General features: G+C 42.0%; 2 protein-coding genes across 7 annotated transcripts in view; one reads left to right on the top strand and one right to left on the bottom strand.

Annotated features, from left to right (window-relative positions):
• myb (v-myb avian myeloblastosis viral oncogene homolog) overlaps positions 1-25482 on the bottom strand; it is a 75428-nt gene extending 49946 nt beyond the window's left edge. For all 4 annotated transcript variants that reach the window (XM_042321332.1, XM_042321331.1, XM_042321330.1 and 1 more), the window contains exon 1: positions 25328-25482. In XM_042321332.1, the coding sequence (XP_042177266.1) occupies positions 25328-25467 (140 nt within the window). In that variant the 5' untranslated portion in view covers positions 25468-25482. The remainder of the gene's footprint in view (positions 1-25327) is intronic.
• An 8067-nt stretch (positions 25483-33549) lies between these two features.
• On the top strand, positions 33550-109066 carry LOC112253220 (HBS1-like protein). Of its 3 annotated transcripts, XM_042321335.1 has the most exons (18): positions 33550-33708; positions 37141-37206; positions 40678-40812; positions 42880-43143; positions 68870-68978; positions 77331-77587; positions 80139-80304; positions 80551-80668; positions 83434-83580; positions 83722-83796; positions 89241-89358; positions 90260-90328; positions 100428-100532; positions 101096-101186; positions 104320-104428; positions 104569-104669; positions 108216-108360; positions 108821-109066. In XM_042321335.1, exons 1-18 carry the CDS (start codon positions 33666-33668, stop codon positions 108830-108832), a joined length of 2130 nt encoding a protein of 709 aa, XP_042177269.1. In that variant the 5' UTR covers positions 33550-33665; the 3' UTR covers positions 108833-109066. The 3 variants fall into 3 exon arrangements, with proteins under 3 accessions (XP_042177269.1, XP_042177271.1, XP_042177270.1); XM_042321337.1 differs by lacking the exons at positions 33550-33708; positions 37141-37206; positions 40678-40812 and adding an exon at positions 42030-42060; XM_042321336.1 differs by lacking the exons at positions 33550-33708; positions 37141-37206; positions 40678-40812 and adding an exon at positions 42489-42497.
• The last annotated feature ends 35113 nt before the right edge of the window (positions 109067-144179 follow it).

Consider the following 144179-nt stretch of genomic DNA (forward strand, 5'->3'; position numbering starts at 1 on the left):
TTATGCTTATTTATTTTATCTTGTGTCCTTTAGCATTTGTACATTTGTTCACTTTATATATTACCTACCTCACTTGCTTTGGCAATGTTAACACATGTTTCCCATGCCAATAAAGCCCTTGAATTGAATTGAATTGAATTGAGAGAGAGAGAGAGAGAGAGAGAGAGAGAGAGAGAGATTAGAGGAACAATATAATTGTTTCAGGACAAAACACACATCACTACATTTATTTGATTTGATTTATTTCACCTTTATTTAACCAGGTAGGCTAGTTGAGAACAAGTTCTTATTTCAAACTGCGACCTGGCCAAGATAAAGCAAAGCAGTTCGACACAGAGTTACACATGGAGTAAACAAACATACAATCAATAATACAGTAGAAAAATCTATAAACAGCGTGTGCAAATGAGGTAAGGGAGGTAGGGTAGCGGCAGGGTAGCGGGAGGGTAGCCTAGTGGTTAGAGCGTTGGACTAGTAACCGTAAGGTTGCAAGTTCAAATCCCCGAGCTGACAAGGTCGTTCTGCCCCTGAACAGGCAGTTAACCCACTGTTCCTAGGCCGTCATTGAAAACAAGAATTTGTTCTTAACTGACTTGCCTGGTTAAGTAAAGGTAAAAAGTAAGGCAATAAATAGGCCATGGTGGAGAAGTAATTACAATATAGCAATTAAACACTGGAATGGTTGGGTATGCAGAAGATGAATGTGCAAGTAGATGTGCAAAGGAGCAAGATAAATAAATACAGTATGAGGTAGTTGGATGGGCTATTTACAGATGCATGTACAGGTACAGTGATCTGTGAGCTACTCTGACAGCTGGTGCTTAAAGTTAGTGAGGGAGATGAATCTCCAGCTTCAGTGATTTTTGCAGTTCGTTCCAGTCCATTGGCAGCAGAGAACTGGAAGGAAAGGCAGCCAAAGGAGGATTTGACTTTGGGGGTGACCAGTGAGATATACCTACTGGAGCGCGTGTGGGTGGGTGCTACGGGTGGGTGCTGCTATGATGACCAGTGAGCTGAGATAAGGCGGGGCTTTACCTAGCAGAGACTTGTAGATGACCTGGAGCCAGTGGGTTTGGCGACAAGTATGAAGCGAGGGCCAGCCGACGAGAGCGTACAGGTCGCAGTGGTGGGTAGTATATGGGGATTTGGTGACAAAACGGATGGCACTGTGATAGACTGCATCCAGTTTGCTGAGTAGGGTATTGGCAGCATGAGTGAAGGATACTTTGTTGCGAAATAGGAAGCCGATTCTAGATTTCATTTTGGATTAGAGATGCTAAATGTGAGTCTGGAAGGAGAGTTTACAGTCTAACCAGACACCTAGGTATTTGTAGTTGTCCACATACTCTAAGTCAGAGCCGTCCAGAGTAGTGATGCTGGACGGGCGGGCAGGTGAGGGCTGCGATCGGTTGAAGAGCATGCATTTAGTTTTACTTGTATTTAAGGCATTGAAGGCATTGAAGCTCATCTGGAGGTTAGTTAACACAGTGTCCAATGAAGGGCCAGAGGTATACAGAATGGTGTCGTCTGCGTAGAGGTGGATCAAAGAATCACCAGCGGTTTCCACCGAAGGTGGCTCCTCTTCCTGTTCGGGCGACGCTCGGCGGGTGTCGTCACCGGTCTACTAGCTGCCACCGATTCCCTTTTCATTTTCTGTTGGTTATGTCTGTATTGGTTTCACCTGTTTCTTGTTTGGGGTTTGTTTCAGGGATATTTAAGCCTTCTATGCCCACCTGCTTTTGTGCGGGCTTGTTCTCTGTTCTGTTTGTGGATGGTTGTGTTTTGTTATTTTTCGGACTGTTTGGTGTCCTGTTTGGGTCGGTCATTATTTCGCCTGTTGTTTTTGGCGTGACCTTACTTACCGGGAAATAAATATGGTTTTCCCTAAACCTCTGCTCTCTGCGCCTGACTCTGCACCCACCACTCCTAGCTACGTGACAGAGAGCGACATCATTGATGTTTACAGAGAAGAGAGTCGGCCCAAGAATTGAACCCTGTGGCACCCCCATAGAGACTGCCAGAGGTCCGGACAACAGGCCCTCCGATTTGACACACTGAACTCTGTCTGAGAAGTAGTTGGTGAACCAAGCGAGGAAATCATTTGAGAAACCAAGGCTGTTGAGTCTGCCAATAAGAATGTTGTGATTGACAGAGTCGAAAGCCTTGGCCAGGTTGATGAATACGGCTGCACAGTACTGTCTCTTATCGATGGCGGTTATGATATTTTTTAGGACCTTGAGCGAGGCTGAGGTGCACCCATGACCAGCTCGGAGACCAGATTGCATAGTGGAGAAGGTACGGTGGGATTCAAAATGGTCGGTAATCTGTTTGTTAACTTGGCTTTCAAAGACCTTAGAAAGGCAGGGTAGAATAGATATAGGTCTGTAGCAGTTTAGGTCTAGAGTGCCCCCCCTTTGACGAGGGGGATGACCGTGGCAGCTTTCCAATCTTTGGGGATCTCAGACGATACAAAAGAGAGGTTGAACAGGCTAGTAATAGGGGTTGCAACAATTTCGGCAGATAATTTTAGAAAGAAAGGGTCCAGATTGTCTAGCTCGTCAGATTTGTAGGGGTCCAGATTTTGCAGCTCTTTCAGAACATTACGGAAGCAGGCAATGAGGCAGTGATCGCTGAGATCTTGATTGAAAACAGTAGAGGTTTATTTGGAGGACAAGTTAGTTAGGATGACATCTATGAGGGTGCCCGTGTTTACGGATTTGGGGTTGTACCTGGTAGGTTCATTGATAATTTGTGTGAGATTGAGGGCATCAAACTTAGATTGTAGGATGGCCGGGGTGTTAAGCATGTCCCAGTTTAGGTCACCTAGCAGCACGAGCTCAGAAAATAGATTGGGGGCAATCAATTCACATATTGTGTCCAGGGCACAGCTGGGGGCAGAGGGTGGTCTATAGCAAGGGGAATTTTTAGAAGTAGAAGCTCGAATTGTTTTGGTACAGACCTGGATAGTAAAACAGAACTCTGCAGGCCGCCCACTTTGGCAGTTCTATCTTGGCGGAAAATATTATAGTTAGGGATGGAAATTTCAGGGTTTTTGGTGGTTTTCCTGAGCCAGGATTCAAAAACGGCTAAGACATCCGGGTTGGCAGAATGTGCTAAAGTGACTGAATTAACCCTAACCTGGGTGACTGAACTAACCCTAACCTGGGTGACTGAATTAACCCTAACCTGAGTGACTGAACTAACCCTAACCTGAGTGACTGAACTAACCCTAACCTGAGTGACTGAACTAACCCTAACCTGAGTGACTGAACTAACCCTAACCTGGGTGACTGTACTAACCCTAACCTGAGTGACTGAACTAACCCTAATCCTAACCTGGGTGACTGAACTAACCCTAACCTGGGTGACTGAACTAACCCTAACCTGGGTGACTGAACTAACCCTAACCTGGGTGACTGAACTAACCCTAACCTGGGTGACTAACCCTAACCTGAGTGACTGAACTAACCCTAACCTGGGTGACTGAACTAACCCTAACCCTAACCTGGGTGACTGAACTAACCCTAACCTGAGTGACTGAACTAACCCTAACCTGGGTGACTGAACTAACCCTAACCTGGGTGACTGAACTAACCCTAACATGAGTGACTGAACTAACCCTAACCTGAGTGACTGAACTAACCCTAACTTGAGTGACTGAACTAACCCTAACCTGGGTGACTGTACTAACCCTAACCTGAGTGACTGAACTAACCCTAATCCTAACCTGGGTGACTGAACTAACCCTAACCTGGGTGACTGAACTAACCCTAACCTGGGTGACTGTACTAACCCTAACCTGAGTGACTGAACTAACCCTAATCCTAACCTGGGTGACTGAACTAACCCTAACCTGGGTGACTGAACTAACCCTAACCGGGTGACTGAACTAACCCTAACCCTAACCTGGGTGACTGAACTAACCCTAACCTGGGTGACTGAACTAACCCTAACCTGAGTGACTGAACTAACCCTAACCTGGGTGACTGAACTAACCTAACCTGGGTGACTGAACTAACCCTAACCTGGGTGACTGAACTAAACCTAACCCTAACATGGGTGACTGAATGAACCCTAACCCTAACCTGGGTGACTGAATTAACCCTAACCTGGGTGACTGAATTAACCCTAACCAGGGTGACTGAATTAACCCTAACCTGAGTGACTGAACTAATCCTAACCTGGGTGACTGAATTAACCCTAACCTGAGTGACTGAACTAACCCTAACCTGGGTGACTGAACTAACCCTAACCTGAGTGACTGAAACAACCATAACCTGAGTAACTGAACTAACCCTAACCCTAACCTGAGTGACTGAATTAACCCTAACCTGGGTGACTGAACTAACCCTAACCTGGGTGACTGAACTAACCCTAACCTGGGTGACTGAACTAACCCTAACCCCAACCTGGGTGACTGAATTAACCCTAACCTGGGTGACTGAACTAACCCTAACTCTAACCTGGGTGACTGAACTAACCCTAACCCTAACCTGAGTGACTGAATTAACCCTAACCTGGGTGACTGAACTAACCCTAACCTGGGTGACTGAATTAACCCTAACCTGGGTGACTGAATTAACCCTAACCTGAGTGACTGAACTAACCCTAACCTGAGTGACTGAACTAACCCTAACCTGGGTGACTGAATTAACCCTAACCTGGGTGACTGAACTAACCCTAACCTGGGTGACTGAACTAACCCTAACCTGGGTGACTGAACTAACCCTAACCTGAGTGACTGAACTAACCCTAACCTGGGTGACTGAACTAACCCTAACCTGAGTGACTGAACTAACCCTAACCTGGGTGACTGAACTAACCCTAACCTGGGTGACTGAACTAACCCTAACCTGAGTGACTGAACTAACCCTAACTTGAGTGACTGAACTAACCCTAACCTGGGTGACTGAACTAACCCTAACCTGGGTGACTGAACTAACCGTAACCTGGGTGACTGAACTAACCCTAACCTGAGTGACTGAACTAACCCTAACTTGAGTGACTGAACTAACCCTAACCTGGGTGACTGTACTAACCCTAACCTGAGTGACTGAACTAACCCTAATCCTAACCTGGGTGACTCAACTAACCCTAACCTGGGTAACTGAACTAACCCTAACCCGGGTGACTGCACTAACCCTAACCTGGGTGACTGAACTAACCCTAACCCTAACCTGGGTGACTGAACTAACCCTAACCTGGGTGACTGAACTAACCCTAACCTGAGTGACTGAACTAACCCTAACCTGGGTGACTGAACTAACCTAACCTGGGTGACTGAACTAACCCTAACCTGGGTGACTGAACTAAACCTAACCTTAACCTGGGTGACTGAATTAACCCTAACCCTAACCTGGGTGACTGAATTAACCCTAACCTGGGTGACTGAATTAACCCTAACCAGGGTGACTGAATTAACCCTAACCTGGGTGACTGAACTAACCCTAACCTAACCTGGGTGACTGAACTAACCCTAACCTGGGTGACTGAACTAACCCTAACCTGAGTGACTGAACTAACCCTAACCTGGGTGACTGAACTAACACTAACCTGGGTGACTGAACTAACCCTAACCTGAGTGACTGAACTAACCCTAACTTGAGTGACTGAACTAACCCTAACCTGGGTGACTGTACTAACCCTAACTTGAGTGACTGAACTAACCCTAATCCTAACCTGGGTGACTGAACTAACCCTAACCTGGGTGACTGAACTAACCCTAACCTGGGTGACTGAACTAACCCTAACTCTAACCTGGGTGACTGAACTAACCCTAACCTGAGTGACTGAATTAACCCTAACCTGGGTGACTGAACTAGCCCTAACCTGGGTGACTGAACTAACCCTAACCTGAGTGACTGAACTAACCCTAACCTGAGTGACTGAACTAACCCTAACCTGGGTGACTGAACTAACCCTAACCTGGGTGACTGAACTAACCCTAACCCTAACCTGGATGACTGAACTAACCCTAACCTGGGTGACTGAACTAACCCTAAACCTAACCTGGGTGACTGAACTAACCCTAACCTGGGTGAGTCATTATAGCAGGGTAGGGTGGTAACAGGGTAACAGAACCAGTCATTATAGCAGGGTAACAGAACCAGTCATTATAGCAGGGTAGGGTGGTAACAAGGTAACAGAACCAGTCATTATAGCAGGGTAGGGTGGTAACAGGGTAACAGAACCAGTCATTATAGCAGTGTAGGGTGGTAACAGGGTAACAGAACCAGTCATTATAGCAGGTAGGGTGGTAACAGGGTAACAGAACCAGTCATTATAGCAGTGTAGGGTGGTAACAGGGTAACAGAACCAGTCATTATAGCAGGTAGGGTGGTAACAGGGTAACAGAACCAGTCATTATAGCAGGGTAACAGAACCAGTCATTATAGCAGGGTAGAGTGGTAACAGGGTAACAGAACCAGTCATTATAGCAGGGTAGATTGGTAACAGGGTAACAGAACCAGTCATTATAGCAGGGTAACAGACCCAGTCATTACAGCAGGGTAGGGTGGTAACAGGTAACAGAACCAGTCATTATAGCAGGGTAGGGTGGTAACAGGGTAACAGAACCAGTCATTATAGCAGGGTAGGGTGGTAACAGGGTAACAGAACCAGTCATTATAGCAGGGTAGGGTGGTAACAGGGTAACAGAACCAGTCAATATAGCAGGGTAGGGTGGTAACAGGGTAACCAAACCAGTCATTGTAGCAGGGTAGGTTGGTAACAAGGTAACAGAACCAGTCATTATAGCAGGGTAGGGTGGTAACAGGGTAACAGAACCAGTCATTATAGCAGGGTAACAGAACCAGTCATTATAGCAGGGTAGGGTGTAACAGGGTAACAGAACCAGTCATTATAGCAGGGTAACAGAACCAGTCATTATAGCAGGGTAGGGGGGTAACAGGGTAACAGAACCAGTCATTATAGCAGGGTAGGGTGGTAACAGGGTAACAGAACCAGTCATTATAGCAGGGTAGAGTGGTAACAGGGTAACAGAACCAGTCATTATAGCAGGGTAGGGTGGTAACAGGGTAACAGAACCAGTCATTATAGCAGGGTAACAGAACCAGTCATTATAGCAGGGTAGGGTGGTAACAGAGTAACAGAACCAGTCATTATAGCAGGGTAGGGTGGTAACAGGGTAACAGAACCAGTCATTATAGCAGGGTAGGGTGGTAACAGCATAACAGAACCAGTCAATATAGCAGGGTAGGGTGGTAACAGGGTAACAGAACCAGTCATTATAACAGGGTAGGGTGGTAACAGGGTAACAGAACCAGTCAATATAGCAGGGTAGGGTGGTAACAGGGTAACAGAACCAGTCATTATAGCAGGGTAGGGGGTAACAGGTAACAGAACCAGTCATTATAGCAGGGTAGGGTGGTAACAGGGTAACAGAACCAGTCATTATAGCAGGGTAGGGTGGTAACAGGGTAGCAGAACCAGTCATTATAGCAGGGTAGGGTGGTAACAGGGTAACAGAACCAGTCATTATAGCAGGGTAACAGGACCAGTCATTATAGCAGGGTAGGGTGGTAACAAGGTAACAGAACCAGTCATTATAGCAGGGTAGGGTATTAACAGGGTAACAGAACCAGTCATTATAGCAGGGTAGAGTGGTAACAGGGTAACAGAACCAGTCATTATAGCAGGGTAGGGTGGTAACAGGGTAACATAACCAGTCATTATAGCAGGGTAACAGAACCAGTCATTATAGCAGGGTAGGGTGGTAACAGGGTAACAGAACCAGTCAATATAGCAGGGTAGGGTGGTAACAGGGTAACAGAACCAGTCATTATAGCAGTGTAGGGTGGTAACAGGGTAACAGAACCAGTCATTATAGCAGGTAGGGTGGTAACAGGGTAACAGAACCAGTCATTATAGCAGGGTAGGGTGGTAACAGGGTAACAGAACCAGTCATTATAGCAGGATAGGGTGGTAACAGGGTAACATAACCAGTCATTACAGTAACAGGGTAACAGAACCAGTCATTATAGCAGGGTAGAGTGGTAACAGGGTAACAGAACCAGTCATTATAGCAGGGAAGGGTGGTAACAGGGTAACAGAACCAGTCATTATAGCAGGGTAACAGAACCAGTCATTATAGCAGGGTAGGGTGGTAACAGGGTAACAGAACCAGTCAATATAGCAGGGTAGGGTGGTAACAGGGTAACAGAACCAGTCATTATAGCAGTGTAGGGTGGTGGTAACAGGGTAACATAACCAGTCATTATAGCAGGTAGGGTGGTAACAGGGTAACAGAACCAGTCATTATAGCAGGGTAGGGTGGTAACAGGGTAACAGAACCAGTCATTATAGCAGGGTAGGGTGGTAACAGGGTAACATAACCAGTCATTATAGCAGGGTAACAGAACCAGTCATTATAGCAGGGTAGGGTGGTAACAGGGTAACAGAACCAGTCAATATAGCAGGGTAGGGTGGTAACAGGGTAACAGAACCAGTCATTATAGCAGGGTAGGGGGTAACAAGGTAACAGAACCAGTCATTATAGCAGGGTAGGGTGGTAACAGGGTCACAGAACCAGTCATTATAGCAGGGTAGGGTGGTAACAGGGTAACAGAACCAGTCATTATAGCAGGGTAGGGTGGTAACAGGGTAACAGAACCAGTCATTATAGCAGTGTAGGGTGGTAACAGGGTAACAGAACCAGTCATTATAGCAGGTAGGGTGGTAACAGGGTAACAGAACCAGTCATTATAGCAGTGTAGGGTGGTAACAGGGTAACAGAACCAGTCATTATAGCAGGTAGGGTGGTAACAGGGTAACAGAACCAGTCATTATAGCAGGGTAACAGAACCAGTCATTATAGCAGGGTAGAGTGGTAACAGGGTAACAGAACCAGTCATTATAGCAGGGTAGGGTGTTAACAGGGTAACAGAACCAGTCATTATAGCAGGGTAGAGTGGTAACAGGGTAACAGAACCAGTCATTATAGCAGGGTAGATTGGTAACAGGGTAACAGAACCAGTCATTATAGCAGGGTAACAGACCCAGTCATTACAGCAGGGTAGGGTGGTAACAGAGTAACAGAACCAGTCATTATAGCAGGGTAGGGTGGTAACAGGGTAACAGAACCAGTCATTATAGCAGGGTAGGGTGGTAACAGGGTAACAGAACCAGTCATTATAGCAGGGTAGGGTGGTAACAGGGTAACAGAACCAGTCAATATAGCAGGGTAGGGTGGTAACAGGGTAACCAAACCAGTCATTGTAGCAGGGTAGGTTGGTAACAAGGTAACAGAACCAGTCATTATAGCAGGGTAGGGTGGTAACAGGGTAACAGAACCAGTCATTATAGCAGGGTAACAGAACCAGTCATTATAGCAGGGTAGGGTGTAACAGGGTAACAGAACCAGTCATTATAGCAGGGTAACAGAACCAGTCATTATAGCAGGGTAGGGTGGTAACAGGGTAACAGAACCAGTCATTATAGCAGGGTAGGGTGGTAACAGGGTAACAGAACCAGTCATTATAGCAGGGTAGAGTGGTAACAGGGTAACAGAACCAGTCATTATAGCAGGGTAGGGTGGTAACACGGTAACATAACCAGTCATTATAGCAGGGTAACAGAACCAGTCATTATAGCAGGGTAGGGTGGTAACAGAGTAACAGAACCAGTCATTATAGCAGGGTAGGGTGGTAACAGGGTAACAGAACCAGTCATTATAGCAGGGTAGGGTGGTAACAGCATAACAGAACCAGTCAATATAGCAGGGTAGGGTGGTAACAGGGTAACAGAACCAGTCATTATAACAGGGTAGGGTGGTAACAGGGTAACAGAACCAGTCATTATAGCAGTGTAGGGTGGTAACAGGGTAACAGAACCAGTCATTATAGCAGGTAGGGTGGTAACAGGGTAACAGAACCAGTCATTATAGCAGGGTAACAGAACCAGTCATTATAGCAGGGTAGAGTGGTAACAGGGTAACAGAACCAGTCATTATAGCAGGGTAGATTGGTAACAGGGTAACAGAACCAGTCATTATAGCAGGGTAACAGACCCAGTCATTACAGCAGGGTAGGGTGGTAACAGAGTAACAGAACCAGTCATTATAGCAGGGTAGGGTGGTAACAGGGTAACAGAACCAGTCATTATAGCAGGGTAGCAGGGGGTGGTAACAGGGTAACAGAACCAGTCATTATAGCAGGGTAGGGTGGTAACAGGGTAACAGAACCAGTCAATATAGCAGGGTAGGGTGGTAACAGGGTAACCAAACCAGTCATTATAGCAGGGTAGGTTGGTAACAAGGTAACAGAACCAGTCATTATAGCAGGGTAGGGTGGTAACAGGGTAACAGAACCAGTCATTATAGCAGGGTAACAGAACCAGTCATTATAGCAGGGTAGGGTGTAACAGGGTAACAGAACCAGTCATTATAGCAGGGTAACAGAACCAGTCATTATAGCAGGGTAGGGTGGTAACAGGGTAACAGAACCAGTCATTATAGCAGGGTAGGGTGGTAACAGGGTAACAGAACCACTCATTATAGCAGGGTAGAGTGGTAACAGGGTAACAGAACCAGTCATTATAGCAGGGTAGGGTGGTAACACGGTAACAGAACCAGTCATTATAGCAGGGTAACAGAACCAGTCATTATAGCAGGGTAGGGTGGTAACAGAGTAACAGAACCAGTCATTATAGCAGGGTAGGGTGGTAACAGGGTAACAGAACCAGTCATTATAGCAGGGTAGGGTGGTAACAGCATAACAGAACCAGTCAATATAGCAGGGTAGGGTGGTAACAGGGTAACAGAACCAGTCATTATAACAGGGTAGGGTGGTAACAGGGTAACAGAACCAGTCAATATAGCAGGGTAGGGTGGCAACAGGGTAACAGAACCAGTCATTATAGCAGGGTAGGGGGGTAACAAGGTAACAGAACCAGTCATTATAGCAGGGTAGGGTGGTAACAGGGTAACAGAACCAGTCATTATAGCAGGGTAGGGTGGTAACAGGGTACAGAACCAGTCATTATAGCAGGGTAGGGTGGTAACAGGGTAACAGAACCAGTCATTATAGCAGGGTAACAGAACCAGTCATTATAGCAGGGTAGGGTGGTAACAAGGTAACAGAACCAGTCATTATAGCAGGGTAGGTATGGTAACAGGGTAACAGAACCAGTCATTATAGCAGGGTAGAGTGGTAACAGGGTAACAGAACCAGTCATTATAGCAGGGTAGGGTGGTAACAGGGTAACAGAACCAGTCATTATAGCAGGGTAGGGGGGTAACAAGGTAACAGAACCAGTCATTATAGCAGGGTAGGGTGGTAACAGGGTCACAGAACCAGTCATTATAGCAGGGTAGGGTGGTAACAGGGTAACAGAACCAGTCATTATAGCAGGGTAGGGTGGTAACAGGGTAACAGAACCAGTCATTATAGCAGTGTAGGGTGGTAACAGGGTAACAGAACCAGTCATTATAGCAGGTAGGGTGGTAACAGGGTAACAGAACCAGTCATTATAGCAGTGTAGGGTGGTAACAGGGTAACAGAACCAGTCATTATAGCAGGTAGGGTGGTAACAGGGTAACAGAACCAGTCATTATAGCAGGGTAACAGAACCAGTCATTATAGCAGGGTAGAGTGGTAACAGGGTAACAGAACCAGTCATTATAGCAGGGTAGGATGTTAACAGGGTAACAGAACCAGTCATTATAGCAGGGTAGAGTGGTAACAGGGTAACAGAACCAGTCATTATAGCAGGGTAGATTGGTAACAGGGTAACAGAACCAGTCATTATAGCAGGGTAACAGACCCAGTCATTACAGCAGGGTAGGGTGGTAACAGAGTAACAGAACCAGTCATTATAGCAGGGTAGGGTGGTAACAGGGTAACAGAACCAGTCATTATAGCAGGGTAGGGTGGTAACAGGGTAACAGAACCAGTCATTATAGCAGGGTAGGGTGGTAACAGGGTAACAGAACCAGTCAATATAGCAGGGTAGGGTGGTAACAGGGTAACCAAACCAGTCATTGTAGCAGGGTAGGTTGGTAACAAGGTAACAGAACCAGTCATTATAGCAGGGTAGGGTGGTAACAGGGTAACAGAACCAGTCATTATAGCAGGGTAACAGAACCAGTCATTATAGCAGGGTAGGGTGTAACAGGGTAACAGAACCAGTCATTATAGCAGGGTAACAGAACCAGTCATTATAGCAGGGTAGGGTGGTAACAGGGTAACAGAACCAGTCATTATAGCAGGGTAGGGTGGTAACAGGGTAACAGAACCACTCATTATAGCAGGGTAGAGTGGTAACAGGGTAACAGAACCAGTCATTATAGCAGGGTAGGGTGGTAACACGGTAACATAACCAGTCATTATAGCAGGGTAACAGAACCAGTCATTATAGCAGGGTAGGGTGGTAACAGAGTAACAGAACCAGTCATTATAGCAGGGTAGGGTGGTAACAGGGTAACAGAACCAGTCATTATAGCAGGGTAGGGTGGTAACAGCATAACAGAACCAGTCAATATAGCAGGGTAGGGTGGTAACAGGGTAACAGAACCAGTCATTATAACAGGGTAGGGTGGTAACAGGGTAACAGAACCAGTCAATATAGCAGGGTAGGGTGGTAACAGGGTAACAGAACCAGTCATTATAGCAGGGTAGGGGGTAACAAGGTAACAGAACCAGTCATTATAGCAGGGTAGGGTGGTAACAGGGTAACAGAACCAGTCATTATAGCAGGGTAGGGTGGTAACAGGGTAGCAGAACCAGTCATTATAGCAGGGTAGGGTGGTAACAGGGTAACAGAACCAGTCATTATAGCAGGGTAACAGGACCAGTCATTATAGCAGGGTAGGGTGGTAACAAGGTAACAGAACCAGTCATTATAGCAGGGTAGGGTATTAACAGGGTAACAGAACCAGTCATTATAGCAGGGTAGAGTGGTAACAGGGTAACAGAACCAGTCATTATAGCAGGGTAGGGTGGTAACAGGGTAACATAACCAGTCATTATAGCAGGGTAACAGAACCAGTCATTATAGCAGGTAGGGTGGTAACAGGGTAACAGAACCAGTCATTATAGCAGGGTAACAGAACCAGTCATTATAGCAGGGTAGAGTGGTAACAGGGTAACAGAACCAGTCATTATAGCAGGGTAGGGTGTTAACAGGGTAACAGAACCAGTCATTATAGCAGGGTAGAGTGGTAACAGGGTAACAGAACCAGTCATTATAGCAGGGTAGATTGGTAACAGGGTAACAGAACCAGTCATTATAGCAGGGTAACAGACCCAGTCATTACAGCAGGGTAGGGTGGTAACAGAGTAACAGAACCAGTCATTATAGCAGGGTAGGGTGGTAACAGGGTAACAGAACCAGTCATTATAGCAGGGTAGGGTGGTAACAGGGTAACAGAACCAGTCATTATAGCAGGGTAGGGTGGTAACAGGGTAACAGAACCAGTCAATATAGCAGGGTAGGGTGGTAACAGGGTAACCAAACCAGTCATTGTAGCAGGGTAGGTTGGTAACAAGGTAACAGAACCAGTCATTATAGCAGGGTAGGGTGGTAACAGGGTAACAGAACCAGTCATTATAGCAGGGTAACAGAACCAGTCATTATAGCAGGGTAGGGTGTAACAGGGTAACAGAACCAGTCATTATAGCAGGGTAACAGAACCAGTCATTATAGCAGGGTAGGGTGGTAACAGGGTAACAGAACCAGTCATTATAGCAGGGTAGGGTGGTAACAGGGTAACAGAACCACTCATTATAGCAGGGTAGAGTGGTAACAGGGTAACAGAACCAGTCATTATAGCAGGGTAGGGTGGTAACACGGTAACATAACCAGTCATTATAGCAGGGTAACAGAACCAGTCATTATAGCAGGGTAGGGTGGTAACAGAGTAACAGAACCAGTCATTATAGCAGGGTAGGGTGGTAACAGGGTAACAGAACCAGTCATTATAGCAGGGTAGGGTGGTAACAGCATAACAGAACCAGTCAATATAGCAGGGTAGGGTGGTAACAGGGTAACAGAACCAGTCATTATAACAGGGTAGGGTGGTAACAGGGTAACAGAACCAGTCAATATAGCAGGGTAGGGTGGTAACAGGGTAACAGAACCAGTCATTATAGCAGGGTAGGGGGTAACAAGGTAACAGAACCAGTCATTATAGCAGGGTAGGGTGGTAACAGGGTAACAGAACCAGTCATTATAGCAGGGTAGGGTGGTAACAGGGTAGCAGAACCAGTCATTATAGCAGGGTAGTGTGGTAACAGGGTAACAGAACCAGTCATTATAGCAGGGTAACAGGACCAGTCATTATAGCAGGGTAGGGTGGTAACAAGGTAACAGAACCAGTCATTATAGCAGGGTAGGGTGTTAACAGGGTAACAGAACCAGTCATTATAGCAGGGTAGAGTGGTAACAGGGTAACAGAACCAGTCATTATAGCAGGGTAGGGTGGTAACAGGGTAACATAACCAGTCATTATAGCAGGGTAACAGAACCAGTCATTATAGCAGGGTAGGGTGGTAACAGGGTAACAGAACCAGTCAATATAGCAGGGTAGGGTGGTAACAGGGTAACAGAACCAGTCATTATAGCAGTGTAGGGTGGTAACAGGGTAACAGAACCAGTCATTATAGCAGGTAGGGTGGTAACCAGGGTAACAGTAACAGAACCAGTCATTATAGCAGGGTAGGGTGGTAACAGGGTAACAGAACCAGTCATTATAGCAGGGTAGGGTGGTAACAGGGTAACATAACCAGTCATTATAGCAGGGTAACAGAACCAGTCATTATAGCAGGGTAGGGTGGTAACAGGGTAACCGAACCAGTCAATATAGCAGGGTAGGGTGGTAACAGGGTAACAGAACCAGTCATTATAGCAGGGTAGGGGGGTAACAAGGTAACAGAACCAGTCATTATAGCAGGGTAGGGTGGTAACAGGGTCACAGAACCAGTCATTATAGCAGGGTAGGGTGGTAACAGGGTAACAGAACCAGTCATTATAGCAGGGTAGGGTGGTAACAGGGTAACAGAACCAGTCATTATAGCAGTGTAGGGTGGTAACAGGGTAACAGAACCAGTCATTATAGCAGGTAGGGTGGTAACAGGGTAACAGAACCAGTCATTATAGCAGTGTAGGGTGGTAACAGGGTAACAGAACCAGTCATTATAGTAGGTAGGGTGGTAACAGGGTAACAGAACCAGTCATTATAGCAGGGTAACAGAACCAGTCATTATAGCAGGGTAGAGTGGTAACAGGGTAACAGAACCAGTCATTATAGCAGGGTAGGGTGTTAACAGGGTAACAGAACCAGTCATTATAGCAGGGTAGAGTGGTAACAGGGTAACAGAACCAGTCATTATAGCAGGGTAGATTGGTAACAGGGTAACAGAACCAGTCATTATAGCAGGGTAACAGACCCAGTCATTACAGCAGGGTAGGGTGGTAACAGAGTAACAGAACCAGTCATTATAGCAGGGTAGGGTGGTAACAGGGTAACAGAACCAGTCATTATAGCAGGGTAGGGTGGTAACAGGGTAACAGAACCAGTCATTATAGCAGGGTAGGGTGGTAACAGGGTAACAGAACCAGTCAATATAGCAGGGTAGGGTGGTAACAGGGTAACCAAACCAGTCATTGTAGCAGGGTAGGTTGGTAACAAGGTAACAGAACCAGTCATTATAGCAGGGTAGGGTGGTAACAGGGTAACAGAACCAGTCATTATAGCAGGGTAACAGAACCAGTCATTATAGCAGGGTAGGGTGTAACAGGGTAACAGAACCAGTCATTATAGCAGGGTAACAGAACCAGTCATTATAGCAGGGTAGGGTGGTAACAGGGTAACAGAACCACTCATTATAGCAGGGTAGAGTGGTAACAGGGTAACAGAACCAGTCATTATAGCAGGGTAGGGTGGTAACACGGTAACATAACCAGTCATTATAGCAGGGTAACAGAACCAGTCATTATAGCAGGGTAGGGTGTTAACAGAGTAACAGAACCAGTCATTATAGCAGGGTAGGGTGGTAACAGGGTAACAGAACCAGTCATTATAGCAGGGTAGGGTGGTAACAGCATAACAGAACCAGTCAATATAGCAGGGTAGGGTGGTAACAGGGTAACAGAACCAGTCATTATAACAGGGTAGGGTGGTAACAGGGTAACAGAACCAGTCAATATAGCAGGGTAGGGTGGTAACAGGGTAACAGAACCAGTCATTATAGCAGGGTAGGGGGTAACAAGGTAACAGAACCAGTCATTATAGCAGGGTAGGGTGGTAACAGGGTAACAGAACCAGTCATTATAGCAGGGTAACAGAACCAGTCGTTATAGCAGCATAGGGTGGTAACAGGGTCACAGAACCAGTCATTATAGCAGGGTAGGGTGGTAACAGGGTAACAGAACCAGTCATTATAGCAGAGTAGGGTGGTAACAGGGTAACAGAACAAGTCATTATAGCAGGGTAACAGAACCAGTCATTATAGCAGGGTAGGGTGGTAACAAGGTAACAGAACCAGTCATTATAGCAGGGTAGGGTATTAACAGGGTAACAGAACCAGTCATTATAGCAGGGTAGAGTGGTAACAGGGTAACAGAACCAGTCATTATAGCAGGGTAACAGACCCAGTCATTACAGCAGGGTAGGGTGGTAACAGAGTAACAGAACCAGTCATTATAGCAGGGTAGGGTGGTAACAGGGTAACAGAACCAGTCATTATAGCAGGGTAGGGTGGTAACAGGGTAACAGAACCAGTCATTATAGCAGGGTAGGGTGGTAACAGGGTAACAGAACCAGTCATTATAGCAGGGTAGGGAGGTAACAAGGTAACAGAACCAGTCATTATAGCAGGGTAGGGTGGTAACAGGGTAACAGAACCAGTCATTATAGCAGGGTAGGGTGGTAACAGGGTAACATAACCAGTCATTATAGCAGGGTAGGGGGTAACAAGGTAACAGAACCAGTCATTATAGCAGGGTAGGGTGGTAACAGGGTAACAGAACCAGTCATTATAGCAGGGTAACAGAACCAGTCGTTATAGCAGGGTAGGGTGGTAACAGGGTCACAGAACCAGTCATTATAGCAGGGTAGGGTGGTAACAGGGTAACAGAACCAGTCATTATAGCAGGGTAGGGTGGTAACAGGGTAACAGAACCAGTCATTATAGCAGGGTAACAGAACCAGTCATTATAGCAGGGTAGGGTGGTAACAGGGTAACAGAACCAGTCATTATAGCAGTGTAGGGTGGTAACAGGGTAACAGAACCAGTCATTATAGCAGGTAGGGTGGTAACAGGGTAACAGAACCAGTCATTATAGCAGGGTAGGGTGGTAACAGGGTAACAGAACCAGTCATTATAGCAGGGTAGGGTGGTAACAGGGTAACAGAACCAGTCATTATAGCAGGGTAGGGTGGTAACAGGGTAACAGAACCAGTCAATATAGCAGGGTAGGGTGGTAACAGGGTAACCGAACCAGTCATTGTAGCAGGGTAGGTTGGTAACAAGGTAACAGAACCAGTCATTATAGCAGGGTAGGGTGGTAACAGGGTAACAGAACCAGTCATTATAGCAGGGTAACAGAACCAGTCATTATAGCAGGGTAGGGTGGCAACAGGGTAACAGAACCAGTCATTATAGCAGGGTAGATTGGTAACAGGGTAACAGAACCAGTCATTATAGCAGGGTAACAGACCCAGTCATTACAGCAGGGTAGGGTGGTAACAGAGTAACAGAACCAGTCATTATAGCAGGGTAGGGTGGTAACAGGGTAACAGAACCAGTCATTATAGCAGGGTAGGGTGGTAACAGGGTAACAGAACCAGTCATTATAGCAGGGTAGGGTGGAAACAGGGTAACAGAACCAGTCAATATAGCAGGGTAGGGTGGTAACAGGGTAACCGAACCAGTCATTGTAGCAGGGTAGGTTGGTAACAAGGTAACAGAACCAGTCATTATAGCAGGGTAGGGTGGTAACAGGGTAACAGAACCAGTCATTATAGCAGGGTAACAGAACCAGTCATTATAGCAGGGTAGGGTGTAACAGGGTAACAGAACCAGTCATTATAGCAGGGTAGGGTGGTAACAGGGTAACAGAACCAGTCATTATAGCAGGGTAGGGAGGTAACAAGGTAACAGAACCAGTCATTATAGCAGGGTAACAGACCCAGTCATTACAGCAGGGTAGGGTGGTAACAGAGTAACAGAACCAGTCATTATAGCAGGGTAGGGTGGTAACAGGGTAACAGAACCAGTCATTATAGCAGGGTAGGGTGGTAACAGGGTAACAGAACCAGTCATTATAGCAGGGTAGGGTGGTAACAGGGTAACAGAACCAGTCATTATAGCAGGGTAGGGAGGTAACAAGGTAACAGAACCAGTCATTATAGCAGGGTAGGGTGGTAACAGGGTAACAGAACCAGTCATTATAGCAGGGTAGGGTGGTAACAGGGTAACATAACCAGTCATTATAGCAGGGTAGGGGGTAACAAGGTAACAGAACCAGTCATTATAGCAGGGTAGGGTGGTAACAGGGTAACAGAACCAGTCATTATAGCAGGGTAACAGAACCAGTCGTTATAGCAGGGTAGGGTGGTAACAGGTCACAGAACCAGTCATTATAGCAGGGTAGGGTGGTAACAGGGTAACAGAACCAGTCATTATAGCAGGGTAGGGTGGTAACAGGGTAACAGAACCAGTCATTATACCAGGGTAACAGAACCAGTCATTATAGCAGGGTAGGGTGGTAACAGGGTAACAGAACCAGTCATTATAGCAGTGTAGGGTGGTAAAAGGGTAACAGAACCAGTCATTATAGCAGGTAGGGTGGTAACAGGGTAACAGAACCAGTCATTATAGCAGGGTAGGGTGGTAACAGGGTAACAGAACCAGTCATTATAGCAGGGTAGGGTGGTAACAGGGTAACATAACCAGTCATTATAGCAGGGTAACAGAACCAGTCATTATAGCAGGGTAGGGTGGCAACAGGGTAACAGAACCAGTCAATATAGCAGGGTAGGGTGGTAACAGGGTAACAGAACCAGTCATTATAGCAGGGTAGGGAGGTAACAAGGTAACAGAACCAGTCATTATAGCAGGGTAGGGTGGTAACAGGGTAACAGAACCAGTCATTATAGCAGGGTAACAGAACCAGTCGTTATAGCAGGGTAGGGTGGTAACAGGGTCACAGAAACAGTCATTATAGCAGGGTAGGGTGGTAACAGGGTAACAGAACCAGTCATTATAGCAGGGTAGGGTGGTAACAGGGTAACAGAACCAGTCATTATACCAGGGTAACAGAACCAGTCATTATAGCAGGGTAGGGTGGTAACAGGGTAACAGAACCAGTCATTATTGCAGGGTAGGGTGTTAACAGGGTAACAGAACCAGTCATTATAGCAGGGTAGATTGGTAACAGGGTAACAGAACCAGTCATTATAGCAGGGTAACAGACCCAGTCATTACAGCAGGGTAGGGTGGTAACAGAGTAACAGAACCAGTCATTATAGCAGGGTAGGGTGGTAACAGGGTAACAGAACCAGTCATTATAGCAGGGTAGGGTGGTAACAGGGTAACAGAACCAGTCATTATAGCAGGGTAGGGTGGTAACAGGGTAACAGAACCAGTCAATATAGCAGGGTAGGGTGGTAACAGGGTAACCGAACCAGTCATTGTAGCAGGGTAGGGTGGTAACAGGGTAACAGAACCAGCCATTATAGCAGGGTAGGGTGGTAACAGGGTAACAGAACCAGTCATTATAGCAGGGTAACAGAACCAGTCATTATAGCAGGGTAGGGTGTAACAGGGTAACAGAACCAGTCATTATAGCAGGGTAACAGAACCAGTCATTATAGCAGGGTAGGGTGGTAACAGGGTAACAGAACCAGTCATTATAGCAGGGTAGGGTGGTAACAGGGTAACAGAACCACTCATTATAGCAGGGTAGAGTGGTAACAGGGTAACAGAACCAGTCATTATAGCAGGGTAGGGTGGTAACACGGTAACAGAACCAGTCATTATAGCAGGGTAACAGAACCAGTCATTATAGCAGGGTAGGGTGGTAACAGAGTAACAGAACCAGTCATTATAGCAGGGTAGGGTAGTAACAGGGTAACAGAACCAGTCATTATAGCAGGGTAGGGTGGTAACAGCATAACAGAACCAGTCAATATAGCAGGGTAGGGTGGTAATAGGGTAACAGAACCAGTCATTATAACAGGGTAGGGTGGTAACAGGGTAACAGAACCAGTCAATATAGCAGGGTAGGGTGGTAACAGGGTAACAGAACCAGTCATTATAGCAGGGTAGGGTGGTAACAGGGTAACAGAACCAGTCATTATAGCAGGGTAACAGAACCAGTCATTATAGCAGGGTAGGGTGTAACAGGGTAACAGAACCAGTCATTATAGCAGGGTAACAGAACCAGTCATTATAGCAGGGTAGGGTGGTAACAGGGTAACAGAACCAGTCATTATAGCAGGGTAGGGTGGTAACAGGGTAACAGAACCACTCATTATAGCAGGGTAGAGTGGTAACAGGGTAACAGAACCAGTCATTATAGCAGGGTAGGGTGGTAACACGGTAACAGAACCAGTCATTATAGCAGGGTAACAGAACCAGTCATTATAGCAGGGTAGGGTGGTAACAGAGTAACAGAACCAGTCATTATAGCAGGGTAGGGTAGTAACAGGGTAACAGAACCAGTCATTATAGCAGGGTAGGGTGGTAACAGCATAACAGAACCAGTCAATATAGCAGGGTAGGGTGGTAACAGGGTAACAGAACCAGTCATTATAACAGGGTAGGGTGGTAACAGGGTAACAGAACCAGTCAATATAGCAGGGTAGGGTGGTAACAGGGTAACAGAACCAGTCATTATAGCAGGGTAGGGTGGTAACAGGGTAACAGAACCAGTCATTAAAGCAGGGTAACAGAACCAGTCATTATAGCAGGGTAGGGTGGTAACAAGGTAACAGAACCAGTCATTATAGCAGGGTAAAAGAACCAGTCATTATAGCAGGGTAGGGTGGTAACAAGGTAACAGAACCAGTCATTATAGCAGGGTAGGGTGGTAACAGGTTAACAGAACCAGTCATTATAGCAGGGTAACAGAACCAGTCAATATAGCAGGGTAGAGTGGTAACAGGGTAACAGAACCAGTCATTATAACAGGGTAGGGTGGTAAGAGGGTAACAGAGTCAGTCAATATAGCAGGGTAGGGTGGTAACAGGGTAACATAACCAGTCATTATAGCAGGGTAACAGAACCAGTCATTACAGCAGGGTAGGGTGGTACCAGGATAACAGAACCAGTCATTATAGCAGGGTAGGGTGGTAACAGGGTAACAGAACCAGTCATTATAGCAGGGTAACAGAACCAGTCATTATAGCAGGGTAGGGTGGTACCAGGGTAACAGAACCAGTCATTATAGCAGGGTAGGATGGTAACAGGGTAACAGAACCAGTCATTATAGCAGGTAGGGTGGTACCAGGGTAACAGAACCAGTCGTTATAGCAGGGTAACAGAACCAGTCATTTAAGCAGGGTAGGGTGGTAACAGGGTAACAGAACCAGACATTATAGCAGGGTAGAGTGCAGTCAGTCTATACAAGCGAACACACACATACACTCTGACAAACTGGTTGTGGTGTTTTTGGTTTCCACAGAAACCCCAGGTGATCTGGCATGGCAGGTAAAGGTACACCTGATTATATTAACATGACCCTGTCGTGGTCCTGTTCAGACCTGCTCCAGGTACACACACACACACACACGCACACACACACACACACACACAGTCAGCAAAACACACACACACACAGATAAACAATATCACCTCCACCCCAGAGCCAATAAGATGCCAGAACAAGGTGGAAGCCAGAGAGACTCCTTTGTGTGACAGTAAAGGAGAACAGCAACCCACAGTGTGTGTTTACTACAGTATAAAGGAGAACATTAACCCACGGTGTGTGTTTACTACAGTATAAAGGAGAACATTAACCCACGGTGTGTGTTTACTACAGTATAAAGGAGAACAGTAACCCACTGTGTTTACTACAGTATAAAGGAGAACAGTAACCCACTGTGTGTTTACTACAGTATAAAGGAGAACAGCAACCCATGTTTACTACAGTATAAAGGAGAACAGTAACCCACGGTGTGTGTTTACTACAGTATAAAGGAGAACAGTAACCCACTGTGTTTACTACAGTATAAAGGAGAACAGTAACCCACTGTGTGTTTACTACAGTATAAAGGAGAACATTAACCCACGGTGTGTGTTTACTACAGTATAAAGGAGAACAGTAACCCACTGTGTTTACTACAGTATAAAGGAGAACAGTAACCCACTGTGTGTTTACTACAGTATAAAGGAGAACAGCAACCCACGGTGTGTGTTTACTACAGTATAAAGGAGAACAGCAACCCACGGTGTGTGTTTACTACAGTATAAAGGAGAACATTAACCCACTGTGTGTTTACTACAGTATAAAGGAGAACAGCAACCCATGTTTACTACAGTATAAAGGAGAACAGTAACCCACGGTGTGTGTTTACTACAGTATAAAGGAGAACAGTAACGCATGTTTACTACAGTATAAAGGAGAACAGTAACCCACGGTGTGTGTTTACTACAGTGTAAAGGAGAACAGCAACCCACGGTGTGTGTTTACTACAGTATAAAGGAGAACAGTAACCCATGTTTACTACAGTATATAGGAGAACAGTAACCCACGGTGTGTGTTTACTACAGTATAAAGGAGAACAGTAACCCACGGTGTGTGTTTACTACAGTATAAAGGAGAACAGTAACCCACGGTGTGTGTTTACTACAGTATAAAGGAGAACAGTAACCCACGGTGTGTGTTTACTACAGTATAAAGGAGAACAGTAACCCACGGTGTGTGTTTACTACAGTATAAAGGAGAACAGCAACCCACGGTGTGTGTTTACTACAGTATAAAGGAGAACAGTAACCCACGGTGTGTGTTTACTACAGTATAAAGGAGAACAGTAACCCATGGTGTTTTTTGTCCATTAAGGTGTTTTTTTGTCCATTAAAATAACATCAAATTGATCAGAAATACAGTGTAGACATTGTTAGTGTTGTAAATGACTATTGTAGCTGGAAACGGCTGATTTTTAATGGAATATCTACATAGGCGTACAGAGTCCCATTATCAGCAACCATCACTCCTGTGTGCCAATTGCACGTTGCGATAGCTAATCCAAGTTTATCATTTTAAAAGGCAAATTGATCATTAGAAAACCCTTTTGCAATGATGTTATCACAGCTGAAAACTGTTGTCCTGATTAAAGAAGCAATAAAACTGGCCTTCTTTAGACTAGTTGAGTATCTGGAGCATCAGCATTTGTGGGTTCGATTACAGGCTCAAAATAGCCAGAAAAAAGACCTTTCTTCTGAAACTCATCAGTCTATTCTTGTTCTGACAAATGAAGGCTATTCCATGTGAGAAATCGCCAAGAAACTGAAGATCTCGACGCCTTCGAAAGTCCTCAACTGGCAGCTTCTTTAAATAGTACGCTCAAAACACCTCAACGTCAACAGTGAAGAGACGACTCTGGGTTGATTACATCATAACTATGTAATAACATATATGGAGTCATTTAGTAACCAAAAAAGTTTTAAACAAAACCAAATATATTTTAAAATTGAGATTCTTCAAAGTAGCCACCCTTTGCCTTGATGACACCTTTCAACACTCTTGGAATTCTCTCAACCAGCTTCATGAGGTAGTAACCTGGAATGCATTTTAATTAACAGGTGTGCCTTGTTAAAAGTAATTTGTGGAATTTATTTTCTTCTTAATGAGTTTGAGCCAATCAGTTGTGACAAGGTAGGGATGGTTTACAGAAGATTGCCCTATTTGGTAAAAGACCAAGTCCATATTATGGCCAGAACAGATCAAATAATTAAAGAGAAACGACAGTCCATCATTACTTTAAGACATGAAGGTCAGTCAATAAGGAAAATGTCAAGAACTTTAAAAGTTTCTTCAAGTGCAGTCGAAAAAACCATCAAGCGCTATGATGAAACTGGCTCTCATGAGGACCGCAACAGGAATGGAAGACCCAGAGTTACCTCTGCTGCAGAGGATAAGTTCATTAGAGTTATCAGCCTCAGAAATTGCAGCCCAAATAAATGCTTCACAGAGTTCAAGTAACAAACACATCTCAACATCAACTGTTCAGAGGAGACTGTGTGAATCAGACCTTCAGGGTCAATTTGCTGCAAAGAAACCACTACTAAAGGACACCAATATAAGAAGAGACTTGCTTGGGCCAAGAAACACGAGCAATGGACATTAGACCAGAGGAAATTTGTCCTTTGGTCTGATGAGTCCAAATGTGAGATTTTTGAATCCAACTGCAGTGTCTTTGTGAGACGCAGAGTAGGTGAACGGATGATCTCCGCATGTGTGGATCGCACTGTGAAGCATGGAGGAGAAGGTGTGATGGAGTAGGAATGCTTTGCTGCTGAAGGAAAAACAGCCAACAAGTGCTCAGCATATGTGGGAACTCCTTCAAGACTCTAGGAAAGCATTCCTCATGAAGCTGGTTGAGAGAATGGCAAAAACTGTAATCAAGGCAAAGGGTGGCTACTTTGAAGAATCTCAAATATAAAATATATTTTGATTTGTTACATGATTACATATTTGATTGTTTTGATGTCTTCACTATATTCTACAGTGTACAAAATAGTGACGTGGTATGGAAAATATTGTATTTTTTATTTCGTTTTTTTATTCTGCTTTTTTCAGGGATGCTACAGCAACCTCAGAGAGAGAGAGAGAGGCAGAGAGAGAGAGAGGGGGGGAGAGAGAGAGGCAGAGAGAGAGAGGGGGAGAGAGAGAGAGGCAGAGAGAGAGGCATAGAGAGAGAGGCAGAGAGAGAGAGAGGGATAGAGAGAGGCAGAAAGAGAGAGAGGGATAGAGAGAGAGGCAGAAAGAGAGAGAGAGAGGCAGAGGTAGAGAGTGAGAGAGGGGCAGAGAGAGAGAGAGAGAGACAGAGAGGCAGAGAGAGAGAGAGAGAGAGAGTGTGTCACTAGCGCAGCGAAGGAGCGTGAGGCGAACACATGCCAGATGACTACCAGCACCTGTTATCTGAGCAAGACAGAACAAAACTACATATCCTCTCAAAAATAAAATCTCTCTGTTAGCAGCACAAAATAAAGTGTTTAAACAACTTCTAACTCCAACCGCAACAATGCAGGAAATAGAAACATAATTTTAAGTCAGTTGTTGAGAGACAAATATAAATTAAATGATAGTCCATCTAAAAGCCCAGACAGCAGCTTCTGTAGTGTAGTATTTGTAGTTATTCTACCTGTGTCTTGGCCGCCTGGCCATGTGAAGGGTAGTTTCTGTAGAGAGCAACTCGATGTCCGTGTTCTCTCTGAGCGCTGCGGTGCCGTTCTGTTCTGACTGTCTCTCCTGTCTGCCGAGGAAGAAGGAGCAGGTTGACATTAAAATAGTGAAGGATCACGCAGGCTTGTAAACAGAGCGGAAAGCCACGAGTCCCGCTATAGCCCCTCCTCCTCCCTACCTCCTCACCTTCCTCCTCCTCCTGCAACTCGCTCCGTTTGGCGCCCTGACATAGGCGCGTATTCCTTACCCTTTCCGCGCTTAAACTCTGTCGCTACTTTTCAAGAGGTTCATTCTAGTTTTTCTTGGAGAAAAAAATAGTAAATTGTGGACAGGGAACGGGGTATCTGACGACAATGTAAACAATTGTGGACTTAATGTTTTGGCATGGAGTTGAGTGGACCGCGAGGTGAAGCAAGGTGGCATGATGGTTTATTTTTCTCCTCTCTCTGCCTGTTTGCTGGGCTGCTGCAGTTATTTGATTGTTTATCGTGTTACCGAAGTAGGCTACCACCTCTATTCATATCGATCTTGCGTCGTGTTGATAACGCCTCAGATGATTAAGCCTGGTGCGTTGTTTGAACGGCAGTGGTACAAAACATTGGGTGTCCTAAATGAAGGGTCAAGTAGCTCTTGTATCGTGATATGAGTCATTCATGTCACTTTATGGTCGTAGTCTATTCCTAGGCTACTGTAACCTATTTCATATCGCGTATTGATAGGCTAAGGCCTGACATAAATGAGTGAGTTTGTCAACAGCAGTAGTCGATTCTTTGTGTCTAATGTCAATAAGGAAAATGCTCTATTAATGAAATGTGATTCATTCAAGTTTATAATTATGTATAATTAGATCGTAGTTACCTATTTATAACTAGGCTATTGTAGCCAGTTCATATTGATCAAAATGAGGGAGTTTTTGAAAAGTAGTGGTAAATTATGTGACTTTATGTCAGTAGGGAGAGCGCTGTTGTAGCCTAATGATGAGATATTAGTCACCGTGAATCGTTCACTTTCACTTTGAGGTGAAATGACTCTGTTCACTACCTTCAGATAACACCATATTCTCATTATCACTCGGGCAACGTGTTTGGGTTAAGTTCATGTCACATTGTGGATATTACTTTTATCTAAATGTGTTTTTACAGGTCCATTAAAAACAAGCCAGTCTGGGACAACCGGTTTTTCCTCATAAACACAAAACTAGAACTCAAGTTTTTTTTGTTTGTAAACCCACATAACCATGATCTAATCTCAGGCCCGTCTCTTCAGTATGGCCTAGAGGAGAGGAGTCCGATGGTCACACTTACTTGTATGAATGTGTGTTCTCATAGTTTATTGTTCTTCCCGATACGCTATCGTATTGTCTCGGTCACTTACAATTACCGTCCCCCCTAAAAACACACTATTGTCCCCGGTCACTCATCCTCGCGTGATGGGGTCAACACACTGAACAGAACTTTGCACGCGGCGTGGAGACCGCGCACGTAGTGAAACGTTAAATCGTTTTATAGTAGAGGTTATAGGCAGGTACTCATTAGTCCTGTAATTACTCAGGCAGCTAACATCTTTAAAACATTATTATGGTTAGGGTTAGATTGTTTGACACAAGCAAACTTTTTTTTTAAACAAATCTAATTAAACACGATTACCTTTTATTTTGCTTAGATTCCAGCATAAAAAGTGTTGTTCTGATCATGTTAATAATTAAACAAAACTCATCCGAATTATGTAAATGAATAAAACATTTTTTTAAATGTTTCATAGTGTATGACTCATACTGTGCCTACAATACATTAACATTTGAGTCATCAAGCAGATGCTGATCCAGACTAACAGTTCGCTAGTTAGTTCATCTTAAGGTACTTGTTACCTGGATGCATTTCCCTGCAGCACACACACCTGAGTGCCACCTGCTGTGAGACACTCAGGCTTTCTATTGGCCACAGTTCAAGTCTGGTGTTTTTCTTCTCCCTAGAGGGCAGTATTAAAAACTACATCTTGATAAAGTCCTGACTAACACACACACACACACACACACACACACACACACACACACACACACACACACACACACACACAGAAACACAGACAGACACAGACAGACAGACACACAGAAACACAGACAGACAGACACACAGAAACACAGACAGACAGACAGACAGACAGACAGACAGACAGACAGACAGACAGACAGACAGACAGACAGACAGACAGACAGACAGACAGACACTTCCGAGGTAACTCCCTCAGCTCCAGCGGGTCACAGACCTGGTGTTAAATCTACCACATTAGGACCTCTGCAGATAGAAATGTCATGACTAGAACTGACCAAATTCCTTATTTTACATGTTAGGTTGGCATGTTTATTCTATGTGGTATAGTTCTATGACTGTGTCCCAAATCGCACCCCATGGGCCCTGGACAAAAGTAGTGCGCTATATAGGGAATAGGGTGTCATAGGGCTCTGGTCTAAAGTAGTGCACTATGGAGAATAGGATGCCATTGGGGAGGCATTCTATGGGAACGTTCCACAACGTTCGCCTTGGCATGCTCAGAGCCTGTCTGTCTCCTGGCCAGTAGGATGAGGTCATTTGCATGAGCGAGATTGGAAAGGTTAGTGCTGCCATTGTCAAGGCAGCCCTCTTTGCAAAGCATTGTGTGTTCAGGTAGGGTCATTTGAATACTTCTTAGCCCTGAGATTTTTAACTATAGTCTGGCTTTCAAAGCTACTGTGAGACTTGTCATAGGTTGGGGTGAGGAGGGGATGGGAGGGGAAGGAAGGAAAAAGGGAGGGGAGAGGAGAGAGGAGAGTGGAGGAGAGGGGTGAGGAGATGAGAGGAGGTGGGGAGGAAAGAAGGGGGAGGAGAGGGTAGAGGAGAAGTGGAGGGGAGAGAAGATGGGGAGGCGAAGAGGGGAGAGGAGGGGGAGAGAGGTGAAGAGAGGAGGGGAGGAGGGGAGGGGAGGGGAGGAGGTAGGGAGGAGAGATGGGGGAAGAGAAGTGGGGGAGAGAGGTGAGGAGAGGTGGAGAGGAGAGGAGAAGAGAGGAGAGGAGGGGAGAGGGGGAATAGGAGAGGGGGAGGAGAGTGGAGTAGATGAGATGGGAGAGGAGAGGAGGTAGGAGGAGAGGCAGGGAGAGGAGATGGGGAGGAGGGGAGAGGAGAGAAGAGGAGGTGAGAGGAGAGGAGGTGGAGAGGAGGGGAGGAGAGGAGAGGAGAGGTGAGGTGAGGTGAGGAGAGGAGTCTTTAATTCAGTCTCTAATTTAGTTAATAATTCAGTCTATAATTCAGTTTCAAATTCGGTCTATAATTCAGTCTGTAATTCAGTTTATAATTCAGTCTATAATTCAGTTTATAATTCAGTCTGTAATTCAGCTTATAATTCTGTTTTCTGATGAGGTAAAACAGTTTAACTAAACCCCCCCCACCCGAGGTGAGCCGGGAGCACCCGACTGTTTATCTCTGTTTACCTGTTCAGATCAGATCTCTCCTTTCTCTGTTGACTCTGTCATTCTACTCCTCTCCCACACCATCTCTCTGCTGTCCCAAACGCCCGCCTACTCCTCTCCCACATCATCTCTCTGTTGTCCCAAATGCCCCCCTACTCCTCTCCTACACCATCTCTATGCTGTCCCAAATGCCCCCCTACTCCTCTCCCACACCATCTCTCTGCTGTCCCAAATGCCACCATATTCCCTATTGATTGCACTAGCTTAAAGAAAGTTGTGCACTATTTAGGGAATAGGGTGCCATTTGAGAGTAAATCATAGATTAATCTGGTGCAGTCCTGCCAGATACGGTGAGCAGCACATCTGTAGTGTATATAAAACCTGAGTCTGATAATCTACCCTGTATGGTCCTATCAGGTACACTGACAGTCAGAATCTACCCTGTATGGTCCTATCAGATACACTGACAGTCTGATAATCTACCCTGTATGGTCCTATCAGATACACTGACAGTCAGAATCTACCCTGTATGGTCCTATCAGATACACTGACAGTCAGAATCTACCCTGTATGGTCCTATCAGATACACTGACAGTCAGAATCTACCCTGTATGGTCCTATCAGATACACTGACAGTCAGAATCTACCCTGTATGGTCCTATCAGATACACTGACAGTCTGATAATCCACCCTGTATGGTCCTATCAGATACACTGACAGTCAGAATCTACCCTGTATGGTCCTATCAGATACACTGACAGTCTGATAATCCACCCTGCTCAATAAAGAGAAGACACCTGGTAAACGCTGGAGACCTTTACAATGAACAAGCCTCTGTTCCAGGTGACAGTTTGTCAGAAAGTGGCCTAGATAGAGAAGAGTGTATCCCAAATGACAGCCTATTCCCTATGTAGTACACTACTTTAGACCAGAGCCCTATTCCCTATATAGTACACTACTTTAGACCAGAGCCCTATTCCCTACATAGTGCACTACTATAGACCAGGGCCCTACTCCCTAAATAGTGCACTACTTTAGACCAGAGCCCTACTCCCTAAATAGTGCACTACTTTAGACCAGAGCCCTATTCCCTACATAGTGCACTACCATAGACCAGGGCCCTATTCCCTACATAGTGCACTACTATAGACCAGAGCCTCGGATGGTGCCCTTGTGTAGGCTATAGGGTGCCATTCTGAAATCAGACGTGTTCACTCCCTCAACTCAACCCCCCAACTTGTTCAGCCAGTGGTGATGGAAAAAAAGTTATGTCACTGGGTCCGTCTGAAACGCTGTCTCTGTCTGAGTGTTGTGTATGTGTGTGTTGTGGTCAGGGTGGGCTCACACGACTGGGTTGACCTTTGAAGGGTGTGTGTGTGTGTGTGTGAGTGTGTGTGTGTGTGTGTGTGGCTGCACACACACTTCTAGAACACAGGTGCGTCTGGGTTGGAGGCTTTGTTTGTGCATGCGTGTGTGTGTGTTTCCATGCACAGCTTGCGACCCCGTTACACCAAATCTCATTTCTTGAGTCATTGTTCCTAAGCCTGACTTTTAAAACCTGTCTCTATATTGAAGGCAACAAAAAAAGCAACAACTAGACTCTTCATTCTTATCCATTACATGTAGCTGGTTTTGGCAGATATATATATATTTTTATTAAATAGAAGGGATTAAAGATCCAATGCAGTCATTCTTTATCTCGATATCAAATCATTTCTGGGTAAAAAAAAAAAAAAGAAAGAAGTATCTTAGTGTGATACTTTTTTTTTTTTTTTTAAATGTCAAAAATAAACAAAAAAAATAGCTTCTTAGCTAAATTAAATTTCTCAAGCAAGAAATTTTGCAAGAAACTGTCGGCCTAATGGGAGAGATGGGTAACCTGAAAACTATCTGTGATTGGCAGAGAGGAGGGCAAAACTCTCTTTCTTATTGGTCTAACAACTAATACTACCTGGTGATGTCAAGCTGAAATTTCACGCGGCCTTTTCAAACAGCTCTAACACTAAAAGTACATTATCGTCATTTTCACAGCATTATTCCAACCTCATAAACGCCATTCGGACAGGATTAGTTGTACTGGGGGAGGTCAGGTCATTTTTAGTCCCGTCCGAATCTGCCATGTCAATCATTTTTACATAGCAGGGGAGTAACAATTCCAGCCAGAATAATCTGTTTTTTGTTGTTGTTGTGAACTACAAGGTGACCTCTGACAATACTAGCAACAGTGAAGAGGTGACTCCGGGATGCTGGCCTTCTACTCAACTAGTCTAAAGAAGGCCAGTTTTATTGCTTCTTTAATCAGTACAAATGTTTCCAGCTGCACTAACATAATAGCAAAAGGCTTTTCTAATGATCAATTAGCCTTTTAAAATGATAAACTTGGATTAGCTAACACAACGTGCCATTGGAACACAGGAGTGATGGTTGCTGATAATGGGCCTCTGTATGCCTATGTAGGCCATCACCACCATCATCATCACCATCACCATCATCACCATCATCATCACCACCATCATCATCATCACCACCTTACATACCATTCAGCCAGGGCAGTGGGTGGGTGTTAGCACCAGATTGGCAGACACACTCAGTTTCTAAAGAGGTTTTGGCTGGTTAGGATAACTAAAGGAGCTGGTTAGGAGAATTAGGTTAAGGTTGGGATAACTAAAGGAGCAGGTTAGGAGAATTAGGTTAAGGTAGGATAACTAAAGGAGCAGGTTAGGAGAATTAGGTTAAGGTTAGGATAACTAAAGGAGCTGGTTAGGAGAATTAGGTTAAGGTTAGGAAAAAAATGGTTAGCTTTAGCTAAAGTTCTACATGTGTCCCTGCCATGACTCAAACAGGCAACTTTTGGTCCATAGCTGAACTTGTTCTAGTCACAACCGTCAAACGGGTGGTTTCCAGAAACACAGGCTGAAGCTGCTTCAGCTCAGAAGGTGACGTTTCCTTGGAAAAGCCGACAGAAAACAACCTGCCCAGTAATGTGGGGTTTTCTTGTTTTTCAGAAATGGAAAAAATAAAAATAAAATGGAGCTGTTTTTTCAAAGTGATTGATGAGGGAATATAATTGTCTTTGGAACAGCTTTGATGCTAGAATATTTTTTTCCATTTTTTTATGATCAATGTTAAAGTAAATGTTCGTATTGTTGGTTGGTGGACTAGATGCATTATAGCGTCGCCGTAATGCTACTGAAGAGGTTCCGCCCTACCGTATTTTAACGTTGCTCTGACATCAGATCGGTTTTTATCTTTCTCTTTGCCAGCATTTCAGTTAGGATTGGAGCAGTGTGACAGACCCAAGCTCTGCGTTTAGAAGTAACTTAAATTATCATTTTAATTTAAAGATACTTTATTGGCATGGGATAAATATGTTAACATTGCCAAATAAAATAAAATAAAATAGATAATATACAAAAGTGAAATAAACAATAAATGAGTTAACAGTAAACAGTACACTGACAAAAGTTCTAAAAGAATAAAGACATTTAAAATGTCATATTAGGTCTATATACTGTGTTGTAACGATGTGCAAAAAGTTAAATCACAAATGGTAACGTCAACGTCTCACTCTAACCTCTCTGTTGTTTTGAACCGCTCAACAGGAGAGCGCTCTACTCTACCGTCTGTGCAGAGGTGTGTATTTAGCCAGAAATACTGCTTATAACGGGCTTGTTCGACAGTGCCGCAGATTGCCGACTGGCTGATCTACAAATCAACTTGCATCATAAATAACTACTCATTATTATTTGTATCATCAGTCAATCAGTCACCATTTACCCACAATGCTTCATGGATTGTATGCTCTCTAACACCGCCAATGACGAGACGCCTAGTTCTCTGTCCTAATGATGTGATTCGTTGTCCACAATGCGCAAAGGCTTTTCCTCTCTTTGGATTGGTGGAATTCCACCCACCTCAAACCAGGCTTTATTCTGCACCGTTTTAGTTAAAGTGGTAATATATCTATAAATGTAAACACTTTTGCAGCAACATATGTTTACACAACCGTCAATTTCACATATGGGGGACCTTAGAGATAAGGGAAAACATTGTTCGGTTTTATTTGAACTCGGGTAGGGTTACATATATATATATATAAAAAGGGGTTAATAATGACTCTCGGAAAGAGAGACGCATCAAAGATGGTATATTACATTAAAGATATTCGAGTCACCGCTCTAACAGTGGAATTACATGTCCGAAAAGATGGAAGGCAGGCGAGATCAGGTGGGACCATTCTAGCCAATGAGAGGGAAGATAAGCGTGTGAACAACAGGCCATAGAGATAGATAGTTGACTCATCTTTGTCTCTGTATCATCACAGGGTCTATGACAACATGGGCAGCGTCATTGACGCAATTTCCATTTTAAAATAGTTAATGTGATTGTTCTTCACTGGCTGATTGCTCCCAACTCATAGGAATCCTCACCCAGTTGAATACTTTAAAATAGTCGAAGCCCTCAATGACAATGCCCATGCTAAAACCGGGGATATTCATTAGGAGTCATCTATCTATCTCTATGACAAGGGGAAATCTAAAATAAACTCGTCCACTCATATCTGTGCATTCGTAACAATCTAGTCATTAACGATAATTCTATTCGATCAAAAATAATCTCACGTAGCAAATAAGTAATTATATATATATATATATTTTGTTGTTGTTGTTGTTGTTGACCAAATTCAACATTCTTTCATTGACCTCCATACAAACTATTCCACTTCGTGGACAGATTTTTTTATGTGGTGGAGTAGAACCTCTCGCTTCGCCTATGGACGCATGACATGTTACAACAAACGCTGTGAGCCAAAAAACCGCCTCAACACGGCCGAAAGGAGAAGTATAAAGGCAACATGTCCCGGCACAGAAATGTCCGAGGCTACAACTATGATGAAGGTTAGATGCTGTGAAAGTGTTTGGACCCTCCGATGCCCGAACAAACCAACGTGTTATCTAGCAAGCTAACGTTAGCCGATTAGCTTGATAAGGGTCAATTTATTGCTGTCGTGTCCTATTTGGGCTGTCAATTGCAATTGGTGCCTTAACATTAACACAAAGGAATATATTTCAGAGAACTGAGTTTAACTATTTAGTTCATTTAATGAACTAAGTCAACTCTATCGGCCGATATGTGTCAATATTATTGCTTAGTTAGCTTGCTTGCTAGCTAGTTAGCTTTTCAAGTTCCACTCACTGAAGCTGGCCAGTAGGATACAAGTATCGCGATACTCATTAGTATCGTGGCAAGGAAACGAACCATGAACCGTATTTAAAGCTGCACTATGCAAAAATAGCAACACCATTTCCTGGTGGCTAAACATTCTAATAGTTTGCCTTATTTCAGTTAATGTGACAAAACAAGCAAGTATAATGTAGAGTATCATTCAACCATCTAAACTGCTGAGACATCTATTTTCCATAACCAAAAGTATAGTATTTTCAGCTGTTTAGAGCTGGTGTACAAAACTTCAAGTAAAAGAAGCAAAAAAACTAAAATTAAGAACAGGAAGCATAGAAATCGCGTACATAGATCATATTTACCTTTTCTTAGACTGGCTTTCATTGAGAATGACAGATCTAGAACTCACATTTCTATGTGAATTTGGTTGAATTGCCCAACATGTTAGTTTTATATACAGTGCATTCGGAAAGTATTCAGACGCCTTCCCTTCTTCCACATTTTGACACGTTACAGCCTTCTTCTAAAATGGATTCAATTGTTATTATTCCTCATCAACACAATACCTCATGATGACAAGGTGAAAACTCGCTGTTTATTATCTATGCATAGTTACTTTACAAATGACCTTGACTAACCTGTACCCACACACATTGACTCGGTACAGGTATCCTCTGTATATAGCCTTGTCATTGTTGTGTAATTTTCTTGTTACTTTTTGATTTAATTACGTTTGTTTTACTTTAGTTTATTAAGAAACTCTTTCTTGAACTGTGCTGTTGGATAAGGGCTTGTCAGTAAGCATTTCACGGTAAGGTCGACACCTGTTGTATTCGGGCTCATGTGACAAATACAATTTTGATTTGAAATTCGATTTGAAAACAGGTTTTTAGAACATGTATTATAAATAATAAAACCGATACCTTATTTACATAAGTATTCAGACCCTTTGCTACAAGACTCGAAATTGAACTCCGGTGCATCCTGTTTCCATTGATTCCATCCATCCTTGAGATGTTTCTACAACTTGATTGGAATCCACCTGTGGTAAATTCAATTGATTGGACATGGTTTGGAAAGGCACACACCTGTCTATATAAGATCCCACAGTTGACAGTGCATGTCAGCAAAAACCAAGCCATGAGGCCGAAGGAAGTGTCTGTGGAGCTCCGTGACAGGATTGTGTCGAGGCACAGATCTGGGGAAGGGTACCAACACATATCTGCATCATTAAAGGTCCCCAATAACACAGTGGCCTCCATCATTCTTTAATGGAAGAAGTTTGGAACCACCTAGAGCTGGCCGCCCGGCCAAACTGAGAAATCGGGGGAGAAGGGCCTTGGTCAGGGAGGAGACAAAGAACCCAATGGTCACCCTGACAGAGCTCCAGAGTTCCTCTATGGAGAACCTTCCAGAAGGACAACCCATCTTTGCAGCACTCCACCAATCAGGCCTTTATGGTAGAGTGGTCAGACGGAAACCACTCCTCAGTAAAATGCACATGACAGCCCGCTTGGAGTTTGCCAAAAGGCACCTAAAGAGCTCTGACCATGACAAACAATCTTCTCTGGTCTGATGAACTCTTTAGCCTGAATGCCAAGCGTCATGTCCGGAGGAAACCTGGCACCATCCCTATGGTGAAGCATGGTGGTAACAGCATCATGTCCGGAGGAAACCTGGCACTATCCCTACGATGAAGCATGGTGGTGACAGCATCATGCGGTGGGGGTGTTTTCCAGTGGGAGGGCCTGGGAGACTAGTCAGGATTGTGGCAAAGATGAACGGGGCAAAGTACAGAGAGAACCTTGATGAAAACCTGCTCCAGAGCGCTCAGGACCTCCGACTGGGCCGAAGGTTCACCTGCCAACAGGACAATGACTCTAAGCACACAGCCAAGACAATGCAGGATTGGCTTCTGGACAAGTCTCTGAATGTCCTTGAGTGGCTCAGCCAGAGCCCGGACTTGAATCCGATCGAACATCTCTGGAGAGACCTGAAAATAGCTGTGCAGTGACACTCCCCATCGAATCTGACAGAGCTTGAGAGGAACTGCAGAGAAGAATGGGAGAAACACCCCAAATACAGGTGTGCCAAGCTTGTAGCGTCATACCCAAGAAGACTCTAGGCTGTAATGCTGCCAAAGATGCTTCAACAAAGTACTGAGTAAAGGGTCTAAATACTTATTTAAATGTAACATTTCAGTTTTAATTTTAATACATTTTCTAAAATGTCTAAAAACCTCTGTTTGCTTCCATCATTATGGGGTATTGTGATGTCATTATGGGGTATTGTGATGTCATTATGGGGTATTGTGATGCCATTATGGGGTATTGTGTGTAGATTGATGAGGAAAAACTACAATTGAATCCTGTTTAGAATAAGGCTGTAACGTAACAAAATGAGGAAAAAGTCCAGGGGTCTGAAGACCTTCTAAATGCACTGTAGTTAATTGTTTATTTGCAGCATTCAATTCCAGCATTTTAATAAATGTCTTAATTTCTTGCACAAATTGTGTTATCATTTACACTGTCACGTTTCTTTTGTCTTAGTAAGCCAAATATATATATTTTTTTACATGTTTATTTATTTGTTGACAGAATAATTATTATCCTCTTCAACTGCTTAGTCAAAGAGATCTGCTCTCCCAAAGTTGTACAGTTACTTATCACTTCTCAGCCGCTAGCAGCCAATGACTCGCAGTTTCTTAATGGCGGTTTAAAAATGGATGATTGGCATTTTTCCCCAGTCATTACTTAAATGTAACAAATCAAACATTGAATCTCGTAAACAAATTCATGGTAATTCACGGTAACCTGGTAAAGAATTTATTTAGAAATGGCCCTTTAATTGCTGAAATATGTGCCGTTGCCCGGCTATTAAAAGAGACAGGCGGCTATTAGCAATTTAGTTCAATTTTTACTCGTTATTTAATGTAAGGGAATTGTTTCACTATTGAAAGATACTGGTGTGTATCCAGTCCACCAGTAAAGGCCTCATACTAGCTGCCAGCCAGCCAGGCAGGCAGAGTTGCTGACTAGGCCAAATGATAGGCAGCCAGTGTGTGTGAGAGAGTGATTACAATGTTTGTGTGTAACCTAGCTAGCTACCTGCCTCTGTTAACTGTATCACTTTCCCTGGTGTTTCTGCAGACCTTGACGATGACGATCTGTATGGACAGTCTGTTGACGATGACTACTGCATCTCCCCTGCTACAGGTCTGTCACACTACCCTAGGACAGTACACATGTTCTTTATAGTGTATCTCTCCCTGCTACAGGTCTGTCACACTACCCTAGGACTCTACACTGTCAAATCAAGTCAACATGTTATTTGTCACATGCTTCATAAACAACAGGTGTGGACTAACAGTGAAATGCTTGGTAAACAACAGGTGTAGACTAACAGGTGTAGACTAACAACAACAGGTGTAGACTAACAACAACAGGTGTAGACTAACAACAACAGGTGTAGACTAACAACAACAGGTGTAGACTAACAACAACAGGTGTAGACTAACAACAACAGGTGTAGACTAACAGTGTAATGCTCCTTAAACAACAGGTGGGGACTAACAGGTGTAGACTAACAGTGAAATGTTTGGTAAACAACAGGTGTAGACTAACAGGTGTAGACTAACAGGTGTAGACTAACAGTGAAATGTTTGGTAAACAACAGGTGTAGGCTAACAGGGAAATGCTTGGTAAACAACAGGTGTAGACTAACAGGTGTAGACTAACAGGTGTAGACTAACAGGGAAATGCTTGGTAAACAACAGGTGTAGACTAACAGGTGTAGACTAACAGGTGTAGATGTAGACTAACAGGTGTAGACTAACAGGTGTAGACTAACAGGTGTAGACTAACAGGTGTAGACTAACAGGTGTAGACTAACAGGTGTAGACTAACAGGTGTAGACTAACAGGGAAATGCTTGGTAAACAACAGGTGTAGACTAACAGGTGTAGACTAACAGTGAAATGCTTGGTAAACAACAGGTGTAGACTAACAGGGAAATGCTTGGTAAACAACAGGTGTAGACTAACAGGGAAATGCTTGGTAAACAACAGGTGGGGACTAACAGTGACAGGTGGGGACTAACAGGTGGGGACTAACAGTGACAGGTGGGGACTAACAGGTGGGGACTAACAGGTGGGGACTAACATGTGGGGACTAACAGTGTAATGCTGACTTACGGGCCCTTCACAACCACGCAGAGAAAAAGAAAACAGAGAAATAATAGAAAAGTAAAATCACGTAATGATAAATACACAATGTGTAACCTTAAATCAAGGATCCTCAACTAGATTCATTCATATTAGTATTATAATGTTTTGACTGCAAAAGGCCCAAACAGAGATATTTGACTAAAACGTCATTTCAAACCTTGCTTACATTTTATATACGTTCACTGTTATGCGTGGGAATAGTTTAGGACCGATTTCCAAAAGTAAAATCACAAGGAGCTGATTTTCTGGTGTTTTTATTTTTTTATGTCTAAAAAGAAAGAAAAAGAAATTAAGAGAAAAAAAGAAAGCTGTGTGGATATTATATATATTTATATATACAGTGGGGCAAAAAAGTATTTAGTCAGCCACCAATTGTGCAAGTTCTCCCACTTAAAAAGATGAGAGAGGCCTGTAATTTTCATCATAGGTACACTTCAACTATGACAGATAAAATGAGAAAAAAAATCCAGAAAATCACATTGTGGGACTTTTAATGAATTTATTTGCAAATTATGGTGGAAAATCAAGGGAAAAAAAGAGCTGTATGGATATTATATATATATTATATATATTTATATTGCTCAAGATTTAAGGGCCAAATAAATCATCCCCAGGTCGCTAGTTGGGAGCCCTGCCTTAGACTGTGTGTCTGAAATGGCATCTCATTCCCAACATCGCCCAGTGCTTCTGACCAAATAAGGTCTAATTTAGATTCAACCCTCACCCCTCACTCAGGACAAACAGTGACTTACTTTGGGACCCCTCACCCCTCACTCAGGACAAACAGTGAATTACTTTGGGACCCCTCACCCCTCACTCAGGACAAACAGTGGCTTACTTTGGGACCCCTCACCCCTCACTCAGGACAAACAGTGACTTACTTTGGGACCCCTCACCCCTCACTCAGGACAAACAGTGACTTACTTTGGGACCCCTCACTCAGGACAAACAGTGACTTACTTTGGGACCCCTCACTCAGGACCCCTCACTCAGGACAAACAGTGACTTACTTTGGGACCCCTCACTCAGGACAAACACTTTGGGACCCCTCACTCCAGGACAAACAGTGACTTACTTTGGGACTCCTCACTCAGGACAAACAGTGACTTACTTTGGGACCCCTCACTCAGGACAAACAGTGACTTACTTTTTGGGACCCCTCACTCAGGACAAACAGTGACTTACTTTGGGACCCCTCACTCAGGACAAACAGTGACTTACTTTGGGACCCCTCACTCAGGACAAACAGTGACTTACTTTGGGACCCCTCACTCAGGACAAACAGTGACTTACTTTGGGACCCCTCACTCAGGACAAACAGTGACTTACTTTGGGACCCCTCACTCAGGACAAACAGTGACTTACTTTGGGACCCCCCTCACTCAGGACAAACAGTGACTAACTTTGGGACCCCTCACTCAGGACAAACAGTGACTTACTTTGGGACCCCTCACTCAGGACAAACAGTGACTTACTTTGGGACCCCTCACTCAGGACAAACAGTGACTTACTTTGGGACCCCTCACTCAGGACAAACAGTGACTTACTTTGGGACCCCTCACTCAGGACAAACAGTGACTTACTTTGGGACCCCTCACTCAGGACAAACAGTGACTAACTTTGGGACCCTTCACTCAGGACAAACAGTGACTTACTTTGGGACCCCTCACTCAGGACAAACAGTGACTTACTTTGGGACCCCTCACTCAGGACAAACAGTGACTTACTTTGGGACCCCTCACTCAGGACAAACAGTGACTTACTTTGCCATATTCTTTAGTTATTAAAGTGCCTTGTTGCAAACAGGATGCAAACAACAAGGCACTGGGTGGCTACTTCTTTTTGGTTACTACATGATTCCATATGGTGTTATTTCATAGTTTTGATGTGACTTCACTATTACTCTACATCCTCCTGCTGTTGCCTTGGCAGGCCTGCTCCCTCCGTGGCACGTGTTGCTAGGAGACCCTCCTGCTGTTGCCTTGGCAGGCCTGCTCCCTCCATAGCACGTATTGCTAGGAAACCCTCCTTCTGTTGCCTTAGCAGACCTGCTCCCTCCTTGGCAGGCCTGCTCCCTCCTTGGCAGGCCAGCTCCCTCCTTGGCAGAAGCCGGTGTGAGAAACGTGCTAACCAAAACGTGTGTGCTATGAAGCTAAATTAATACTGCACTCTAACCCACAACTTCTTTGCTAGATTTAGTGAAGTGTTGTTAGACAAAGAGAGGAAAGTTGACTTCAAAACGTGATGACATTTTGCTGTGCTTTGCACCTGTTGGTAATGAATCTGTTATCTTCTGACTTGACTTACTGCATCTTTCAGTAACATTGTCCCTCCTGGTTATCTCTAAAAGGCCACCGCATCAGAACTCAGAACTCTGGATGTGACACATTGTTGACATTGCCAAGCACTGTGATTGGCTGTTGAGTGATCCGTTGTGTGTGTGTGTTCTGTGGTATCCACAGCAGCCCAGTTCATCTACTCCAGCAGGCAGGAGAGACCCAACGTTGAGCCACCCCTAGAGGAGGAGGAGATGGAGGAAGATGAGGCCATACACACCTCTCCCACCCTCACACACAACCTGAACCCCCTGGACCAAGGTACCCTTAACCCCCCTCCACCCCCACACACACTACCTCAACCCCCTGGACCAAGGTACCCTTAACCCCCTCCACCCCCCACACACAACCTCAACCCCTGGACCAAGGTACCCTTAACCCCCATCCACCAAGGTACCCCCCCACACACACTACCTCAACCCCTGGACCAAGGTACACTTAACCCCCTCCACCCCCCCACACACACTACCTCAACCCCTGGACCAAGGTACCCTTAACCCCCCCCTCCACCTCCCCCCACACACTACCTCAACCTCAACCCCCTGGACCAAGGTACCCTTAACCCCCTCCACCCCCCCACACACTACCTCAACCCCTGGACCAAGGTACCCTTAACCCCCTCCACCCCCACACACACTACCTCACCCCCTGGACCAAGGTACCCTTAACTCCCCTCCACCCCCACACACACTACCTCAACCCCCTTGACCAAGGTACCCTTAACCCCCTCCACCCCCACACACACTACCTCACCAACCCCTGGACCAAGGTACCCTTAACTCAACCCCCCCTCCACCCCCCACACACACTACCTCAACCCCCTTGACCAAGGTACCCTTAACCCCCTCCACCCCCACACACACTACCTCAACCCCTGGACCAAGGTACCCTTAACCCCCCTCCACCCCCCCACACACACTACCTCAACCCCTGGACCAAGGTACCCTTAACCCCCCCACACACACACACACACTACCTCAACCCCTGGACCAAGGTACCCTTAACCCCCCCACACACACACAACCTCAACCCCTGGACCAAGGTACCCTTAACCCCCTCCCCCCCACACACACTACCTCAACCCCTGGACCAAGGTACCCTTAACCTCCCCCTCCACCCCCCCACACACACTACCTCAACCCCTGGACCAAGGTACCCTTAACCCCCTCCACCCCCACACACACAACCTCAACCCCTGGACCAAGGTACCCATAACCCCCCCCACACACACACAACCTCAACCCCTGGATCAAGGTACCCTTAACCTCCCCCCACACACACACTACCTCAACCCCTGGACCAAGGTACCCGTAACCCCCCCCACACACACACAACCTCAACCCCTGGACCAAGGTACCCTTAACCCCCTCCACCCCCCCACACACAACCTCAACCCCTGGACCAAGGTACCCTTAACCCCCCCCCCACACACACACTACCTCAACCCCCTGGACCAAGGTACCCTTAACCCCCCCCCCCCCACACACAACCTCAACCCCCTGGACCAAGGTACCCTTAACCCCCTCCACCCCCCCCCCACACACTACCTCAACCCCTGGACCAAGGTACCCTTAACACCCCTCCACCCCCCCCCACACACACAACCTCAACCCCCTGGACCAAGGTACCCTTAACCCCCCCCACACACACACACAACCTCAACCCCTGGACCAAGGTACCCTTAACCCCCCCCCCACACACACAACCTCAACCCCTGGACCAAGGTACCCTTAACCCCCCCCCCCCACCCCCTCCACCCCCCACACACTACCTCAACCCCTGGACCAAGGTACCCTTAACACCCCTCCACCCCCACACACACTACCTCAACCCCTGGACCAAGGTACCCTTAACCCCCCCCCCCACACACACACTACCTCAACCCCTGGACCAAGGTACCCTTAACCCCCCCCCCCACACACACAACCTCAACCCCCTGGACCAAGGTACCCTTAACCCTTAACCCCCCCCCCACACACACAACCTCAACCCCTGGACCAAGGTACCCTTAACCCCCCCCCCCACACACACAACCTCAACCCCTGGACCAAGGTACCCTTAACCCCCTCCACCCCCCCACACACTACCTCAACCCCTGGACCAAGGTACCCTTAACCCCCTCCACCCCCCCACACACACTACCTCAACCCCTGGACCAAGGTACCCTTAACCCCCTCCACCCCCCACACACACTACCTCAACCCCTGGACCAAGGTACCCTTAACCCCCATGATTCAACTCTTATTGGAACCCCTGAATTAACAGTGTGTGTGTGTGTGTGTGTGTGTGTGTGTGTGTGTGTGTGTGTGTTTGTGTGTGTCTCCACAGGCAAGTTGTACTCGTGTCTGGACCTGATGCGTGCGGTGCTGGGTGATGCCATGCCAGAGTCGGTCCTTACCCAGGCTGCCTTGCGGTGCGCCTTCGACCCTCAGAGAGCCTTGGACGCCGTTCTCTCAGTCGAGAGCGCCGGGCTGCCGCCCCTGGACGCCAGGACCAATAATGACGCACCGCTGCCGCAGAGAGCAAATAAGGAGACAGCAGTTGTACCAAGAGCCAATCAGGAAGCCTCAGCTGCACCGCGACCAGAGAAAGGTATGCCTGGACTAGAGCAGGGACCACATCGGACCAGGGCCCGGTTTCCAGATGGCCAATTTAGACTTACAGGGAATTTTAACGATGCATATTTTCAACAACGGCCGAAGATCAGCTTTCTCAGTTCAAATCTTTCCTTAATTAACTTTTAAAAAATATATATATATATTTCACAATACTGACGATGGATCAGCTCCTAGAGATATTAATACCACCTACAGCTGCAAATATTGATTAGGCTTATTCTAACGCTTATCCAGTAATAAGGACAGATTGGACACATGGCTGCTCACGTTAGGCTACACATCATGAAATGTATTGAGACCAATTAGACACTAGCCTACAAGTAGCAATATGACATGTATATCAGTTGGGTTGAAATAGACCCCCACCCAGGTAGTGCTGGCAACACTAGCTGCAGTAACCCTTGGAGAGGGGGAGACAATCAGAGAGGGGGTCACACTAGGACAATCAGAGAGGGGGGTCACACTAGGACAATCAGAGAGGGGGTCACACTAGGACAATCAGAGGGGGGGTCACACTAGGACAATCAGAGAGGTGCTTGGGGGGGGTCACACTAGGACAATCAGAGAGGGGGGTCACACTAGGACAATCAGAGAGGGGGGTCACACTAGGACAATCAGAGAGGGGGTCACACTAGGACAATCAGAGTCTTGTCTTGGTTGGGGGTCATCACTAGGACAATCAGAGAGAGGGGGGTCACACTAGGACAATCAGAGAGGGGGGGGTCAAACTAGGACAATCAGAGAGGGGGCATATTATTGTGGCCCTGGTGGCACAGTAATAATCAAAGGTCTGACTGCACAGAGGTGCTTGGGGAGATGGGTTGACAACGGGGGACCAGCGTGTGTGTGTGTTGAGGGGAAGGACTTGACGTTGGTTAATTAAATCTCTCCATTCGTGCTCCATGTTGCATGCCGTCTCAAACAGCTACAACTCTATATGCATTCACACATCAAGTCTTGAGTTGTGCTCTGGGATGGACCAAGTGTTAAACATCTGAGCTTGTGGTTGTTTGTGGAGAGAGAGAGAGAGTGTGTGTGTGTGTATCCCACATCTGTTGCTAAGGGGTAATGATGTTACGGACAAAATAGGATGAATCACAATTGTTTTCTAAAATGTAATTTTCGTAATGCCGATCCTGGTTAACGGTGACGGTCCTTCGTATGAACTGCCAACATTAACACTCATATTATTTTGTTCATTGTAGAAATAAATTAATATGTGCAACATGTTTTTAGTACGTTGCCTTCAGAAAGTTTTCAGACCTCTTGACTTTTTCCACCTTTTGTCACGTTAGTTATTCCAACTTGGATTAAATAAATACAAATCCGCTCCAATCTACACACACCACAATACTACCCCGTAATGACACCACAATACTACCCCGTAATGACACCACAATACTACCCCGTAATGACACCACAATACTACCCCGTAATGACACCACAATACTACCCCGTAATGACACCACAATACTACCCTGTAATGACACCACAATACTACCCCGTAATGACACCACAATACTACCCCGTAATGACACCACAATACTACCCCGTAATGACACCACAATTACTACCCCGTAATGACACCACAATTACTACCCCGTAATGACACCACAATACTACCCCGTAATGACACCACAATTACTACCCCGTAATGACACCACAATACTACCCCGTAATGACACCACAATTACTACCCCGTAATGACACCACAATACTACCCCGTAATGATACCACAATACTACCCCGTAATGACACCACAATACTACCCCGTATTGACACCACAATACTACCCCGTAATGACACCACAATACTACCCCGTAATGACAAAGTGAAAACAGTTTTTGTTGCAAATGTATTACAAATAAATCCCTTATTTACATAAGTATTCAGACCCTTTGCTATGAGACTTGAACTTGAGCTCAGCTGCATCCTGTTTCCATTGATCATCCTTGAGATGTTTCTACAACTTGATAGGAGTTCTCCTGTGGTAAATTCAGTTGATTGGACATGATTTGGAAAGGCACACACCTGTCTATATAAGGTCCCACAGTTAACAGTCCATGTCAGAGCAAAAACCAAGTCATGAGGTCGAAGGAAGTGTCCGTAGAGCGAACCAAAACAATTCTGCATCATTGAAGGTCCCCAATAACACTAATAATAATTGTCCGTAGAGCGCCGAGACAGGATTGTGTTGAGGAACAGAAGAAACAGGGAAGGGAACCAGAAACAATTTAAACAGGACTACTTCTTATTATTTGTATCATGAGTATGAATTGTGAGGCCAAACATTTTATATACTAAAGCACTCGACCATTATGACCTCACTAAAGGCTTCGTCATACAGAAGTTAGACTTAAATCAGAACTGGTTCTCTCGCAGGTTAGTAAGAATGGCCTTGTTCCCTTTTTTCAGATTACAACCTCTCACTTTTGGTTATTTGAAAATGAAATCATCTCCAAAATATCGCTTTTTTCTAAACAAGCCATAGAAAGTTAGTTGCAATTTTTACTAATTGATAATAAAAAATAAAAAATGTAATCTTTGTAAATGATATCATAACAGGGACTGGTATAGTTATGTTACACATGCAGCTAACAAACATATATATGGAAATGTCTGCTCTACCCAAAATTACAACCAACTACTTGCAGCATCACAGCTAAAATGGAATAGGAAAGTAGAAAGGGGACAAAGTAAGGATCTTGTTGGTCGGCCCTGCAGCAAAGACCATCATTGGTTAAAGACATCTGTGATAAGTAGAAAAGTAGTTTCATTTAAGGATAAAAAAAATGTACAGCTGTGACATATGGATAGCAAAATAGGAGGCAAGAGATTTTCCACAACTGATACACGAAACGACGCTGGACTCAACCTCGTTTTGTTTACAAAATTCCTGCTACCAGTAGAATGTTATTTTACTTACCCGTTAAAAGTTTGGACACACCTACTCATTCAAGGGTTGTAGAATAATAGTGAAGACATCAAAACGAGGAAAGAGAAGGCCAAGAGTGTGCAAAGCTGTCATCAAGGCAAAGGGTGGCTACTTTTGAAGAATCTCAAATATAAAAATATATTTTGATGTGTTTTACACTTTTTTGGTTACTACATGATTCCATATTGTGTTATTTCATAGTTTTGATGTCTTCATTATTATTCTACAATGTAGAACAGTACAAATAAAGACAAATCCTGGAATGAGTTGGTGTCAACTTTTGACTGGTGCTGTATGTGTGTTGTTGTTCATGTTTGAGATTGAGATATGAATTCAGACTTATTTGTCTCTGTAGCCATGGAGGCTATGACTCAACTCTGGAATAGCCTATTTTGTTTTCATGCCAATGGTTTGTTTTTTTGACTGCTTTATTGGTTCCATTGCACCAGGCAAGCTCAATCCAGCTCAGATAAAGTATTTGAAATAGTATTCAAAGGTCTGGTTCAGAAACAGCAGAGAGGTTCAGTTTGAAATTAAAAGTGCTTGTTAAAGAAACTAGGGATGCCAATTTCGGTCAAATTTGGTTCTGACTAACTGACCCTCATTAACCGTTCAGTAAACGATAACAAAATAAATTCAAACAGTAAAATGACCAACAGAAAATACTATCAGAGACCTGTACATAATGAGGAGATGCTTGTGTTTCAGCCCTAACAATTGGGGGAGTCTGAAGGGGGAAGGCAGGCGACACACTTAGGCCCAAAATAAACCCATAGAAACGCTTTGGACTTATTTTGGAGAGAGTGAAACCTCTCGCTTTGTATCTTCCTCTCATTATACATTATACTGCCTCTAGTTCACATGACATTATACTGCCTCTAGTTCACATGACATTATACTGCCTCTAGTTCACATGACATTATACTGCCTCTAGTTCACATGACATTATACTGCCTCTAGTTCACATGACATTATACTGCCTCTAGTTCATGTTCCGTTATACTGCCTCTAGTTCATGTTCCGTTATACTGCCTCTAGTTCACATTCCGTTATACTGCCTCTAGTTCACATTCCGTTATACTGCCTCTAGTTCACGTTCCGTTATACTGCCTCTAGTTCATGTTCCGTTATACTGCCTCTAGTTCACATTCCATTATACTGCCTCTAGTTCACGTTCCGTTATACTGCCTCTAGTTCACGTTCCGTTATACTGCCTCTAGCTCATGTTCCGTTATACTGCCTCTAGTTCACGTTCCGTTATACTGCCTCTAGTTCATGTTCCGTTATACTGCCTCTAGTTATACTGCCTCCAGCTCACATTGTAAACTTGAGGGTGACGGTAGGGAGGCTTTTGCCTTTGCATCTGAATGGGAGGTGCACTTTTCGAGTTGAGATAAGAGAAATACATTTATTTTAAATCGTAGCCACCAATTTTTTTTTAACACAGGATTAAATTTAGAGTTGTCATTTGTTGCGTACTGACTGGGCTTATAAAAGCAGGAAACGTGGAAAGATGGCAGCATTGGTTCAAAACTGAAAGCGTGAACCACCCCATTTAACCACAGCAAGGTGACTGGGAATATGGCCGAATACAAACAGTGCAGTTCTTCCCTCCGTAAGGCAATCAAACAGACAAACCGTCAGTACAGAGACGAAGTTGAGTCTCAATTCACTGACTCAGACATGTGGCAGGGTCTATAGACGATCACGGATTATAAAGGGAAAACCAGCCACGTCACGGACACCAACGTCTTGCTCCCGGACAAGCTAAACGCCTTCTTCGCCCGCTTTGAGGATAACACAGTGTCATCGACGCAGCCAGCTACCAAGAATTGTGGACTCTCCTTCTCCGTGGGCGATGTGAGTACGACATTTAAGTGTGTTAACCCTCGCAAGGCTGCCGTCCCTGACGGCATCCCCAGTCGCATCCTCAGAACATGCGCAGATCAGCTGGCTGGAGTGTTTACGGACATATTCAATCTCTATCCCAGTCTACTGTCCCCACTTGCTTCAAGATGTCCACCATTGTTCCTGTACCCAAGAAAGCAAAGGTAACTGAATTAAATTACTATCGTCCCGTAGCACTCACTTCTGTCATCATGAAGTGCTTTGAGAGGCTAATCAAGGATCATATCACCTCTACCCTACCTGACACCCTAGACCCACTCCAATTTGCTTACCGCACAAATAGATCCACAGACGATGCAAACGCCATCGCACTGAAACGCCATCGCCCCCAGATGGTGAAGGTAGGAAACAACACCTCCACCCCGCTGATCCTCAACATTGGGGCCCCACAAGGGTGCGTTCTCAGCCCCCTCCTGTAGTCCCTGTTCACCCATGACTGGATGTCCACATGCACCTCCAACTCAAACATCACATTTGCAGACGACATAACAGTAGTAGGCCTGATTACCAACAATGACGTGACAGCCTACAGGGAGGAGGTGAGGGCCCTGGGAGTGTGGTGCCAGGAAAATAACCTGGAGCTGATCGTGGACTTCAGGAAATAGCAGAGTACCCCCTTATCCACATTGACGGGACCTTGGCGTACACACCACTGAAATGGTCCAACCACACAGATCGTGTGGTGAAGAAATTTCAGGAGGCTGAAGAAATTTGCCTTGGCACCTAAAACCCTCACAAACCTTTACAAATTCACAATTGAGAGCATCTTGTCGGGCTGCATCCCCACCTGGTACGGCAACTGTACCTCCTGCAACCGCAGGGCTCTCCAACACATCACCGGTTTCAAACTACCTGCCCTCCAGGACACCTACAACACTCAATGTCACAGGAAGGCCAAAAAGATCATCAAGGACAACAACCACCTGAACCACTGCCTGTTCACCCCACTATCATCCAGAAGGCGAGGTCAGTACAGGTGCATCAAAACTGGGACCGAGAGACTGAAATACAGCTTCTATCTCAAGGCCATCAGATTGTTAAATAGCCATCACTAGCCAGCTACCACCAAGTTACTCAACCCTGCAACTTAGAGGCTGCTGTCCTGTATACATAGACTTGGAATCACTGGTCACTTTAATAATGAAACACTTGTCACTTTAATAATGTTTACATACTGCTTTACTCATTTCATATGTATATACTGTATTCTATTGTATCGTAGTCTATGCGGCTCTGACATTGCTCGGCCATATATTGATATATTCTTAATTCCTTTACTTTATATTTGTGGATATTGTGCGTAGTTGTGAAATTGTTCGATATTACTGCACTGTTGGAGCAAGAAACATCTGCCCTAACATCTGCTAAACATGTGTATGTGACCAATAAAATTTGATTTGGTAGGATATTCCTCTCTTCAAACTAGGCCCTGGAGCTCCTGTGGTGCTGCCTGACAGGTGGTAGGATATTCCTTACCCCTCCCCTTACGACATCGTACGAGCCAATGAGAAAAAGGCCTTCACCCCGAGTATAGGTTGCTAAGGAAGTGGACTGCCTGTTGCTGGGCTACCTCACATGTTCTAGAGAGCAGGGTAAAGACCCCTACATACTGATCTCGGGCCAGTTGTGCATTTTCACCACTAATGGTTAAGGTTAGGCTTGAGGGAGGGGAAGCTGATCCTAGATCTGTACGGGAAACTTCACCCTGGAGGTTAAGGAAGTGGATTTCCCAAAACTGCTTTTTGAAAGTATTCTGAGAATTTTATTGAGAGAGGAAAAAAAGATTGGAGTTTATTTTTTTGTAATCAGAAACAGTGGATTTTTGTTGGATTTTGTATATTCTTATCATCTTTTTTGAGTGTGAATCTCTTTTTTTTACGGTAGCTCTTCAAGAAATATAAGATAAATCCCTTCATGTTAGACGGAAAGAATAATGATATAGACTTGAGGGGGTTGTGCAGCTGCTATTGGAAATATGTGTCAGTTAACCATTGTTCTGGCTCAGCACCTGTGTGTGTGTGTGTGTGTGTGTGTGTGTGTGTGTGTGTGTGTGTGTGTGTGTGTGTGTGTGTGTGTGTGTGTGTGTGTGTGTGTGTGTGTGTGTGTGTGTGTGTGTGTGTGTGTGTGTGTGTGTGTGTGTGTGTGTGTGTGTGTGTGTGTGTGTGCGTTTAGAGGACACCTGGAGTTTTTCCCATGACTTAACACACAAAATTGTTTCACTAACCTTGTCGGGACACACAATTTAAAGTCCTATTTTCCCTAACCTTAACCTAACTCTTAAACCTGATTCTAACTTTGATACTAATTCTAAACCTAATTTTAACACTGATTCTAACCTTAACCCTAAAAAACCACCTTGAAATAGGATTTGACCTTGTGGGGACTAACAACATGTCCCCAGTTGGTCAAATGTTTGTTAGTTTACTATTCTAGTGGGGACTTCCGGTCCCGACTAATATAAACTATATATATAAATATAAACTATATAGTTCCCTACTAATATAAACTATATAGTTCCCTACTAATATAAACTATATAGTTCCCTACTAATATAAACTATATAGTTCCCTACTAATATAAACTATATAGTTCCCTACTAATATAAACTACATAGTTCCCTACTAATATAAACTATATATATAAATATAAACTATATATATAAATATAAACTATATAGTGCCCTACTAATATAAACTATATAGTTCCCTACTAATATAAACTATATAGTTCCCTACTAATATAAACTAAATATATAAATATAAACTATATAGTGCCCTACTAATATAAACTATATAGTTCCCTACTAATATAAACTATATAGTTCCCTACTAATATAAACTATATAGTTCCCTACTAATATAAACTATATAGTTCCCTACTAATATAAACTATATAGTTCCCTACTAATATAAACTGTATAGTTATAAACACGTTCACACATTAGTGGTTTAAAAATACTTTAAAGTACTATTTACTATTTTATTTGTTTTTTGAGGTATCTTTACTTTGTATATTTTTTGACAACTTTTACTTTTACTTCACTATACATTCCTAAAGAAAATAATGTACTTTTTACTCCATACATTTCCCCCTGACACCCAAAAGTATTTGTTACATTGTGAATAATTAACAGGACAGGAAAATGGTCCAATTCACGCATTTAAAGAGAACATCCCTGGTCATCCCTACTGCCTCTGATCTGGAGGACACACTAAACAGAGAACATCCCTGGTCATCCCTACTGCCTCTGATCTGGAGGACTCACTAAACAGAGAACATCCCTGGTCATCCCTACTGCCTCTGATCTGGAGGACTCACTAAACAGAGAACATCCCTGGTCACCCCTACTGCCTCTGATCTGGAGGACTCACTAAACAGAGAACATCCCTGGTCACCCCTACTGCCTCTGATCTGGAGGACTCACTAAACAGAGAACATCCCTGGTCATCCCTACTGCCTCTGATCTGGAGGACTCACTAAACAGAGAACATCCCTGGTCATCCCTACTGCCTCTGATCTGGAGGACTCACTAAACAGAGAACATCCCTGGTCACCCCTACTGCCTCTGATCTGGAGGACTCACTAAACAGAGAACATCCCTGGTCATCCCTACTGTAAATGATGTCTGAGTGTTTGACATGAATCACTAATTAAATAAAGACAATGTGTTTAATTGCCTTTTGTCCATCAAAAACAATGAAGCTATTCACTTTCTTTTAAACAGGTGATGTAGAGTTGTTTGGATTGACCCAAATGGCACCCTATTCCCTATAAAGTGCACTATTGAATAAAGACAGGCCTTTTGTCCATCAAAACAATGAAGTGATCACTCTCTCTCTGTGTGATCAGGCCTCTCTGGATTGACCCAAATGGCACCCTATTCTGTGTGATCAGGCCTCTCTCTCTGTGATCAGGCCTCTCTCTGTGTGATCAGGCCTCTCTCTCTGTGATCAGGCCTCTCTCTCTGTGTGATCAGGCCTCTCTCTCTGTGATCAGGCCTCTCTCTCTTTGTGATCAGGCCTCTCTCTCTCTGTGATCAGGCTCTCTCTCTGTGTGATCAGGCCTCTCTCTGTGATCAGGCCCTCTCTCTTGTGGTCAGGCCTCTCTCTTTTTCTCTGTGATCAGGCCTCTCTCGCTCTTTGATCAGTCCTCTCTCTTTCTTTGGGTGATCAGGCCTCTCTCTCTGTGATCAGTCTCTCTCTTTCTCTCTGGGTGATCAGTCCTCTCTCTTTGTGATCAGTCCTCCTCTCTTTGTGATCAGTCCTCTCTCTCTTTGTGATCAGTCCTCTCTCTCTTTGTGATCAGTCCTCTCTCTCTTTGTGATCAGTCCTCTCTCTCTTTGTGATCAGTCCTCTCTCTCTTTGTGATCAGTCCTCTCTCTCTTTGTGATCAGTCCTCTCTCTCTTTGTGATCAGTCCTCTCTCTCTTTGTGATCAGTCCTCTCTCTTTCTCTCTGGGTTGTGTGTGTGTATTTGAAATGTTTTCACTGTTTAAGAACTCACATAATTTTTTTCCAGAGTACTACAGTACTGGAATGGAACAAATATATATTTTTAGAACACAAAGCCCACACTGGAATGAGTTTTTCAACACGTATGATCTATATGCCAACGATGCCTCATTTATCATAACCATGACAGATAACACATCTTATTCAGAGTTATTACACTCACACTAACATCTGCTAACCATGTGTATGTGACAAATAAAATTTGATTTGATTATTATCGGAGTGAACATTTTGAAACGGGTCTCAATTGGGCGAGTTAAACACATTTTGTAGCTTGTGTCTCACATCAGATACGTTTTTATAGGTATTTATTTCTGTAGGCTTACGGGAGCCGTCCGAACGCGATCGAGCGAGTGGGAGACGCGGAGGGGCAAAGGGAATTTAGGAAGAACAACTGTTGTGCTTTGGCTTCTTCATTTGTTTTTGCCCTGCAAATGCACGTCTACTAATGAAGCGCTAGAGTCAAAGCAAAATAACTTTTGTCGTCAACACAACAGAACATTTAGGCACAACATTTCACTTTGCCCCTTCAGGCAGCCGCAAAGAACATTCCACCGAATAGTTTTACAGTATTTACAAAAAAGAAACATCTTAAAGAATTTGCCAGAGTACGGGATTACTCACGTCGATCCCTACTGTGTTTGTGTAACACGTGTGTTTGTGTGTGTACTGTGATTGTGTCTCGACGGTGATGTTTTCTCATGGACCACAACAAGGTGTGACAGCTGTGCAACCATGGTTTACATCCTTTAATTCACTCTACACTACCAGGTGAAGAACCTGACTACCAGGTGGAGAACCTGACTACCAGGTGGAGAACCTGACTACCAGGTGGAGAACCTGACTACCAGGTGAAGAATCTGACTACCAGGTGAAGAATCTGACTACCAGGTGAAGAACCTGACTACCAGGTGAAGAACCTGACTACCAGGTGAATGGTGGAGAACCTGACTACCAGGTGAAGAACCTGACTACCAGGTGAATGGTGGAGAACCTGACTACCAGGTGGAGAACCTGACTACCAGGTGAATGGTGGAGAACCTGACTACCAGGTGGAGAACCTGAGTACCAGGTGGAGAACCTGACTACCAGGTGGAGAACCTGACTACCAGGTGGAGAACCTGACTACCAGGTGGAGAACCTGATTACCAGGTGGAGAACCTGACTATTCTGTGGAAGTTTTGTGTGCGAGGGCAACGATATCTGCATTCAAGTGTGTGTGTGTTGTAGTCTATGTCCAGATGTCTATCTGTAGTCTGTGCTATGTCCAGCTGTCTATCTGTAGTCATGTGCTAGCGTCAGATGTCTACCTGTAGTTGCTGCAGGAGATGTCAAATGTCTACCAGTCACACACAGTCTCACACAGCTGTCTATCATACAATTCCAGATGTCACTTTGCCCCCTATCTGTAGTCTATGTTTTCTCTCTTCACCACCTACAAATGTAGGATCACTTTGCTCCCCTCTCTCTCTTTTCTCTCTTCACCACCTACGTAGGAAAAAGTGATTGTGCGTCGATGAAGATCAAGGCATCATCATTGGTCTCTGTTCTGCAGTCTTGGTTTTGCAGAAAGATGCTGGTGTTGCATTCCTGCAGATGGGTAGGAAAAGTAGCATCACTCCAGCTAGAGGTCAGGGGGTCAGGAGATTGGAAGACGCATCAGTCTGAATCTCAAATCTCAAATAGGGTGCCATAGGGCTCTGGTCTAAAGTAGTGCACTATATATGCCCTATTCCCTATATAGTGCACTACTTTAGACCAGAGCCCTATGGAACCCTATTCCCTATATAGTACACTACTTTAGACCAGGGCCCTATTCCCTACATAGTGCACTACTTTAGACCAGACCCTATTCCCTATATAGTGCACTACTTTAGACCAGAGCCCTATTCCCTATATAGTGGTACTACTTTAGACCAGGGCCCTATTCCCTATATAGTGCACTACTTTAGATCAGAGCCCTATTCCCTATGTAGTGCACTACTTTAGACCAGGGCACTATTCCCTATATAGTGCACTACTTAGACCAGAGCCCTATTCCCTATGTAGTGCACTACTTAGACCAGGGCACTATTCCCAAATAGTGCACTACTTTAGACCAGAGCCCTATTCCCTATATAGTGCACTACTTTAGACCAGAGCCCTATTCCCTATATAGTGCACTACTTTAGACCAGAACCCTATTCCCTATATAGTGTACTACTTTAGACCAGGCCCTATTCCCTATATAGTGCACTACTTTAGACCAGGGCCCTATTCCCTATATAGTGCACTACTTTAGACCAGAGCCCTATTCCCTATATAGTGGTAATACTTTAGACCAGGGCCCTATTCCCTATATAGTGCACTACTTTAGACCAGGGCCCTATTCCCTATATAGTGCACTACTTTAGACCAGGGCCCTATTCCCTATATAGTGGTAATACTTTAGACCAGGGCCCTATTCCCTATATAGTGCACTACTTTAGACCAGGGCCCTATTCCCTATATAGTGCACTACTATAGACCAGAGCCCTATTCCCTATATAGTGCACTACTATAGACCAGAGCCCTATTCCCTATATAGTGCACTACTATAGACCAGAGCCCTATTCCCTATATAGTGCACTACTATAGACCAGAGCCCTATTCCCTATATAGTGCACTACTTTAGACCAGGGCCCTATTCCCTATATAGTGCACTACTATAGACCAGTGCCCTATTCCCTATATAGTGGTACTACTATAGACCAGAGCCCTATTCCCTATATAGTGCACTACTATAGATCAGAGCCCTATTCCCTATATAGTGCACTACTATAGACCAGAGCCCTATTCCCTATATAGTGCACTACTATAGACCAGAGCCCTATTCCCTATATAGTGCACTACTTTAGACCAGAGCCCTATTCCCTATATAGTGCACTACTATAGACCAGAGCCCTATTCCCTATATAGTGCACTACTATAGACCAGAGCCCTATTCCCTATATAGTGCACTACTATAGACCAGAGCCCTATTCCCTATATAGTGCACTACTATAGACCAGAGCCCTATTCCCGATATAGTGCACTACTATAGACCAGAGCCCTATTCCTATATAGTGCACTACTATAGACCAGGGCCCTATTCCCTATATAGTGCACTACTATAGACCAGAGCCCTATTCCTATATAGTGCACTACTATAGACCAGGGTCCTATTCCCTATATAGTGCACTACTATAGACCAGAGCCCTATTCCCTATATAGTGGTAATACTTTAGACCAGAGCCCTATTCCTATATAGTGGTAATACTTTAGACCAGAGCCCTATTCCCTATATAGTGGTAATACTTTAGACCAGAGCCCTATTCCCTATATAGTGCACTACTATAGACCAGAGCCCTATTCCCTATATAGTGGTAATACTTTAGACCAGAGCCCTATTCCCTATATAGTGCACTACTATAGACCAGAGCCCTATTCCCTATATAGTGCACTACTATAGACCAGAGCCCTATTCCCTATATAGTGCACTACTATAGACCAGAGCCCTATTCCCTATATAGTGGTAATACTTTAGACCAGAGCCCTATTCCCTATATAGTGCACTACTATAGACCAGAGCCCTATTCCCTATATAGTGCACTACTATAGACCAGGGCCCTATTCCCTATATAGTACACTACTATAGACCAGAGCCCTATTCCCTATATAGTCCACTACTATAGACCAGAGCCCTATTCCCTATATAGTGCACTACTATAGACCAGGGCCCTATTCCCTATATAGTACACTACTATAGACCAGAGCCCTATTCCCTATATAGTGGTACTACTATAGACCAGAGCCCTATTCCCTATATAGTGCACTACTATAGACCAGGGCCCTATTCCCTATATAGTGCACTACTATAGACCAGAGCCCTATTCCCTATATAGTGCACTACTTTAGACCAGAGCCCTATTCCCTATATAGTGCACTACTATAGACCAGGGCCCTATTCCCTATATAGTGCACTACTATAGACCAGGGCCCTATTCCCTATATAGTGCACTACTATAGACCAGAGCCCTATTCCCTATATAGTACACTACTATAGACCAGAGCCCTATTCCCTATATAGTGCACTACTATAGACCAGAGCCCTATTCCCTATATAGTGCACTACTATAGACCAGAGCCCTATTCCCTATATAGTGCACTACTATAGACCAGAGCCCTATTCCCTATATAGTGGTAATACTTTAGACCAGAGCCCTATTCCCTATATAGTGCACTACTATAGACCAGAGCCCTATTCCCTATATAGTGCACTACTATAGACCAGGGCCCTATTCCCTATATAGTACACTACTATAGACCAGAGCCCTATTCCCTATATAGTCCACTACTATAGACCAGAGCCCTATTCCCTATATAGTGCACTACTATAGACCAGAGCCTTATTCCCTATATAGTGCACTACTATAGACCAGAGCCCTATTCCCTATATAGTGGTACTACTATAGACCAGAGCCCTATTCCCTATATAGTGCACTACTATGGACCAGGGCCCTATTCCCTATATAGTGCACTACTATGGACCAGGGCCCTATTCCCTATATAGTGCACTACTATAGACCAGGACCCTATTCCCTATATAGTACACTACTATAGACCAGAGCCCTATTCCCTATATAGTGCACTACTATAGACCAGGACCCTATTCCCTATATAGTGCACTACTATAGACCAGAGCCCTATTCCCTATATAGTGCACTACTATAGACCAGGACCCTATTCCCTATATAGTGCACTACTATAGACCAGGACCCTATTCCCTATATAGTGCACTACTATAGACCAGAGCCCTATTCCCTATATAGTGCACTACTATAGACCAGGACCCTATTCCCTATATAGTGCACTACTTTAGACCAGAGCCCTATTCCCTATATAGTGGTACTACTATAGACCCTATTCCCTATATAGTGCACTACTTTAGACCAGAGCCCTATTCCCTATATAGTGGTACTACTATAGACCCTATTCCCTATATAGTGCACTACTTTAGACCAGAGCCCTATAGCCCTATTCCCTATATAGTACACTACTATAGACCAGAGCCCTATTCCCTATATAGTGGTACTACTATAGACCAGGACCCTATTCCCTATATAGTGCACTACTATAGACCAGAGCCCTATTCCCTATATAGTGCACTACTATAGACCAGAGCCCTATTCCCTATATAGTGCACTACTATAGACCAGGACCCTATTCCCTATATAGTGCACTACTTTAGACCAGAGCCCTATTCCCTATATAGTGGTACTACTATAGACCCTATTCCCTATATAGTGCACTACTTTAGACCAGAGCCCTATTCCCTATATAGTGGTACTACTATAGACCCTATTCCCTATATAGTGCACTACTTTAGACCAGAGCCCTATAGCCCTATTCCCTATATAGTACACTACTATAGACCAGAGCCCTATTCCCTATATAGTGGTACTACTATAGACCCTATTCCCTATATAGTGCACTACTTTAGACCAGAGCCCTATAGCCCTATTCCCTATATAGTACACTACTATAGACCAGAGCCCCCAAATCCTAATTTGATTATTAGTTAAATGATTTGCAGCAGAAAAGCAATGGCGTTCTTTAATATTCTCTCTGTTCACCCTGTGACTACGGGGCTTTGACTGTCTGGCGATGTCTTTTACATTCAGGTCCTATAATAAGTACTGAAAGCGTATTGTGATGTCTAGCATTGCCTCTGTGTGTGACTCATCCTAGGAGAGGTTATGTGTGTCAGTCAGTCAGATCCCCCTCACTAGTAGCAGAGTGAAATATTCACTGTACAGTACAGCTGGTAAATCCCTTCTCATCTAAAGTGCCTTCAGAAAGTATTCAGACCCCTTGACTCTTTTTCCACATGTTGTTACGTTACAGCCTTATTCTAAAATGGATTCAATAGTTTTTTTTCTCTTCATTTTCTCATTAAACTACTCACAATACCCCGTAATGACAAAGCAAAAACCGGTTTAAAGAAATGTCCCGTTTACATATGTACGCTCTGGAGCAGGTTTTCATCAAGGATCTCTCTCTACTTTACTCCGTTCATCTTTCCCTTCATCCCGACTAGTCTCCCAGTCCCTGAAAAATATCCCCACAAGGGGGCGGCAGGGTAGCCTAGTGGTTAGAGCGTTGGACTAGTAACCGAAAGGTTGCAAGTTCAAACCCCTGAGCTGACAAGGTACAAATGTGTCGTTCTGCCCCTGAACCCACTGTTCATAAAGGTAAAATAAAAAATAAAAAGGGGTCTGAATATTTTGTAAAAGAGTGTCTAATAGGGGCTGTTTCTGGCCTTTTACGCTGTGTCCCTACTGAAATATAGAGGGGCCCAGGGTGCAGGTCCCAGCGTGCAGGTCCCAAATCAAATCAAATCAAATCAAATTTTATTTGTCACATACATATGGTTAGCAGATGTTAATGCGAGTGTAGCGAAATGCTTGTGCTTCTAGTTCCGACAATGCAGTAATAACGAGCAAGTAATCTAACTAACAATTCCAAAAAAACTACTGTCTTATACACAGTGTAAGGGGATAAAGAATATGTACATAAGGATATATGAATGAGTGATGGTACCAGAGCAGCATAGGCAAGATACAGTAGATGATATCGAGTACAGTATATACATATGAGATAAGTATGTAAACCAAGTGGCATAGTTAAAGTGGCTAGTGATACATGTATTACATAAGGATGCAGTCGATGATATAGAGTACAGTATCAACGTATGCATATGAGATGAAATGTAGTGGTACCAATGTAGGGTAAGTAACATTATATAAGGTAGCATTGTTTAAAGTGGCTAGTGATATATTTACATCATTTCCCATCAATTCCCATGATTAAAGTGGCTGGAGTAGAGTCAGTGTCATTGACAGTGTGTTGGCAGTAGCCACTCAATGTTAGTGGTGGCTGTTTAACAGTCTGATGGCCTTGAGATAGAAGCTGTTTTTCAGTCTCTCGGTCCCAGCTTTGATGCACCTGTACTGACCTCGCCTTCTGGATGACAGCGGGGTGAACAGGCAGTGGCTCGGGTGGTTGATGTCCTTGATGATCTTTATGGCCTTCCTGTAGCATCGGGTGGTGTAGGTGTCCTGGAGGGCAGGTAGTTTGTCCCCGGTGATGCGTTGTGCAGACCTCACTACCCTCTGGAGAGCCTTACGGTTGAGGGCGGTGCAGTTGCCATACCAGGCGGTGATACAGCCCGCCAGGATGCTCTCGATTGTGCATCTGTAGAAGTTTGTGAGTGCTTTTGGTGACAAGCCGAATTTCTTCAGCCTCCTGAGGTTGAAGAGGCGCTGCTGCGCCTTCCTCACGATGCTGTCTGTGTGAGTGGACCAATTCAGTTTGTCTGTGATGTTTATGCCGAGGAACCCAGCCAGCGTGCAGGTCCCAGGGTGCAGGTCCCAGGGTGCAGGGTGCAGGTCCCAGGGTGCAGGGTGCAGGTCCCAGGGTGCAGGGTGCAGGTCCCAGCGTGCAGGGTGCAGGTCCCAGCGTGCAGGGTGCAGGTCCCAGCGTGCAGGGTGCAGGTCCCAGCGTGCAGGGTGCAGGTCCCAGCGTGCAGGGTGCAGGTCCCAGCGTGCAGGGTGCAGGTCCCAGCGTGCAGGTCCCAGCGTGCAGGGTGCAGGTCCCAGCGTGCAGGGTGCAGGTCCCAGGGTGCAGGTCCCAGGGTGCAGGTCCCAGGCTGCAGGTCCCAGGGTGCAGGTCCCAGGGTGCAGGTCCCAGGGTGCAGGTCCCAGGGTGCAGGTCCCAGGGTGCAGGGCCCAGGGCCACATGTTTGTACATTCAACGAGGTATTCTCTCTTGTGATTGAACAGATGGTAGCCTCCTGAACTCCCCAACCCACTTCTTCCCTGCATTCAACACATGTAAATGTTGTATTCAAATAGATAAGCATATACTAAATTACTACGAGGGCTGTTGTTGATGACATGATGGGTTTGTTTGTGTTGCAGCAGTTAATTACTATACCTTACTCTGCCACAGCCTCTACTGCACCCTAGTGGCAGGGAGGGAGATTACAGTCAGGATTATTATAGATAAACATGTTCTCTCTCCTCTCTGTCTCTCCTCTCTGTCTCTCCTCTCTGTTTCTGTCTCTCCTCTCTCTCTCCTCTGTCTCTCCTCTGTCTCTCCTCTCTGTTTCTGTCTCTCTCCTCTCTGTCTCTCCTCTCTGTTTCTGTCTCTCCTCTCTGTTTCTGTCTCTCCTCTCTGTCTCTCCTCTCTGTTTCTGTCTCCTCTCTCTCTGTCTCTCCTCTCTGGTCTCCTCTCTCTCTCTCCTCTGTCTCTCCTCTCTGTCTCTCCCTCTCCGTCTCTCTCTCTTTCTCCGTCTCTCCTCTGTATCTCCCTCTCTCCCACTCTCTCCATCTCTCCTCTGTCTCTCTCTCCTTTCTCTCTCTCCTCTGTCTCTCTCTCTCATACCTCTCCATTCTCCATATTTCAGTCATTCCCTCGGTACAGTTACATCCACTTTGAAGTAAATATGCTCTAGTATTAGGTTATATTTTCAATGCCCAGAACGGTACATGCTTGACTTCCTGTTATTTGCTCAGTGTGTTAGGAGCAAACACAGCTGACTGACTGATGGAGTCTGGTCATTAACTATATCCCTCAGGGTTGGAACCTGCTAAAGGGTTCTGAATAAAAACGGGCAACTTCTGGCATCCGTTTGTCCAAAACCTTCCTCCAGGCCGTGTGTGTGTGTGTGTGTGTGTGTGTGTGTGTGTGGTGTGTGTGTGTGTGTGTGTGTGTGTGTGTGTGTGTGTGTGGAGTGTGTGTGTGTGTGTGTGTGTGTTGTCAAACGGAGGACAGAACAGGTGTGGTAGGAGGATAGATGAAGCCTGCGACTACCATCCTGATCAGATGGGGCTTTCTGTAATCCTAGAAGGAGAGGGTTTGCATATCCTGCTCCCCCTGCTCTCTCCCTCCCTGCTCTCTCCCTCCCTCCCTCCCTGCTCCTCCCTCCCTCCCTGCTCTCTCCCTCCCTCCCTGCTCTCTCCCTCCCTCCCTGCTCTCTCCCTCCCTCCCTGCTCTCTCCCTCCCTCCCTGCTCTCTCCCTCCCTCCCTGCTCTCTCCCTCCCTCCCTGCTCTCTCCCTCCCTCCCTCCCTCCCTGCTCTCTCCCTCCCTGCTCTCTCCCTCTCTCCCTCCCTCTCTCCCTCCCTGCTCCCTCCCTCCCTCCCTCCCTGCTCCCTCCTCCCTCCCTGCTCCCTCCCTCCCTCCCTGCTCCCTCCCTCCCTGCTCCCTCCCTCCCTGCTCCCTCCCTCCCTCCTTGCTCCCTCCCTCCCTCCCTCCCTCCCTCCCTCCCTCCCTCCCTCCCTCCCTCCCTCCCTCCCTCCCTCCCTCCCTCCCTCCCTCCCTCCCTCCCTCCCTCCCTCCCTCCCTCCCTCCCTCCCTCTCTCTCCCTCCCTGCTCTCTCTCTCTCTCTCTCTCTCCCTCCCTCCCTCCCTCCCTCCCTCCCTCCCTCCCCCTCCCTCCCTCTCTCCCTCCCTCCCTCCCTGCTCTCTCTCCCTCCCTGCTCTCTCTCTCCCTCCCTGCTCTCTCTCTCCCTCCCTGCTCTCTCTCTCCCTCCCTGCTCTCTCTCTCCCTCCCTGTTCTCTCTCTCCCTCCCTGCTCTCTCCCTCCCTCCCTCCCTGCTCCCTCCCTCCCTGCTCTCTCCCTCCCTGCTCTCTCCCTCCCTGCTCTCTCCCTCCCTGCTCTCTACAGTAGTAACACTGTATTCTTCAGGATTTAGCTGAATGACAACAGGAGACCCTAAACAGGAGACCCTTAACCCTAAACCTTAACCCTAAACCTTAACCCTAAACCTTAACCCTAAACCTTAACCCCTAAACCTTAACCCCTAACCCTAACCCCTAAACCTTAACCCCTTAACCTTAACCCCTTAACCCCTAAACCTTAACCCCTAAACCTTAACCCCTTAACCCCTAAACCTTAACCCCTTAACCTTAACCCCTTAACCCCTAAACCTTAACCCCTAAACCTTAACCCTTAACCCCTAAACCTTAACCCCTTAACCCCTAAACCTTAACCCCTAAACCTTAACCCCTAAACCCTAACCCCTAAACCTTAACCCCTAAACCTTAACCCCTTAACCCCTAAACCCTTAACCCCTAAACCCTTAACCCCTAAACCTTAACCCCTAAACCTTAACCCCTAAACCCTTAACCCCTAAACCTTAACCCCTAAACCTTAACCCTTAACCCCTAAACCCTTAACCCCTAAACCTTAACCCTAAACCCTTAACCCCTAAACCCCTAAACCCTAAACCTTAACCCCTAAACCTTAACCCCCAACCCTTAACCCCTAAACCCTTAACCCCTAAACCCTTAACCCCTAAACCTTAACCCCTTAACCCCTAAAACCCTTAACCCCTAAACCCTTAACCCCTAAACCTTTTTTTTTTTACATTTTATTTATTTTATTCCACCTTTATTTAACCAGGTAGGCTAGTTGAGAACACCTTTATTTAACCAGGTAGGCTAGTTGAGAACACCTTTATTTAACCAGGTAGGCTAGTTGAGAACACCTTTATTTAACCAGGTAGGCTAGTTGAGAACACCTTTATTTAACCAGGTAGGCTAGTTGAGAACACCTTTATTTAACCAGGTAGGCCAGTTGAGAACACCTTTATTTAACTGGGTAGGCCAGTTGAGAACACCTTTATTTAACCTGGTAGGCTAGTTGAGAACACCTTTATTTAACCAGGTAGGCCAGTTGAGAACACCTTTATTTAACCAGGTAGGCCAGTTGAGAACACCTTTATTTAATGGTAGGCCAGTTGAGAACAAGTTCTCATTTACAACTGCAACCTGGCCAAGATAAAGCAAAGCAGTGCGACAGAAACAACAACACAGAGTTACACATGGAGTAAACAAACAGTCAATAACACAATAGAAACAACAACACAGAGTTACACATGGAGTAAACATACAGTCAATAACACAACAGAAAAAAATAAAGTCTATATACAGTGTGTGCAAATGGTGTGAGGAGGTAAGGCAATAAATAGGCCATAGTAGCAAAGTAATTACAATTTAGCAGATTAACACTGGAGTGATAAATGAGCAGATGATGATGAGCAGATGATGGTGTGTAAGTAGTGATACTGGTGTGAAAAAGAGCAGAAAAGTAAATAAAGGGGATGAGGTAGGTAGAATGGGTGGGCTATTTACAGATGGACTATGTACAGCTGCAGGGATCAGTTAGCTGCTCAGATAGCAGATGTTTAAAGTTAGTGAGGGAAATAAGTCTCCAGCTTCAGCGATCAGGGTTCTAATTCTATCCCCTAACCCGAGCTCCTGACTTGAGCTCCTAGCCCTAGCTCCTCCTAACCCTAGCCCCTAACCCGAGCTCCTAACTCTAGAAATAGCATTTGACCTCATGGGGGACCAACATAATTTCCCCAGTTGGTCCAAAAAATTATTTTATTTTTGTATTCATTGCACACACACACACAGAGGTGGCTACTAGGTGGTTTTTGTGAATCAGTCTTCTTGCATCGGAGGGTTTTTCCTGTCCTCCAGAAAGACTCATTCAGAGAAACCTTGGTTATAAAATGATCTGTGTCCCCACAAGGTCAGCTGTGTGTGGTCGGGTAAAAAAACGAAGATACATTTCCCCTCGTATGGATTAACAAAGTGATTCTGAAAGAGACAGCTCAGCCAAATGCCAAAATGACACATTGGTTTCCTTCAGTGCTCTGCATGGTCATCCTGCTCTGCATGGTCATCCTGCTCTGCATGGTCATCCTGCTCTCTGTAGTGGCCTTGCAGCATTTACACTGATACTGTCTCTGCAGTAGTCAGGACATTTATACTTCTGATACTGTCTCTGCAGTAGTCAGGACATTTATACTTCTGATACTGTCTCTGCAGTAGTCAGGACATTTATACTTCTGATACTGTCTCTGCAGTAGTCAGGACATTTGTACTTCTGATACTGTCTCTGCAGTAGTCAGGACATTTATACTTCTGATACTGTCTCTGCAGTAGTCAGGACATTTGTACTTCTGATACTGTCTCTGCAGTAGTCAGGACATTTATACTTCTGATACTGTCTCTGCAGTAGTCAGGACATTTATAATTCTGATACTGTCTCTGCAGTAGTCAGGACATTTATACTTCTGATACTGTCTCTGCAGTAGTCAGGACATTTATACTTCTGATACTGTCTCTGCAGTAGTCAGGACATTTATACTTCTGATACTGTCTCTGCAGTAGTCAGGACATTTATACTTCTGATACTGTCTCTGCAGTAGTCAGGACATTTATACTTCTGATACTGTCTCTGCAGTAGTCAGGACATTTATACTTCTGATACTGTCTCTGCAGTAGTCAGGACATTTATACTTCTGATACTGTCTCTGCAGTAGTCAGGACATTTGTACTTCTGATACTGTCTCTGCAGTAGTCAGGACATTTATACTTCTGATACTGTCTCTGCAGTAGTCAGGACATTTGTACTTCTGATACTGTCTCTGCAGTAGTCAGGACATTTGTACTTCTGATACTGTCTCTGCAGTAGTCAGGACATTTATACTTCTGATACTGTCTCTGCAGTAGTCAGGACATTTATACTTCTGATACTGTCTCTGCAGTAGTCAGGACATTTGTACTTCTGATACTGTCTCTGCAGTAGTCAGGACATTTATACTTCTTGCACTTCGCAGAGTGGGGCAGAGTTGTTGTCAAGGAAGTGAGTTCGTGTTTCTACAGGACCTCTCGCCCTCACCTACCGTCAACCAATCATGTCAATGCGGAGCCGTACAGGGCCCTCATTGTTAGGACATTTGTGAGGCGCACGGCGATGTGGTGCAGAGCTCCGTTTGCCCTCTGAGGCGACACCACTGAGTCACACCCTCCTTACCGAGTCTCTGACCACATTTTCAGATCAAACTTCAATTGGCCCTGACAGCAGTCTGTGGACTAGGTGTGACAGCAGTCTGTGGACTAGGTGTGACAGCAGTCTGTGGACTAGGTGTGACAGCAGTCTGTGGACTAGGTGTGACAGCAGTCTGTGGACTAGGTGTGACAGCAGTCTGTGGACTAGGTGTGACAGCAGTCTGTGGACTAGGTGTGACAGCAGTCTGTGGACTAGGTGTGACAGCAGTCTGTGGACTAGGTGTGACAGCAGTCTGTGGACTAGGTGTGACAGCAGTCTGTGGACTAGGTGTGACAGCAGTCTGGACTAGGTGTGACAAATATCTGGATCATACCATCTCTCCTCTCTCTGAAACATCTCTCCCTGTGTGTATGAGACCGTGTTATGTGTGTGTGTGTGAGACTGTGTTGTGTGTGTGTGAGAGACCGTGTTGTGTGTGTGTGTGTGAGAGAGAGACATTGTTGTTTGTGTGTGTGTGTGTGTGTGAGACCGTGTTGTGTGTGTACATTTGTGTTCATGACAAGGTATTGCGTTTGTTTAGTTGGCGCCCCAAGAATCATTCTGGGAAATGTATCACTGCTCTATTTCCATAGTAACTGCCAGTTCTGAAATTAACCCTTTACCGACCCGGCTACCTGTTCCCCGTCAAACACCAGTCATACCAGCACATCCCTGACTCATCTAGCTAGACCCAGGCCAGGCCCTGTAGCAGACTCATCTAGCTAGACCAGGCCAGGCCCTGTAGCAGACTCATCTAGCTAGACCCAGGCCAGGCCCTGTAGCAGACTCATCTAGCTAGACCCAGGCCCTGTAGCAGACTCATCTAGCTAGACCCAGGCCAGGCCCTGTAGCAGACTCATCTAGCTAGACCCAGGCCCTGTACCAGACTCATCTAGCTAGACCCAGGTCCTCTAGCAGACTCATCTAGCTAGACCCAGGCCCTGTAGCAGACTCATCTAGCTAGACCCAGGCCCTGTAGCAGACTCATCTAGCTAGACCCAGGCCCTGTAGCAGACTCATCTAGCTAGACCCAGGCCCTGTAGCAGACTCATCTAGCTAGACCCAGGCCCTGTAGCAGACTCATCTAGCTAGACCCAGGCCCTGTAGCAGACTCATCTAGCTAGACCCAGGCCCTGTAGCAGACTCATCTAGCTAGACCAGGTCCTGTAGCAGACTCATCTAGCTAGACCCAGGCCCTGTAGCAGACTCATCTAGCTAGACCCAGGCCCTGTAGCAGACTCATCTAGCTAGACCCAGGCCCTGTAGCAGACATCATCTAGCCCTAGCAGACTCATCTAGCTAGACCTAGGTCCTGTAGCAGACTCATCTAGCTAGACCCAGGCCCTGTAGCAGACTCACCTGCTGATGATGCTAGCTGTATCAGTTGATGAAGCTATTTATTTATTTATTTTATTTCACCTTTATTTAACCAGGTAGGCTAGTTGAGAACAAGTTCTCATTTACAACTGCGACCTGGCCAAGATAAAGCATAGCAGAGTGAACAGACAACACAGAGTTACACATGGAGTAAACAATTAACAAGTCAATAACACAGTAGGAAAAAAAAGAGTCTATATACATTGTGTGCAAAAGGCATGAGGAGGTAGGCGAATAATTACAATTTTGCAGATTAACACTGGAGTGATAAATGATCAGATGGACATGTACAGGTAGAGATATTGGTGTGCAAAAGAGCAGAAAAGTAAATAAATATAAACAGTATGGGGATGAGGTAGGTAAAATTGGGTGGGCTATTTACCGATAGACTATGTACAGCAGCAGCGATCGGTTAGCTGCTCAGATAGCAGATGTTTGAAGTTGGTGAGGGAGATAAAAGTCTCCAACTTCAGCGATTTTTGCAACTCGTTCCAGTCACAGGCAGCAGAGAACTGGAACGAAAGGCGGCCAAATGAGGTGTTGGCTTTAGGGATGATCAGTGAGATACACCTGCTGGAGCGCGTGCTACGGGTGGGTGTTGCCATCGTGACCAGTGAACTGAGATAAGGCGGAGCTTTACCTAGCATGGACTTGTAGATGACCTGGAGCCAGTGGGTCTGGCGACGAACATGTAGCGAGGGCCAGCCAATGAGAGCATACAGGTCGCAGTGGTGGGTGGTATAAGGTGCTTTAGTAACAAAACGGATGGCACTGTGATAAACTGCATCCAGTTTGCTGAGTAAAGTATTGGAAGCTATTTTGTAGATGACATCGCCGAAGTCGAGGATCGGTAGGATAGTCAGTTTTACTAGGGTAAGTTTGGCGGCGTGAGTGAAGGAGGCTTTGTTGCGGAATAGAAAGCCGACTCTAGATTTGATTTTAGATTGGAGATGTTTGATATGAGTCTGGAAGGAGAGTTTACAGTCTAACCAGACACCTAGGTACTTATAGATGTCCACATATTCAAGGTCGGAACCATCCAGGGTGGTGATGCTAGTCGGGTGTGCGGGGGCAGGCAGCGAACGGTTGAAAAGCATGCATTTGGTTTTACTAGCGTTTAAGAGCAGTTTGAGGCCACGGAAGGAGTGTTGTATGGCGTTGAAGCTCATTTGGAGGTTTGTAAACACAGTGTCCAAGGAAGGCCGGAAGTATACAGAATGGTGTCGTCTGCGGTGGATCAGGGAATCGCCCGCAGCAAGAGCAACATCATTGATGTATACAGAGAAAAGAGTCGGCCCGAGGATTGAACCCTGTGGCACCCCCATAGAGACTGCCAGAGGCCCGGACAACATGCCCTCAGATTTGACACACTGAACTCTGTCTGCAAAGTAGTTGGTGAACCAGGCAAGGCAGTTATTAGAAAAACCGAGGCTACTGAGTCTGCCGATAAGAATATGTTGATTGACAGAGTCGAAAGCCTTGGCCAGGTCGATGAAGACTGTGCAGCAATCTACCTGTATCTGTTGATGACGCTACCTGTATCTGTGTGGTATTCAAATCCATCTGGCACACACCTTGTATATTTGCTGATGGTTCTGCACATGTAGTGCTTTACTAGTTCACTCAAATTAATTTGGGAAGTAATGCATACAAATGGCATAATGAAACTGTGTATACTGTATTTTGTTGTATTCCTGTGCGTGAGAGAATATTATTGTGTGTTTGTTTGGAGTTGCATGAAGTGTGTTTGTGTATTACTGAGTGTGTTTATGTATTACTGAGTGTGTTTGTGTATTACTGAGTGTGTTTGTGTATTACTGAGTGTGTTTGTGTATTACTGAGTGTGTTTGTGTATTACTGAGTGTGTGTTTATGTGTATTACTGAGTGTGTGTTTATGTATATTACTGAGTGTGTGTTTATGTGTATTACTGAGTGTGTGTTTATGTGTATTACTGAGTGTATGTATTACTGAGTGTGTGTTTGTGTATTACTGAGTGTGTATTACTGAGTGTGTTTGTGTATTACTGAGTGTGTATTACTGAGTGTGTGTCTCTCTCTCCCCCAGCTAAGGACCGTGAGGCGGGGCAGTGTCAACTGGACTCAGAAGTTCTGCCAAAAGTGGCCCGCATGACCGTCTCAGGGAAGAAACAGACCATGGGCTTTGACGTGCCGAGGTATAACACACACACACTATGTTCATCAGCTTTTCTCTGGGGCAGACTGGAGAGATAACGACTATAGTAGTTGGGGATGTGAACAGTTGGGGAAGGGAACAGGAACAGTTGGGGAAGGGAACAGTTGGGGATGGGAACAGTTGGGGATGGGAACAGTTGGGGAAGGTAACAGTTGGGGAAGGTAACAGTTGGGGAAGGTAACAGTTGGGGATGGGAACAGTTGGGGAAGGGAACAGGAACAGTTGGGGAACAGTAACAGTTGGGGATGGGAACAGTTGGGGATGGGAACAGTTGGGGATGGGAACAGTTGGGGGGAAAGGGAACAGGAACAGTTGGGGAACAGGAACAGTTGGGGAGGAACAGTTGGGGATGGGAACAGTTGGGGATGGGAACAGTTGGGGAAGGGAACAGGAACAGTTGGGGAAAGTAACAGTTGGGGATGGGAACAGTTGGGGAACAGGAACAGTTGGGGGACGGGAACAGTTGGGGAAGGGAACAGGAACAGTTGGGGAAGGGAACAGTTGGGGAACAGGAACAGTTGGGGAAGGGAACAGTTGGGGAAGGGAACAGTTGGGGAAGGGAACAGTTGGGGAAGGGAACAGTTGGGGAAGGGAACAGTTGGGGAAGGGAACAGGAACAGTTGGGGAAGGGAACAGTTGGGGAAGGGAACAGGAACAGTTGGGGATGTGAACAGTTGGGGAAGGGAACAGTTGGGGAAGGGAACAGGAACAGTTGGGGATGGGAACAGGAACAGTTGGGGATGGGAACAGGAACAGTTGGGGATGGGAACAGGAACAGTTGGGGAAGGGAACAGGAACAGTTGGGGAAGGGAACAGTGGGGAAGGGAACAGGAACAGTTGGGGGGGAACAGGAACAGTTGGGGGGGAAGGGAACAGTTGGGGAAGGGAACAGGAACAGTTGGGGAAGGGAACAGGAACAGTTGGGGAAGGGAACAGTAGGGAAGGGAACAGGAACAGTTGGGGAAGGGAACAGTTGGGGAAGGGAACAGTTGGGGAAGGGAACAGGAACAGTTGGGGAAGGGGGAACAGTTGGGGAAGGGAACAGGAACAGTTGGGGAAGGGAACAGGAATAGTTGGGGAAGGGAACAGTTGGGGAAGGGAACAGTTGGGGAAGGGAAAAGTTGGGGATGTGAACAGTTGGGGAAGGGAACAGGAACAGTTGGGGAAGGGAACAGTTGGGGAAGAAAACAGTTGGGGAAGGGAAGAGTTGGGGACGGGAAGAGTTAGGGGACGGGAAGAGTTGGGGACGGGAAGAGTTGGGGACGGGAAGAGTTGGGGACGGGAACAGTTGGGGACGGGAACAGTTGGGGAGGGAAAAGGAACAGTTGGGGACGGGAACAGTTGGGGACGGGAACAGTTGGGGAAGGGAAAAGGAACAGTTGGGGAAGGGAACATTGGGGGACAGGGGGATTAGGGGACAGAGACATTAGGGGACAGGGACAGTTGGGGACAGAGACATTAGGGGACAGGGAGATTAGGGGACAGGGACATTAAGGGACAGGGACATTAAGGGACAGGGACATTAAGGGACAGGGACAGAGACATTAGGGGACAGTTGGGGACAGGGACAGTTGGGGACAGGAACAGTTTGAGACAGGAACAGAGACATTAGGGGACAGGGACAGTTGGGGACAGGGACAGTTGGTGACAGGGACAGGACAGGGGACAGGGACATTGGGGGACAGGGACATTAGGGGACAGAGACATTAGGGGACAGGGACAGCTGGGGACAGGGTCAGAGACATTAGGGGACAGGGACATTAGGGGACAGAGACATTAGGGGACAGGGATATTCGGGGACAGGGACATTAGGGGACAGGGACATTAGGGGACAGGGACAGGTACAGTTGGGGACAGGTACAGTTGGGGACAGAGACATCAGGGGACAGGGACATTAGGGGACAGGGACATTAGGGGACAGGGTCAGTTTGAGACAGGAACAGAGACATTAGGGGACAGGGACAGACAACACACCCTGATCTCCTTCCTTTGCCACTACTGTGCATCTAAAACCTTTGAAACCTCTAAAAGTTTAAGCAGTTGGGGGGGTACCAAGCTAACAGAATTGGTTTAAGATCATTTAGCTCTTTGATTTGGAACTTTAGGACCCCTTTTGGTATCCCCCCCAAAAATAATGATTTGATAAAATATTACATTTTGTCATTACTACTATAGGCCTACTCATTCAAGGGTTTTTCTTTATTTTTACTATTTTCTACATTGTAGAATAGTATTGAAGACGTTACAACTATGAATTAACACATATGGAATCATGTAGTAACCAAAAAAGTATTCAACAAATAAAAATATATTCTATATTTGTGGTTCTTCAAATAGCCACCCTTTGCCTTGATGAAAGCTTTCAACATTTGGCATTCTTGGCATTCTCTTAACCAACTTCATGAGTATGTCACCTGGAATGCATTTCAATTAACAGGTGTGCCTTGTTAAAAGGTCATTTGTGGAATTTCTTTCCATCTTTATGCATTTGAGCCAATCAGTGGTGTTTTGACAAGGTAGGTTTACAGAAGATTATGTCAAGACCAGGTCCATATTATTTCAAGAACAGCTCACATAAGCAAAGATAAATGACAGTCCATCATTACTTTAAGACATGAAGGTCAGTCAATCTGGAAAATCTCAATACATTTTAGTGTCTTCAAGTGCAGTCGCAAAAACCATCAAGCGCTATGATGAAACTGGCTTTCATGAGGTCCGCAACAAGAAAGGAAGACCCAGAGTTACCTCTGCTGCAGAGGATAAGTTCATTAGAGTTATCAGCCTCAGAAATTGCAACCCAGATAAATGCTTCTCAGAGTTCAAGTAACAGGCACATCTCAACATCAACTGTTCAGAGGAGACTGTGTGAATCAGACCTTCATGGTCAAGTTGCTGCAAAGAAACGACTACTAAAGGACACCAATAAGAAGAAGAGACTTGCTTGGGCCAAGAAACACGAGCAATGGACATTAGACCGGTGGAAATTTGTCCTTTGATCTGATGAGACCAAATGTGAGTTTTTTTGGTTCCAACCACCCTGTCTTTGTGAGATGTGATGTGGGTGAACGGATGATCTCTGCGTGTCTTTTTCCCACCGTAAAGCATGGAGGAGGAGGAGGAGGATGTGTTATTGTGTGGGGTGCTTTACTGGTGGCACTGTCAGTGATTTATTTAGAATTCAAGGCACACTTAACCAGCATGGCTACCACAGCATTCTGCAGCGATACGACATCCCATCTGGTTTGGGCTTAGTCCCACTATCATTTGTTTTTCAACAGGACAATGACCCCAAATACATCTTCAGGCTGTGGAAAGGCTATTTGACCAAGAAGGAGAGTGATGGAGTGCTGCATCAGATGACCTGGCCTCCACAATCACCCGACCTCAACCCAATAGGGATGGTTTGGGATGAGTTGGACCGCAGAGTGAAGGAAAAGCAGCCAACAAGTGCTCAGCATATGTGGGAACTCCTTCAAGGCTGTTGGAAAAGCATTCATCATGACACTGGTTGAGAGAATGCCAAGAGTGTGCAAAGCTGTCATCAAGGCAAAGGGTGGCTACTTTTGAAGAATTTCAAATGTAAAATATACAGTTGAAGTTAAATCATTAACAGCAGACTCATACATTTCCTCAATGAAAACAATGTACAGAGCAAACGTCAAATTGGCTTTTTACCAAATTACCGTACGACAGACACCTTAATCACCTTGCACAATTCTAATTGACAAACAAACAAACCAAAACAAAGGCAAAGTCTTCTCATGCTTTGTTGATTTCCAAAAAAGCTTTTGACTCAATTTGCGTCTGCTTTACAAATTGATGGAAAGTGGTGTTGGGGTAAAAACATACAACATTATAAAATCCATGTACACAAACAAGTGTGTGGTTAAAATTGGCAAAAAACACACATTTCTTTCCACAGGGCCGTGGGGTGAGACAGGGATGCAGCTTAAGCCCAACCCTCTTCAACATATATGTTTTCTATGTTTACAGTTCAAGTCTGAAGTTTACATACACTTAGGTTGGAGTCATTAAAACTAGTTTTTCAACCACTCCACAAATTTCTTGTTAACAAACTATAGTTTTGGCAAGTTGGTTAGGACATCTACTGTGTGCATGACACAAGTCATTTTTCCAACAATTGTTTTCAGACAGATTATTTCACTGTATCACAATTCCAGTGGGTCAGAAGTTTGCGTGCCTTTAAATAGCTTGGAAAATTCCAGAAAATTATGTTACGGCTTTAGAAGCTTCTGATAGGCTAATTGACACCATTTGAGTCAATTGGAGGTGTACCTGTGGATTAGAGGTCGATTAATTAGGGCCAATTTCAAGTTTTCATAACAATCGGAAATCTGTATTTTTGGGCGCCGATTTAAAAAAAATATTTTTTTATACCTTTATTTAACTAGGCAAGTCAGTTAAGAACAAATTCTTATTTTCAATGACGGCCTAGGAACGGTGGGTCCCTCGTTCAGGGGCAGAACGACAGATATTCACCTTGTCAGCTCGGGGGATCCAATTTTGCAACCTTTACAGTTAACTAGTCCAACGGCATTAACGACCTGCCTCTCTCTCGTTGTACTCCACAAGGAGACTGCCTGTTACGCGAATGCAGTAAGCCGAGGTAAGTTGCTAGCTAGCATTAAACTTATCTCATAAAAAACAATCAATCATAATCACTAACTACACATGGTTGATGATATTATCTAGCGTGTCCTGCATTGCATATAATCTGACTGAGCATACAAGTATCTGACTGAGCGGTGGTAGGCAGAAGAAGGCGCGTAAACATTCATTCAAACAGCACTTTCGTGTGTTTTGCCAGCAGCTCTTTGTTGTGCGTCAAGCATTGCGCTGTTTATGACTTCAAGCCTATCAACTCCCGAGATTAGGCTGGTGTAACCGATGTGAAATGGCTAGCTAGTTAGCAGGGTGCGCGCTAATAGCGTTTCAAACGTCACTCACTCTGAGACTTGGAGTGGTTGTTCCCCTTGCTCTGCATAGGTAACACTGCTTCGATGGTGGCTGTTGTCGTTGTGTTGCTGGTTCGAGCCCAGGGAGGAGCGAGGAGAGGTACGGAAGCTATACTGTTACACTGGCAATACTAAAGTGCCTATGAGAACATCCAATAGTCAAAGGTATATGATATACAAATGGTATAGAGAGAGAGAGTCCTATAATTCCTATAACTACAACCTAAAACTTCTTACCTGGGAATATTGAAGACTCATGTTAACTTCTTGCGTCGAGCCATCCCGGATGCGGGATCGTGAATACAGCCTGAAGCTCATTACCATAACGCTAACTATTAACGTTAACTATTCATGAAAATCGCAAATGAAATGAAATGAATATACTAGCTCTCAAGCTTAGCCTTTTGTTAACAACACTGTCATCTCAGATTTTCAAAATATGCTTCTCAACCATTGCAAAATAAGCATTTGTGTAACAGCTAGCGCGGCTAGCGTAGCATTTAGCATTAGCATCAGCAGACAACATTTTCACAAAAACGCAAATAAAAAATGCTCAGTTTTTTTCCTGAAAGATTATTTGTTTAGGAGAAATTGCTCCGTTTGGTGCGTCACGTTTGGCTACCAAAAAAAAACGAAAATTCAGTCTTCAAAACGCCGAACGTTTTTCCAAATTAACTCCATAATATCGACTGAAACATGGTAAACGTTGTTTAGAATCAATCCTCAAGGTGTTTTTCACATATCTCTTCATGATATATCGTTCGTTGAAAGCCTCCTCTCTCCTCTCAATCACTGGATGACTGCGTGCAGCTTGTAGATTACGCACCAAATTAGACAAAGGACACCGGGCGGACACCTGGTAAATGTAGTCTCTTATGGCCAATCTTCCAATGATATGCCTACAAATACGTCACAATGCTGCAGACACCTTGGAGAAACGATAGAAAGGGCAGGCTCATTCCCGGCGCATTCACAGCCATATAAGGAGACAATGGGAAACAGAGCTTCAAAAATTCTGCCCATTTCCTGGTTGAAGTTTCATCTTGGTTTCGCCTGTAGCATGAGTTCTTTGGCACTCACAGATAATATCTTTGCAGTTTTGGAAACCTTAGAGTGTTTTCTTTCCAAAGCTGCCAATTATATGCATAGTCGAGCATCTTTTCATGACAAAATATTGCGCTTAAAACGGGCACGTTTTTTTATACATAAATTAAAAGAGCGCCCCCTATATCCAAGAAGTTAAAGGAACCACCAGCTTTCATATGTTCTCATGTTCTGAGCTGAAACGTTAGCTTTCTTAAATAGCACATATTGCACTTTTACTTTCTTCTCCAACACTTTGTTTTTGCATTATTTAAACTAAATTGAACATGTTTCATTATTTATTTGAGGCTAAATTGAATTTATTAATGTATTATATTTAAGTTAAAATAAGTGTTCATTCAGTATTGTTGTAATTGTCATTATTACAAATAAAAAAATTAAAAAAACATCCGATTAATATATCGGCTTTTTTGTTCCTCCAATAATCAGTATCGGTATCGGCGTTGAAAAATCATAATCGGTCTACCTCTACTGTGGATGTACTTCAAGGCTTACCTTCAAACTCAGTGCCTCTTTGCTTGACATCAGCCAAGACCTCAGAAAAAAAATTGAAGACCTCCACAAGTCTGGTACATTCTTGGGAGCAATTTCCAAATGCCTGAAGGTACCACGTTCATTTTTACGAACAATAGTAAGCAAGTAGAAACACCATGGGACCACACAGCCGTCATACCGCTCAGGAAGGAGATGCGTTCTGTCTCCTTGAGATGAACGTACTTTAGTGCAAAAAGTGCAAATCAATCCCAGAACAACAGCAAAGGACCTTGTGAAGATGCTGGAGGAAACAGGTACAAAAGTATCTATATCCACAGTAAAAACAAGTCCTATATCGACATAACCTGAAAGGCCGCTCAGCAAGGAAGAAGCCACTGCTCCAAAACTGCCATAAAAAAAGCCAGACTACGTTTTGCAACTGCACATGGGGACAAAGATTGTACTTTTTGGAGAAATGTCCTCTGGTCTGGTGAAACAAAAATTGACTCACCCAACTCATTGTGGGAAGCTTGTGGAAGGCTACTCGAAACGTTTGACCCAAGTTAAACAATTTAAAGGCAATGCTACCAAATACTAATTGAGTGTATGTAAACTTCTGACCCACTGGGAATGTGATGAAAGAAAGAAAAGCTGAAATAGATAATTCTCTCTACTATTATTCTGACATTTCACATTCTTAAAATAAAGTGGTGATCCTAACTGACCCAAGACAGGGAATTTTTACTCTGATTAAATGTCAAGAATTGTGAAAAACTGAGTTTAAATGTATTTGGCTAAGGGGTATTAAAATTCCAACTTCAACTGTATTCAAGCAGGACTTGTTTGATGTTTCACTATTATTCTACAATGTAGAAAATAGTAAAAATAAAGAAAAACCCCTGACTGAGTAGGTGTTCTAAAACGTTTGACTGGTACTGTATATATTTATTTTTTTGGCACAAAACTACCTTCATGTTTCCTTTCATTTGTATTGGTTACCTTCAGATGAGTTCTGTGACACTTGTTGTCCTCTTCCCTGTCCCCTCTTCCCTGTCCCCTCTTCCCTGTCCCCTCTCCCCTCTTCTCTGTCCCATCTTCCCTGTCCCATCTTCCCTGTCCCCTCTTCCCTCTTCCCGGTCCCCTGTCCCCTCTTCCCGGTCCCCTCTTCCCGGTCCCCTGTCCCTCTTCCCTGTCCCCTCTTCCCTGTCCTCTTCCCAAAACAAACTCCCCTCTTCTCATGTCCCATCTTCCCTGTCCCATCTTCCCTGTTCTTCCCTCTTCTTGTGGTCCCCTGTCCCTCCTACAGTGTCCCCTCTTCCCTGTCCCCCTCCGTCCTCTGTCCCATAGCCCTGTCCCATGACCCTGTCCCCCTTCCCTGTCCCCTCTCCCCTCTTCTCTGTCCCATCTTCCCTGTCCCCTCTTCCCTGCCCCCTCTCCCCTCTTCCCTGTCCCCTCTTCCCTGGCCCCCTCTTCCCTGTCCCCTCAGGGCCCCTCTTCTCTGTCCCATCTTCCCTGTCCCATCTTCCCTGGTCCCCTCTTCCCTCTAAACCCGTGTCCCCTGTCCCCTCTTCCCGGTCCCCTCTTCCCTGTCCCCTCTTCCCTCTTCCCGGTCCCCTGTCCCCTCTTCCCGGTCCCCTCTTCCCGGTCCCCTGTCCCTCTTCCCTGTCCCCTCTTCCCTGTCCTATCAAAACAAACTAACTTGATTGTGGCATGTCTTACCAGGGTTATACTGAAGTTAAATAAATGATTATTCTCTTCTTGTGGTCCTGTCCATCCAGTACAGTGGAGAACGGGGTTGTTCCCAGCCCCTCCGTCCATCGTGGGGGTAGCCCTGATGACATGACCATGAAAACCAGCCCCGAAACCCCCTCCAAGCGTCCGGAGACACCCTCTAAAGGGTTCGGGGGGGCAGAGGAGCCCCCTTCCGTCCCCACCCCAGGACGTACCCCGGGGAAGGCCAAGCAACAGCTGAACGTCAGGGCCGAGCTGGAGAAGAGACAAGGGGGCAAGTCTCTACTCAACCTGGTGGTTATAGGTACATAAACGCACGTGTCTCCTGGAACGCCACATTCCTCTCACACACTCATGGACTGAATCACATAAACTACACTGTCGGCGTGGTCACAGAGGCTACACTGTCGGCGTGGTCACAGAGGCTACACTGTCGGCGTGGTCACAGAGGCTACACTGTCGGCGTGGTCACAGAGGCTACACTGTCGGCGTGGTCACAGAGGCTACACTGTCGGCGTGGTCACAGAGGCTACACTGTCGGCGTGGTCACAGAGGCTACACTGTCGGCGTGGTCACAGAGGCTACACTGTCGGCGTGGTCACAGAGGCTACACTGTCAGAGGCGTGGTCACAGAGGCCACTGTCTCTGGCGTGGTCACAGAGGCCGTACGTCACAGAGCCCTGTACTCTGAGCGGTCACAGAGCCCTGTACTCTGAGCGGTCACAGAGGCCGTACGTCACAGAGGCCGGTCACAGAGGCCGTAGTCTGAGCGGTCACAGAGCCCTGTAGTCTGAGCGGTCACAGAGCCCTGTAGTCTGAGCGGTCACAGAGGCCGTCTGACGTCACAGAGCCCTGTAGTCTGAGCGGTCACAGAGGCCGTACGTCAGAGCCCTGTACTCTGAGCGGTCACAGAGGCCGTACGTCACAGAGGCCGTACTCTGAGCGGTCACAGAGGCCGTACGTCACAGAGCCCTGTACTCTGAGCGGTCACAGAGCCCTGTACTCTGAGCGGTCACAGAGCCCTGTACTCTGAGCGGTCACAGAGGCCGTCTGACGTCACAGAGGCCGTAGTCTGAGCGGTCACAGAGGCCGTAGTCTGAGCGGTCACAGAGGCCGTAGTCTGAGCGGTCACAGAGGCCGTAGTCTGAGCGGTCACAGAGGCCGTAGTCTGAGCGGTCACAGAGGCCGTAGTCTGAGCGGTCACAGAGGCCGTAGTCTGAGCGGTCACAGAGGCCGTAGTCTGAGCGGTCACAGAGGCCGTAGTCTGAGCGGTCACAGAGGCCGTAGTCTGAGCGGTCACAGAGGCCGTAGTCTGAGCGGTCACAGAGGCCGTAGTCTGAGCGGTCACAGAGGCCGTAGTCTGAGCGGTCACAGAGGCCGTAGTCTGAGCGGTCACAGAGGCCGTAGTCTGAGCGGTCACAGAGGCCGTCTGACGTCACAGAGGCCGTAGTCTGAGCGGTCACAGAGGCCGTAGTCTGAGCGGTCACAGAGGCCGTAGTCTGAGCGGTCACAGAGGCCGTAGTCTGAGCGGTCACAGAGGCCGTAGTCTGAGCGGTCACAGAGGCCGTAGTCTGAGCGGTCACAGAGGCCGTAGTCTGAGCGGTCACAGAGGCCGTAGTCTGAGCGGTCACAGAGGCCGTCTGAGCGTCACAGAGGCCGTAGTCTGAGCGGTCACAGAGGCCGTAGTCTGAGCGGTCACAGAGGCCGTAGTCTGAGCGGTCACAGAGGCCGTGAGCGTCACAGGGGCCGTAGTCTGAGCGGTCACAGGGGCCGTAGTCTGAGCGGTCACAGGGGCCGTAGTCTGAGCGGTCACAGAGGCCGTAGTCTGAGCGGTCACAGAGGCCGTAGTCTGAGCGGTCACAGAGGCCGTAGTCTCTGAGGCGGTCACAGAGGCCGTAGTCTGAGCGGTCACAGAGGCCGTAGTCTGAGCGGTCACAGAGGCCGTAGAGCGGTCACAGAGGCCGTAGTCTGAGCGGTCACAGAGGCCGTAGTCTGAGCGGTCACAGAGGCCGTAGTCTGAGCGGTCACAGAGGCCGTAGTCTGAGCGGTCACAGAGGCCGTAGTCTGAGCGGTCACAGAGGCCGTAGTCTGAGCGGTCACAGAGGCCGTAGTCTGAGCGGTCACAGAGGCCGTAAGTCACAGAGGCCGTACTCTGAGCGGTCACAGAGGCCGTACGTCACAGAGCCCTGTACTCTGAGCGGTCACAGAGCCCTGTACTCTGAGCGGTCACAGAGCCCTGTACTCTGAGCGGTCACAGAGCCCTGTACTCTGAGCGGTCACAGAGGCCGTACTCTGAGCGGTCACAGAGGCCGTAGTCTGAGCGGTCACAGAGGCCGTAGTCTGAGCGGTCACAGAGGCCGTAGTCTGAGCGGTCACAGAGGCCGTAGTCTGAGCGGTCACAGAGGCCGTAGTCTGAGCGGTCACAGAGGCCCGTGAGCGGTCACAGAGGCCGTAGTCTGAGCGGTCACAGAGGCCGTAGTCTGAGCGGTCACAGAGGCCGTACGTCTGAGCGGTCACAGAGGCCGTAGTCTGAGCGGTCACAGAGGCCGTAGTCAGAGGCGGTCACAGAGGCCGTACGTCAGAGGCGGTCACAGAGGCCGTACGTCACAGAGGCCGTACGTCACAGAGGCCGTACGTCACAGAGGCCGTACGTCACAGAGGCCGTACGTCACAGAGGCCGTACGTCACAGAGGCCGTACGTCACAGAGGCCGTACGTCACAGAGGCCGTACGTCACAGAGGCCGTACGTCACAGAGGCCGTACGTCACAGAGGCCGTAGTCTGAGCGGTCACAGAGATCGATGGGAACATGTTCAGTACGATTCCTGTTTTCTCTTCACCCCCCCTCCTCTCCAGGTCATGTGGATGCTGGGAAGAGCACTCTGATGGGTCACCTGCTGTACCTGTTGGGAAACGTCAATAAACGCACCATGCACAAGTACGAACAGGAGTCCAAAAAGGCTGGCAAGGCCTCGTTCGCCTACGCATGGGTCCTGGATGAGACCGGGGAGGAGAGGAACAGGTACAGAGAGACGGTTCCACACACATACCTACCTACTCTGCAACACACCCACTGAATCCGTGTGTGTGTGTGTGTGTGTGTGTGTGTGTGTGTGTGTGTGTGTGTGTGTGTGTGTGTGTGTGTGTGTGTGTGTGTGTGTGTGTGTGTGTGTGTGTGTGTGTGTGTGTGTGTGTGTGTGTGTGTGTGTGTGTGTGTGTGTGTGTGTGTGTGTGTGTGTGTGTGTGTGTTTGTGTGTGTGTTTTCCAGGGGTGTAACCATGGACGTGGGGATGACAAAGTTTGAGACGGCCTCTAAGGTGGTGACTCTGATGGACGCCCCTGGACACAAAGACTTCATCCCTAACATGATCACTGGAGCGGCCCAGGTACGTCCAGACCTCATACTGGTACTACTGGTGCTACTGGTGCTACTGGTGCTACTGGTGCTACTGGTGCTACTGGTACTACTGGTACTACTGGTGCTACTGGTGCTACTGGTGCTACTGGTACTAAAGTATTCATACCTCTTGATTTATTCCACATTTTGTTGTTAGTTTGAATTCAAAATGGATTAAATAGATTACTCCGTAATGACAGTGAAAACATAAATATTGCATTTACATAAATAAAAGATCCCAGAAATGTTCAATTTTGTGAACAAATTTATTTACATCCCTGTTAGTATTTCTCATTTGCCAAGATAATCCATCCCCCTGACAGGCATATCAAGAAGGTGATCAGAGAAGGTGAACAGTATGATCATTACACAGGTGCACCTTGTGCTGGAGACAATAAAAGGCCACTTTAAAATCTGCAGTTTTGTCACACAATACAATACTTATGTTTCACTGAGTTGTGGCTGAACAACACGAATAATATAGAGCTTCCGGGATTTTCCATCGGCAGAACAGAGAAGCTATGCCTGTTCAGACTATTTGTCAATAACAGCTGGTGCGCGATGTCTAATATTCAAGAAGTCTCCAGGTATTGCTTGCCTGAGGTAGAATACCTCATGATTTTTAAAATGTATTTTACCTTTCTTTAACTAGGCAAGTCAGTTAAGAACAAATTCTTATTTTCAATGACGGCCTAGGAACTGTGGGTTAACTGCCTGTTCAGGGGCAGAATGACAGATTGGTACCTTGTCAGCTCGGGGGTTTGAACTTGCAACCTTCCGGTTACTAGTCCAACGCTCTAACCACTAGGCTACCCTGCCGCCCCATGATAAGCTGTAGACCACCCTATCTACCAAGAGAGTTCTCATCTATATTATTCATAGCCGTCTATTGACCACCACAAACCTACGCTGGCAATAAGACCGCACTCAACCAACTCTATAAGGTCACAAGCAAACAAGAAAATGCTGATCCAGAAGCAGAGCTCCTAGTGGCCGGGGACGTTAATGTAGACAAACTGAAATCAGTTTTACCTCATTTCTACCAGCATGTCACATGTGCAACCAGAGGGAAACAAACTTTATACCACCTTAACTCCACACACAGAGACGAGTACAAAGCTCTTCCTCGTCCTCCATTTGGCAAATCTGACCATAATTCTATCCTCCTGATTCCTGCTTACAAACAAAAACTAAAGCAGGAAGTACCAGTGACTCGGTCAATAAGAAAGTGGTCAGATGAAGCAGATGCTAAGCTACAGGACTGTTTTGCAGCACAGACTGGGATATGTTCCGGGATTCCTCCGATGGCATTGAGGAGTAACCCACATCAGTCATTGGCACGACAAGTGGTACCAGAGCGCCAAGTCTAGGTCCAAAAGGCTCCTTAACAGCTTCTACCCCCAAGCCATCAGACTGCTGAACAGCTTCTATCCCCAAGCCATCAGACTGCTGAACAGCTTCTATCCCCAAGCCATCAGACTGCTGAACAGCTTCTATCCCCAAGCCATCAGACTGCTGAACAGCTTCTATCCCCAAGCCATCAGACTGCTGAACAGCTTCTATCCCCAAGCCATCAGACTGCTGAACAATTAATCAGATGGCCATCTGGACTATTTACATTTGACTGCTGCTACTCGCTGTTTATTATCTATGCATAGTCACTTTACCTACATATACAAATTACCTCGACCGGTACCCCCTGTATATAGCCTCCACATTGACTCTGTACCGGTACCCCCTGTATATAGCCTCCACATTAACTCTGTACCGGTAGCCCCCCTGTCTATAGCCTCCACATTGACTCTGTACTGGTACCCCCTAGTCTGATAGCCTCCCCATTGACTCTGTACCGGTACCCCTGTCTATAGCCTCTCCCATTGACTCTGTACCGGTACCCCCTGTATATAGCCTCCACATTGACTCTGTACCGGTACCCCCTGTATATAGCCTCCACATTAACTCTGTACCGGTACCCCCTGTATATAGCCTCCACATTGACTCTGTACCGGTACCCCCTGTATATAGCCTCCACATTAACTCTGTACCGGTACCCCCTGTATATAGCCTCCACATTGACTCTGTACCAGTACCCCTGTATATAGCCTCCACATTAACTCTGTACCGGTACCCCCTGTCTATAGCCTCGGTATTGTTATTTGAATGTGTTACTTTTTATATATTTTTTTACTTTAGTTTATTTGGTAAATATTTTCTTAACCAACAATGCAGTTCAGTAAATGGAGTTAAGGGCTTGTCAGTCAGCATTTCACAGTAAAGTTTACACTCGTTCTAATCGGCACACGTGGCAAAGTTTGATTTGAAGTTAGGGAAATCTTTGAAATGGTTGCATGTTGCGTTTGTTCAGTATAAATGGAAAGATACTGCTTATACAGAATGTCCTCATTATGGCCTGTAAAACAGATCAGAATGTCCTCATTATGGCCTGTAAAACAGATCAGAATGTCCTCATGATGGCCTGTAATACAGATCAGAATGTCCTCATTATGGCCTGTAAAACAGATCAGAATGTCCTCATTATGGCCTGTAAAACAGATCAGAATGTCCTCATGATGGCCTGTAATACAGATCAGAATGTCCTCATTATGGCCTGTAAAACAGATCAGAATGTCCTCATGATGGCCTGTAATACAGATCAGAATGTCCTCATTATGGCCTGTAAATACAGATCAGAATGTCCTCATTATGGCCTGTAAATTCAACAGGTGTTTGTATAACCTGTGTGTCTCCTCACAGGCGGACGTGGCTGTGTTAGTGGTAGATGCCAGCAGAGGTGAGTTTGAGGCAGGGTTCGAGGCAGGTGGTCAGACGCGAGAGCACGGCCTTCTGGTCCGTTCGTTGGGAGTCACACAGCTCGCTGTTGCCGTCAACAAGATGGACCAGGTGAGAACAACGTTACCACTACTACTAGGTGTAGCCACGGCAACGCCCGTTACTCTGACAACAGTGTAATTTATGGTACAATCGTATTGTAACAGATATGGCAATGTTTAAAAAGGAAGTGTGTGTGTGTGTGTGTAACAGGTAAACTGGCAACAGGAGCGATTCAAAGAGATCATCTCTAAACTTGGACATTTCCTGAAACAGGCTGGATTTAAGGTGGGTGGCAAGGGTTAGGACCTTTGACCTGGAGCTAGGGGTTAGGACCTTTGACCTGGAGCTAGGGGTTAGGACCTTTGACCTGGAGCTAGGGTTAGAACCTTTGACCTGGAGCTGGGGTTAGGACCTTTGACCTGGAGCTGGGGTTAGAACCTTTGACCTGGAGCTGGGGTTAGGACCTTTGACCTGGAGCTGGGGTTAGGACCTTTGACCTGGAGCTGGGGTTAGGACCTTTACCTGGAGCTAGGGTTAGGACCTTTGACCTGGAGCTGGGGTTAGGACCTTTGACCTGGAGCTAGGGTTAGGACCTTTGACCTGGAGCTGGGGTTAGGACCTTCGACCTAAGACCTGGAGCTAGGGTAGGGGACACTGAATTAAACTACACATTCATTGTGTTTCTAATAGTGTTATATTTCTAATGCTTTTATAGCAGTGTTTTAAGTGTTATGTTTATAGAGATCCTATATCTAATTTATAGCCTAATTCTATGGTTGTGCTCTTTCCCAGGACTCTGTTCTACGTTAGTTATTGCAGTGTTATGTTATAAGTGTGTTGTCTGTCCCGACCCGTAGGCTGTCAGGAGAGAACCTGACCACTTAGACTTCTATAACAGTGTTATGCAGTGGACAGATTAGGAGAGTTGAGTTCAAATCAGATTTTATTTGTCACATGCGCCGAATACAACACCTTACAGTGAAATGCTTACTTACAAGCTCTGAACCAACAATTCAGTTTTAAGTCAAATTCCTAAAGAAATAAAAGTAACAAGTAATAAAATAACAATAGCGAGACTATATAGAGTCAATGTGTCACGCCCTGGTCTTAGTATTTTGTGTTTATATATTTATTTGGTCAGGCCAGGGTGTGACATGGGTTTATTTTGTGTTGTGTTGTGGTATGGGGGGTTTTAGTAGGTATTGGGATTGTGGCTGAGTAGGGGTGTCTAGCATAGTCTATGGCTGCCTGAGGCGGTTCTCAATCAGAGTCAGGTGATTCTCGTTGTCTCTGATTGGGAACCATATTTAGGTAGCCTGGGTTTCACTGTGTGTTTGTGGGTGATTGTTCCTGTCTCTGTGTTAGTTGTCACCAGACAGGCTGTATTAGGTTTTCACGTTCCGTTTCTTGTTTTTGTATGTTTCGTATTTATCATCATTAAAGATGTCTCGATTTAACCACACTGCATTTTGGTCCGATCCTTGTTCTACCTCTTCGTCAGAGGAGGAGATAGAAGAGAGCCGTAACAGAATCACCCACCACACCCGGATCAAGTGGCGTGGTAACAGGCAACAGCAGCAGCAGGAGCAGCAGCAGCTGCAGTGGGAGAGGTTGCACCACCTGGAGAAATGGACATGGGAGGAGGAAATGGACGGTAAAGGACCCTGGGCTCAGCCTGGAGAATATCGCCGCCCCAAGGAAGAACTGGAGGCGGCGAAAGCGGAGAGGCGCTGGTATGAGGAGGCAGCGCGGCGTCGTGGATGAAAGCCTGAGAGTCGTCCCCAAAAATTTCTTGGGGGGCTCACAGGGAGTATGGCTATGCCAGGTAGGAGACCTGCGCAAACTCCCTGTGCTTACCGGGGGCTAGAGAGACCGGGCAGGCACCGTGTTATGCTATGGAGCGCACGGTGTCTCCAGTGCGGGTGCATAGCCCGGTGCGGTTCATACCAGCTCTTCGTATTGGCCGGGCTAGAGTGGGCATCGAGCCAGGTAAGGTTGGGCAGGCTTGGTGCTCAAGAGCTCCAGTGCGCCTGCACGGTCCGGTCTATCCAGAGCCACCTCTACACACCAGTCCTCCGGTGGCAGCTCCCCGCACCAGGCTTCCTGTGCGTGTTCTCTATCCAGTTCCACCAGTGCCAGCACCACGCATCAGGCCTACAGTGCGCCTCGCCTCTCCAGGGCTGCCTGAGTCTCCCGCCTGTTCAGTGCTGTCGGAGCCTTTCTCCTCTCCTGTGCTGCCGGAGTCTCCCGCCTGTTTAGCGCAGCCAGAGCCTTCCTTCTCTCCAGCGCTGCCGGAGTCTCCTGCCTGTTCAGCGCAGCCTGAGCTGCCAGTCTGCATGGAGCAGCCAGAGCTGCCAGTCTGCATGGAGCAGCCAGAGCTGTCAGTTTGCATGGAGCAGCCTGAGCTGTCAGTCTGCATGGAGCAGCCAGAGCTGCCAGTCTGCATGGAGCAGCCAGAGTTGCCAGTCTGCATGGAGCAGCCTGAGCTGTCAGTCTGCATGGAGCAGCCAGAGTTGCCAGTCTGCATGGAGCAGCCAGAGCTGTCAGTCTGCATGGAGCAGCCAGAGCTGTCAGTCTGCATGGAGCAGCCAGAGCTGCCAGTCTGCATAGAGCTGCCAGTCTGCATAGAGCAGCCAGAGCTGTCAGTCTGCATGGAGCAGCCAGAGCTGCCAGTCTGCATGGAGCAGCCAGAGCTGCCAGTCTGCATTGGGGCAGCCAGAGCAGCTAGATCCACCAGTCAGCCAGACTCTTCCAGATCTGCCAGTCAGCCAGACACTTCCAGATCTGCCAGTCAGCCAGACTCTTCCAGATCTGCCAGTCAGCCAGACTCTTCCAGATCTGCCAGTCAGCCAGACTCTTCCAGATCTGCCAGTCAACCAGACTCTTCCAGATCCGCCAGCCAGCCAGGATCTGCCGGAGCAAACTACCTGCCTGAGCTTCCTCTCAGTGCTGAGCTTCCTCTCAGTGCTGGGCTCCCCCTCAGTGCTGGGCTTCCCCTCAGTGCTGGGCTTCCCCTCAGTGCTGGGCTTCCCCTCAGTGCTGGGCTTCCCCTCAGTGCTGGGCTTCCCCTCAGTGCTGAGCTTCCCCTCAGTGCTGAGCTTCCCCTCAGTGCTGAGCTTCCCCTCTATGCTGAGCTTCCCCTCTATGCTGAGCTTCCCCTCAGTGCCGAGCTTACCCCTCAGTCCCGAGCTACCCCTCAGTCCCGAGCTACCCCTCAGTCCCGAGCTACCCCTCAGTCCCGAGCTACCCCTCAGTCCCGAGCTACCCCTCAGTCCCGAGCTTCCCCTCAGTCCCGAGCTACCCCTCAGTCCCGAGCTTCCCCTCAGTCCCGAGCTTCCCCTCAGTCCCGAGCTTCCCCTCAGTCCCGAGCTGCCCCTCAGTCCAGTGGGGTCCTTGTGATGGTGAGGGTTATTAGGCCTAGGTCGGCGGCGAGGGTCGCCAATCAAAGGACGCGTTACAGGGGGACTAAGATTAATTGAGGTAATATCTACATGTTGGTAGAGTTATTAAAGTGATTATTCATAGATAATAAACAGAGAACTTCAGTGGTGTGGAGGAGGAGGGGGGGGGGCAATGCAAATAGTCTGGGTAGCTATTTGATTATGTGTTCAGGAGTCTGATGGCTTGTGGGTAGTAGCTGTTTAGAAGCCTCTTGGACCTAGACTTGGCGCTCCGGTACCGCTTGCCGTGTGGTAGCAGAGAGAACAGTCTATGACTAGGGTGACTGTAGTCTATGACAATATTTAGGGCCTTCCTCTGACTCCGCCTGGTATAGAGGTCCTGGATGGTAGGAAGCTTGGCCCCAGTGATGTACTGGGACGTACGCACTACCTTCTGTAGTTTTTTGCGGTCGGAGGCCGAGCAGTTGCCATACCAGGCAGTGATCCAACCAGTCAGGATGCTCTCGATGGTGCAGCTGTAAAACCTTTTGAGGATCTGAGGACCCATGACAAATCTTTTCAGACTCCTGAGGGGGAATAGGTTTTGTTGTGCCCTCTTCACGACTGTCTTGGTGTGTCTGTTGGTGATGTGGACATCAAGGAACTTGAAGCCCTCAACCTTTTCCACTACAGCGCCATCGATGAGAATGGGGGCATTCATTCGGTCCTCCTTTTTCCTGTTGTCCACCATCATCTCCTTTGTCTTGATCACGTTGAGGAGGAGGTTGTTGTCCTCGCATCACCCGGCCAGGTCTCTGACCTCCTCCCTATAGGCTGTCTCATTGTTGTCGATGATCAGGCCTACCACTGTTGTGTCATCGGCAAACTTAATGATGGTGTTGGTGTCGTATTTGGCCATGCAGTCGTGAGTGAACAGGGAGTACAGGAGGGGACTAAGTACACACCCCTGAGGGCTCCCAGTGTTAAGGATCAGCGTGGCGGATGTGTTGTTGCCTACCCTCACCACCTGTTGCGGCCCGTCAGGAAGTCCAGGATCCAGTTGCAGAGGGAGGTGTTTAATCCCAGGATCCTTAGCTTAGTGATGAGCTTTGAGGGCACTATGGTGTTGAACGCTGAGCTGTAGTCTATGAACAGCATTCTCACATAGGGGGTTCTTTTGTCCAGGTGGGAAAGGGCAGTGTGGAGTGCAATCGAGATTGCATCATCTGTGGATCTGTTGGGGCGGTAAGCGATTTGGAGTGGGTCTAGGGTTTCTGGGATCATGGTTTTAATGTGAGCCATTACCTACCTTTCAAAGGACCTCATGGCTACCGATCTGAGTACTACGGGGCGGTAATCATTTAGGCAGGTTACCTTCGCTTCCTTGGGCACAGGGACTATGGTGGTCTGCTTGAAACATGTAGGTATTACAGACTCTGTCAGGGAGAGGTTGAAAATCTCAGTGAAGACACTTGCCATTTGATCCACGCATGCTTTGAGTACACGTCCTGGTAATCCATCTGGCCCCTTGGCTTTGTGAATGTTGACCTGTTTAAAGGTTTTGCTCACATAGTTAAGAACACCGTAACAATGGGTAAGAAAATGAACTGGATTCTACAACAACCAATATCACTCCCTAAAAACACAACGTTATGGAACTATCCTAGGATCGCTTTTCACAATTCACCGATAAATTGGTCCACGTGGAAAACGAAAGGCTTAGAGACCGTAAATGACTTGGTAATAGGAAATACAGTTATTTCCAGAATTAAAAAGCCATTTTGTACTGACCTCGGTAGATATTTTGAAATACGTGCAACATAAAAGTGTTATGTACCACAACATGTCTATTTTGAGATATTTAGGACTCTGATTTGAGACATTCAAATATTTTCATATTATAGGTAAGATATACAAAACCTTACAGAGAGCCTATCCAACTGACAATCTCTTAGAAAATAAATAAATGAACTGTTGGAACCAAGACTTAAATTGAACTGAATTTGGAACAAGATGGAGGGAATGGGTTGGAGTAGACTCTTCTCATAAATCATCTTGGGGGGGGGGAAACATATACTTGAAACCTGAAATCAACCAATCCTCTATTGTTAAGACAATAGAAAAAGAATATGCTTCATTATCTAAATATTGAAAGGGCCTGGGAGACGGACAGGAACAAAATTGTGCGATTTGAGACGTGACGGAGAGCAGTGCAGGCACTGGAGATGGAGGTGAGAGCAGGTGGTTCTGGGTAGGGTGATGTCATTCTGAGATAGAGGTAAGAGCAGGTCGTTCTGGGTAGGGTGTGTTCTCTCCCAGGACTCTGATGTGTTCTGTGTTCTCTCCCAGGACTCTGATGTGTTCTACGTGCCGACCAGTGGTCTATCAGGAGAGAACCTGACCACGAAGAGTTCTGCTCTGGCGCTAACATCCTGGTACTCTGGACCCTGTCTGCTGGAACAGATCGGTACACACACACACACACACACACTCTTATTCAAGTCCACAAAGGTTTATAAAATAACATGTGACAACTCAACAATGTTAACATTAAAACATCCATTATGTACATGGCTGTTGGACAAGTATATTTAACGAAGAAAGAATGATCTCAGAGAGAGCAGAGTAGCTGAGACATATTGACTCTTTTATTTAAGCCTATCTTCTTTAATGATCTGAAAGTGTGTGTGTGTCTAAGTAGTGTTATGACTGTGACAATAGTAAAAGTGGAAGTCATTGTGATGTTGCTATGGTATTAGTCAGCATGGTAGCAGAGTAACTCAGTGGTATCAGTCAACAGTCTAATTTGAAGATAACATCTCACAATTTTTCTCATGCTTTTTTCGATCTTCCTCCCTCCCTCTATATCTATTCTCTCTGCTCTCTCTCTCTCTCCCTCCATATCTATTCTCTCTGCTCTCTCTCCCTCCATATCTATTCTCTCTGCTCTCTCTCTCTCTCCCTCCATATCTATTCTCTCTGCTCTCTCTCTCTCCCTCCATATCTATTCTCTCTGCTCTCTCTCTCTCCCTCCATATATATTCTCTCTGCTCTCTCTCTCTCCCTCCATATCTATTCTCTCTTCTCTCTCTCTCTCCCTCCATATCTATTCTCTCCTATCTCTCTCTCTCTCTCCCTCCATATCTATTCTCTGCTCTCTCTCCCTCCATATCTATTCTCTCTGCTCTCTCTCTCCCTCCATATCTATTCTCTCTCTGCTCTCTCTCTCTCCCTCCATATCTATTCTCTCTGCTCTCTCTGCTCTCTCCCTCCATATCTATTATCTCTGCTCTCTCTCCCTCCATATCTATTCTCTCTGCTCTCTCTGCTCTCTCCCTCTATCTCTCCCTCCTCCTCTCTCTCCATAGATTATTTCAAACCACCCCAGAGGTCGATAGAAAAGCCCTTCCGACTGTGTGTCTCGGACGTCTTCAAAGGTGACATCATACCTTGTTTTATCTGTGGTTCATAGATACATTACATAGATATAGATACATTACATATATACATTACATAGATATAGATACATTACATAGATACAGATACATTACATAGATACAGATACATAGATACATTACATAGATACAGATACATTACATAGATATAGATACATTACATAGATATATTACATAGATACATTACATAGATACATTACATAGATATAGATACATTACATAGATACATTACATAGATACATTACATAGATATAGATACATTACATAGATACATTACATAGATATAGATACATTACATAGATACATTACATAGATATAGATACATTACATAGATACATTACATAGATATAGATACATTACATAGATATAGATACATTACATAGATATAGATACATTACATAGATACATTACATAGATATAGATACATTACATAGATACATTACATAGATACATTACATAGATACATTACATAGATATAGATACATTACATAGATACATTACATAGATACATTACATAGATACAGATACATTACATAGATATAGATACATTACATAGATACAGATACATTACATAGATACATTACATAGATACAGATACATTACATAGATATAGATACATTACATAGATACATTACATAGATACAGATACATTACATAGATACATTACATAGATAGATACATTACATATAGATACAGATACATTACATAGATACATTATATAGATACATTACATAGATATAGATACATTACATAGATATAGATACATTACATAGATATAGATACATTACATAGATATAGATACATTACATAGATACATTACATAGATACATTAGATACATATAGATATAGATACATTACATAGATACATAGATATAGATACATTACATAGATATAGATACATTACATAGATACATTACATAGATACAGATACATTACATAGATACAGATACATTACATAGATACATTACATAGATATAGATACATTACATAGATACATTACATAGATACATTACATAGATACATTACATAGATATAGATACATTACATAGATATAGATACATTACATAGATACATTACATAGATACATTACATAGATATAGATACATTACATAGATATAGATACATTACATAGATACATTACATAGATATAGATACATTACATAGATACATTACATAGATACAGATACATTACATAGATATAGATACATTACATAGATACATTACATAGATACAGATACATTACATAGATATAGATACATTACATAGATACAGATACATTACATACAGATACATTACATAGAGATACATTACATAGATATAGATACATTACATAGATATAGATACATTAGATATAGATTACATAGATACATAGATACATTACATAGATATACATTACATTATATAGATACATTACATAGATATAGATACATTACATAGATACATTACATAGATACATTACATAGATATAGATACATTACATAGATACATTATATAGATACATTACATAGATACATTACATAGATATAGATTACATAGACATAGATACATTACATAGATATAGATACATTACATAGATATAGATACATTACATAGATAGATACATTACATATAGATACATTACATAGATATAGATACATACATTACATAGATACATTACATAGATATAGATACATTACATAGATATAGATACATTACATAGATATAGATACATTACATAGATACATTAGATATAGATACATTACATAGATATAGATACATTACATAGATATAGATACATTACATAGATACATTACATAGATACAGATACATTACATAGATATAGATACATTACATAGATACATTACATAGATATAGATACATTACATAGATACATTACATAGATACATTACATAGATACATTACATAGATATAGATACATTACATAGATACAGATACATTACATAGATATAGATACATTACATAGATATAGATACATTACATAGATACATAGATTACATAGATACATTACATAGATATAGATACATTACATAGATACAGATACATAGATACATTACATAGATATAGATACATTTACATAGATACATTACATAGATATAGATACATTACATAGATATAGATACATTACATAGATATAGATATACATTACATAGATATAGATACATTACATAGATATAGATACATTACATAGATACATTACATAGATATAGATACATTACATAGATATAGATACATTACATAGATACATTACATAGATATAGATACATTATATAGATACATTACATATAGATACATTACATAGATATAGATACATTACATAGATACAGATACATTACATAGATATAGATACATTACATAGATACAGATACATTACATAGATAGATAGATACATTACATACATAGATACATACAGATACATTACATAGATATAGATACATTACATAGACATAGATACATTACATAGATACATTACATAGATACATTACATAGATACATTACATAGATATAGATACATTACATAGATACATTACATAGATACATTACATAGACATAGATACATTACATAGATATACAGATACAGATACATTACATAGATACATTACATAGATACAGATACATTACATAGATACATTACATAGATACAGATACATTACATAGATACATTACATAGATATAGATACATTACATAGATATAGATACATTACATAGATACATTACATAGATATAGATACATTACATAGATACATTACATAGATACATTATATAGATACATACATTACATAGATACATTACATAGATACATTACATAGATACATTACACATAGATACATTACATAGATACATTACATAGATACATTACATACATAGATATAGATACATTACATAGATACATTACATAGATATAGATACATTACATAGATACATTACATAGATACATTACATAGATACATTACATAGATATAGATACATTACATATATATAGATACATTACATAGATATAGATACATTACATAGATATAGATACATTACATAGATACATTACATAGATATAGATACATTACATAGATACATTACATAGATATAGATACATTACATAGATACAGATACATTACATAGATATAGATACATTACATAGATATAGATACATTACATAGATACATTACATAGATATAGATACATTACATAGATACAGATACATTACATAGATACATTACATAGATACATTACATAGATACATTACATAGATATAGATACATTACATAGATACATTACATAGATACATTACATAGATATAGATACATTACATAGATACATTACATAGATATAGATACATTACATAGATACAGATACATTACATAGATACATTACATAGATACATTACATAGATATAGATACATTACATAGATACATTACATAGATACATTACATAGATACATTACATAGATATAGATACATTACATAGATACATTACATAGATACATTACATAGATATAGATACATTACATAGATATAGATACATTACATAGATACATTACATAGATACATTATAGATAGATACATTACATAGATACATTACATAGATACATTACATAGATATAGATACATACATAGATATAGATTACATAGATACATTACATAGATACATATAGATACATTACATAGATACATTACATAGATATAGATACATTACATAGATACATTACATAGATACATTACATAGATACATTATATAGATACAGATACATTACATAGATACATTACATAGATACATTACATAGATACATTACATAGATACATTACATAGATACATTACATAGATATAGATACATTACATAGATATAGATACATTACATAGATACATTAGATACATTACATAGATACATTACATAGATACATTACATAGATACATTACATAGATAGATACATTACATAGATACATTACATAGATATAGATACATTACATAGATACATTACATAGATATAGATACATTACATAGATATAGATACATTACATAGATACATTACATAGATACAGATACATTACATAGATACATTACATAGATACAGATACATTACATAGATATAGATACATTACATAGATACATTACATAGATATAGATACATTACATAGATACATTACATAGATACATTACATAGATATAGATACATTACATAGATATAGATACATTACATAGATACATTACATAGATACATTACATAGATACATTACATAGATACATTACATAGATATAGATACATTACATAGATACATTACATAGATACAGATACATTACATAGATACATTACATAGATACATTACATAGATATAGATACATTACATAGATACATTACATAGATACATTACATAGATACATTACATAGATATAGATACATTACATATATACAGATACATTACATAGATATAGATACATTACATAGATATAGATACATTACATAGATATAGATACATTACATAGATACATTACATAGATACATTACATAGATATAGATACATTACATAGATATAGATACATTACATAGATACAGATACATTACATAGATACAGATACATTACATAGATACATTACATAGATATAGATACATTACATAGATACATAGATACATAGATACATTACATAGATATAGATACATTACATAGATACATTACATAGATACATTACATAGATACATTACATAGATACATACAGATACATTACATAGACATAGATACATTACATAGATATAGATACATTACATAGATATAGATACATTACATATATACATTACATAGATATAGATACATTACATAGATACATTACATAGATACATTACATAGATACATTACATAGATACATTACATAGATATAGATACATTACATAGATACATTACATAGATACATTACATAGACATAGATACATTACATAGATACATTACATAGATACATTACATAGATATAGATACATTACATAGATACATTATATAGATACAGATACATTACATAGATATAGATACATTACATAGATACATTACATAGATACAGATACATTACATAGATATAGATACATTACATAGATACATTACATAGATATAGATACATTACATAGATACATTACATAGATACATTACATAGATACATTACATAGATATAGATACATTACATAGATATAGATACATTACATAGATACATTACATAGATATAGATACATTACATAGATACATTACATTACATAGATACATTACATAGATATAGATACATTACATAGATATAGATACATTACATAGATACATATAGATACATTACATAGATATAGATACATTACATAGATATAGATACATTACATATATATAGATACATTACATAGATATAGATACATTACATAGATATAGATACATTACATAGATATAGATACATTACATAGATATAGATACATTACATAGATATAGATACATTACATAGATACATTACATAGATACATTACATAGATACAGATACATTACATAGATATAGATACATTACATAGATATAGATACATTACATAGATACATTACATAGATATAGATACATTACATAGATACATTACATAGATACATTACATAGATACATTACATAGATACATTACATAGATATAGATACATTACATAGATACATTACATAGATATAGATACATTACATAGATACAGATACATTACATAGACATAGATACATTACATAGACATAGATACATTACATAGATATAGATACATTACATAGAAACTAGCCTTGTGCTGAACAAGGGATTCCCTATAATGGGCGCTTGGGGAAGTTTCATTGCAGTAATCCCCTAAAGAGGGTCAGAACCGGTTGTCAGTCTGTGACTCCTCACATCACGTCAAACCAATGAAATGCCTTGCTTGGTCAGAGCTCCAGGGGTGGTCACCGTCTTAGTGTTGTCGGAGCTACAGACTGAAGATGTTAACTAAACAACCACTGTTGGCTAAACATTTTAATTCTATTACAGCATGCTGCTTTTCAGCATTTCTCTGCTATTTCCATATCAAATCAAATCAAATCAAATTTTATTTGTCACATACACATGGTTAGCAGATGTTAATGCGAGTGTAGCGAAATGCTTGTGCTTCTAGTTCCGACAATGCAGTAATAACCAACAAGTAATCTAACTAACAATTCAAAAAAAAAACTACTGTCTTATACACAGTGTAAGGGGATAAAGAATATGTACATAAGGATATATGAATGAGTGATGGTACAGAGCAGCATAGGCAAGATACAGTAGATGATATCGAGTACAGTATATACATATGAGATGAGTATGTAAACCAAGTGGCATAGTTAAAGTGGCTAGTGATACATGTATTACATAAGGATGCAGTCGATGATATAGAGTACAGTATCTACGTATGCATATGAGATGAATAATGTAGGGTAAGTAACATTATATAAGGTAGCATTGTTTAAAGTGGCTAGTGATATATTTACATCATTTCCCATCAATTCCCATGATTAAAGTGGCTGGAGTTGAGTCAGTGTCAGTGTCAGTGTGTTGGCAGTAGCCACTCAATGTTAGTGGTGGCTGTTTAACAGTCTGATGGCCTTGAGATAGAAGCTGTTTTTCAGTCTCTCGGTCCCGGCTTTGATGCACCTGTACTGACCTCGCCTTCTGGATGACAGCGGGGTGAACAGGCAGTGGCTCGGGTGGTTGATGTCCTTGATGATCTTTATGGCCTTCCTGTAGCATCGGGTGGTGTAGGTGTCCTGGAGGGCAGGTAGTTTGCCCCCGGTGATGCGTTGTGCAGACCTCACTACCCTCTGGAGAGCCTTACGGTTGAGGGCGGTGCAGTTGCCATACCAGGCGGTGATACAGCCCGCCAGGATGCTCTCGATTGTGCATCTGTAGAAGTTTGTGAGTGCTTTTGGTGACAAGCCGAATTTCTTCAGCCTCCTGAGGTTGAAGAGGCGCTGCTGCGCCTTCCTCACGATGCTGTCTGTGTGAGTGGACCAATTCAGTTTGTCTGTGATGTGTATGCCGAGGAACTTAAAACTTGCTACTCTCTCCACTACTGTTCCATCGATGTGGATGGGGGGGTGTTCCCTCTGCTGTTTCCTGAAGTCCACAATCATCTCCTTAGTTTTGTTGACGTTGAGTGTGAGGTTATTTTCCTGACACCACACTCCGAGGGCCCTCACCTCCTCTCTGTAGGCCGTCTCGTCGTTGTTGGTAATCAAGCCTACCACTGTTGTGTCGTCCGCAAACTTGATGATTGAGTTGGAGGCGTGCGTGGCCACGCAGTCGTGGGTGAACAGGGAGTACAGGAGAGGGCTCAGAACGCACCCTTGTGGGGCCCCGGTGTTGAGGATCAGCGGGGAGGAGATGTTGTTGCCTACCCTCACCACCTGGGGGCAGCCCGTCAGGAAGTCCAGTACCCAGTTGCACAGGGCGGGGTCGAGACCCAGGGTCTCGAGCTTGATGACGAGCTTGGAGGGTACTATGGTGTTGAATGCCGAGCTGTAGTCGATGAACAGCATTCTCACATAGGTATTCCTCTTGTCCAGATGGGTTAGGGCAGTGTGCAGTGTGGTTGAGATTGCATCGTCTGTGGACCTATTTGGGCGGTAAGCAAATTGGAGTGGGTCAAGGGTGTCAGGTAGGGTGGAGGTGATGTGGTCCTTGACTAGTCTCTCAAAGCACTTCATGATGACGGATGTGAGTGCTACGGGCGGTAGTCGTTTAGCTCAGTTACCTTAGCTTTCTTGGGAACAGGAACAATGGTGGCCCTCTTGAAGCATGTGGGAACAGCAGACTGGTATAGGGATTGGTTGAATATGTCCGTAAACACACCGGCCAGCTGGTCTGCGCATGCTCTGAGGGCGCGGCTGGGGATGCCGTCTGGGCCTGCAGCCTTGCGAGGGTTAACACGTTTAAATGTCTTACTCACTTCGGCTGCAGTGAAGGAGAGACCGCATGTTTTCGTTGCAGGCCGTGTCAGTGGCACTGTATTGTCCTCAAAGTGGGCAAAAAGTTATTTAGTCTGCCTGGGAGCAAGACATCCTGGTCCGTGACTGGGCTGGGTTTCTTCCTGTAGTCCGTGATTGACTGTAGACCCTGCCACATGCCTCTTGTGTCTGAGCCGTTGAATTGAGATTCTACTTTGTCTCTGTACTGGCGCTTAGCTTGTTTGATAGCCTTGCGGAGGGAATAGCTGCACTGTTTGTATTCAGTCATGTTACCAGACACCTTGCCCTGATTAAAAGCAGTGGTTCGCGCCTTCAGTTCCACACGAATGCTGCCATCAATCCACGGTTTCTGGTTAGGGAATGTTTTAATCGTTGCTATGGGAACGACATCGTCTTTGAAGTGACATTGCTAAAAAGAAATGAATGAACTGAAGTCAAATGTACAAAATGATATATCGAATCTGTTATGCAAATCTCCAATAGCCTAATTATCACTTCCTTATTTTCATACTGGACCTAAATTACAAAGGGTTGGATTTGTACTAAACTTTGTTAAATGTCATTCTTAAAAAAGGCATGTATGTACAGAATGTGGTGCATGGTTTGCCTCGTATACATTGTCTGCAGGTATCATTTTAAATTGAGAACATACCTGCTTTCAGAAAGTATTCATACCCCTTGATTTTATGTGTTACCTGATTTCAACATGGATGGCATTGATTTAACTCTCAACCATCTACACACAAATACCCCATAATGACAGTGAAAATGTTAAAAAAAATAAAAAAAATAAAATCTATTGGAAATTAAATACTGAAATATCTAATTTACAACCTTTCGGTTACTAGTCCAACGCTCTAACCACTAGGCTACCTGCCATTTATCTATACTGAACTAAAATATTAAATAAATCAATGTAAAAATATCAACGCAACATGCAACAATTTCAAAGATTTTACTGAGTTACAGTTCATATAAGGAAATCAGTCAATTGAAATAATTTAATTAGGCCCTAATCTATGGATTTTAGATGACTGAGCAGGGGCACAGCCATGGGTGGGCCTGGGAGGGCATAGGCCCACCTACTTGGGAGCCAGGCCCAGCCAATCAGAATGAGTTTTTCCTCACAAAAAGGTTCCCCTCAGACGATCCCGCAGGTGAAGAAGCTGGTGTGGTTACACGTGGTCTGCGGTTGGGAGGCTGGTTGGACGTACTGTCAAATTCTCTAAAATGATATTGAAGGCGGCTTATGTTAGAGAACTGAACATTACATTCTCTGGCAACAGCTCTGGTGGACATTCCTGCAGTCGGCATGCCAATTGCACGCTCCCTCAACTTGACACATCTGTGGTGTGGTGTGACAAAACTGCACATTTTCGATTTTTTTTTTGTCCCCAGCTGAAGGTGCACCTGTGTAATAAGCATGCTGTTTAATTAAAACAAATTCATAAATTAAAACAAATTCAAAATTCATAAAGCCCTTCTTACATCAGCTGATATCTCAAAGTGCTGTACAGAAACCCAGCCTAAAACCCCAAACAGCAAGCATTGCAGATGTAGAAGCACGGTGGCTAGGAAAAACTTAATCAGCTTCATGATATGACACACCTGTCAGGTGGATGGATTATCTTGGTAAAGGAGAAATGCTCACTAACAGGAATGTAAACACATTGGGGCTCAACATTGGAGAGAAATACGCTTTATGTGTTCGATCAGCTGTTGGAATTCTTTTTAAAGTTCAGTGTTCTGTGTTCTAACCCTGTTCTCTGTGGTTCTAGATTAGGGCTCAGGGTTCTGTGTTCTAACCCTGTTCTCTGTGGTTCTAGATCAGGGTTAGTTCTAACCCTGTTCTCTGTGGTTCTAGATCAGGGTTATGTGTTCTAACCCTGTTCTCTGTGGTTCTAGATCAGGGTTCTGTGTTCCAAACCTGTTCTTGTGGTTCTAGATCAGGGCTAAGGGTTCTGTGTTCTAAACCTGTTCTCTGTGGTTCTAGATCAGGGTTCTGTGTTCCAAACCTGTTCTTGTGGTTCTAGATCAGGGCTAAGGGTTCTGTGTTCTAAACCTGTTCTCTGTGGTTCTAGATCAGGGCTCATGGTTCTGTGTTCTAACCCTCTTCTCTGTGGTTCTAGATCAGGGCTCAGGGTTCTGTGTAACAGGGAAGATCGAGGCGGGCTACATTCAGACAGGAGACCGAGTACTGGCCATGCCCCCCAATGAGACATGCACTGTTAAAGGTACTGTCTGTTTCTGTGTGTCTGTCTCTCTGTGTCTGTATCTCTCTGTGTCTATCTGTGTCTCTTTGTGTCTATGTCTCTCTGTGTCTCTACTCTGTGTCTATGTCTCTCTGTGTCTCTGTCTCTACTCTGTGTCTATGTCTCTCTGTCTCTCTATGTATCTGTCGCTCTATGTCTCTGTCTCTCTGTGTCTTTGTTTCTCTGTGTCTCTGTCTCTGTCTCTCTGTGTGTGTGTTTCTCAATGTCTAATACACCAGTGCCACCTTGTGGACATACAACACATCTCTGTCTCTCTCACTCTGTCTCTCTCTGTGTGTCTGTCTCTCGTCTCTTTCTCTCTGTGTGTCTCTCTCTCTCTCTGGCTCTGTCTCTCTCGCTCTGTGTGTCTCTCACTGTGTCTCTGGCTCTCTTTCTTCCCCTCCCTCTATCTCTGTCTCTCGCTCTCTCTCTCTGTGTCTCTGGCTCTCTTTCTCCCTCTGTGTCTCTCTCTCTCTCTCCCCCTCTCTGTGTGTCTCTCTCTGTCTCTCTCCCTATCTGTCTGTCTCTGTATTGTCTCTGTGTAGGTATCTCTCTCCACGATGATCCTCTGGACTGGGCAGCAGCAGGAGATCATGTTAGTCTGACCGTCACTGGCATGGACATCATCAAGATTAAGTTAGTATATAACCTAACCTCTAACCCCTAACCTCTAACCCAAACCCACTGGCATGGACATCATCAAGATTAAGTTAGTATATAACCTAACCTCTAACCCCTAACCTCTAACCCAAACCCACTGGCATGGACAGCATCTAGATTAAGTTAGTATATAACCTAACCTCTAACCCCTAACCTCTAACCCAAACCCACTGGCATGGACAGCATCTAGATTAAGTTAGTATATAACCTAACCTCTAACCCAAACCCACTGGCCAGGGCAGCATCTAGATTAAGTTAGTATATAACCTAACCCCTAACCTCTAACCCAAACCCACTGGCATGGACAGCATCTAGATTAAGTTAGTATATAACCTAACCTCTAACCCCTAACCTCTAACCCAAACCCACTGGCATGGACAGCATCTAGATTAAGTTAGTATATAACCTAACCCCTAACCTCTAACCCCTAACCTCTAACCCAAACCCACTGGCATGGGCAGCATCTAGATTAAGTTAGTATATAACCTAACCCCTAACCTCTAACCCAAACCCACTGGCATGGGCAGCATCTAGATTATATATATATATATATAATATAACCCCTAATATCTAATAAACATATATATATACTGCTCAAAAAAATAAAGGGAACACTAAAATAACACATCCTAGATCTGAATGAATGAAATATTCTTATTAAATATTTTTTTCTTTACATAGTTGAATGTGCTGACAACAAAATCACACACAATTTATCAATGGAAATCAAATGTATCAACCCATGGAGGTCTGGATTTGGAGTCACACTCCAAATTAAAGTGGAAAACCACACTACAGGCTGATCCAACTTTGATGTAATGTCCTTAAAACAAGTCAAAATGAGGCTCAGTAGTGTGTGTGGCCTCCACGTGCCTGTATGACCTCCCTACAACGCCTGGGCATGCTCCTGATGAGGTGGCGGATGGTCTCCTGAGGGATCTCCTCCCAGACCTGGACTAAAGCATCCGCCAACTCCTGGACAGTCTGTGGTGCAACGTGGCGTTGGTGGATGGAGCGAGACATGATGTCCCAGATGTGCTCAATTGGATTCAGGTCTGGGGAACGAGCGGGCCAGTTCATAGCATCAATGCCTTCCTCTTGCAGAAACTGCTGACACACTCCAGCCACATGAGGTCGAGCATTGTCTTACATTAGGAGGAACCCAGGGCCAACCGCACCAGCATATGGTCTCACAAGGGGTCTGAGGATCTCATCTCGGTACCTAATGGCAGTCAGGCTACCTCTGGGGAGCACATGGAGAGCTGTGCGGCCCCCCAAAGAAATGCCACCCCACACCATGACTGACCCACCGCCAAACCGGTCATGCTGGAGGATGTTGCAGGCAGCAGAACGTTCTCCACGGCGTCTACAGACTGTGGATGTCACATCTGTCACATGTGCTCAGTGTGAAGCTGCTTTCATCTGTGAAGAGCACAGGGCACCAGTGGTGAATTTGCCAATCTTGGTGTTCTCTGGCAAATGCCAAACATCCTGCACGGTGTTGGGCTGTAAGCACAACCCCACCTGTGGACGTCGGGCCCTCATACCACCCTCATGGAGTCTGTTTCTGACCGTTTGAGCAGACACATGCACATATGTGGCCTGCTGGAGGTCATTTTGCAGGGCTCTGGCAGTGCTCCTCCTGCTCCTCCTTGCACAAAGGCGGAGGTAGAGGTCCTGCTGCTGGGTTGTTGCCCTCCTACGACCTCCTCCACGTCTCCTGATGTACTGGCCTGTCTCCTGGTAGCGCCTCCATGCTCTGGACACTACGCTGACAGACACAGCAAACCTTCTTGCCACAGCTCACATTGATGTCCCATCCTGGATGAGCTGAACTACCTGAGCCACTTGTGTGGGTTGTAGACTCCGTCTCATGCTACCACTAGAGTGAAAGCACCGCCAGCATTCAAAAGTGACCAAAACATCAGCCAGGAAGCATAGGAACTGAGAAGTGGTCTGTGGTTGCCACCTGCAGAACCACTCCTTTATTGGGGGTGTCTTGCTAATTGCCTATAATTTCTACCTGTTGTCTATTCCATTCGCACAACAGCATGTGGAATTTATTGTCAATCAGTGTTGCTTCCTAAGTGGACAGTTTGATTTCACAGAAGTGTGATTGACTTGGAGTTACATTGTGTTGGTTAAGTGTTCCCTTTATCTTTTTGAGCAGTGTATATAACAAACGCTATCCTTAACACCTTAACACGTGACCTCTATTCTGAACACGTGACCTCTATTCTGAACACGTGACCTCTAACCTTAACACGTGATCTCTATTCTGAACACGTGACCTCTAACCTTAACACGTGACCTCTATTCTGAACACGTGACCTCTATTCTTAACACGTGACCTCTAACCCAAACCCACTGGCATGGGCAGCATCTAGATTAAGTATAGAACCTTAACCTTAACCTCTAACCCTGCCCCACTGATTATCATCAAGATCAAGTGAGTATACAGCCCCTAACCTCTAACCCCTGACCTCTAATCAGATCAAGTGAGTATACAGCCCTAACCTCTAACCCCTGACCTCTAATCAGATCAGGTGAGTATACAGCTCTAACCCCTAACCTCTAATCAGATCAAGTGAGTGTGTAATTCTTTACTGTGTGTTTCTATCCCTGTAATGTTTGATCTGCGTGGCTGTATGAACTCTACAAGGTGTTGAAAGTGTTTCACAGGAATACTGGCCCATGTTGACTCTAATGCTTCCCACAGTTGTGTCAAGTTGGCTGAATGTCCTTTGGGTGATGGATCATTATTGATACACACAGAGAAACTGTTGAGTGTGAAAAACCCAGCAGCATTGCAGTTCTTGACACAAACCAGTACACCTGGCACCTACCACCATACACAGTTCAAAGACACTTAAATATTTAGTCTTGTCCATTCACCCTCTGAATGACACACACAATCCATGTCTCAAGGCTTAAAAATCATTATTGAAACTGTCTCCTCCACCTTCATCTACATTGATTGAAGTGGATTTAACAAGTAACATCAATAAGGGATCATATCTTTCACCTGGATTCACCTGGTCTGGTAATGTCATGGAAAGAGCAGCTGTTCTTAATGTTTTGTCCACTCTGTCTATAATCTCTCCTCCAGTGTGGGCTGTGTGTTCTGTGATATTAAGGAGCCAATCAGAGCGTGTTCCCGCTTCAGGGCCAGAGTCCTGCTCTTCAACATAGAGGTCCCCATCACACAGGGCTTCCCCGTGAGTACACACACAAACAATCTGTGTTCCGTGGGTGGTTCTAAGTAGATTTAAGAATATTGTCTGTGTGTGAAGTGTGTGGTTCTAAGTAGATTTAAGAATACTGTGTGTCTGGTTCTAAGTGTGTGTTCTGTGCGTAGGTTGTGTTGCACTACCAGACGATCAGTGAACCGGCCACCATTAGGAAGCTGGTCAGCGTTCTGCACAAGAGCAGTGGAGAGGTGCTCAAGAAGAAACCCAAGTGAGTATCAAAGTGAAGTCTTCATAGATGATGAAGCTGCTTCATGCTGAGGGACCATAGAAGAAGAGAAGTTTTGGCCTCGCTTATCACGCGGTTTTGTTGCTGAGGAAGTCGGCCCGATATCCCTACGCCTGATTCTACCTTTTTTATGTCAATGCAGTTCTGTAGTCTCAGGATCCAAGGATCAACTCTCCCGAAATATGTCTTCAATGTTGTGATGCAGTAAACATTGCATTAACATTGTGTTTTGGTTGGGTTGTAAACGGGAACATGTATTCGTGCTGAACTGTTCCACACAGGGACCTCGGTTCTGTCCTCACTGTGGAACCCGAATTAATTCCTTAAATAGATATTTATCAAATGAAAACACAATGCCTACAGGCTATAGCCAAAGCTACATACTGAGCTGAAAATGTTACAGACTGTTCTGTTCTACAACTAGAGCCTACGTACACGTTATAGAGATTCTAATCTTAATTGGCACATTTCAAACTGTCCTTTTGTGAGGTACAGGCAGGAACTAGTTCTGTACAATGGTGGGGTCGATTAAACCAGAATCGGAGGATCCATCGTTATAATCTGTAGTTTGGGAACATGTTGGGTTCACAGTAGAGATGGACAAGAGTGGTGGATAAGACGTGAGCGGTATGTCGTCACCACGCTCAACGAGAATACCATCACTTCATCACCCCAGTATATCGACGGAAACACACAGAAACAACACAACCGTCCCTAGGCAGCTGATTCTGACCGGGCCAAAGAAGGAGAGATCGATACGTAGGCTTTGTTTGTATTTTTTACTGTCTTGTTTATAGGTATGCTCCCATTCTCAGTGGTTGAGAATAGTTTAGGTTTCAGCACCTGGTCCAATTTCTCCAGCCACGAGGTCAAAGGAACTCTTGAACCCATTTCAGTAAACGGGTAGTACCCGATCGGTGCATTCAAAAGTATTCAGACCCCTTCCCATTTAACACATTTTGTTGCACAATTCTAAAATGGGTTAAATTATTATTTCCTCTCATCAATCTACACACAATGCCTCATAATGATTAATCGAAAACAGGTTTTTACAAAATTTAGCAAATTTATAAAAAATTAAAATCACCAATCAGTTTATTTACATAAGTATTCAGACCCTTTGCTATGAGTTTCAAAATTGAACTCAGGTGCATCCTGTTTCCGTTGATCATCCTTGAGATGTTTGGCACCATCATGGTGGTACAACTTGATTGGAGTCCACCTGTGGTAAATTCAATTGATTGGACATGATTTGGAAAGGCACACACCTGTCGAGGGACAGTGGACAGTGCATGTCAGAGCTTGAAAAACCAAGCCATGAGGTCAAAGGAATTGTCTGTAGCGCTCCAAGACAGGATTGTGTGGAGGCACATATCTGGGGAAGGGTACCAAAAAATGTCTTTATCATTGAAGGTCCCAAAGAACAGGTGGCCTCCATCATTCTTAGATGGAAGAAGTTTGGAACCACAAAGAACTGAACAATCTGGGGAAAGGGCCTTTGTCAGGGAGGTGATTTCATTTGTTTATTTTTGGTCATTTGAAAGAGCTCCAGAGTTCCTCTGTGGAGATGGGAGAACCTTCCAGAAGGACAACCATCTCTGCAGCACTCCACCAATCAGGTCTTTATGGTAGAGTGGCCAGACAGACGCCACTCCTCAGTAAAAGGCACATGACAGCCCTCTTGGAGTTTGCCAAAAGGCACCTAAAGGACTCTCAGACCATGAGAAAACAAGATTCTCTTTTCTGATGAAACCAAGATTGAACTATTTGGCCTGAATGCCAAGTGTCATGTCTGGAAGAAACCTGGCACCATCCCTACGGTGAAGCATGGTGGTGGCAGCATCATGCTGTGGGGATGTTTTTCAGCGGCAGGGACTGGGAGACTAGTCAGGATCGAGGGAAAGATGAACAGAACAAAGTACAGAGATATCCTTGATGAAAACCTGCTCCAGAGCTCTCAGGACTTCAGACTGGGGTGAAGGTTCACCTTCCAAAAGGACAACGACCCTAAGCACACAGCCAAGACAACGCAGGAGAGGCTTCAGGACAAGTCTCTGAATGTCCTTGAGTGGCTCAGCCAGAGCCCAAAGGGCTTGAACCCGATCTTACAACTCAAAGAGAGACCTGAAAATAGCTCTGCAGCGACGCTCTCCATCAAAGAATCTGACACCCACAAAGAGTTAGCCACCCACAATGAGTTAGCCACCCTGTGTTGCCCTTGCTGTGCCTTCAGAAAGTAGTCACACCCCTTGACCTCTTCTACATGTTGTTGTGTTACTGAATTTAAAATGGAGATGGTTTGTGTCACTGGCCTCTACACACAATACCCTATAATGTCAGTGAAATGTTGTTTTTCCAAATTCATTTCAATGAAAAGCTGAGTCAATAAGTATACAACCCCTTTGATATGACAAGCCTAAATAAGTTCAGCATCTAAGAATTATGCTTATCAAGTCACATAATAAGTTGCATGGACACAATAATATTGTTTAATTAACATGATTTCTGAATGACTACCTCGTCTCTGTACACCACACATACTAAGGTCTCTCAGTCGAGCAATGGATTTCAAACACAAATTCAACCTCAAAGACCAGGGAGGTTTTCCAGTGCCTCACAAAGCAGGGTTGGTGAAAGAGTGAAAAGAAGGAAGCCTGTACAGAATAAAAAATATTCCAAAACAAACATCCTGTTTGCAACAGTAAACACTAAATTGATACTGAAAAGAATGTGGCAAAGCAATTCACTTTTTGTCCGGAATACAAAGTGTGTTTGGGACAAATTCAATAGAACACATTACTGAGTACAACTCTTCATATCTTCATATTTTCAAGCATAGTGATGGCTGCATCATGTTATGGGTATGTGTGTGATTGTTAAGGACGGGAGTTTTTCAGGATAAAAAATAAACAGAATGGCGCTAAGCACAGGCAAAATCCTAGAGGAAAACCTGGTTCAGTCTGCTTTCCAACAGACACTGAGAGATGAATTCAATCTATTTCAATGGCCCTCTAACTGGAAGTACTAGTGGAGAAAACATGAGCTCCCATCATCCTTGACCACTTCTTCTACATGGTGACCTCTGTCACCTACTAAGGTAATGACCTCTATAACAGCAGTTGAAAACATTTATAAAAAGCAATCCTCTTTTTTTGAACGTAATAATTTGTTTACGATCGCCGTACTTTTAGTTTACGGTTGATGCAGCTTGTTGGCCGTTAGTCAATCTGCGTTTCTCAAAGAGTTCAAATCACATGAATGCTGGTATTTATGACTTCAACACGGGTAAATTCCCACAAGGTTACGAACGCAGCATCCGAGTGGAAACTTGACCCAACTTAACAATCCTGTCACAGACAATGGAGCAGGAACATTGTGAATGGCATTTAATTTTCCCGATGTACCAAAGCCGATCCGTGACCCCCAAAATGTCAATACGTACCGAATCATGGGTTTGGTGAACCATTACACCCTTAGTGTTGGGAAAGAATGTGAATGTTGTATAAATGTTTGCTTAATGTTGTGTAGGTGTCTGGGTAAGGGTATGAACGCAATGGTGGAGATCCAGACCCAGAGGCCCGTAGCGTTGGAGCTCTATAAGGACTTCAAGGAGCTGGGACGCTTCATGCTGAGATACGTAGGGTCAACCATCGCTGCCGGGGTCGTCACCGAGGTAACCGGGCTCCGGCCTTCTCCTCTTCCTACCTGAGGAAAATGTATCTACATTGTAGGCTTTTGTCCCAAACAGCAACCTATTCCCTATATAGTGTCAGAGACCTATGGGCCCTGGTCAAAATTAGTGTACTATATAGGGAATAGGGCTCTGGTCTATAGTAGTGCACTATATAGGGAATAGGGCTCTGGTCAAAATTAGTGTACTACATAGGGAATAGGGCTCTGATCTAAAGTAGTGCACTATATAGGGAATAGGGCTCTGGTCTAAAGTAGTGCACTATATAGGGAATAGGGCCCCATTTGGGATAGAACCCTAATGTTCTGTCTGAGCAGACAGAACAGACCAAACCTGCTGGAGTTACAGGCAGTTCAACTGCCTGTTGTGAAGGATATGGTTTCCGTAAACTTTAGAAATCAAGATTTTAACCTAGTCTTGGTTTTGTGTATTTTCTCTGCAGATCAAAGAATGACGAGCGGTCTGATCCAGTCAGAACTGGACCCAGAGACTGCATGATAGACGGCTAGCTGCAGACTGACAGACAAAGTGCAATTCCTTCAGAGATTGACAGAAGTGTCATTCACAGACTGAGTGTTCACATCCATCCCTCTATCTATCTATCCATCCCTCTATCTATCCATCCATCCAGTGCAGAAGTTACCGAACAAGATGAAGTAAACGATGAACCAATAAAAGGTCAATTCCAGCTGTTTTTTTTTTATCTCGATATCAAATCATTTCTGGGTAACAATTAAGTATCTTACTTGGATTGTTTTTCAATTAAAATGGTCAACAACAACAACAACAAAAAATTTGCTTCATAGCAAATAGTAATTTCTCAAGCAAGAACTGTCTGGAAGTTGTGTGAGTGGGGAGGGGGAAACTGAAAAATAGCTGTTATTGGCAGAGAGGTTTGGAACTCTTTCTTATTGGTCTATTAACTAATTTACCCAGAACTCTGTCCTACCAAAGCGGTCAGAATTTTCAGGCAGTCTTTTCAAACTGCTCTTTTCACAGTGTTATTCTAACCTCATGATATATAAATACTGTATATATTAAACACAGGAAAATCGTGTTTTTGACTGCATTGGGTCTAGCGCTGTGATGGTCATGAAATGTTGTCTGTTATTGACCAGTAAATAACTGCCAGTCTCACGGTAATTGACCGTTAATTAACATAAACACATTTAGCATCTCCTGTCTTCCACACAGCCTACAAGACACTGATGCAGACCTTTGGTACATCTACACTTTAAAAAGTCTAATAAATCCATGTAATATAGTCTACACCATCACAATAACTCCATGTAATATAGTCTACCTACACCATCACAATAAATCCATGTAATATAGCCTACACCATCACAATAAATCCATGTAATATAGCCTACACCATCACAATAAATCCATGTAATATAGCCTACACCATCACAATAACTCCATGTAATGTAGTCTACCTACACCATCACAATAACTCCATGTAATATAGTCTACCTACACCATCACAATAAATCCATGTAATATAGTCTACACCATCACAATAAATCCATGTAATATAGTCTACACCATCACAATAAATCCATGTAATATAGCCTACACCATCACAATAAATCCATGTAATATAGCCTGCACCATCACAATAAATCCATGTAATATAGTCTACACCTCCACAATAAATCCATGTAATATAGTCTACCTACACCGTCACAATAAATCCATGTAATATAGTCTACCTACACCGTCACAATAAATCCATGTAATATAGTCTACACCTCCACAATAAATCCATGTAATATAGTCTACCTACACCATCACAATAAATCCATGTAATATAGTCTACACCTCCACAATAAATCCATGTAATATAGTCTACACCTCCACAATAAATCCATGTAATATAGTCTACCTACACCGTCACAATAAATCCATGTAATATAGTCTACACCTCCACAATAAATCCATGTAATATAGTCTGCACCATCACAATAAATCAATGTAATATAGTCTGCCTACACCATCACAATAAATCCATGTAATATAGTCTACCTACACCATCACAATAAATCCATGTAATATAGTCTACCTACACCGTCACAATAATTCCATGTAATATAGTCTACGTCCACCGTCACAATAAATCCAAGTAATATAGTCTACACCATCACAATAAATCCATGTAATATAGTCTACACCTTCACAATAAATCCATGTAATATAGCCAACACCATCACAATAAATCCATGTAATATAGTCTACACCATCACAATAAATCCATGTAATATAGTCTACACCTTCACAATAAATCCATGTAATATAGTCTACACCATCACAATAAATCCATATAATATAGTCTACCTACACATCACAATAAATCCATGTAATATAGCCTACACCTTCATAATACATCCATGTAATATAGCCTGCACCATCACAATAAATCCATGTAATATAGTCTACACCACCACAATAAATCCATGTAATATAGTCTAAACCTCCACAATAAATCCATGTAATATAGTCTACCTACACCGTCACAATAAATCCATGTAATATAGTCTACCTACACCGTCACAATAAATCCATGTAATATAGTCTACCTACACCGTCACAATAAATCCATGTAATATAGTCTACACCTCCACAATAAATCCATGTAATATAGTCTACCTACACCGTCACAATAAATCCATGTAATATAGTCTACACCTCCACAATAAATCCATGTAATATAGTCTACACCTCCACAATAAATCCATGGAATATAGTCTGCCTACACCATCACAATAAATCCATGTAATATAGTCTACCTACACCGTCACAATAAATCCATGTAATATAGTCTACCTACACCGTCACAATAAATCCATGTAATATAGTCTACCTACACCGTCACAATAAATCCATGTAATATAGTCTACCTACACCGTCACAATAAAACCATGTAATATAGTCTACACCTCCACAATAAATCCATGTAATATAGTCTACCTACACCGTCACAATAAAACCATGTAATATAGTCTACACCTCCACAATAAATCCATGTAATATAGTCTACCTACACCATCACAATAAATCCATGTAATATAGCCTACACCATCACAATAAATCCATGTAATATAGCCTACACCATCACAATAACTCCATGTAATGTAGTCTACCTACACCATCACAATAACTCCATGTAATATAGTCTACCTACACCATCACAATAAATCCATGTAATATAGTCTACACCATCACAATAAATCCATGTAATATAGTCTACACCATCACAATAAATCCATGTAATATAGTCTACACCATCACAATAAATCCATGTAATATAGCCTACACCATCACAATAAATCCATGTAATATAGTCTACACCTCCACAATAAATCCATGTAATATAGTCTACCTACACCATCACAATAAATCCATGTAATATAGTCTACCTACACCATCACAATAAATCCATGTAATATAGTCTACCTACACCATCACAATAGATCCATGTAATATAGTCTACACCTCCACCATAAATCCATGTAATATAGTCTACCTACACCATCACAATAAATCCATGTAATATAGTCTACACCTCCACAATAAATCCATGTAATATAGTCTACACCTCCACAATAAATCCATGTAATATAGTCTACACCATCACAATAAATCCATGTAATATAGTCTACACCTCCACAATAAATCCATGTAATATAGTCTACACGATCACAATAAATACATGTAATATAGTCTACCTACACCATCACAATAAATCCATGTAATATAGTCTACCTACACCATCACAATAAATCCATGTAATATAGTCTACCTACACGTCACAATAATTCCATGTAATATAGTCTACCTCCACCGTCACAATAAATCCAAGTAATATAGTCTACACCATCACAATAAATCCATGTAATATAGTCTACACCTTCACAATAAATCCATGTAATATAGTCTACACCATCACAATAAATCCATGTAATATAGTCAACACAATCAAAATAAATCCATGTAATATAGCCTACACCTTCACAATAAATCCATGTAATATAGCCAACACCATCACAATAAATCCATGTAATATAGTCTACACCTCACAATAAATCCATGTAATATATTCTACCTACACTGTCACAATAAATCCATGTAATATAGTCTACACCATCACAATAAATCCATGTAATATAGTCTACACCTTCACAATAAATCCATGTAATATAGTCTACACCATCACAATAAATCCATGTAATATAGTCTACCTACACCTTCACAATAAATCCATGGAATATAGTCTACACCGTCACAATAAATCCATGTAATATAGTCTACCTACATCACAATAAATCCATGTAATATAGTCTACACCTCCACAATAAATCCATGTAATATAGTCTACCTACACCGTCACAATAAATCCATGTAATATAGTCTACACCTCCACAATAAATCCATGTAATATAGTCTACCTACACCGTCACAATAAATCCATGTAATATAGTCTACCTACACCGTCACAATAAATCCATGTAATATAGTCTACACCTCCACAATAAATCCATGTAATATAGTCTACCTACACCGTCACAATAAATCCATGTAATATAGTCTACCTACACCGTCACAATAAATCCATGTAATATAGTCTACACCTCCACAATAAATCCATGTAATATAGTCTACCTACACCGTCACAATAAATCCATTTAATATAGTCTACACCTCCACAATAAATCCATGTAATATAGTCTACCTACACGTCACAATAAATCCATGTAATATAGTCTACCTACACCGTCACAATAAATCCATGTAATATAGTCTACACCTCCACAATAAATCCATGTAATATAGTCTACCTACACCATCACAATAAATCCATGTAATATAGTCTACACCTCCACAATAAATCCATGTAATGTAGTCTACACCTCCACAATAAATCCATGTAATATAGTCTACCTACACCGTCACAATAAATCCATGTAATATAGTCTACACCATCACAATAAATCCATGTAATATAGTCTGCACCATCACAATAAATCCATGTAATATAGTCTGCCTACACCATCACAATAAATCCATGTAATATAGTCTACCTACACCATCACAATAAATCCATGTAATATAGTCTACCTACACCATCACAATAAATCCATGTAATATAGTCTACCTACACGTCACAATAATTCCATGTAATATAGTCTACCTCCACCGTCACAATAAATCCAAGTAATATAGTCTACACCATCACAATAAATCCATGTAATATAGTCTACACCTTCACAATAAATCCATGTAATATAGTCTACACCATCACAATAAATCCATGTAATATAGCCTGCACCATCACAATAAATCCATGTAATATAGTCTACACCTCCACAATAAATCCATGTAATATATTCTACCTACACTGTCACAATAAATCCATGTAATATAGTCTACACCATCACAATAAATCCATGTAATATAGTCTACACCTTCACAATAAATCCATGTAATATAGTCTACACCATCGCAATAAATCCATGTAATATAGTCTACCTACACCGTCACAATAAATCCATGGAATATAGTCTACACCGTCACAATAAATCCATGTAATATAGTCTACCTACACCGTCACAATAAATCCATGTAATATAGTCTACACCTCCACAATAAATCCATGTAATATAGTCTACCTACACCGTCACAATAAATCCATGTAATATAGTCTACACCTCCACAATAAATCCATGTAATATAGTCTACCTACACGTCACAATAAATCCATGTAATATAGTCTACCTACACCGGCACAATAAATCCATGTAATATAGTCTACACCTCCACAATAAATCCATGTAATATAGTCTACCTACACCATCACAATAAATCCATGTAATATAGTCTACACCTCCACAATAAATCCATGTAATGTAGTCTACACCTCCACAATAAATCCATGTAATATAGTCTACCTACACCGTCACAATAAATCCATGTAATATAGTCTACACCATCACAATAAATCCATGTAATATAGTCTGCACCATCACAATAAATCCATGTAATATAGTCTACACCATCACAATAAATCCATGTAATATAGTCTGCCTACACCATCACAATAAATCCATGTAATATAGTCTACCTACACCATCACAATAAATCCATGTAATATAGTCTACATACACCGTCACAATAATTCCATGTAATATAGTCTACGTCCACCGTCACAATAAATCCAAGTAATATAGTCTACACCATCACAATAAATCCATGTAATATAGTCTACACCATCACAATAAATCCATGTAATATAGTCTACCTACACCATCACAATAAATCCATGTAATATAGTCTACATACACCGTCATAATAATTCCATGTAATATAGTCTACGTCCACCGTCACAATAAATCCAAGTAATATAGTCTACACCATCACAATAAATCCATGTAATATAGCCAACACCATCACAATAAATCCATGTAATATAGTCTACACCATCACAATAAATCCATGTAATATAGTCTACACAATCAAAATAATTCCATGTAATATAGTCTACACCTTCACAATAAATCCATGTAATATTGTCTACACCATCACAATAAATCCATATAATATAGTCTACCTACACATCACAATAAATCCATGTAATATAGCCTACACCTTCACAATAAATCCATGTAATATAGCCTGCACCATCACAATAAATCCATGTAATGTAGTCTACACCATCACAATAAATCCATGTAATATAGTCTACACCTCCACAATAAATCCATGTAATATAGTCTACCTACACCGTCACAATAAATCCATGTAATATAGTCTACACCTCCACAATAAATCCATGTAATATAGTCTACCTACACCGTCACAATAAATCCATGTAATATAGTCTACCTACACTGTCACAATAAATCCATGTAATATAGTCTACACCTCCACAATAAATCCATGTAATATAGTCTACCTACACCGTCACAATAAATCCATGTAATATAGTCTACACCTCCACAATAAATCCATGTAATATAGTCTACACCTCCACAATAAATCCATGTAATATAGTCTACCTACACCATCACAATAAATCCATGTAATATAGTCTACACCTCCACAATAAATCCATGTAATATAGTCTACCTACACCGTCACAATAAATCCATGTAATATAGTCTACCTACACTGTCACAATAAATCCATGTAATATAGTCTACACCTCCACAATAAATCCATGTAATATAGTCTACCTACACCGTCACAATAAATCCATGTAATATAGTCTACACCTCCACAATAAATCCATGTAATATAGTCTACACCTCCACAATAAATCCATGTAATATAGTCTACCTACACCGTCACAATAAATCCATGTAATATAGTCTACACCTCCACAATAAATCCATGTAATATAGTCTACCTACACCGTCACAATAAATCCATGTAATATAGTCTACCTACACCGTCACAATAAATCCATGTAATATAGTCTACACCTCCACAATAAATCCATGTAATATAGTCTACCTACACCGTCACAATAAATCCATGTAATATAGTCTACCTACACCGTCACAATGAATCCATGTAATATAGTCTACACCATCACAATAAATCCATGTAATATAGTCTACACCTCCACAATAAATCCATGTAATATAGTCTACACCCCCACGATAACCCCATGTAATATAGTCTACCTACACCGTCACAATAAATCCATGTAATATAGTCTACAACTCCACAATAAATCCATGTAATATAGTCTACCTACACCGTCACAATAAATCCATGTAATATAGTCTACCTACACCGTCACAATAAATCCATGTAATATAGTCTACACCTCCACAATAAATCCATGTAATATAGTCTACCTACACCGTCACAATAAATCCATGTAATATAGTCTACACCTCCACAATAAATCCATGTAATATAGTCTACACCTCCACAATAAATCCATGTAATATAGTCTACCTACACCGTCACAATAAATCCATGTAATATAGTCTACACCATCACAATAAATACATGTAATATAGTCTACACCATCACAATAAATCCATGTAATATAGTCTACCTACACCATCACAATAAATCCATGTAATATAGTCTACCTACACTGTCACAATAAATCCATGTAATATAGTCTACACCTCCACCATAAATCCATGTAATATAGTCTACCTACACCGTCACAATAAATCCATGTAATATAGTCTACACCTCCACAATAAATCCATGTAATATAGTCTACACCTCCACAATAAATCCATGTAACATAGTCTACCTACACCGTCACAATAAATCCATGTAATATAGTCTACACCATCACAATAAATCCATGTAATATAGTCTGCCTACACCATCACAATAAATCCATGTAATATAGTCTACCTACACCATCACAATAAATCCATGTAATATAGTCTACCTACACCATCACAATAAATCCATGTAATATAGTCTACCTACACGTCACAATAATTCCATGTAATATAGTCTACCTCCACCGTCTCAATAAATCCATGTAATATAGTCTACACCATCACAATAAATCCATGTAATATAGTCTACACCTTCACAATAAATCCATGTAATATAGTCTACACCATCACAATAAATCCATGTAATATAGTCTACACAATCAAAATAAATCCATGTAATATAGTCTACACCTTCACAATAAATCCATGTAATATAGCCTGCACCATCACAATAAATCCATGTAATATAGTCTACACCTCCACAATAAATCCATGTAATATATTCTACCTACACTGTCACAATAAATCCATGTAATATAGTCTACACCATCACAATAAATCCATGTAATATAGTCTACACCTTCACAATAAATCCATGTAATATAGTCTACACCTTCACAATAAATCCATGTAATATAGTCTACACCATCACAATAAATCCATGGAATATAGTCTACACCGTCACAATAAATCCATGTAATATAGTCTACCTACACCGTCACAATAAATCCATGTAATATAGTCTACACCTCCACAATAAATCCATGTAATATAGTCTACCTACACCGTCACAATAAATCCATGTAATATAGTCTACACCTCCACAATAAATCCATGTAATGTAGTCTACACCTCCACAATAAATCCATGTAATATAGTCTACCTACACCGTCACAATAAATCCATGTAATATAGTCTACACCATCACAATAAATCCATGTAATATAGTCTGCACCATCACAATAAATCCATGTAATATAGTCTGCCTACACCATCACAATAAATCCATGTAATATAGTCTACCTACACCATCACAATAAATCCATGTAATATAGTCTACCTACACCGTCACAATAATTCCATGTAATATAGTCTACGTCCACCGTCACAATAAATCCAAGTAATATAGTCTACACCATCACAATAAATCCATGTAATATAGTCTACACCATCACAATAAATCCATGTAATATAGTCTACACCTTCACAATAAATCCATGTAATATAGCCTACACCATCATAATAAATCCATGTAATATAGCCTGCACCATCACAATAAATCCATGTAATATAGTCTACACCATCACAATAAATCCATGTAATATAGTCTACACCTTCACAATAAATCCATGTAATATAGTCTACCTACACCGTCACAATAAATCCATGTAATATAGTCTACAACTCACAATAAATCCATGTAATATAGTCTACCTACACCGTCACAATAAATCCATGTAATATAGTCTACCTACACCGTCACAATAAATCCATGTAATATAGTCTACACCATCACAATAAATCCATGTAATATAGTCTACCTACACCGTCACAATAAATCCATGTAATATAGTCTACACCTCCACAATAAATCCATGTAATATAGTCTACACCTCACAATAAATCCATGTAATATAGTCTACCTACACCGTCACAATAAATCCATGTAATATAGTCTACACCATCACAATAAATCCATGTAATATAGTCTACACCATCACAATAAATCCATGTAATATAGTCTGCCTACACCATCACAATAAATCCATGTAATATAGTCTACACCATCACAATAAATCCATGTAATATAGTCTACACAATCAAAATAAATCCATGTAATATAGTCTACACCTTCACAATAAATCCATGTAATATAGCCTACACCTTCACAATAAATCCATGTAATATAGCCTGCACCATCACAATAAATCCATGTAATATAGTCTACACCTCCACAATAAATCCATGTAATATAGTCTACCTACACCATCACAATAAATCCATGTAATATAGTCTACACCATCACAATAAATCCATGTAATATAGTCTACACAATCAAAATAAATCCATGTAATATAGTCTACACCTTCACAATAAATCCATGTAATATAGTCTACACCTTCACAATAAATCCATGTAATATAGTCTACACCATCACAATAAATCCATGTAATATAGTCTACCTACACCGTCACAATAAATCCATGTAATATAGTCTACACCTCCACAATAAATCCATGTAATATAGTCTACCACACCGTCACAATAAATCCATGTAATATAGTCTACCTACACCGTCACAATAAATCCATGTAATATAGTCTACACCTCACAATAAATCCATGTAATATAGTCTACCACACCATCACAATAAATCCATGTAATATAGTCTACCTACACCGTCACAATAAATCCATGTAATATAGTCTACACCATCACAATAAATCCATGTAATATAGTCTACACCATCACAATAAATCCATGTAATATAGTCTACACCCCACGATAACCCCATGTAATATAGTCTACCTACACCGTCACAATAAATCCATGTAATATAGTCTACAACTCCACAATAAATCCATGTAATATAGTCTACCTACACCGTCACAATAAATCCATGTAATATAGTCTACCTACACCGTCACAATAAATCCATGTAATATAGTCTACACCTCCACAATAAATCCATGTAATATAGTCTACCTACACCGTCACAATAAATCCATGTAATATAGTCTACACCTCCACAATAAATCCATGTAATATAGTCTACACCTTCACAATAAATCCATGTAATATAGTCTACACCATCACAATAAATCCATGTAATATAGTCTACACAATCAAAATAAATCCATGTAATATAGTCTACACCATCACAATAAATCCATGTAATATAGTCTACCTACACCATCACAATAAATCCATGTAATATAGTCTACCTACACTGTCACAATAAATCCATGTAATATAGTCTACACCTCCACAATAAATCCATGTAATATAGTCTACCTACACCATCACAATAAATCCATGTAATATAGTCTACACCTCCACAATAAATCCATGTAATGTAGTCTACACCTCCACAATAAATCCATGTAATATAGTCTACCTACACCGTCACAATAAATCCATGTAATATAGTCTACACCATCACAATAAATCCATGTAATATAGTCTGCCTACACCATCACAATAAATCCATGTAATATAGTCTACCTACACCATCACAATAAATCCATGTAATATAGTCTACCTACACGTCACAATAATTCCATGTAATATAGTCTACCTCCACCGTCTCAATAAATCCAAGTAATATAGTCTACACCATCACAATAAATCCATGTAATATAGTCTACACCTTCACAATAAATCCATGTAATATAGTCTACACCATCACAATAAATCCATGTAATATAGTCTACACAATCAAAATAAATCCATGTAATATAGTCTACACCTTCACAATAAATCCATGTAATATAGCCTACACCTTCACAATAAATCCATGTAATATAGCCTGCACCATCACAATAAATCCATGTAATATATTCTACCTACACTGTCACAATAAATCCATGTAATATAGTCTACACCATCACAATAAATCCATGTAATATAGTCTACACCTTCACAATAAATCCATGTAATATAGTCTACACCTTCACAATAAATCCATGTAATATAGTCTACACCATCACAATAAATCCATGGAATATAGTCTACACCGTCACAATAAATCCATGTAATATAGTCTACCTACACCGTCACAATAAATCCATGTAATATAGTCTACACCTCCACAATAAATCCATGTAATATAGTCTACCTACACCGTCACAATAAATCCATGTAATATAGTCTACACCTCCACAATAAATCCATGTAATGTAGTCTACACCTCCACAATAAATCCATGTAATATAGTCTACCTACACCGTCACAATAAATCCATGTAATATAGTCTACACCATCACAATAAATCCATGTAATATAGTCTGCACCATCACAATAAATCCATGTAATATAGTCTGCCTACACCATCACAATAAATCCATGTAATATAGTCTACCTACACCATCACAATAAATCCATGTAATATAGTCTACCTACACCGTCACAATAATTCCATGTAATATAGTCTACGTCCACCGTCACAATAAATCCAAGTAATATAGTCTACACCATCACAATAAATCCATGTAATATAGTCTACACCATCACAATAAATCCATGTAATATAGTCTACACCTTCACAATAAATCCATGTAATATAGCCAACACCATCACAATAAATCCATGTAATATAGCCTGCACCATCACAATAAATCCATGTAATATAGTCTACACCATCACAATAAATCCATGTAATATAGTCTACACCCCAATAACCCCATGTAATATAGTCTACCTACACCGTCACAATAAATCCATGTAATATAGTCTACAACTCCACAATAAATCCATGTAATATAGTCTACCTACACCGTCACAATAAATCCATGTAATATAGTCTACCTACACCGTCACAATAAATCCATGTAATATAGTCTACACCTCCACAATAAATCCATGTAATATAGTCTACCTACACCGTCACAATAAATCCATGTAATATAGTCTACACCTCCACAATAAATCCATGTAATATAGTCTACACCTCCACAATAAATCCATGTAATATAGTCTACCTACACCGTCACAATAAATCCATGTAATATAGTCTACACCATCACAATAAATACATGTAATATAGTCTACACCATCACAATAAATCCATGTAATATAGTCTGCCTACACCATCACAATAAATCCATGTAATATAGTCTACACCATCACAATAAATCCATGTAATATAGTCTACACAATCAAAATAAATCCATGTAATATAGTCTACACCTTCACAATAAATCCATGTAATATAGCCTACACCTTCACAATAAATCCATGTAATATAGCCTGCACCATCACAATAAATCCATGTAATATAGTCTACACCTTTACAATAAATCCATGTAATATAGTCTACCTACACCGTCACAATAAATCCATGGAATATAGTCTACACCGTCACAATAAATCCATGTAATATAGTCTACCTACACCGTCACAATAAATTCCATGTAATATAGTCTACGTCCACCGTCACAATAAATCCAAGTAATATAGTCTACACCATCACAATAAATCCATGTAATATAGTCTACACCATCACAATAAATCCATGTAATATAGTCTACACCTTCACAATAAATCCATGTAATATAGCCAACACCATCACAATAAATCCATGTAATATAGCCTGCACCATCACAATAAATCCATGTAATATAGTCTACACCATCACAATAAATCCATGTAATATAGTCTACACCCCCACGATAACCCCATGTAATATAGTCTACCTACACCGTCACAATAAATCCATGTAATATAGTCTACAACTCCACAATAAATCCATGTAATATAGTCTACCTACACCGTCACAATAAATCCATGTAATATAGTCTACCTACACCGTCACAATAAATCCATGTAATATAGTCTACACCTCCACAATAAATCCATGTAATATAGTCTACCTACACCGTCACAATAAATCCATGTAATATAGTCTACACCTCCACAATAAATCCATGTAATATAGTCTACACCTCCACAATAAATCCATGTAATATAGTCTACCTACACCGTCACAATAAATCCATGTAATATAGTCTACACCATCACAATAAATACATGTAATATAGTCTACACCATCACAATAAATCCATGTAATATAGTCTGCCTACACCATCACAATAAATCCATGTAATATAGTCTACACCATCACAATAAATCCATGTAATATAGTCTACACAATCAAAATAAATCCATGTAATATAGTCTACACCTTCACAATAAATCCATGTAATATAGCCTACACCTTCACAATAAATCCATGTAATATAGCCTGCACCATCACAATAAATCCATGTAATATAGTCTACACCTTCACAATAAATCCATGTAATATAGTCTACCTACACCGTCACAATAAATCCATGGAATATAGTCTACACCGTCACAATAAATCCATGTAATATAGTCTACCTACACCGTCACAATAAATCCATGTAATATAGTCTACACCTCCACAATAAATCCATGTAATATAGTCTACCTACACCGTCACAATAAATCCATGTAATATAGTCTACACCTCCACAATAAATCCATGTAATGTAGTCTACACCTCCACAATAAATCCATGTAATATAGTCTACCTACACCGTCACAATAAATCCATGTAATATAGTCTACACCATCACAATAAATCCATGTAATATAGTCTGCACCATCACAATAAATCCATGTAATATAGTCTGCCTACACCATCACAATAAATCCATGTAATATAGTCTACCTACACCATCACAATAAATCCATGTAATATAGTCTACCTACACCGTCACAATAATTCCATGTAATATAGTCTACGTCCACCGTCACAATAAATCCAAGTAATATAGTCTACACACCATCACAATAAATCCATGTAATATAGTCTACACCATCACAATAAATCCATGTAATATAGTCTACACCTTCACAATAAATCCATGTAATATAGTCTACACCATCACAATAAATCCATATAATATAGTCTACCTACACATCACAATAAATCCATGTAATATAGCCTACACCTTCACAATAAATCCATGTAATATAGCCTGCACCATCACAATAAATCCATGTAATATAGTCTACACCATCACAATAAATCCATGTAATATAGTCTACACCTCCACAATAAATCCATGTAATATAGTCTACCTACACCGTCACAATAAATCCATGTAATATAGTCTACACCTCCACAATAAATCCATGTAATATAGTCTACCTACACCGTCACAATAAATCCATGTAATATAGTCTACCTACACCGTCACAATAAATCCATGTAATATAGTCTACACCTCCACAATAAATCCATGTAATATAGTCTACCTACACCGTCACAATAAATCCATGTAATATAGTCTACACCTCCACAATAAATCCATGTAATATAGTCTACACCTCCCCAATAAATCCATGTAATATAGTCTACCTACACCGTCACAATAAATCCATGTAATATAGTCTACACCATCACAATAAATACATGTAATATAGTCTACACCATCACAATAAATCCATGTAATATAGTCTGCCTACACCATCACAATAAATCCATGTAATATAGTCTACACCATCACAATAAATCCATGTAATATAGTCTACACAATCAAAATAAATCCATGTAATATAGTCTACACCTTCACAATAAATCCATGTAATATAGCCTACACCTTCACAATAAATCCATGTAATATAGCCTGCACCATCACAATAAATCCATGTAATATAGTCTACACCTCCACAATAAATCCATGTAATATATTCTACCTACACCATCACAATAAATCCATGTAATATAGTCTACACCATCACAATAAATCCATGTAATATAGTCTACACAATCAAAATAAATCCATGTAATATAGCCTACACCTTCACAATAAATCCATGTAATATAGCCTGCACCATCACAATAAATCCATGTAATGTAGTCTACACCATCACAATAAATCCATGTAATATAGTCTACCTACACCGTCACAATAAATCCATGTAATATAGTCTACACCTCCACAATAAATCCATGTAATATAGTCTACCTACACCGTCACAATAAATCCATGTAATATAGTCTACCTACACCGTCACAATAAATCCATGTAATATAGTCTACACCTCCACAATAAATCCATGTAATATAGTCTACCTACACCGTCACAATAAATCCATGTAATATAGTCTACCTACACCGTCACAATGAATCCATGTAATATAGTCTACACCATCACAATAAATCAATGTAATATAGTCTACACCTCCACAATAAATCCATGTAATATAGTCTACACCCCCACGATAACCCCATGTAATATAGTCTACCTACACCGTCACAATAAATCCATGTAATATAGTCTACAACTCCACAATAAATCCATGTAATATAGTCTACCTACACCGTCACAATAAATCCATGTAATATAGTCTACCTACACCGTCACAATAAATCCATGTAATATAGTCTACACCTCCACAATAAATCCATGTAATATAGTCTACCTACACCGTCACAATAAATCCATGTAATATAGTCTACACCTCCACAATAAATCCATGTAATATAGTCTACACCTCCACAATAAATCCATGTAATATAGTCTACCTACACCGTCACAATAAATCCATGTAATATAGTCTACACCATCACAATAAATACATGTAATATAGTCTACACCATCACAATAAATCCATGTAATATAGTCTACCTACACCATCACAATAAATCCATGTAATATAGTCTACCTACACTGTCACAATAAATCCATGTAATATAGTCTACACCTCCACCATAAATCCATGTAATATAGTCTACCTACACCGTCACAATAAATCCATGTAATATAGTCTACACCATCACAATAAATCCATGTAATATAGTCTACACAATCAAAATAAATCCATGTAATATAGTCTACCTACACCGTCACAATAAATCCATGTAATATAGTCTACACCTCCACAATAAATCCATGTAATATAGTCTACCTACACCGTCACAATAAATCCATGTAATATAGTCTACACCTCCACAATAAATCCATGTAATATAGTCTACACCTCCACAATAAATCCATGTAATATAGTCTACCTACACCGTCACAATAAATCCATGTAATATAGTCTACACCTCCACAATAAATCCATGTAATATAGTCTACCTACACCGTCACAATAAATCCATGTAATATAGTCTACCTACACCGTCACAATAAATCCATGTAATATAGTCTACACCTCCACAATAAATCCATGTAATATAGTCTACCTACACCGTCACAATAAATCCATGTAATATAGTCTACCTACACCGTCACAATGAATCCATGTAATATAGTCTACACCATCACAATAAATCCATGTAATATAGTCTACACCATCACAATAAATCCATTTAATATAGTCTACACCATCACAATACATCCATGTAATATAGCCTACACCATCACAATAAATCCATGTAATATAGTCTACCTACACCGTCACAATAAATCCATGTAATATAGTCTACCTACACCTCCACAATAAATCCATGTAATATAGTCTACCTACACCGTCACAATAAATCCATGTAATGTAGTCTACACCTCCACAATAAATCCATGTAATATAGTCTACCTACACCATCACAATAAATCCATGTAATATAGTCTACACCTCCACAATAAATCCATGTAATATAGTCTACACCCCACGATAACCCCATGTAATATAGTCTACCTACACCGTCACAATAAATCCATGTAATATAGTCTACAACTCCACAATAAATCCATGTAATATAGTCTACCTACACCGTCACAATAAATCCATGTAATATAGTCTACCTACACCGTCACAATAAATCCATGTAATATAGTCTACACCTCCACAATAAATCCATGTAATATAGTCTACCTACACCGTCACAATAAATCCATGTAATATAGTCTACACCTCCACAATAAATCCATGTAATATAGTCTACACCTCCACAATAAATCCATGTAATATAGTCTACCTACACCGTCACAATAAATCCATGTAATATAGTCTACACCATCACAATAAATACATGTAATATAGTCTACACCATCACAATAAATCCATGTAATATAGTCTGCCTACACCATCACAATAAATCCATGTAATATAGTCTACCTACACCATCACAATAAATCCATGTAATATAGTCTACCTACACTGTCACAATAAATCCATGTAATATAGTCTACACCTCCACCATAAATCCATGTAATATAGTCTACCTACACCGTCACAATAAATCCATGTAATATAGTCTACACCTCCACAATAAATCCATGTAATATAGTCTACACCTCCACAATAAATCCATGTAATATAGTCTACCTACACCGTCACAATAAATCCATGTAATATAGTCTACACCATCACAATAAATCCATGTAATATAGTCTACACCTCCACAATAAATCCATGTAATATAGTCTACACGATCACAATAAATACATGTAATATAGTCTACACCATCACAATAAATCCATGTAATATAGTCTGCCTACACCATCACAATAAATCCATGTAATATAGTCTACCTACACCATCACAATAAATCCATGTAATATAGTCTACCTACACGTCACAATAATTCCATGTAATATAGTCTACCTCCACCGTCACAATAAATCCAAGTAATATAGTCTACACCATCACAATAAATCCATGTAATATAGTCTACACCTTCACAATAAATCCATGTAATATAGTCTACACCATCACAATAAATCCATGTAATATAGTCTACACAATCAAAATAAATCCATGTAATATAGTCTACACCTTCACAATAAATCCATGTAATATAGCCTACACCTTCACAATAAATCCATGTAATATAGCCTGCACCATCACAATAAATCCATGTAATATAGTCTACACCTCCACAATAAATCCATGTAATATATTCTACCTACACTGTCACAATAAATCCATGTAATATAGTCTACACCATCACAATAAATCCATGTAATATAGTCTACACCTTCACAATAAATCCATGTAATATAGTCTACACCATCACAATAAATCCATGTAATATAGTCTACCTACACCGTCACAATAAATCCATGGAATATAGTCTACACCGTCACAATAAATCCATGAAATATAGTCTACCTACACCGTCACAATAAATCCATGTAATATAGTCTACACCTCCACAATAAATCCATGTAATATAGTCTACCTACACCGTCACAATAAATCCATGTAATATAGTCTACACCTCCACAATAAATCCATGTAATATAGTCTACCTACACCGTCATAATTAATCCATGTAATATAGTCTACCTACACCGTCACAATAAATCCATGTAATATAGTCTACACCTCCACAATAAATCCATGTAATATAGTCTACCTACACCGTCACAATAAATCCATGTAATATAGTCTACCTACACCGTCACAATAAATCCATGTAATATAGTCTACACCTCCACAATAAATCCATGTAATATAGTCTACCTACACCGTCACAATAAATCCATTTAATATAGTCTACACCTCCACAATAAATCCATGTAATATAGTCTACCTACACGTCACAATAAATCCATGTAATATAGTCTACCTACACCGTCACAATAAATCCATGTAATATAGTCTACACCTCCGCAATAAATCCATGTAATATAGTCTACCTACACCGTCACAATAAATCCATGTAATATAGTCTACACCTCCACAATAAATCCATGTAATGTAGTCTACACCTCCACAATAAATCCATGTAATATAGTCTACCTACACCGTCACAATAAATCCATGTAATATAGTCTACACCATCACAATAAATCCATGTAATATAGTCTACACCATCACAATAAATCCATGTAATATAGTCTGCACCATCACAATAAATCCATGTAATATAGTCTGCCTACACCATCACAATAAATCCATGTAATATAGTCTACCTACACCGTCACAATAATTCCATGTAATATAGTCTACGTCCACCGTCACAATAAATCCAAGTAATATAGTCTACACCATCACAATAAATCCATGTAATATAGTCTACACCATCACAATAAATCCATGTAATATAGTCTACACCTTCACAATAAATCCATGTAATATAGCCAACACCATCACAATAAATCCATGTAATATAGTCTACACCATCACAATAAATCCATGTAATATAGTCTACACCGTCACAATAAATCCATGTAATATAGTCTACCTACACCGTCACAATAAATCCATGTAATATAGTCTACACCTCCACAATAAATCCATGTAATATAGTCTACCTACACCGTCACAATAAATCCATGTAATATAGTCTACACCTCCACAATAAATCCATGTAATGTAGTCTACACCTCCACAATAAATCCATGTAATATAGTCTACCTACACCGTCACAATAAATCCATGTAATATAGTCTACACCATCACAATAAATCCATGTAATATAGTCTGCACCATCACAATAAATCCATGTAATATAGTCTGCCTACACCATCACAATAAATCCATGTAATATAGTCTACCTACACCATCACAATAAATCCATGTAATATAGTCTACCTACACCGTCACAATAATTCCATGTAATATAGTCTACGTCCACCGTCACAATAAATCCAAGTAATATAGTCTACACCATCACAATAAATCCATGTAATATAGTCTACACCATCACAATAAATCCATGTAATATAGTCTACACCTTCACAATAAATCCATGTAATATAGCCAACACCATCACAATAAATCCATGTAATATAGCCTGCACCATCACAATAAATCCATGTAATATAGTCTACACCATCACAATAAATCCATGTAATATAGTCTACACCCCACGATAACCCCATGTAATATAGTCTACCTACACCGTCACAATAAATCCATGTAATATAGTCTACAACTCCACAATAAATCCATGTAATATAGTCTACCTACACCGTCACAATAAATCCATGTAATATAGTCTACCTACACCGTCACAATAAATCCATGTAATATAGTCTACACCTCCACAATAAATCCATGTAATATAGTCTACCTACACCGTCACAATAAATCCATGTAATATAGTCTACACCTCCACAATAAATCCATGTAATATAGTCTACACCTCCACAATAAATCCATGTAATATAGTCTACCTACACCGTCACAATAAATCCATGTAATATAGTCTACACCATCACAATAAATACATGTAATATAGTCTACACCATCACAATAAATCCATGTAATATAGTCTGCCTACACCATCACAATAAATCCATGTAATATAGTCTACACCATCACAATAAATCCATGTAATATAGTCTACACAATCAAAATAAATCCATGTAATATAGTCTACACCTTCACAATAAATCCATGTAATATAGCCTACACCTTCACAATAAATCCATGTAATATAGCCTGCACCATCACAATAAATCCATGTAATATAGTCTACACCTTCACAATAAATCCATGTAATATAGTCTACCTACACCGTCACAATAAATCCATGGAATATAGTCTACACCGTCACAATAAATCCATGTAATATAGTCTACCTACACCGTCACAATAAATCCATGTAATATAGTCTACACCTCCACAATAAATCCATGTAATATAGTCTACCTACACCGTCACAATAAATCCATGTAATATAGTCTACACCTCCACAATAAATCCATGTAATGTAGTCTACACCTCCACAATAAATCCATGTAATATAGTCTACCTACACCGTCACAATAAATCCATGTAATATAGTCTACACCATCACAATAAATCCATGTAATATAGTCTGCACCATCACAATAAATCCATGTAATATAGTCTGCCTACACCATCACAATAAATCCATGTAATATAGTCTACCTACACCATCACAATAAATCCATGTAATATAGTCTACCTACACCGTCACAATAATTCCATGTAATATAGTCTACGTCCACCGTCACAATAAATCCAAGTAATATAGTCTACACCATCACAATAAATCCATGTAATATAGTCTACACCATCACAATAAATCCATGTAATATAGTCTACACCTTCACAATAAATCCATGTAATATTGTCTACACCATCACAATAAATCCATATAATATAGTCTACCTACACATCACAATAAATCCATGTAATATAGCCTACACCTTCACAATAAATCCATGTAATATAGCCTGCACCATCACAATAAATCCATGTAATATAGTCTACACCATCACAATAAATCCATGTAATATAGTCTACACCTCCACAATAAATCCATGTAATATAGTCTACCTACACCGTCACAATAAATCCATGTAATATAGTCTACACCTCCACAATAAATCCATGTAATATAGTCTACCTACACCGTCACAATAAATCCATGTAATATAGTCTACCTACACTGTCACAATAAATCCATGTAATATAGTCTACACCTCCACAATAAATCCATGTAATATAGTCTACCTACACCGTCACAATAAATCCATGTAATATAGTCTACACCTCCACAATAAATCCATGTAATATAGTCTACACCTCCACAATAAATCCATGTAATATAGTCTACCTACACCGTCACAATAAATCCATGTAATATAGTCTACACCTCCACAATAAATCCATGTAATATAGTCTACCTACACCGTCACAATAAATCCATGTAATATAGTCTACACCTCCACAATAAATCCATGTAATATAGTCTACACCTCCACAATAAATCCATGTAATATAGTCTACCTACACCGTCACAATAAATCCATGTAATATAGTCTACACCTCCACAATAAATCCATGTAATATAGTCTACCTACACCGTCACAATAAATCCATGTAATATAGTCTACCTACACCGTCACAATAAATCCATGTAATATAGTCTACACCTCCACAATAAATCCATGTAATATAGTCTACCTACACCGTCACAATAAATCCATGTAATATAGTCTACCTACACCGTCACAATGAATCCATGTAATATAGTCTACACCATCACAATAAATCCATGTAATATAGTCTACACCATCACAATAAATCCATTTAATATAGTCTACACCATCACAATACATCCATGTAATATAGCCTACACCATCACAATAAATCCATGTAATATAGTCTACCTACACCGTCACAATAAATCCATGTAATATAGTCTACCTACACCTCCACAATAAATCCATGTAATATAGTCTACCTACACCGTCACAATAAATCCATGTAATGTAGTCTACACCTCCACAATAAATCCATGTAATATAGTCTACCTACACCATCACAATAAATCCATGTAATATAGTCTACACCTCCACAATAAATCCATGTAATATAGTCTACACCCCACGATAACCCCATGTAATATAGTCTACCTACACCGTCACAATAAATCCATGTAATATAGTCTACAACTCCACAATAAATCCATGTAATATAGTCTACCCACACCGTCACAATAAATCCATGTAATATAGTCTACCTACACCGTCACAATAAATCCATGTAATATAGTCTACACCTCCACAATAAATCCATGTAATATAGTCTACCTACACCGTCACAATAAATCCATGTAATATAGTCTACACCTCCACAATAAATCCATGTAATATAGTCTACACCTCCACAATAAATCCATGTAATATAGTCTACCTACACCGTCACAATAAATCCATGTAATATAGTCTACACCATCACAATAAATACATGTAATATAGTCTACACCATCACAATAAATCCATGTAATATAGTCTGCCTACACCATCACAATAAATCCATGTAATATAGTCTACCTACACCATCACAATAAATCCATGTAATATAGTCTACCTACACTGTCACAATAAATCCATGTAATATAGTCTACACCTCCACCATAAATCCATGTAATATAGTCTACCTACACCGTCACAATAAATCCATGTAATATAGTCTACACCTCCACAATAAATCCATGTAATATAGTCTACACCTCCACAATAAATCCATGTAATATAGTCTACCTACACCGTCACAATAAATCCATGTAATATAGTCTACACCATCACAATAAATCCATGTAATATAGTCTACACCTTCACAATAAATCCATGTAATATAGCCTACACCTTCACAATAAATCCATGTAATATAGCCTGCACCATCACAATAAATCCATGTAATATAGTCTACACCTCACAATAAATCCATGTAATATATTCTACCTACACTGTCACAATAAATCCATGTAATATAGTCTACACCATCACAATAAATCCATGTAATATAGTCTACACCTTCACAATAAATCCATGTAATATAGTCTACACCATCACAATAAATCCATGTAATATAGTCTACCTACCCCGTCACAATAAATCCATGGAATATAGTCTACACCGTCACAATAAATCCATGAAATATAGTCTACCTACACCGTCACAATAAATCCATGTAATATAGTCTACACCTCCACAATAAATCCATGTAATATAGTCTACCTACACCGTCACAATAAATCCATGTAATATAGTCTACACCTCCACAATAAATCCATGTAATATAGTCTACCTACACCGTCATAATTAATCCATGTAATATAGTCTACCTACACCGTCACAATAAATCCATGTAATATAGTCTACACCTCCACAATAAATCCATGTAATATAGTCTACCTACACCGTCACAATAAATCCATGTAATATAGTCTACCTACACCGTCACAATAAATCCATGTAATATAGTCTACACCTCCACAATAAATCCATGTAATATAGTCTACCTACACCGTCACAATAAATCCATTTAATATAGTCTACACCTCCACAATAAATCCATGTAATATAGTCTACCTACACGTCACAATAAATCCATGTAATATAGTCTACCTACACCGTCACAATAAATCCATGTAATATAGTCTACACCTCCACAATAAATCCATGTAATGTAGTCTACACCTCCACAATAAATCCATGTAATATAGTCTACCTACACCGTCACAATAAATCCATGTAATATAGTCTACACCATCACAATAAATCCATGTAATATAGTCTGCACCATCACAATAAATCCATGTAATATAGTCTGCCTACACCATCACAATAAATCCATGTAATATAGTCTACCTACACCATCACAATAAATCCATGTAATATAGTCTACCTACACCGTCACAATAATTCCATGTAATATAGTCTACGTCCACCGTCACAATAATTCCATGTAATATAGTCTACACCTTCACAATAAATCCATGTAATATTGTCTACACCATCACAATAAATCCATATAATATAGTCTACCTACACATCACAATAAATCCATGTAATATAGCCTACACCTTCACAATAAATCCATGTAATATAGCCTGCACCATCACAATAAATCCATGTAATATAGTCTACACCATCACAATAAATCCATGTAATATAGTCTACACCCCCACGATAACCCCATGTAATATAGTCTACCTACACCGTCACAATAAATCCATGTAATATAGTCTACAACTCCACAATAAATCCATGTAATATAGTCTACCTACACCGTCACAATAAATCCATGTAATATAGTCTACCTACACCGTCACAATAAATCCATGTAATATAGTCTACACCTCCACAATAAATCCATGTAATATAGTCTACCTACACCGTCACAATAAATCCATGTAATATAGTCTACACCTCCACAATAAATCCATGTAATATAGTCTACACCTCCACAATAAATCCATGTAATATAGTCTACCTACACCGTCACAATAAATCCATGTAATATAGTCTACACCATCACAATAAATACATGTAATATAGTCTACACCATCACAATAAATCCATGTAATATAGTCTGCCTACACCATCACAATAAATCCATGTAATATAGTCTACACCATCACAATAAATCCATGTAATATAGTCTACACAATCAAAATAAATCCATGTAATATAGTCTACACCTTCACAATAAATCCATGTAATATAGCCTACACCTTCACAATAAATCCATGTAATATAGCCTGCACCATCACAATAAATCCATGTAATATAGTCTACACCTCCACAATAAATCCATGTAATATATTCTACCTACACCATCACAATAAATCCATGTAATATAGTCTACACCATCACAATAAATCCATGTAATATAGTCTACACAATCAAAATAAATCCATGTAATATAGTCTACACCTTCACAATAAATCCATGTAATATAGCCTACACCTTCACAATAAATCCATGTAATATAGTCTACACCATCACAATAAATCCATGTAATATAGTCTACCTACACCGTCACAATAAATCCATGGAATATAGTCTACACCGTCACAATAAATCCATGTAATATAGTCTACCTACACCGTCACAATAAATCCATGTAATATAGTCTACACCTCCACAATAAATCCATGTAATATAGTCTACCTACACCGTCACAATAAATCCATGTAATATAGTCTACACCTCCACAATAAATCCATGTAATGTAGTCTACACCTCCACAATAAATCCATGTAATATAGTCTACCTACACCGTCACAATAAATCCATGTAATATAGTCTACACCATCACAATAAATCCATGTAATATAGTCTGCACCATCACAATAAATCCATGTAATATAGTCTGCCTACACCATCACAATAAATCCATGTAATATAGTCTACCTACACCATCACAATAAATCCATGTAATATAGTCTACCTACACCGTCACAATAATTCCATGTAATATAGTCTACGTCCACCGTCACAATAAATCCAAGTAATATAGTCTACACCATCACAATAAATCCATGTAATATAGTCTACACCATCACAATAAATCCATGTAATATAGTCTACACCTTCACAATAAATCCATGTAATATTGTCTACACCATCACAATAAATCCATATAATATAGTCTACCTACACATCACAATAAATCCATGTAATATAGCCTACACCTTCACAATAAATCCATGTAATATAGCCTGCACCATCACAATAAATCCATGTAATATAGTCTACACCATCACAATAAATCCATGTAATATAGTCTACACCTCCACAATAAATCCATGTAATATAGTCTACCTACACCGTCACAATAAATCCATGTAATATAGTCTACACCTCCACAATAAATCCATGTAATATAGTCTACCTACACCGTCACAATAAATCCATGTAATATAGTCTACCTACACTGTCACAATAAATCCATGTAATATAGTCTACACCTCCACAATAAATCCATGTAATATAGTCTACCTACACCGTCACAATAAATCCATGTAATATAGTCTAAACCTCCACAATAAATCCATGTAATATAGTCTACACCTCCACAATAAATCCATGTAATATAGTCTACCTACACCGTCACAATAAATCCATGTAATATAGTCTACACCTCCACAATAAATCCATGTAATATAGTCTACCTACACCGTCACAATAAATCCATGTAATATAGTCTACACCTCCACAATAAATCCATGTAATATAGTCTACACCTCCACAATAAATCCATGTAATATAGTCTACCTACACCGTCACAATAAATCCATGTAATATAGTCTACACCTCCACAATAAATCCATGTAATATAGTCTACCTACACCGTCACAATAAATCCATGTAATATAGTCTACCTACACCGTCACAATAAATCCATGTAATATAGTCTACACCTCCACAATAAATCCATGTAATATAGTCTACCTACACCGTCACAATAAATCCATGTAATATAGTCTACCTACACCGTCACAATGAATCCATGTAATATAGTCTACACCATCACAATAAATCCATGTAATATAGTCTACACCATCACAATAAATCCATTTAATATAGTCTACACCATCACAATACATCCATGTAATATAGCCTACACCATCACAATAAATCCATGTAATATAGTCTACCTACACCGTCACAATAAATCCATGTAATATAGTCTACCTACACCTCCACAATAAATCCATGTAATATAGTCTACCTACACCGTCACAATAAATCCATGTAATATAGTCTACACCTCCACAATAAATCCATGTAATATAGTCTACCTACACCATCACAATAAATCCATGTAATATAGTCTACACCTCCACAATAAATCCATGTAATATAGTCTACACCCCCACGATAACCCCATGTAATATAGTCTACCTACACCGTCACAATAAATCCATGTAATATAGTCTACAACTCCACAATAAATCCATGTAATATAGTCTACCTACACCGTCACAATAAATCCATGTAATATAGTCTACCTACACCGTCACAATAAATCCATGTAATATAGTCTACACCTCCACAATAAATCCATGTAATATAGTCTACCTACACCGTCACAATAAATCCATGTAATATAGTCTACACCTCCACAATAAATCCATGTAATATAGTCTACACCTCCACAATAAATCCATGTAATATAGTCTACCTACACCGTCACACAATAAATCCATGTAATATAGTCTACACCATCACAATAAATACATGTAATATAGTCTACACCATCACAATAAATCCATGTAATATAGTCTGCCTACACCATCACAATAAATCCATGTAATATAGTCTACCTACACCATCACAATAAATCCATGTAATATAGTCTACCTACACTGTCACAATAAATCCATGTAATATAGTCTACACCTCCACCATAAATCCATGTAATATAGTCTACCTACACCGTCACAATAAATCCATGTAATATAGTCTACACCATCACAATAAATACATGTAATATAGTCTACACCTCCACAATAAATCCATGTAATATAGTCTGCCTACACCATCACAATAAATCCATGTAATATAGTCTACACCATCACAATAAATCCATGTAATATAGTCTACACCTCCACAATAAATCCATGTAATATAGTCTACACCTCCACCATAAATCCATGTAATATAGTCTACCTACACCGTCACAATAAATCCATGTAATATAGTCTACACCTCCACAATAAATCCATGTAATATAGTCTACACCTCCACAATAAATCCATGTAACATAGTCTACCTACACCGTCACAATAAATCCATGTAATATAGTCTACACCTCCACAATAAATCCATGTAATATAGTCTACCTACACCGTCACAATAAATCCATGTAATATAGTCTACACCTCCACAATAAATCCATGTAATATAGTCTACCTACACCATCACAATAAATCCATGTAATATAGTCTACCTACACGTCACAATAATTCCATGTAATATAGTCTACCTCCACCGTCACAATAAATCCAAGTAATATAGTCTACACCATCACAATAAATCCATGTAATATAGTCTACACCTTCACAATAAATCCATGTAATATAGTCTACACCATCACAATAAATCCATGTAATATAGTCTACACAATCAAAATAAATCCATGTAATATAGTCTACACCTTCACAATAAATCCATGTAATATAGCCTACACCTTCACAATAAATCCATGTAATATAGCCTGCACCATCACAATAAATCCATGTAATATAGTCTACACCTCCACAATAAATCCATGTAATATATTCTACCTACACTGTCACAATAAATCCATGTAATATAGTCTACACCATCACAATAAATCCATGTAATATAGTCTACACCTTCACAATAAATCCATGTAATATAGTCTACACCTTCACAATAAATCCATGTAATATAGTCTACCTACCCCGTCACAATAAATCCATGGAATATAGTCTACACCGTCACAATAAATCCATGAAATATAGTCTACCTACACCGTCACAATAAATCCATGTAATATAGTCTACACCTCCACAATAAATCCATGTAATATAGTCTACCTACACCGTCACAATAAATCCATGTAATATAGTCTACACCTCCACAATAAATCCATGTAATATAGTCTACCTACACCGTCATAATTAATCCATGTAATATAGTCTACCTACACCGTCACAATAAATCCATGTAATATAGTCTACACCTCCACAATAAATCCATGTAATATAGTCTACCTACACCGTCACAATAAATCCATGTAATATAGTCTACCTACACCGTCACAATAAATCCATGTAATATAGTCTACACCTCCACAATAAATCCATGTAATATAGTCTACCTACACCGTCACAATAAATCCATTTAATATAGTCTACACCTCCACAATAAATCCATGTAATATAGTCTACCTACACGTCACAATAAATCCATGTAATATAGTCTACCTACACCGTCACAATAAATCCATGTAATATAGTCTACACCTCCACAATAAATCCATGTAATGTAGTCTACACCTCCACAATAAATCCATGTAATATAGTCTACCTACACCGTCACAATAAATCCATGTAATATAGTCTACACCATCACAATAAATCCATGTAATATAGTCTGCACCATCACAATAAATCCATGTAATATAGTCTGCCTACACCATCACAATAAATCCATGTAATATAGTCTACCTACACCATCACAATAAATCCATGTAATATAGTCTACCTACACCGTCACAATAATTCCATGTAATATAGTCTACGTCCACCGTCACAATAAATCCAAGTAATATAGTCTACACCATCACAATAAATCCATGTAATATAGTCTACACCATCACAATAAATCCATGTAATATAGTCTACACCTTCACAATAAATCCATGTAATATAGCCAACACCATCACAATAAATCCATGTAATATAGTCTACACCATCACAATAAATCCATGTAATATAGTCTACACAATCAAAATAATTCCATGTAATATAGTCTACACCTTCACAATAAATCCATGTAATATTGTCTACACCATCACAATAAATCCATATAATATAGTCTACCTACACATCACAATAAATCCATGTAATATAGCCTACACCTTCACAATAAATCCATGTAATATAGCCTGCACCATCACAATAAATCCATGTAATATAGTCTACACCATCACAATAAATCCATGTAATATTGTCTACCTACACCGTCACAATAAATCCATGTAATATAGTCTACACCTCCACAATAAATCCATGTAATATAGTCTACCTACACCGTCACAATAAATCCATGTAATATAGTCTACCTACACTGTCACAATAAATCCATGTAATATAGTCTACACCTCCACAATAAATCCATGTAATATAGTCTACCTACACCGTCACAATAAATCCATGTAATATAGTCTACACCTCCACAATAAATCCATGTAATATAGTCTACACCTCCACAATAAATCCATGGAATATAGTCTACCTACACCGTCACAATAAATCCATGTAATATAGTCTACACCTCCACAATAAATCCATGTAATATAGTCTACCTACACCGTCACAATAAATCCATGTAATATAGTCTACACCTCCACAATAAATCCATGTAATATAGTCTACCTACACCGTCACAATAAATCCATGTAATATAGTCTACACCATCACAATAAATCCATGTAATATAGCCTACACCATCACAATAAATCCATGTAATATAGTCTACCTACACCGTCACAATAAATCCATGTAATATAGTCTACCTACACCATCACAATAAATCCATGTAATATAGCCTACACCATCACAATAAATCCATGTAATATAGCCTACACCATCACAATAAATCCATGTAATATAGTCTACCTACACCGTCACAATAAATCCATGTAATATAGTCTACACCTCCACAATAAATCCATGTAATATAGTCTACCTACACCGTCACAATAAATTCATGTAATATAGTCTACACCTCCACAATAAATCCATGTAATATAGTCTACACCCCCACAATAAATCCATGTAATATAGTCTACCTACACCGTCACAATAAATCCATGTAATATAGTCTACACCTCGACAATAGATCCATGTAATATAATCTACCTACACCGTCACAATAAATCCATGTAATATAGTCTACCTACACCGTCACAATAAATCCATGTAATATAGTCTACACCTCCACAATAAATCCATGTAATATAGTCTACCTACACCATCACAATAAATCCATGTAATATAGTCTACACCTCCACAATAAACCCATGTAATATAGTCTACACCTCCACAATAAATCCATGTAATATAGTCTACCTACACCGTCACAATAAATCCATTTAATATAGTCTACACCATCACAATAAATCCATGTAATATAGCCTACACCATCACAATAAATCCATGTAATATAGTCGACCTACACCGTCACGATAAATCCATGTAATATAGTCTACCTACACCATCACAATAAATCCATGTAATATAGCCTACACCATCACAATAAATCCATGTAATATAGCCTCCACCTTCACAATAAATCCATGTAATATAGCCTACACCATCACAATAAATCCATGTAATATAGCCTCCACCTTCACAATAAATCCATGTAATATAGTCTACACCTCCACAATAAATCCATGTAATATAGTCTACACCTTCACAATAAATCCATTATTTATTTTAGACGGGTCTAAAGAAACATGATATGAAGAAAATGTAGTCTATTTCAGAAGAACAGAATAGCATCCTCTGAGTTGTCCTTATGTTAGGCCCTGATCTGGCTGTGCCATATGGCTGTGGGCTACACTAGTTCATTTAGCAGACAAGATTTGCTTAGAATTCCGTGGCATTATTTAATTATTATTTTACAATATAATTGAACAAATCTGAATGAAATAGAGAGGACATTTTCTCCAAACGATTGGAGGAAGTGTTGCACATGCAGATATTCTGTGTTGAGCGGTTAACAAAGACATCAGTACTCCTATTATTAATTATTAATGTAACTTTAGCTGTTCTACAAACGTTGGCCTGTATGTTTTGGTGTTTAATACATTGTAAGGCTGAATGATGAGACTCTAATGATTATTTGAAAAAAAGTCGCTTGAAAGGCCTGAGCTCTGCTTTGTTTTGTTGCTCAGTCTGAACACACTTCATCAGTCTCTCATTCACAATTTGACAAGCGGTTGATAATGCCTCTTAATTTCCCGGCGGAATCCCCTTTGTGTGGCGGTAATGCCTCCTAAATAATCCATGTGTTTTGCAGCCAGTGGTCGTTGTGCCCTTGGGCTGAATATAATAATTATAATTCCTTTCTCTTGGGCTGCCTTGCTCCGAAGCACCTCTCACTCACATTGTTCTCTCAGATATCTCAGTTCTTATTAACCAATGCCCGTCACGTGATTGTTTCCTTCTCAGGCTACAAGTGAAGACGGACACATCGGGGACACCACTGCCCACATCCTTATCCAATTCCGAGGTGCATATTGAATATGTTGGAATAACACGTACTTTTCATCAGCCAACAAGATGAGTAGTCCTAATGAACAGCAAAAACACTAGCCTATGTCAATCTACTATCCCCCATAGTACAAAAGTTGACCTATTCTGTGCGATAAATAAATATTCCAAACATAGTCTGGGACAATGGTGGGATGTGATAGATCCCAAATATATACAACCACTAGCATCAAAACACCTTTTAAAAGCAATGAGGCTGATGCAACAGATCAGAACTTTTAGCTTAAATGTTGATAAACTATTAGGTTATTTTGTCACATTAGCGCAGCAATGCGCACATGGCAGTAGGTAGAAGTAGGTACATGGCAGTAGGTAGAAGTAGGTACATGGCAGTAGGTAGAAGTAGGTACATGGCAGTAGGTAGAAGTAGGTAGATGGCAGTAGGTAGAAGTAGGTACATGGCAGTAGGTAGATGGCAGTAGGTACATGGCAGTAGGTAGATGGCAGTAGGTACAAGTAGGTACATGGCAGTAGGTAGATGGAAGTAGGTACATGGCAGTAGGTAGAAGTAGGTACATGGCAGTAGGTAGAAGTAGGTACATGGCAGTAGGTAGATGGAAGTAGGTACATGGCAGTAGGTAGATGGCAGTAGGTAGAAGTAGGTACATGGCAGTATGTAGTTGAAGGTAGATAGTAGTAGGTAGAAGTAGGTACATGGCAGTAGGTACAAGTAGGTACATGGCAGTAGGTACAAGTAGGTACATGGCAGTAGGTACAAGTAGGTACATGGCAGTAGGTAGAAGTAGGTACATGGCAGTAGGTAGAAGTAGGTACATGGCAGTAGGTAGAAGTAGGTACATGGCAGTATGTACAAGTAGGTACATGGCAGTAGGTAGAAGTAGGTACATGGTAGAAGTAGGTACATGGCAGTAGGTAGAAGTAGGTACATGGCAGTAGGTACAAGTAGGTACATGGCAGTAGGTACAAGTAGGTACATGGCAGTAGGTAGAAGTAGGTACATGGTAGAAGTAGGTACATGGCAGTAGGTAGAAGTAGGTACATGGCAGTAGGTACAAGTAGGTACATGGCAGTAGGTAGAAGTAGGTACATGGCAGTAGGTAGAAGTAGGTACATGGCAGTAGGTAGAAGTAGGTACATGGCAGTAGGTACAAGTAGGTACATGGCAGTATGTACAAGTAGGTACATGGCAGTAGGTAGAAGTAGGTACATGGTAGAAGTAGGTACATGGCAGTAGGTAGAAGTAGGTACATGGCAGTAGGTACAAGTAGGTACATGGCAGTAGGTACAAGTAGGTACATGGCAGTAGGTAGAAGTAGGTACATGGTAGAAGTAGGTACATGGCAGTAGGTAGAAGTAGGTACATGGCAGTAGGTACAAGTAGGTACATGGCAGTAGGTACAAGTAGGTACATGGCAGTAGGTACATGGCAGTATGTCGTTGAAGGTACATAGTAGTAGGTAGAAGTAGATACCTGGCAGTAGGTACAAGTAGGTACCTGGCAGTAGGTACAAGTAGGTACCTGGCAGTAGGTAAAAGTAGGTACCTGGCAGTAGGTAAAAGTAGGTACCTGGCAGTAGGTAAAAGTAGGTACCTGGCAGTAGGTAAAAGTAGGTACCTGGCAGTAGGTAAAAGTAGGTACCTGGCAGTAGGTACCTGGCATATATGTATTGATTTAGAATGGACCATATCCATATCTTGTCTCAGAACGGGCAGGAGAAAAAAATAGATGCATTTGAATAGAGAATGGAGGATGCGTTTCCCCTGGTTCATTCTCATGCCAGCCAGGTAGGCTATACTCCTGTTGTAAAGAGAAGCAATGTGCTTAATATCAGGAACGTTCTTAAATAAATATAGTAGGCTTAGCCTATAGAAAGCTGATGGGTTCCTCCTATTTTTAATAGAGGTCATCACTCTGTATTCTTACATAATGACATACCCTATAGAAACGTTGCTCCACTTGAGCTCATGGGCTCTCATGAAGTGTTTGATTTGATTTTACATTGATGTCAGAGTGATTAGAGGCACAATAAAATGCTGAGTACCAGGTAGTTAGCAAGTTTAGTTGGTTAACAATCACCAGCAGCAGAGCTTGGAGATGCCTAATTACCGTGACGTGGAATTTGACTGCCGGTAATGGTAACCGTAACAGCCCTAACGAGGCCCCACCTGGCAGAGAGACGCTATGCTAAGATGCCCTGACTACTGTAGGCTTTTGGTCCAGCTATATAACAGTCCTGATTCAACTGATTGAGATCTATGATTATAGTCATTTAGCAGACACTTTCATCCAGAGAAATTGAGGCTGAAGTTCCTTGCTCTGGAATTCGAACCAGCTGGACCAAAAGCACACAGTGCCTTTTGGACCTAAGTAGCTCCTCCTGCCCAAAACATTTCTGCCCTCCTTCCACTCTACTATCTATCCCACAATCCTTTGCTCTTGATTCTCTGTCAACCAATTAAGTCCTCTGCTACACTCTTTCTGAAAGACAATTCCTCAAATTGTTTAGATTAATGATTTATTTTATTCATCATGAAATAATGTAAAGTTGTATCATTTTTGACTGAATATTTAATGTTCTAGCTGGTGTTATAGGTGATATAATGTGTTAGTGCTGGAGAGATTGAATATGTCCGTAAAC

This window comes from Oncorhynchus tshawytscha, linkage group LG05 (assembly GCF_018296145.1).
Source record: "Oncorhynchus tshawytscha isolate Ot180627B linkage group LG05, Otsh_v2.0, whole genome shotgun sequence".
NCBI classification, from domain to species: Eukaryota; Metazoa; Chordata; class Actinopteri; order Salmoniformes; family Salmonidae; genus Oncorhynchus; species Oncorhynchus tshawytscha.

What these genes read in the sequence shown, in the direction of transcription:
- LOC112253220 (XM_042321335.1), top strand. Translation starts at nt 33,666, where the DNA reads ATGTCCCGGCACAGAAATGTCCGAGGCTACAACTATGATGAAG. An exon ending in TGCACCGCGACCAGAGAAAG is followed by an intron (nt 43,144 to 68,869) that starts GTATGCCTGGAC and finishes TCTCTCCCCCAG; the next exon opens with CTAAGGACCGTGAGGCGGGG. An exon ending in CTGTCTGCTGGAACAGATCG is followed by an intron (nt 89,359 to 90,259) that starts GTACACACACAC and finishes CTCTCTCCATAG; the next exon opens with ATTATTTCAAACCACCCCAG.